This window comes from Bos taurus, chromosome 25 (assembly GCF_002263795.3).
Source record: "Bos taurus isolate L1 Dominette 01449 registration number 42190680 breed Hereford chromosome 25, ARS-UCD2.0, whole genome shotgun sequence".
NCBI lineage: Eukaryota > Metazoa > Chordata > Mammalia > Artiodactyla > Bovidae > Bos > Bos taurus.
The window spans coordinates 24055286-24199464 of record NC_037352.1 but is presented as its reverse complement, the minus strand read 5'-3'; the positions used below and the strand labels follow the sequence as shown (position 1 = coordinate 24199464).

The window sequence follows — 144179 nt, the reverse complement described above, 5'->3', positions numbered from 1 at the left end:
AGGCAACAAATCTGGAGTCTGCAACACATGGGATCTGATGAGCCCCATTTCTTCCTTTCTTCAGTGTTTCCCTTAAGGGGACACTGACACCTCTGACCTTCTTAAAACTACCTTGGTTTGGGCCAGATGGGCATCAGGCTACTAGTCAGTAACATCTGAAGCTGGTATTAATTCTCTCTAGATCCAAATTCTTCTTTCCTCACAGAGATTTTTGCTTATGACATAGTCTTCCTTTAAGGAGCTGGTTCCTGAGCCCTGAACTCTCATCACTGTCTGGAATCCTGCAGCAGCTGCAGTGACTAAGTAGGACAGCCTGGTGTCCTCTTGAGTGCTTACATCTGTGACTTGTCTGATTCCTGTTCCTAAACAGAGGAAAACTATGGCCAGAAAGCGCACTTGAGTTTGGACACTGCACATCTGCTTGGATATGGCCAGTCATAGGCACAGACGCATGTCTTCTTTTCTCTTTCCTCTTCAACATTATGTGAAAGTGAAAGTGTTAGTCACTTAGTCGTGTCCCACTCTTTGAGACCGCATGGACTGTAGCACACAAGTCTCCTCTGTCCATGGAATTCTCTGGGCAAGAATACTGGAGTGGGTAGCCATTCCCGTCTCCAGGGGATCTATCTGACCCAGGGATTGAAGCCAGGTCTCCAGCATTGCAGGCAGATTCTTTACCATCTGAGCCACCAGGGAAGCCCCTCATTACCATCATCACTATAAACCCAACCATCACCTTCACCAATATCATCACAACCATCACCGTCATCTTTGTTATCTGTACAGCACAGAGGTTAAGAACTTTTTCCTTCTTTACGTTCAAATCTTGCTCCAACACCAGCTCTATAAACTTGGGTTTATCACTCAGCCTGCTGGAGCCTTATTTCCTAATCTACAAAGTAATGAGGATAATAAGAAGCTATCACTTTGAGGATCCAGTAAGAAATGAATGCCGGGGATTTCTCTGGTAGTCCAGTGGTTAAGAATCTGTCTTCCAATGCAGGAGACACAAGTTTGATTTCTTGTTGGGGAACTAAGATGCCACATGCTGCAGAATGACTAAGTCACTGCAGCCACTGAACCCAGAAGCCCCTACATGGCAACGAAGAGCCAGCATGCTGCAACTAAGACCTGACACAGCCAAATATAAATAAATAATTTTTTTTTAAGTAATAATTTTTTTACCATCTTTCTAAAAAAAAAAAGTAATAATTTTTTAAAAATGCATGCTGGTGAGCATAGCATCTATAGCACTATAACACCTATGAAGTGTTATTATTAATATTACTACCACCAATATCACCTCACTACCATTTATTATACATGAGCTTTTACTAGAAATCAGGGGTTGAACTTTGCTGAGCTATTTCCATTCATTAATTCATCCATATAGAGAGAATGCCTGCTATGTGCTAGCTAGGTATTATTCTGGACTCCAAAAGTTCATTAGTGAACACAGTGGGCATAGCCTCTGCGCTCATGGGGGTCACATCCAGTGAGAGAAATAGACAATAAGCAACCTCACACCAACACTTTGATCTAGAAAAATCACTCCCATTTTACGTATTGGTACCTCGGAGTGGTTGGAAACATTGGAGTTCAGGTGCCCAGGCCCTCTCCTCACCACTTCTGGCATCTTTCCTCATTCTGCCAAATCATGAGGCCAGTGCCCCCAGCATCCTTCACATCACGGGTGCTCAGTCGCTATGTCATGTCTGACTGTTCGTGACCTCATGGACTGTAGCCCACCAGGCTCCTCTGTCCATGGGATTTCCCAGGCAAGAATACCGGAGTGGATTGCCATTTCCTCCTCTGCTGGATCTTCCCCATTCAGGGATCAAACCTGCGTCTCCTGCATTGGCAGGGGGATTCTTTACCACTGATTCACCAGGGAAGCCCCCGTCCTCACATCAGGCTTGGCCAAAAATACCTTCCTTGATGTGCCCCTAGAGATTCCCTTCTGTCCTGCTCCCTCTGTCCCTCAGGGCGACCTACTGGCCCTGAAAATCCCTCTGGGCTGCTTTGGAACAGAGGAATAGCTGCATCTCTAATGAGCATCTTGCTTTCCTCTGAGCATGAAAATATACAATGCTGGATTATCTGTCTCAGCGGGAACAGCGTGTCTCCTCGGTGAAGGACAATTTTCAGCTAAGTGCATCTTATTTAAGGCTCTAAGAATGGCAGTTAAGCAAATGCAGGAGGAGAAATGTATATGAAAACTCTCTATTGAGAGCCCCTCGGCTAAATGTATCAACTGCTGAGGGATGGTTTCCAGGTAATGGAGCACAATCGCCACTCTCTGGTCACGGCGGGATCCAGGGTGGGGGCAAAAGGCTTCAGGGTTTGATTTGCTCTCATTGATTTTCTTTATAGATCAGTTTGATACTAGACGTTATAAGGTTAATTTTGGATGATTAACTCCTCCATATTGGGATATTTGATTTAGTTCTCCTTTCAAACACTTTCTCCCCATTGATTTTCAATATTGTACCTTCTAGGAGGGAGGTAGGCAGGCTTCAGCAAAGACCTGGCAAGCAGAGGTTCCCCAAGGCTGCCCAGACTCCCATCTAAATATCCTTCCTGGGCAGGGGGAATAATGTGTAGGCAACTGGGGGAAACCCCTGCCTTGTGCCAGCCTGGGGAGGCTGGCAGTGGCCACTTACACCGGATATACCTGCACAGGTCCAGGCAGACGTGAACGAGAGCAAGGATTTCAGAGTGTGTTATACCTGGGCTTAAAGTCTCACCTTGGGCTTCTCTGGTGGCTCAGACGGATGGTTAAGACTCTGCCTGCAATGCAGGAGACCTGGGTTTGATCCCTGGGTCAGGAAGATCCCCTGGAGAAGGGAATGGCAGCCGGCTCCAGTATTCTTGCCTGGAGAATTCCATGGATAGAGGAGCCTGGTGGGCTACAGTCCGTGGGGTCACATAGAATTGGACATGATTGCGTGACTAACACTTTCACACTTTCAGAGTCCCACCTTGCCATTTATCTGATGGCTGACCATGACAGTCTTGACCACACTTCCAGAAGCTCACAGAGGTCCAGCCCATTGCCCCTGCCACGGGTTTGTTCCTTGGCATGGTCATTGGAAGCCAGTTAGTACCTGAGCCTTTATTTCAAGCTGGGGAAATCATCTCATTCCTCCCTCTTCTCCGTGTTTCCTGCCCTTAAGCAATGGAACATGTTACTTCTTTCTTAATCATTCAGCATTTTCAATCAGCAAAAAAAAAAAAAAAAAAGGTTGAGCTTTATGGAGTCCCTCATCTGTCACCCACCCTCCACCAGGCCAGTCCTGGCAGAGAAGGGGAGAACAGCAGGATAATGGACAACTGCAAATCAACATGGTAAGTGTCAGAGAGACCTGAGTTCAAATCTGAGCCTCCCTGTGCATGCGTGCTAAGCCACTTTAGTCGTGTCCAGCTCTTTGAGACCCTGTGAACCATCACCCACCAGGCTCCTCTGTCCATGGGAATTCTCCAGGCAAGAATACTGGCGTGGGTTGCCATGCCCTCCTCCAGAGAATCTTCCCAACCCCGGGATCCAAATCGCGCCTCTTATGTCTCCTGCATTGGCAGGCAGGTTCTTTACCATGAGTGCCACCTGGGAAGCCCCCGAACTTCCCTATCCACCCACAAATTAACCTACATATCTCTCAGTTTCCTCATGCAGGAGTGGAGTAGTACGGGAAAGCCTGGAGATAACATTTACTTTGCAGGCTAGTTAAGAGAATATGCATGCAAAACCATTCACCCTAGGAACAGGCACACAGAAGACCTCAATAATAATAATATTGCATAATGTTCATAACTGTAATAATTATATTATGTAATAACATTTTTGGGAAGCTCAAATGATGGCTCAGTGGGTAAAGAATTCACCTGCAATGAGAGAGCTTCAGGAGACATGGGTTTGATCCATGGGTTGGGAAGATCCCCTAGAGGAGGAAATGGCAACCCATTCCAGTATTCCTGCCTGGGAAATCCCAAGGACAGGGGAGCCTGGTGGGTTAGGGTCCAAAGGGTCATAAAGAATCAGACACAAATAAGCACACAAGCACGATGACATTAATATATGTAATAATTGCAATAACAATAGCAATAATAAACAATTGTTATGAAGATTATGGTGATGATAGTAGTGAAGATGGATGGAATCATATAGAGAACTTTGTAAATGGCACGTGCATGCGTGCACGCGTAGTTGCTCAGTGGTGTCCGACTCTTTTGGGAGTGGGTTTCCATTTCCACTTCCAGGGGACCTTCCCATCCCCAGGATTGACCATGCATCTCCTGTGTCTCCTGCACTGCAGGTGAATTTTTTACCCATGGAGCCACTGGAGAAGTCCCAAATAGCATGTAAAAAGTGTATACATCTGATTTGGGAGTAGGAGAAAGATGCTTGGTGCAGATGTCCCAGGAGAAATGATTCTTTAAATTAATTGAAAAATAACCTAAGAATAGCAAAGGGATTGAGGAAAAAAGCTGGGTCAGGAGTCAAAGGAATTTCCTAAGCAGGGAGAAGACCTGCAAAGGCTTATAGGCTAGAGAGAACACGTGTCAGGCAACCCACCAACCAGCAGGATCCTCTGGGTACCCTGCATAATTAAAACCTCCTTCCAACATTTGATTCAAAATCTGACTCTTGCTCCTCATGCTGCCAAGTTCCTATTTCCAGCCCCTTGTATCACTCAGAACATATCAGACCTCCTTTCTGGAATCATCTTTCTGCCATCTAAACTCAAAACTGGTTCCCTCTCAGTCCCTTCTCTCCAGGCCAAAGTGTCCAATTCCTCCAAGCATTCCTTTTAGCTCATTATAGCTCTTTTTTAAAGATCTATTTTATTTTTTGACTGTGCTGGGTGTTGGCTGATGCCCAGGCTTTTCTTTAGTTGCGGTGAGTGGGGGCTACTCTTTGTTGTGGTGTGTGGGCCTCTCATTGCGGTAGCTTCTCTTTTTGCCAAGGATAGGCTCTAGGCATGCAGACTCAGTGGTTGTGGCCCACACACTTAGTTGCTCCAGGGCATGTGGGATCTTCCTGGACCAGTAATTAAGCCCGTGTCCCTTGCATTGCAGTGTGGATTCCTAACCACGGAACCACCAGGGAATCCCTCCTTCTAGCTTTGAGTGATCTCACCCACCTGGTTGTCCCACTGAGTCTGGGCTTTTGATCTTAATTTCCTGCATATTTGTTGGGTAGGTAGGGGAGGGAACAATTAGTGAGTCTCCTTCTCCCCATCGTAACACCGGGGCAGACATGGAAGTCTTTGAAGGCAGTGCCTCCGAGGTGCACAACTCCAGGGTCGTATTCATCTCATACGATGAAGTAATGAGAGGCCGCCCTGCTTAAAGGCTTCAAAAAGACCAATTTTGACTTGTGAATCTGTTAAGACTGTGTTTCCAAGCCCATAAAAACTTGTCCCTCACTGCTTCCCCACTTCCAAACCATGTGGCCAGCGCCCATCTAGTCTCATATTAATAGCTATTGGTGCTGAACAAGGAGTGTTTGCTTGGTCCCATCCAATGCTTGTGAAATTGAGGTCTGCTGCTGCTGCTGCTGCTAAGTCGCTTCAGTCCTGTCCGACTCTGTGCGACCCGAGATGGCAGCCCACCAGGCTCCCCTGTCCCTGGGATTCTCCAGGCAAGAACACTGGAGTGGGTTGCCATTTCCTTCTCCAATGCATGAAAGTGAAAAGTGAAAGTCAAGTCACTCAGTCGTGTCTGACTCTTCTCGACCGCATGGACTGCAGCCTACCAGGCTCCTCCGTCCATGAGATTTTCCAGGCAAGAGTACTGGAGTGGGGTGCCATTGCCTTCTCTGGAAATTGAGGTCATTTGTCTCCTAATCAGAGCTCAAACACCAGCTGGGAACTGTGAAGGATTTCTTCCCAGAGCATCGTCTGGGAGGAGGTCCAGAGTGTAGGGAAGACAGCAGTAAATTGTGCACCCACGCAGGTGATGGCGGTAGAAAGGGCAGTGTGCTGGAGACAGAGAGGGGAGGAGAGGTCCAGGCTAGACAGACAGGAGGGGAGTTTATAGCCAGCAAATATCATACTGCCCAAGGTCATGGTCCTCATCACTGACCACCTCAGCCTCAGGCATTCCTTGGTGTAATACAACCCTTTGAATGTACACAGATTTTTATTTGTCTGTATGTTTAGAAAAGCAGGTAAGTGAAGCACAAAAATAATTCATAATTTCTAAAACTGTTCATGATGGTTTGTGAGTAATAATCACTTCTTACTGATGCCTCTTACAGAAGAGAACTGATGACAATAAGATCTTAAACTTGCTTTGTCTCTTCTAATGGCTCCCTCCTGGGAAACCAGCCTTTTCCCATCCTCTGTTCTTATGATTTCAGTGGTGCTAAACCTTTCCCCTGATTCAGGGAATGGGCACATGACTGAGCCTTGAGCCCATAAAGTCTATGATCTTGAACATGGCTGGAGCCATGAGCAAAGACGGTATCTCTTTGTCCTGCAATTCTGACTTCAGGGAGAATCCAGATCTAAAGTTACTGTGTATCTACTGGGAAGAAGCCACTCAGAGAATGAAACCAATAAAGAAGGAAGCAGATCCATGTATCAGAAAGAGACTTATTAACGCAGAATTTTTGGATCCAGTTGTGTCACCCTTGAATGTACCCAATTGCTGCATTCATGAGTGCTTAGTCGTTCAGTCACGTCCAATTCTGCGACAGACACCATAAGACACCATAAGCCAACCAGGTTTCTCCCTCCCTGAGATTCTCCAGGCAGAGATACTGGAGCGGGTAGCCATTCCCTTCTCCAAGAGATCTTCCCGACCCAGGGATCAAACCCAGGTCTCCTGCATCGTAGGTGGATTCTTTACCATCTGAGCCATCAGGGAAGCCCACCTAATTGCTGAGCCACTGACACACTTCTATTTCAATTGAAGTCTGATTAACTTGAGTTTCCATTGCTTATGTCCAAAGGTCCTTAAGACACCATTCCTAAAATGAGGGAATACAGAATATGGGAAAGCAGGGAATGAGCCAAAAATTTGGAGGTGGGTGGGAGCTAAGCAAACATGGCAGAATTCTGAAGTATGTTTTTCCAAATGGCAGTGATTCTGGTAATTTTGGAGTAAATGGAAAACACTTTAGACCCAAGTTTGACAATGCTAAGATTTCAGTTATTTGCGCTTCTGCAGTGTAACTTCTACTTTCTCCTCAAACCTTCATGAAAAATCTTCTGTACACATGCAATTAGGTTAATGATTTGGGGCAATTCAAAGGTGCATATAAAAGCTGCTTCAAAGCACCAGTGAACAAAACACCCAGGAGAAGCGAGATGAAATTTGTCTGAGTGTAAGTGTGTATCAAGCAGTAGTTCCCTGGGGATGTTAAAGCTGCAAGAGAATGTGACTCCCAGGCTAACAATGAGGGGAAAAAAAAAAAACCCAGATAATCTGCATCCTCATATTTCTGGGAGGCCAACAGAGAGCTAAGGTTATAAGGAAAACACAAAGTTACTGAATTCCAAAAGTCAACCAGCCCCATGGAGGAGAGGTGGAATCCACAAATGATTACATCTTTGGCAGAGCATGACCAAGAAGGAGCAGTCATCATTGAAGAAAGTAAGAATCAATCAAAATTTAAAGATTCATGATGACAGGATAGGGCTTCCCAGGTAGCTCAGTGGTAAAGAATCCTCCTGTAATGCAGGAGATCTGGGTTCAATCCCTGGGTCGGGAAGATCCCCTAGAGGAAGAAATGGCCACTCACTCCAGTATTCTTGCCTGGGAAATTCCACGGACAGAGGAGCCTGGTAGGCTACAGTCCATGGGTTGCAAAGAGCTGGACAAGACTGAGCGACTGAGTATAAGGACAGGGCAAGCATATCAGGTTAGAATCCCTGGATGTTTCCTAGACCTAAGGAGAGTCTGTAGCCACTGATGGGATTTGTTCCATGGACCTCTAGTACTTTATCACAGGACTCCTTCAGTGTCTCAAGTTTATAGGACCTGCCAAGATCCAGGGGTAGAGCCAGAACACTTGAAGAAGCCATCTGTGCCTTAAGCTCTCAGTGAGTTCAAGACCATGACCACCAGCCACTTGAGGCAGGCATGAAACCCATTTGTAACAGATGAGACATGTGACCTCCTAGCTGCAATAGGCAGCTTTTGCTGCTTACAGAACAAATTTGAAATCTTAAAGGCTTCTAGTCCTGCAAGCCAATTGCAGTACAGCTGAGCTAGACGGGTTCAGCTGTGTTGCTCTGCTTTGAGTTGCAAGTCAACTAGGTGAGGACTGAGTTCGGTTCAGTATCTTATCCTTTTGTACCAGCAGCTACCAGTGGTACGTGCTAAAGAAAAATATATTCACGACATTTGCTGAAGATGGTAAGGCGGCGTCCTTTCTCCAGGAGGGGCCACTGTGATAGGTGTAGGTGGTGGTGGTGGTTTAGTCGCTAAGCTGTGACTGACTCTTGTGACTCCATGGACTGTAGCTCCCCCTAGGCTCCTCTGTCCATGGGACTTCCCAGGCAAGAATACTGGAGTCGATAGCCATTCCCTTCTCCAGGGGATCTTCCTGATCTGGGGATCCAACCTGGGTCTCCTGTATCTCAAGAGGATTCTTTACCTCTGTGCCAGGTGTAGGAACAACTGCAGTGGGATCTTGCAGTGGGGGAGAGACATTGGACTCAACTCTGAATACAACAAGGAAAAGTGGGAACTTATAGCCGAGGAGCACAGTGTTGGTGGAAGTCAGTGGATAGAAAATTACTAAGAGGAAATATCAAGGCTAAGAAGTGTGGTAGGGAGGATTCTGGCTAAATCAAACTAATAGAATTCTTGCTAAAGGCAGGTCAGTATGATTAAATATCACTTGGCTGATGGTGGAGGATGAGGAATCCAAGCAAATATGGAAGGTGATCAGATAAAGAGAATGGGGGATTCTGGCTAAACTGAGAGCAGGGTTCCTGGTAAAGTTGGAGACAAACTCAGAAGTCCAAAAGCTGAGGACTAGTTGAAAAGTTCAGGGGATCCTGAATAAAGCTTGGTTAAGGTCACCAGAACACAGAGGCAGGCCAAAGCACATGTGCATACTTAAGAACTCTTTTTGTGTCATATCTGAATAACTATTTGGGCAAAGCAAGTCATATAGCTGAATCCTAAGTCGATGGTTTGGGGAACTATACAACTCCTGTAGTGCCTAAACAAATCCAAGCTCTTCTGCTACCTATGTGGACTTGGAGTATTTACTTAATATTTGAGCCTAGCTTCCTCCTCTAAAATGTGTTATCTCTGACCCAATATTATTTCTGTGAAATTTGAGTGAGCTAAAGATAACAAAGTTCTTAGCCCCCTGCCTGATGGTGGTGGTGGTTTAGTCGCCTAGTCGTATCCGACCCTTTGCCATCCCATGGACTGTAGCCCACCAGGCTCCTCTGTCCACGGAATTCTCCAGGCAAGAATACTGGCGTGGGTTGCCATTTCCTTCTCCAGCCTGATGGTAGATGTTTATTAATAGATTTTTGGCAACTTATATATTCATTCAACAAATATCTATACTGTGCTCCATTGACATGGAATCTTAAAAAAAAAAAAAAACCTATTGTTATGCAAAGCTTCAGAATGTTGGGGGGAAAGTGAGAAATTTAAAGAATAATCTGTCTTTTAGTGAAGAATGGTTTTGCAACACTCAGACACTCCTCCTGAAATTCAGATTTAATTAAACCTGTCAAGATGTGCCACGCCGAGGCAAGGTAGCAGGAAAAGGCAATGGTGCTCTTGAGATAAAATTACTTTGGAGATAAAAATTGCAAAACCTCTGTCCAGTGTGAAGGAGCATGGTGGTTTTGGGTCCCTGAGGTTCTAACTATAGCGGTTTATCTCCACTTATCCTTCTAGTGCAGACTTGATATCTGGGAAGTGTTTTCAAGGCAGTTTTGCTGTGGAGCGTATTTAGCCGAGATTAGCACTGAGGGAACGATTGTCTTGCTTAAACCTTGAACCAATACGGCCTCAGAAGTGCATTCTGGAAGTGCGAGTGGCTGGATCTTGGCAATAAGCAGCATCCTTATCTTCTAAATGGCAGAGATTTCGGTAGGTTGCAATACTGGACCTCTGGTTTTATGATCAACAAGGATGTAATGTTGCTTCCAAGAACCAGTTTTTGGTTGTGTTTAAGAACTTCAAGCTGAATTTCTAAGGCATGTGAGTTCCATCTCTGGGAATGCAAAAACCAGCTTCTTTGAAGATGAGCAAGAATTTCAGGTAAAGGTGCCAGATACAACACAGAATTTGCAGTTAAACTTGAATTTCGGGTAAATGAGGGAATTTTTTTAGTGATTAGTAAGTTTATACTAAAAAAATACTTGTTTACCTGAAATTCAAATTTCAATGGTTGTTTTGAAATTTTGTTTGGTAAATCTAGAAATCCTAATTCCAGGAGGAGAAGGACCCTAAGAAACGTAAGCCTGAAGATCTGGGGAACAGGCACCAAACTGATATGGGACTTCCCAGGTGGCTCAGTGGGTAAAGAATCCACTTGCAATGCGGGAGATGCAGGCAGACACGGTTCAGTCCCTGGGTCGGAAAGATCCCCTGGAGGAGGGCGTGGCAACCCACTCCAGTATTCTTGCCTGGAGAATCCCATGGACAGAGGAGCCTGCAGGGCTACAGTCCATGGGGTCGCAAGGAGTCAGAGACAACTGAAGTGACTGAGCACGCCTTAAGCTTGTATGGGTCTTGAAGGAATTGCAGCAAAGACATCTAAAATGGTCTGGGAGAGTCAGGGAAGACTCTGAAGGGAGAGCCATTAAAGGAGACTTGTCCAGGTGAAAGGTGATGGCAGGTGTGAAGTATAGAGCAGGAGTGGCTAGTGAACAAAGCAAGAAGAAAATCATGCACAATTTGGTGGAAATGAGAGCCTGCGAGGCATATTCAAGACATAGGAGTCATTTTGATATGAATGGACTGTAGGAGGTAGGAAGGACATTCTAGGAGGTGAAGAGGTAAAAAGGGGGCTAGATTCTGCCCAAGGCTGTTCTCAGCAAGATGAAGGCATTGCTTCTAAGTGAAATAAGTCAGACAGAGAAACATGGATAGTGTATGATACCCCTTACATGCGGAATCTAAAAGGTACAACAAACTAGTGAGTCAAACAAAAAAGAAGCAGACTCATAGATATAAAGAACAAGCTAGTGGCTGACAGTGGGAAGATGGGAGGTGGGGTGGCATGAGACGTGGGCCGAGGAGCAGGAGATACTGACTACTGTATATAAGGAGGCCTGGAGAAGGAAATGGCAGCCCACTCCAGTGTTCTTGCCCGGAGAATCCCAGGGACGGGGGAGACTGGTGGGCTGCCGTCTGTGGGGTTGCACAGAGTCAGACACGACTGAAGCGACTTAGCAGCTGCAGCAGCAGCAAGGATGTATTGTACAACACAGGGTTTATAGCCAATATTATGTCATAAATGTAAACGGAAAGTACCTTTAAAAATTGCATGAAAATAAAAAACAGAAATAGATCCAGAGACAAAAAAAAACATACAAATATATGGTTACCAAAGGGGATAGAGCAGGAGAGGGATAAATTAGGAGTTTAAGATGAACATGTACTCACTATTGGATATGGGCTTCCCTGATGGCTCAGTGGTAAAGAGTCTGCCTGCCAGTGTAGGAGATGTGGGTTCAGTCCTTAGGTCAGGAAGATCCCCTGGAGAAGGGAATGGCAACCCACTCCAGTATTCTTGCCTGGGAAATTCCACAGACAGAGGAGCCTGGTGGGCTACAGTCCTGGGGTCCCAAAAGAGTTGGACATGACTTAGTGACTAAACAACAAGTACTACTAGATATAAAACAGATAACCAACAAGGACCTACTGTATAGCACAGGAAACTATACTCAAAACATTGTAGTAACCTATAAAGGAAAATGATCTAAAAAATGATATGTGTACATATGTGATTGTGTATATGTGTGTGTGTGTGTGCGCGCTGCGTGCGTGCTAAGTCACTTCAGTTGTTTCCGACTCTGTGATCCCGTGGACTGGAACCCACTAGGCTTCTCTGTCCATGGGATTCTCCTGGCAAGAATACTGGTGTGTGTTGCCATTTCCTCCTCCAAGGGATCGTCCCAACCCAGGGATCAAACCTGAATCCCTTAAGTCTTCTGCGTTGGCAGGTAGGCTCTTTACCACTAGCGCCATCTGGGAATCCCATATGTGTATATGTATGTCTATACATGTCTGTATAGACATACATATGGGTTTCCCTGGTGGCTCAGACAATAAAAACTCTGCCTGCAGTGCAGGATTGTATACATCTGAATCACTTGACTGCACACCTGAAACTAACAACATTGTAAATCAACTATGCTTCAATAAAAAAAGAATTGTAAACAAAAATTTTAGAGATTAAAAAAAAATGTACCTCATTGTGTGGCATTAAAACATGTATAATATCATATAAGAAATGAATCGCCAGTCCAGGTTCGATGCAGGATACAGGAAGCTTGGGGCTGGTGCACTGGGATGACCCAGAAAGATAGTATGGGGAGGGAGGTGGGAGGGGGGTTCAGGATTGGGAACACGTGTACACCTGTGGTGGATGCATGTTGATGTATGGCAAAACCAATACAATATTGTAAAGTAAAAAAAATAATAATAATAATTAAAAAAAAAAGAAAAAAAAGGAAGGCCTGGCTTTTGTGAGCACAGTTAAGGACACTCACAGATGCTACCTCATTGATCCTCACGACCTTGGGAAGTACACAATGTCTCACCTAAGGTCATGCATCCGTGGCCGGAGCCCAGCAGCATCCAATGTACCAGTGCAGACTCAGCCCAGAGGAGACGTTCTGCACCAAATGACACCAGCTCAACCCAATCGCTCCTCCCTGGTAAGCTGTAAATGCAGGGAGCACAGGAAAGAGGTGGGGCTCCAAGATCACTCACTTACCTTCCTTAGCAGGGTTTGGCAATCTTCCCTGGCTTCTTAGGAAGCCTGCATCTGAGAACCCGGGAGCCTGGGAAGTTGTGTGAGTCCTTGGGTGATGGATGAATTTCTCTTGCACTTTATGATCCTGTATATTCTTAAAAGCCACTTACAACAAGCTAAGTGATCTTTGAATGTCTCTTCTTTAAATCTTAGGAGACAGACCTCCTGGATCATTATAATCACTGGGCTTTCTTGGCAGGCCACTCTCTGAAATAAGAGCAGACTTTCTCACAGAACAATATTGTAACTTGGAGTTAAACTCATGTGTGTTTCTTTTAACCTATGATGGAATTGATTAATTATGGTCCATCTTAGATCGTTGTTGTTTAGTCACTACGTCATGTCTGACTCTTTTGAGATCCCGTGGGCTGTAGCCTTCCAGGCTCCTCTGTCCATGGGATTTCTCAGGCAAGAACACTGGAGTGGGTTGCCATCTCATTCTCCAGGCGATCTCCCTGTCCCAAGGATCAAACCCATGTCTCCTGCATTGGCAGGTGGGTTCTTTATTACTGAGCCACCAAGGAAGCCCCCCATTTTAGATACTAGGCAGATACAGTTTATTATTCTCAGCTTCTGATTCCTAATAGTGGGGTGAATACCAGATCTCTTACACACCAAATTCCTCACCCAGTGCAGAGGGAAGAGATCAGCTGGAATTAATTGAGGTTAAGTTAACTCAATTTGATTTCCCCAATATTTTTGAAACCACTGATGCTCAGGGCCAGAGTGGGTGACAGAGACTCAATCACAGCGCCCATCCTTCCTAATGCAACTAAATCTTCCATGCTTGTCGACCACCAGAGAACTGGCTGTCCCTTTGCTTTCCCAGTAAGGAAGTCTGGTGCCATGGATATATCCAGAAAGGAGAGTATACCAGGCCAGTGCCTCATGCATCAGAGCTGCACATGACCATGAGTGAATTGGAGACGTGGTCGAGGAAGGAATGCGAAAACAGGGAAAGATAATTTTGGTCTGAGATAGCTGACCTCTAATAAACTACTGCCCAGGTCATAGTCCAATAGATTCTGGTGAATTTGACCTTGCTCCAAATTAGGGTTGATAATAGACTGGAGTGGGAACAAGTGCTTTGGCTGCATCATGGTCCAAGTTTCCACTGTTGAAGCAGATATGTGATAAATAGCACCCAACTCAGTACCACGTAACCTTGGGAATGGTCCTCAGTCTCCTTATCAGTACAATGGGCATTATAATATTGCTGACCCCAGAGACTTGTTCATCCCACAAATGGTTTTGAGCACTGACGCTGTTCATAGTGCTCTTCCTGGCAGTGAAGACTTGACAAAGAGCAAGGTAGAATAATTCCTTACTTCTCACCCCCAGTTGCTTACATCCTACTCTGGGAGACAGAAGTGAATGAATAAACTTGACTGTGTTATAGAGTGTTAAGTACTATTAAAGGCAATAGAAGAAGAGAATGTGATTGTGACCTGGCTGGATGATGTCCCAGTAAAATTGGGATCGTCAGGGAAGTCTTCTCTGAAGAGATGGTATTTAGCTTGAGGCTAGGATGATAAGAAGAAGGCAGCTCTTTGAAGAGGTGGGTAAAGAACATTCTAGGAAGCTGGTGCAAATGTTCTGACTGTGGAAGAATTAGTATGTTTTAGGATTAAATGAAATTATGCATAGAGAATATTTAGTACAGTGCCCAGGACATTAAATATGAGATGAATAGTAGCTGTGATAATGATGAGGGTGAAGATGAGAAGGAGGAGAGGGGGAAAGCGTTATGGATTATCACTAGAGTCTGGCCAGAGATTGGCCACAGGAGCCAATCTCTAGGAAGAGACCAGCAAGTAGCAGGCTGTATGTACTGTTGTCCGGAGCAGAGGCTATAGACAAACTTGGTGAGATAGATAGTCAAGCTTCAACTTGGTAGGAAAACTTTTCCTGAGCTCATCAGACAGTTATCTTTGAACTACAGGATTGGGGAACAAAGGGGATCCTCATAGCCCTTCTCCTTCTGGTAAGTTCTGGCTCTGAAACCAGGTGGAGTTGAAGCTGCAGGTTGGAGGTGATGCTGTCTGCAGTTGAGCAGAGCTGGGGCAGCAGGAGCCCATACTTCCTGCACTCGATTTACCGATCTAATCCACAGCCCAGGGAAGTTTCATGCTTTACCCTTCAGAAGCTCTGGCAGCTCAGCACCAGCTCAGAGGGAACCCAGAGCTGAGTTTATAAACATGCAGGTGCCCACAGAGAGGCTGGCAGAGAAGTGCTGTTGCCAAGCATGTCCTATTCTTGGTTCTTTGTTGCTGACACCCTGGTGCCAGATCTCATTATTGCTCTGAGAAGGTCCTTGCATGGGTTGCTCCTTCCCCGACCTCTCCTTCTACGTGGGCTCAGACTGTTGCCGGCTCCATTCCTCCTGATGCTGGGACATTTATATTTGATGGTGTCGGGATGAATTATGCACACACCCCACTGAACACAGTTTTAATGAGGGGATTTCGTTTCTGTTCCTTGCTTTGGCTTTTAATGGATTCTAGCCTTTGAATTAAGCATTGGCTCAGCAACTTGACGCTGCAGGAGAGAGAGATATGTCCCTCCAACTGGGGACTTAGAGGTGGCTGTTTTGGAAATTAGCTCCGTCTGTAGGTTTGCTCCATCTGAATTGTATGTCTAGGTCTCTCGGGTGAACCCAGGGATGAGGCCCTACGTTAGGGTCAGAGAACAAAGAACATGCTGAGCAGGTGAGGAATAAAACTAGAGCTCTAGGAAGATGGATAACCTAAAGATCAAGATCAATCCTAGCTGAAGAAGTACAGTTTGAAGGGAAAATATGGAGCTGCAAATAGAAAGGTTTTCAGGGACTCAGGAATTGGGGATGTCACTGCCCAGCCAGCATTTGTTATCTGTTTTAATCTGTTATCAATACCTTGATTTTTTTCTTATAGGAAAATCACTTCTCTATTTCAAAATGATATGATCCAAGGAGGGGTTGACTGCCCCCTCCCTCCACCTCAAAGAGTGGGCTATCCAATCAGCCTTGTTTCCCTTTGGGTAGATAATTGACTCAGGTGTGAGTGTATTAACCAAAGCTAGAATCAGTCACTGGATGTTTGCCAAAAATTATGGAAAGAAGATGCTTTTTTTTTTTTTTTCCCTCTCTCTCTCTCTGTGGTTGCTAAGTGGTAGAATATACATCTATGGTGCTCTTGCGGACCATCACATGGAGAGGACTCTGGTCATAAAATAGCTGATCAACAGCAAGTAAAGCATATCTCAGAGAAATAGAGGGGAATGCTGAACGTTTATGACATTATTTGAGTTCCTGGATCCAGCCATACCTGAAGCTAGTTATAAACTAATACACTGCAACTTTTATTAAACCATTTTGAGCTGGCTTTGTTTCCTTTAAAAAAAGAAAGATGACCTGGCAAAGTTTTTGTGGCAAGACTTGGCAAAGACTCCATGCTGCCAGTGCAGGAGGCCTGGGTTAGATCCCTGGTTGGGGGACTAGATCCCACATGCAGCAACTAAGACCCATCACAGCCAAATAAATTAATTAATTAAAATAAGATAAAGTAATAAGAGGAAAAAACCTTGACTTATATGAAATCTGAGAGGAAACCACAAATATTAGGAAAACAGCATAAATAAGCTCAAGGAGAAGTGGGTCAGGACATAGCAGGGAATGAAGAACTATTTGTACAGGGTGCTGGTTTGGGGCATGAATCTGTAATCTCTTGCTTGTAGATAAAGGGCTAGTCTGGCCATGTCTCATTTCCTGTGTCATTCTTGTCAGAATCTAGGTTTGGAACTTTAATAAGAGCAAAGTTTTTACTGTGAGATTGATGCATATGAAATAATCCAAATGAAAACTGAAAAAAAATTGGGAGCCATTTGTACTGTACAGAAAATTGATCCAAGAGTTAAATGGGTTTGAAGAGTTAGTCTCAGAAATAATTTCTCCTTGAAAATATAGGAACTATATTAGAATCTTGATTAGAATAGTTAAATCATCTCTCTGTCTTAATACTTACAATGGTTTCAATCACTCTTAGAATGAGTTCTGAGCTCTTATTTAAATAGTACATGGTCTGGTTCTTGCCAACCTATTTGATGATGTGGTTTATATCCGCTTTCTGCCTAAATAACCTCAAGTCACAACAGCCTCTTTTTGTTCCTTAAGAGTCAATCTTGTTCCTATTCCTTTGTACATGCTCTTCCCTCTGCCTGGAGTGCTGTTCCTCATCCTTATCGTGTTCCCGGTGCAAGCATCCCCTGCTCAGAGAAGCCTTCTCGGAAAAACCCACCTAAGATAACTCCTACATTCACTCCCTGTTCCCCTGGATAGTGTTTTTCATTATCTGAAATCCTCTTGTTGGTTTGTTTACTTGCTTATTTCTGTCTCTCTCAATTAACTATAAAATCCATAAGATCAGGGGGCACAGGGCTCTTGCTCACTGCTGAAACCAAGTATGTAACAAATGAATTCCTACCTCACATCCCAACCAGAGGTGGCTCACTGAACACCATTACCCATTCTTCCTGAATCTGCTTCAAGGCACGTACCACCTGGGTAGACACTGAAATGTGCTTGTGGCATCCCTTTTCAAGGAGGGGCTTTTTGTCCAGTTGTGGAGAGGGTGTTCTGCAGGCGGGTTTTATATCAGCTCCTTCAGTGTCTCCCTGTCATCATCTGAGTTGGTGCCCTTCCTGGGTAGCTTGCATCTAGCAACTGAGGGATGTAGAGGTAAAAAGATGCAGACATCTCAGCCCATCATGGGTCAGTTCTGATGGGTGCTTCTTACTCTAGAATTTCCTATCAGGTTTTCTGAGGCATCACAATTTAACTTCTCTCTGCCTAATCCTGCTTCATGCTTCCTTCTACAGGTTCTGATTCCCAATACCCATCTTCTACCCTACCCACAGGTCTAGCCCCTGCTATTGGAGGAAACAAAATGCACCAAAATAAACTGTAACTTTATTTTTGGGGGCTCCAAAATCACTGCAGATAGTGATTGCAGCCATGAAATTAAAAGACTCTTACTCCTCAGAAGAAAGTTATGACCAACCTCGACAGCATATTAAAAAGCAGAGACATTGCGTGGCCAACAAAGGTCCATCTAGTCAAAGCTATGGTTTTTCCAGTAGTCATGTATGGATGTGAGAGTTGGACTATAATGAAAGCTGAGCACCAAAGAATTGATGCTTTTGAACTGTGGTGTTGGAGAAGACTCTTGAGAATCCCTTGGACTGCAAGGAGATCCAACCAGTCCATCCTAAAGGAAATCAATCCTGAATATTCATTGGAAGGACTGATGCTGAAGCTGAAACTCCAATAATTTGGCCACCTGATACGAAGAGCTGACTCATTTGAAAAGACCCTGATGCTGGGAAAGATTGAGGGCAGGAGGAGAAGGGGATGACAGAGGATGAGATGGTTGGAGGGCATCACCGACTCAATGGACATGAGTTTAGGTAAACTCCAGGAGTTGGTGATGGACAGGGAGGCCTGGCGTACTGCAGTCCATAGGGTCGCAAAAAGTTGGACACAGCTGAGTGACTGAACTGAACTGAACTGAAACTGTAGCAACACTCAGATAACCTGACTTTACCCTTCATCCCTTGCAGCTGGATGTGACCAGATGAGTAAGTTCTTGTCCATGGAAATGATGTATAAAGCTTCTATCATTTCTTAAAAGCTAATTGCCTGCCCTCGGCTCTTTCTCTCTTCTAAGCTATGATGTAGACCTGATGGTGCTGGGCAACCTTTCACTTGCAGATCAGAGTAGAATGATGAAACAGAAGCACCATGGCCTTTGACAAACTCACGGGACAGAAGCCTCTGTCTGCACTGGACCAACTTACTTCCAGACTGCAGCAAAAAAACTAAAAAGACTTCTATTTTGTTTGATAAGCTGCACTTTGTCCCCACCCTCAAGTTATGGCCATTTAGCTTATATCATAATTAATATGACTTGGAAGAAATTCATCCCTACTGACACATCCATTTACTCCAAAGTCTCCTTTTGTATCCAAGCAGACCCAAGACTCAATAATCCAGGATTGAGTTCTGGATGCCTAGGTAAGTCTTTCATATTACGATGCTCCTAACCTTTTCCTGTATGGACCCATTTCTACCTCATTCCTCAATCTGTCAGCATGATGATGATCAGCCATCAGACCCCTGGGTCCCCACCACCTGGATTTTTTTTCTTTTATTGAAGTATAGTTGATTCACATTGATATGTTGTATTAGTTTCTGGTGAACAGCAAAATGATTCAGTTATACATATACATTCGGTTTTATATATATAGTTTCTGGTGGGCTTCCCTGATGGCTCGGCAGGTAAAGAATCCATCTTCAATGCAGGAAACGTGGGAGATGAAGGTTTGATTCCGGGTCAGGAAGATCCCCAGAGGAGGAAATGGTAATCCTCTCCAGTATCCTTGCCTGAGAAATCCCATGGACAGAGGAGACTAGCAGACTACAGTCCACGGGGTTTCAGCGAATCGGACGCCATTGAGAGCACACGCACGCACGTGCTAGACAGTGGTTCCTCACTGTTTAACTGTTTTATATATCATTATTTATAGTCTGCATATGCTCATCTCAAACTCCTAACTTAGATCTCTCCCATCCTTACCCCCTGGCAACCATTTGTCTTCTAAGGCTGTGAATCTGTTTTTGTTTTGTATAAATAATTTATATCATATTTTAGGTTCCACTTGTAAGGATATTATGGATATTTGTCTTTCTTTCTCTGACTCCCTTCGCTTAGTATGATAATCTCTAGATCCACCCATGTTGCTGCATATTGTATTATTTCATTCTTTTTGTGGCTGAGTAGTATTCCATTGTAATGGCAACCCACTCCAGTGTTCTTGCCTGGAGAATCCCAGGGATGGGGGAGCCTGGTGGGCTGCTGTCTCTGGGGTCGCACAGAGTCGGACACGACTGAAGCGACTTAGCAGCAGCAGCAGCAGCAGCAGCAGTATTTCATTGCATGTGTATGTATATATATATATCACATCTTCTTTATCCATTCATCTGCCAGTGGACACTTAGGTTGCTTCCATGTCTTGGCTGCTATAAATAGTGCTGCTATGAACATAGGGGTGCACGTATCTTTTTGAATTAAAGTTTTCTCTGGATATATGCCCAGAAGTGGGGTTGCTGGATGATATGGTTTCTTATCTCCATGCCCCACCCACACCACTGGATGCCCCGTGCCATCACTGCACTGTTAGGGCACATTTACTTACACAGACGGCACATGTGTCCTTAGTTCTCACACAGCTGGCCTCTTTAAGACCGCTCAGAGCACCGCTTCACTGAATTGAATTGTGCACTGAAATGCTCCTTCTGTCTTGATCTGGGTGACTCCAAACTCCCTAGTCCTAGCAGCAACAGGTCATCTCTCAGACCTATTGGCCTGAAATGAACACACAACACAAACATCCTCAAATGCAAATCTTAGATCACATTACTAGAATCATAATGTTTAGACTGAGGGAGGCAGTAATTCCCGCTCTTAAATAATCAGATTAAAGTTGAAATACTTTGTCCTCAGCCCAAAGTGTCCTATTTGAATAATGCAGTAGAGAAAATGGAGGATGCTTGCAAGAGGATATCAGTTTATTCATTAATTCATTCAAGAAACGTTTACAGAGCACTCACTATGCTAAACTTTGTGCTGGGTGATAAGGATGTACAGATAAGCATGACGTAACAAGAGGGTGGATTGAAATGAGAAATCTAAATGTTCTCCACAAAACATTTGCCACCCTCTCCATTATTCTTGCCTGGAGAATCCCACGGACAGAGGAACTTGGTGGGCTACAGTCCATAGGGTTGCAAAGAGTCTGACACAACTGAAGTGGCTTAGCATGCACACATAAAATAGATAATTAGCAAGAACATACTGTGTAGCACAGGGAAAGTGAAAAGTAAAAGTGCCAGCCACTCAGTCATATCCACCTGGCCCCGGCTCTTCTGTCCATGTAATTTTCCAGGCAAGAATATTCGAGTGGGTTGCCATCTCCTTCTCCAGGAGAGCTTCCCGAACCAGGGATCGAACCCCGGTCTCCCAGGTTGCAGGCAGATTCTTTACAGTCTGAGCCAACAGGGAAGCCTAGGGAACTCTACTTTACTCTGGTGACCTGTATGGGAAGGAAGTCCAAAAGGAAGGAGATACATGTTTATGTAAGACTGGTACATTTTGCTGTCATTTTACAACATTGTAAAGCAACTATACTCCAATAAAAAGGAATAAAAATTAATTTAAAACATTAGAAATGGAAGGTGTAACACAGCCACATGAATATATCATTTACACTCATGCATCCTCTCATGCATGAATTTATGCATCCTCCCCTTTCTTTGCGTCTTAGAGAGTGCAAAATGATCCTACTTTGGTGAGGTAGGAGTAAGCAGGGTTCTAAATGGGTCTATGTACTCTGTACAGTAAAAGAATCAAGACCACATTTGTATAGATTATTCTCACACAACCTCCATCTAGAGTCACTATGCATTCCAGAAGGTAATAGTTGCGGACAAGCCAGGTAGGATTTCCTACCTTGTAGATGCTCAGGAAGTGTTTACCAATCTGCATTTGAGTCAAGAGATTTGTTTTTATTAACTGAGCTTAACTGACCAGGGTAATTCCAGTCGATTGAGTTCCCTGGGGAGCTCCAAACATCATTAATAGAAGAAATTTGATAGTTGTATCAGAGGCTTGTATTGTGTAGATTCTGCAAGTGGGTCATTAATTCACAATTCTGAATTTTATTAAATTAATTTGAATTTTAATGAAAAAAACTAAGCCAGAGTGATTCCTGTGTCAAGGAAAAAATAGTGTTTCTAGGCAGGTTCAGGAAGTAGGAGGCCAGAAAGGAGACAGAGGCCTCCTTAATTTCCCCAGAGTTTAGAATTCACTGACTTACAGAGCAGGAAGTTTAAAAAGCATTATCTTCTATACAGAAATGGTGAGCTTGTCATAAATGGGAAAATGTCACTTAAAGACAGGACAGAACATGAGCAAAAATGGATTGGTAAGTAGGAGGAAGTCAGGGCTTGACAGGACAGGGATTGGGACATTTGTCCCAGCTACAAGTAGAGCCCCTTGGAAGGTCTATAGTAGTATATACAAGCCTGAGAATTTGGCTTGTTTCTGAAGGTGACCAGTACACGAGCAATGTGGTGGAAGGACAGTCCTCATTATCTAAAGGACAGGTGATGTTTCTTCTTCAGTGGGTGAATGATGCTTCGAACCCTTCAGTCTCCAAAGTTAACACCAGATAGTACTCAGAAAGGCTTTGGTTCCAAGCACTCAAGCACCAAATCAAACTTCCTTAGACAATAGTGTATTTGACTGAATTAATAGGGCTTCCCTGGTGGTTCAAATGGTGAAGAATCCGCCTATAATGCAGGAGTCCTGGGGTAGATCCCTGGGTTGGGAAGATCCCCTGGAGAAGGGAATGGCATCCCACTCCAGTATTCTTGCCTGGAGAATCCCATGGACAGAGGAGCCTGGTGGGGCTACAGTCCATGGGTTCGCAAAGAATCAGACATGAGTGAATGACTAACACATAACAGAAAAGGTCAAGGGTAAAGTTTTAGGAATAGCTGGATCCAGGTGTTCAGATGAGGCCCTCAAGAACTCTGCCCTTTATTCTCTTTCTTTGATTTTCCCAACACTGGCTTTAATCTCAGGCAGGTTCCTGCCATATGGTCATGAAGTTGGTCACAAGCAATTCCAGAGCTATAAGCTTATATTGTATCAGTCTAATAATCCCAGCATGAAGAGAGCATATCTTGGTCAATATTCTTGCGGTAGTCTGAGGTATCATTTTATTGGCCCAGCTTGGGTCACACGTCTTCGTTGTTGTTCAGTCACTAAGTCGTGTCTGACTCTTGGTGATCCCATGGACTGCAGCATGCCAGGCTTCCCTGTCCTTCACTATCTCCCGGAGTTTGCTCAAACTCACATCCATTGAGTCAGTGATGCCATCAAACCATCTTATTCTCTGTCACTTCCTTCTCCTCTTGCTCTCAATCTTTCCAGCATCAGGGTCTTTAACAACTATTCAGCTCTTCACATCAGGTGGCCAAAGTATTGCAGCTTTAGCATCAGTCCTTCCAATGAATATTCAGGGTTGATTTCCTTTGGGATAGACTGGTTTGATCTCCTTACCTTCCAAGGGACTCTCAAGAGTCTTCTCTAGCAACACAGTCCAAAAGCACCAATTCTTCATCACATGCTTATCCCCTAGTTATTGTTGTAAGGGATTGTGGTGGGATCTGACTGGCCAACTTGGGTCAAGTGCTTGCCCCAAGAGCTAGAATCTGTATGTTTGGGTTTTCTTTGTTCTTGTTTCAGTCACTAAGTTGTGTTTGACTCTTTTGTAACCCCATGAACTGTAGTTTGCCAGGCTCCTCTGTCCATGGGATTTCCCAGGGAAAAATACTGGAGTGGGTTGCCATTTCCTTCTCTGTGGGGTCTTCCCGACCCAGGGATAGAAATCAAGTCTTCTACATTAACAGGCAGATTCCTTACTGCTGAGCCACCAGGGAAGCCAATCCCACAAGAAAGATACAGTCATAAACTGAGGTTGGTTAGTTCCTTACAGGATAATTGGTGTTCTAGTATCTTCAGGGAAGAAAACTGTGGTCTGAAATTCTAATATCTGGGGCCAAGTGAAAATTAGGATCTGAGTCAGGAGATGGATTGTAAATCTTAGAACACCTTTGCAGGATACATGTGAGAACTCATCTTATTTAGCACCTATCCCTAGGACCTCTCTTTGTACATGGCATATGGTAGGTGTTCCATAAATATTTGTAAAATAATGACTAAAAGTATACCATAACAACAACTACTATTTCTACTAATATGATGATAAGAACAGTCATGTATAAACAATAAACTAAGCCAGATATTTAAAAGAAGAAACCAACTGCTATATAACAATTGGTGAATATGTATCAAGTGATTTCAATGTGCCAAGTACAGTATCTCATTTAATCCTTACTACAATCCTATAACAGCAAGGCTTTCATTATCTCAAGTTTACAAATGAAGCTCAAAGAGATTACGTGTTCAAGGTCGTTGGACTAGTTAATCTAGACTGTAACAAACAACCCCCAAACATCAGGGTGCAGACAGATGATTTTTTGCTCACGTCCGGTGTAGCTGGGTAGATCAGGTTCTCTTACATACAGTCCAGGCATCAAGGTTGCTCCCGTTGTGGAGCTACTTCTCTCTTCTAAGGCCAAGGCCTGCTTTACATCATCCAGTAGATGAGGAAAGAAAGAACATGGAGAAAGTTCACTGGCTGTTAACTGGCGTGATGTGTAGGGGGCACCTCACTGCTGCTCACACTCCACTGATAGAGTCAGTCAGGAAGCCCCACCTGGATCTAAGGACAGCTGGGAATACGGTCTCGCTGTGGGTCCAGGACACGGCACATTCGGTATTGTTGCTGCAACAGTCATGTGTTCACCGACACTTATGACACCCCTTCTTCTTAAACCATCCCTCTTTCCAACCTCTTTAATCCTTAGATTTGTTCTTAATCTCCCACACAGTCGTGCACAAGTCACAACCACACCACACTCATGCAAGCACACTCAAGCACTTACACTTGTCTTCTCACCTGGGCATTATTTAAGTCTCTTTGCCTTACCCCTACTTTTGTGCTGTATCTCTACTCTGACCTCTACCTGGACTTCCCCTGTGGGCAGAGGGAACTTTGTGGGAGACCTTTGGATCACAGTTACACAAGCTGAGCATTCCCGTGGGGACTGCAGGCAAAGTGTGATGACCTTGGCTCTTCATCTCAATCAAATTCCACCTGCAGAAGTTGCAGAACCCCAAAGCAGAAATAATCTGATGATCAGATTCTAAGGCGATTCAGGGTTATTAGTTGGCTGAATGAGAAATGTGCCTTCTAAAACCATCCCTCTTTCTGATCTCTTTGATCATTAGATTTGTTCTTAAGCTCACACACAGACATTCTGTGATTTCCTTTTCTTTTTGGCAGGTTAATTAAACCTGTCTTTAATTTTTTCTTTTTCTAATTCTGTCTGAGCACTGGGAAAAAGATCTGAGTCTCTCATCTCTGGTGGCATTTGCTGTGGAATATTTCAGACGTTTGGAATCATAAACCATCCCCTCACTGAACATGAGCTTCCTGGCACTGGTCCCTTCAGGTTGCCAGGACTCATACCTCATTGCTTTAGTAACTCTAACTTGGAGGGGAGGGTCACTTACCAAGAAAATTGGACAATAAAAATCTCAGGAAATTGGATACTTAAGCATTTGAAGTAATTGACGTTGAAGAAAAAGTATGATAGACTAGAATTATATCCACACTATCTACTGCCCAATAGTTGGGACGGCCACACGACCCTAATCTAAAGTGATGGGAGTTCATTACAGATACAGTCAGACACAATGGTCTTCATTCCATATATCAGATTCCACGTGCTCAGAAAAATCTCCCTTGTCTTTGTGTCCGTACATTCCTAAAGCAGAAGGGAGATCTGATTTTTTTTCATATTCGATGACAATTTCTAGGGCATTGTGTCCTAGAATTTCCACATTAAATATATGACTTAGAAAAATATTAAAAATAGATAGCTGGAAGTAAAAATGTAAGAAGTGATGCCCTTAGATGTTGAAAAGAAAAAAAGGTTAAGAAAAGGAAGAAAATTGCTCTATATTTACAGCTGTAATAGGCTGTTGGAAGAACTCTTTCCCAGCTCAAATACATACTGCAACTTTCCACAATTGCTTTCAAATGTGGTTGGTTAGCACACACCGTGATGCTTGCCTAATCTCAACATGAGCCTCAGATAATGGAGAGAAAACAAACAAAACAACCAAAGCACGAAATCTGAGCCCAAGCCAAAGAAGCTGTGATTCACTCGATGTTTCCAGCCTCAAATATCCCCTCTGCACCTTGACCTCATTCTGCTTTCTCCCATCCCTGCTTGCTCCAGTCTGAAGGGTTTCCAGCCTCAAGTGGTGAAGAAGCCCTCTTTGATTTCACATTCTTTCTCTGCTACCTCCTCAGTGTATTTTTCTCTCTCCCACCTTTCATTCTGGGAACGCCAGTGACTTTTTACATGTATGCCCATGGCACATGGCTCACCTCTGCGGAAGAGTTATCACTCTCCATTGTCCCTGCCTAGCAAGCTCTTCCTCTCCTTTGTTGAGAGGTGGTCTCAAAGCAAGGGACTGAGTTTTATCCATAACTGCAACCCCAGAACCTTGTATAATAATTATACATACTCATAGAATACATACACAATAATTCCAGACTGGACTGAATTGACTTCCTCATCTATTACTCAGTTGATATTTAAAAGAGGCTGTAAATAAGTTTATCTTCAATGTTTGGTTCAAAGGTTTTCAAATGTGGATTGCAACTCAATATAGGTGATGAGATCATTTTAATAAGTTGCAAGTTGTGCTAAGAGAAAGAAGTAAAATAGAGAAATATGAAATAGAATAGAATGGTATAGCTAGATTGAATAGAACAAAATGGCATAACTAGATTAGGCCAGATTAGGGCAGCATAGGATAGAAAATGTCAACGTGCACTTCATAGAGAAGGTTAAGTATTATTTTTTTAAATATATATTGTATTGATATATATATATATCAATTGATATATATATATGTGACAGATACATATTGTGTCACACTGTAAACATAAGTGACAATATAATATGCACAAATACACACTTGTGTGTGTGGGAAGGTGGTTATGTTCTGGGTCATAACCTAAAATGCTTGGAGGTCCCTGATTTAGATAATTTATGCTAAGCTCCTGGTAACAGAAAGAAGTGGATGATGACAGTATATTTGTCAAGCTGCTGTGACCATCAAGAAGTTCAGAGTCAAACTTTCAACACTAGCAAGGCAAGTTAATTAGCCCCCATGGGCTGCTTATTTGTGTTCTATTTTTAACGTTGATCTTGACTTTCTATCCCTATTTATATTTTCCTTGGGTCAGAAACATACTTCTGTATAAGATTTGTTCAAAGCCACTCTAATAGAATCTGTTTTCCACTGCAAGCTTGTTAGTTTAATATAGGGGAGACGTCGGTCCCTTATTCTCAGTCCATATTGGTCAGATCTGGAGGACCTTGCCTCTCCCAGGACCTGGAAGTCCACAGTCCTTCAGTGGCCAGTCCTCACCCTCTATTCCCTATCCACAGTGACTCCATAGTTCAGATCAAGTCAAGTCCCTCTGGGTGATCCAGTGAGAGCCAATTCTGGAATCTGGGCTGAAATCTGGGAGACTTTCTTCATAAGACAGTAAGACCGGAGTCCCAGCAGGCCAGACCATGGAGAGAGCCCACCTGAAGACAGCATTACACAAGAAACACAGACCCAAGAAACAGAGTGCTGCTGCTGCTGCTAAGTCACCTCAGTCGTGTCTGACTGTGTGACCCCATAGATGGCAGCCCACCAGGCTCCCCTGTCCCTGGGATTCTCCAGGCAAGAACACTGGAGTGGGTTGCCATTTCCTTCACCAATGCATGAAAGTGAAAAATGAAAGTGAAGTCGCTCAGTCGTGTCTGACTCTTAGCGACCCCATGGACTGCAGCCCACCAGGCTCCTCCTTCCTTGGGATTTTCCAGGCAAGAGTACTGGAGTGGGTTGCCACTGCCTTCTCCGAAACAGAGTGAATTCATACAATTCATGCAACCCCACGACCAGCATGGCCAGAGCCAGGCATAGTTTCTTTTTCAAAATCCAGCCCGTTTGAGTGGCTTTTGTTTGTTACAACTGAAACAAGAGAGTAGCCTGGCAAACACAGCTGTGTTAAAATCTCTGTGAGATGGGTCTTGTGGCACATGTGTATGGTTATTCTCAACTATCACGTTTCCTCCCTTTGAGAGAGTGGTACCTCTCCACCCCTTGACACTCGACGTGCCTGTTTGGGTTCTACTTCACCATGCCTTGGACTTCAGGGTTGGTCATAATGATAGGGACAGAGTAAAGGGAAAAGTAGGTGATAAAGTAGTGAATCCCACCAGGGGACTGTAAGCAGAAAATATATGGGAGACCCCTGTAAGTTCATGATTCCTCAAGAAAGCAGGTTTGCTTAGCAACAAAACCACACAACAGAGCATGAGACACGCCTCCAAATAGTAATATAACGGTGGCATGAGCCTCACATTATGCCTAGTGAACTTAGTAATTCAATGCTCCCTAGGACATGCTCTCTGCATACAAGTGTAGAAAACAATAATTTGTGATGCTAACTTGACCATTTTGTTGTTATTTTAGTCACTAAATTGTCTCTGACTCTTGCAACCCCATGGACTGTAGCCCACAAGGCTCCTCTGTCCATGGGATTTCTGGAGTGGTTTGCCAAATTTCCTACTCCAGGGGATCTTCACAACCCAGGAATCCAACACATGTCTCCTACATTGATAGGCAGATTCTTTACCACTGAGCCACCTGGGAAGCCCAGCTTGCCCATATAGGGGCAAGAAAACTCCCCTGCCCAACCTGGGTCTGTGTTTTCTTTCCTGGAGGAGGAACTGATGATGGAAGCATGACATCTACTCCAGAAAGAAAAGAAGGTCTTCTTCCCTCCCCGCTTTTCCTTTGATTATAAAACTGTAGCCGTAAATTCTCAAGACACAACACTCTTTTGCCTACCTGCTTGTAAGCCTTGCAAGCATCCTATTCTAACACATCCCTTTTTATCTATCAACTTTGCTTCTCACTGAATTCTTTCTGAGCTGAGACATAAAGGATTATGGTACTGGAGCTCTTCATAGCCCTCAGAACACCACACAAGGGTTTTGGTATGCCTTGCTTTGGCCAATGGAAGGTGAGAAGTGGCCAGACGTCAGCACCAAGCCAGAGTTTTACAAGTTCTTGTAGGAACTTTCCATCTGCCACAAGAAAGGCAGGTCTCAGATGCTCCCTCAGCCTGGGTGGTCCTGAGATGGGAAGACACATGGAACGGAGCCACAGCCCATCCATGGCCAACCACCTACAGCCTAAGCAAGAAATAAAAGTGACTTGTTGTGGAATCAGGGCTTCTTTGTTTCAGAGCCACAAATAATTGATTTATTTTGCCTTCATCACTGCATTCACCCCTATAAGTCATTTTCCAATATAACATTGTGAGTGGACACACACATGCATGCACACACACGCACACACATCCAACTCCTTTAGAGTTCTTCTCCACTGACATTTTCCCTGATCCTTAACAAGTAGACCTAAAATAGAAAAAAAAAATTTCAAAACCCTCTGTGCAGATTCCAGAATGACAGAACGGATAGAAGAAAGCACTGTGCTGTAAACCAGATGAATTATGCAGCCTGGAAGACTGGCTTCAGGAAACAGGAGAGCAGACACCACTGGCTGCCATGGTCAGCTTGCAGCACGCAGATCTAAGCTATAAAAGGGCACTGGGCAATAGAGAGACGGGGTCTAAGAGGTCTGCTCAATCTTTTCTTCTAAATTGGCATATACTTGCTTTACAAAGTTGTGGTCATTTCTGTTGTACAGCATTGTGAATCAGCCATATGTATACGTATATCCCCTCCCTCTTTTACCTCCCTCCCACTTCCACCCCCTCATCCCATCCCTCTAGGTTGTCACAGAGCCTTGGGTTGAGCTCTCTGTGTTATACAGTAACTTCCCACTAGCTCTCTATTTTAGATAGGTTAAAACTTTATTTTGGGGGTCTCCAAAATCACTGTAGATGGTGACTGCAGCCATGAAATTAAAAGATGCTTGCTCCTTGGAAGCAAAGTTATGACCAACCTAGACAGCATATTAAAAAGCAGAGACATTGCTTTGCCAACAAATGTCCATCTAGTCACGGCTACGGTTTTTCTAGTAGTCATTTGGATGTGAGATTTGGACTATAAAGAAAGTTGATTGCCAAAGAATTGATGCTTTTGAACTGTGGTGTTGGAGAAGATTCTTGAGAGTCCCTTGGACTTCAAGGAGATCCAACTAGTCCATCCTAAAGGAGATCAGTCCTGGGTGTTCATTGGAAGGACTGATGCTGAAGGTGAAACTCCAATACTTTGGCCACCTGATGAGAAGAGCTGACTTATTTGAAAAGACCCTGATGTTGGGAAAGATTGAAGGCAGGAGGAGAAGGGGACGACAGATAATGAGATGGTTGGATGGCATCACCGACTCAATGAATATGAGTTTGGGTAAACTCCGGGAGTTGGTGATGGACAGGGAGGCCTGGTGTGTTGCAGTCCATGGGGTTGAGAAGAGTCGGACATGACTGAGTGACTGAAGTGAACTGAACAGAATATATATGTTTCAATGCTACTTTCTCACTTCGTCCCACCCTCTCCTTCCTATGCTGTGTCCACAAGTCCATTGTCTAGTCCGTTCTTTACATTTGCATCTCCATTCCTGCCCTGCAACTCTTTGATCACTGCAGAAACAGAGGGGCTCTGGCTGTCTTTGATTGGAATAAACTCTGAATGCATGAACTCAGCTGCACTTTTGTAGATGCTGCAAATATGTCGGCAAACAAGACACCAGGTTCCTGCTCCCATGATTGAAAGGAGGTAGAGCCCTAGGACAGACAATAAACAAATACATTAGATGATTTCAGAATGTGCTTTGAGCTACGAAGACAGAAGCTGAAGTGGTAGAGAATGTGGTGGTGAGCTGTGCAATGTACGTGCTCAGTCATGTCTGATTCTTTGTGGCCCCATGGACTATAGTCCTTCAGCCTCCTCTGTCCATGGGATTTCCCAGGTAAGAATACTGGAGCAGGTTACCATTTCCTTTTCCAGGGGATCTTTCAGACCCAGAGATCAAACCCATGTCTCCTGTATTGGTAGGTGGGTTCTTTACCAGCTGAGCTACCAGGGATGCCTGGCAGTGATCAGTGGGGAGGACCTATTTACAGGAGTTCTGTTTAAGGAAGTTTAGAGCTGAATGATGAGGAGGCAGGATATGATGGAGCAGGGGGGAGTGTGCAAAGACTCTGTGGCAGAGAACACTAGTTATTACCAATATCTGAGTTTTGTCTCTCTTTCCTGGGCACATCATTGGACTGTGTCTCCCATCCCCTAAGGTGGGTCAGGGCCACATAACTGAGTCCTAGCCAATGGCATATAGGTGGAAGTGATTCACCATTTCCAGGCCTGGCCTTAGAACCCTCCCAGTGTTCCTCCCTGTTCCCCTTGGGTCACCAGCTTATGTATCCCTCCGGAGTCATGAGCTGAAGATGGCAGAGCCTCTGTCAGCAGTTTGGTATCCAAAGGAGTGACACCCCCTCCTCCACTGACTTCAACTGGACCAAGATGAGAGTGAATAAGAAACAAACATTGTGTTGAGTCATTCAGCTCTTGAGAGATGCTTTTTAGAGTGTAAGTTATATCCAATTCTTTGCGACCCCATGGACTGTAGCCTGCCACACTGGAGAACACCTGTCCACGGTATTCTCCAGGCAAGAATACTGGAGTAGGTTGTCATTCCCTTCTCCAGGGGACCTTCCCAACCCAGGGATCAAACCCAGGTCTCCTGTATTACAGGCAGGTTCTTTACCATCTGAACCATCAGGTTAGAGTGGCTATTGATAATTATTCTGGCTCACAATTCTCTGAGGCAGGAAAGAACTTTCCATGATATTTGAACAGAAAGTCCATGAGGTGTCTAAAAAAATCTAGCCTACTCTTATGAGAAGGGCAAGAGACGTGTCCTGGGGGTCCTGCTTCTTGACTCATTTCACTGCAAACCTGCCATAAACTTCATTCTAGGCTGAGATACAACAGTCAACAAACCCGTTTGTTGGATAAAGAAACTAAGTCCCAGAAAAAATATCTGGGTTTCCACTTTATTTTAAAACCTTGAGAAATTTAGCATTATTGAGTGGTTGTTTGTCTCACTTCACCAAAGATTCATTGCAGGTTCCCTGTATTATATTCTTCTGACTCTCTTCATCCTTTATCTTTTGCACTTACTTAAAAAACACGTATGCAGCACTTACTATGTGCTAAGCACTATTCTATGAGTTCTGCAAATATTAACTCATATAATTACCTTAACAACCCCATGAAAGGGTTGCTGTTATTACACTCACTTGCCAGAGGAGGAAATTGAGGTGGTTTAGAGATTTGCCACGGAGAAGGCAATGGCAACCCACTCCAGTACTCTTGCCTGGAAAATCCCATGGACGGAGGAGCCTGGTAGGCTGCAGTCCATGGGGTCGAGAAGAGTCAAAGAGTCGGACACGACTGAGCAACTTCACTTTCACTTTTCACTTTCATGCATTGGAGAAGGAAATGGCAACCCGCTCCAGTGTTCTTGACTGGAGAATCCCAGGGGCGGTGGAGCCTGGTAGGCTGCAGTCTATGGGGTTGCACAGAGTCGGACATGACTGAAGCAACTTAGCAGCAGCAGCAGCAGCAGAGATTTGCCAAAGGTCACACAGTTAGCAGGGATTGGAACCCAGATGTTTTGATCTCCTCACTTCTGCTTTTCATCACTATACTATGAGGCTTTTTGTTGCTTCGTTGGTCTCTTTATTTGTGTTTGCAGCCCTTTAATAAATGTTAGATTATTTTACATGAATGGAACTGAGCTGCCATCCAGCCTTTGTTATTTCCCCTCCAAATTTCTGCCTATTAGCTGGGTGATTATCATAAATTCCTTCCCACCCCTGTCTAGGCTGCTTCCTGGGTGAGAAGGTGGCTTACACGATGTCCACTGAGCCCCTTTCCTAAGTAATGTTAAGAAAAGCTTGCAAATTATTCCAAACATAAGTCAGAAAGCCTCGCAAGAGGTTGTCCGTGGGAGGGAACCTCACCAACACACACGGGTGAGAAAGTGCTCCATGTGTCAAATCCAATGAGTCTCTCTCCACCCCTTCACTTTCAGAGCTCTCAGAGTCCCAGTGTCTTGAAGAGCTGTCATTGTCTTTTCTCCCAGTTCCTCAGCCTCTGCCTACAGTGTCACTCACAGTGACTGCTGCTTCTTTGAAGCCCTCCAGGGAAATGCCCTGTGAGAAGCAAGTTTTTACTATTTTTCCCCCTAGAACCAAAATATTTAGGCTCTTCAGAGAATGGCCTTCCCTGGAAGACATAACATCCTATGGAAAGGTTTTGTCTCAATCTGGTGCTCCAAGCTTCATGGGAAAAATGTCAGGAGAACTGAACTGAGAACTTACCTTAATTCGTTTCCCATTCAGTACAGAAAGTGCCACCATCACACCTGTAACAAAGAAGCTCTCTGCTACCACTGAAATGAGCGTCAGTGACAAGGAGCTCATTACTTTCCCATTTCTAGACAGCTGGTAGGAACTGGCAGCCAACTCCTTACGTTAAACCAAATCTTGTCATTTTGTAACTTGAATCCACTGGTCTTGCCTCGATCCCTTGGTCCACATGTAATTAAGCAGCCTGATTCTCTCGCTCTCTCTTTTATTCCTACTCCTATTTCTCCTCCTCCTCTTCCACCTCATCCCACTGTTTACCAAGCACCAACTGTATCAGGCACTGTCCTAAGATATTGCCCGCATTACCTCATTTGGATTCTCATGGCAGCAATATGAGGTTGGCGCAATGAAGACTGCCACTCTGTAAATGAGGAAAGTAAGGCTCAAAGAGGTTAAGTAAGTTATTGAGAGGTTGACTTCTCCAGGATCACCCACTGGTAAGTGGAAAACCCACTCTCTTACCAAAGAGCTAGCAGGCTGGCTAACCACTATGTTGACATTGAACTGGCAACACACTCCAGTATTCTTTCTGAGAAATCCCATGGACAGAGGAGCCTGGTGGGCTACAGGCCATAGGGTCTCAATGAATCAGACATGGCTGAAGCAACTAACACACACACAACTAGGTTTAATGATGGCTTATGATCAGGGACTCAGGGTGCTCAAACATAAACATGTTATTCCCTCTAGTTTCTCCATTAAATCACTAAGGAAGTGATGCATAAATGTGATCAAAACAGCATTTTTTAATATCTGCACAAGGGCCTGCCCCCCTAATTCAGAGCTCTATTGAAAGAGGTCTTAGTTGGACCTCTCAGCTGATACTTAAAGCCTAATAAAGACCTTGATTCTCCAAACCCAACACCATGTCCTTTTGTATTAGTCAAGGTTCTCCAGAGGAACAGAATCAATATTGTTGTTGTTGAGTCACTCAGTCACGTCCGTCTCTTTGCGACCCTATGGACTGCAGCATGCCAAGCTTCCCTGTCCTTCACCATTTCCCAGAGCTTGCTCAAACTCATGTCCATTGACTCAGTGATGCCATCCAACCATCTCATCCTCTGTCATCCCCTTCTCCTCTTGCCTTCAATCTTTCACAATATCAAGGTCTTTTCTAATGAGTCAGCTCTTCGCATCAGGTGGTCAAAGTACTGGAGTTTCAGCTTCAGCATCAGTCCTTTCAGTGAATATTCAGGGTTGATTTCCTCTAGGATTGACTGGTTTGATCTTTTTTCAGTCCAAAGGACTCTCAACAGAACTAATAGGAGATTAATTATTTTAGGAATTGGCTCATATGGTTATGAAGGCTAAGTCCCACAGTCTGCAAACTGGAGAACCAAGAAAGCCAGTGGTGTAATTGAGTCTGAGTCCCAGAATTAGGGCATTGATGGTGTAAGCCTCAGTCTGAGTCAGAAATCTTAAGAACTAGGAGCTCTAATGTCCAAAGTCAGGAGAAGATGGATGTTCCAGCTCAAACAAAGAGCAAATTCACCCTTCCTCTGCCTTTTTGTTCCGTAGGGTTTTAACGGATTGAATGTTGCCCATCTATACTGAGAATGCTGACCTTTTCTCATCTACTGATTCAAATGCTGATCTTTTCTGGAAACACCCTCACAGACACTCCAGAAATAATGTTGCCAGCTATGTGTGTATCCCTTAGTCAAGTTGACACACCAAATTAACCATCATACCCTTCTTTCCCTAAATCTAAATAATAAGACAATGGTCTCTAGTAAGACTCTCTGCTGTTTGTTCTGTAACTGTCCTTCCCAACCATTCTTCAGCTCTCCAAGCTACATCTGATAATCTCAAGAGGCTGAACCTACACACTGCATCACCCAGACTCTCTTCCAGTTGAGTTCGGCTAGTGAAAGGCTTGGAGAAGGAAATGGTAACCCATTCCAGTATTCTTGCCCAGAGAATCCTGTGGACAGCAGAGCCTGGTGGGCTGCTGTCTATGGGATCACAGAGTCAGACACGACTGAAGTGACTTAACATGCATGCATGCCTTGGAAAAGAAAATGGGAACCCAGTATTCTTGCCTGGAGAATCCCAGGGACAGAGGAGCCTGGTGGGCTGCCATCTATGGGGTCGCACAGAGTCGGACACGACTGAAGTGACTCAGCAGCAGCAGCAGCAGTGAAAGGCACTTGCAGGGACTCAAGTATGTTCCTTGAGAACATACACAAGTATGTTTCATACACAGCTTCTGTATGAAAGACATGGCCAGGTCACTGAAGCAGCCCTAATTCTACTTGCCCATTCATTGATATTGAGTCAGAAAGAGAGAATTACAGGGTGTCAACGGGACCCTTGATCTTAATTTATGTAATACCTAAGGAATGGGAATGGAGAAGGCAATGGAACCCCACTCCAGCACTCTTGCCTGGAAAATCCTATGGATGGAGGAGCCTGGTAGGCTGCAGTCCATGGGGTCGCTGTGTCCATGGGACACGACTGAGCGACTTCCCTTTCACTTTTCACTTTCATGCATTGGAGAAGGAAATGGCAACCCACTCCAGTGTTCTTGCCTGAGGAATCCCAAAGATGGGGGAGCCTGGTGGGCTTCCGTCTCTGGGGTCGCACAGAGTCGGACACGACTGGAGCGACTTAGCAGCAGCAGCAGCAGAAAGGAATGGGAAAAAGAAGAGTATTATGTACAGGCAGTACCTATTATGACTCAATGAGTCTGCTTACAAGCAACCACAGATAGATCAGAATACCAACTTCTACTGATTTGAGCAGGGGTATGGACTTAACTGAACTGAACTGATAGAGCAAGAAGAAGGTGTGTAGAGGCAAGCAAGTAAAGGCGGGGGGGATTCTAAAGTCCCCCTCCCCTTATGTGTTACAGTTTCTCCATGACAATTCTTTGAGCCATAATAAATATGCCAAGTCAAACTCATTGGTTGATTGTTGATTGAATGACTGCTTGATTGATAGATATAATTCAGGACCTTCTATTGCTCTTCATATTGATTCTAGTTGCCTCACCACTTTTTGTTCACATGCTCCAAATCTTTATGGAGGACTAGTCACAGAATGAGAATAAGATGCCAGCTCAGATGGGGCAAGGGACAAGGGCAGGGGAAGACCCCCTTTCTCATTCTGAGCTCAGTCTGTCTGTGTCTGTAGCAGTTTGCCTTGTCAAAGCATCACTCTAATGATTCAGAGTGTGTTCGAGGGTGCAAAGACTCTTCAGGTTCTTTTTTTTAATTGGAGAATAATTGCTTTACAATGTTGTGCTGGTTTCCACTGTACAACAATGTTCATAGCAGCATTATTTACAATAGCCAGGACATTGAATCAACCTAGATGTGTATCCGTAGAAGAATGGATAAAGAAGTTGTGGTATATATATGCAATGGAATATTACTCAGCCATAAAAAAGAATTAATTCAAGCCCACTGTAGTGAGGTGGCTGAACATAGAGTCTATTATAAAGAGTGAAGTAAGTCAGAAAGAGAAAAACAAATAATGTATATTAATGCATAAATATGGAATCCAGGCTTCTGAGGTGTGAATAACACCTAAACCATGTCTCCTAATAGTACTACAATTCTTTTGTTGTTTAGTTGCTCATTAATGTCCGACTCTTTTGCAACCCCACAAACTGTAGCCCACTGGCTCCTCTGGCCATTGGATTTTCCAGGCAAGAATACTGGAGTAGGTTGCCATTTCCTTCTCCAGAGGATCTTCCCAACTCAGGGGTCCAACCTGCATCTCCTGCAAGTCTCCTGCATTGCAAGTGGATTCATTACCACTGAGCCACTAGGGAAGTCCATAAGTAAATTATACATGGAGTAGAAGGTATGAGCTGTACTTGCATTGGCCAGCTGTTTCTTCTCAATCATACTTCTTGTTTGGATCCAGAGTGGGAGAAATCCCTTTAGTTTACACTCCTGTTTGAAGGAGAAAAACTGCTTACCATGTGTCTGACACCATGCTAAGTGTTTTGCATTTATTATTTAATAGAATATGCACAACAACCTTATCAGCTGAACACATATTACCCTACTTTACACAGATAACACACACATACACCCCAATTTTACAGGTGATTAGAACAAGCATCAGAGACACAAATTATCCAAGGTTACAAGTGGTGGAGCTACTATCTGGACCCAGACTGGCTAACTCTTGAGGAGAAGCTTTCAATCACTCAGCCATACTGCCTTTCATGAAAATAGAATTTGGGATCCAAAGAAACCCTCTCCTGTGCCAACTCAGTCCAGGCCAGAAAGGGGATCAGTGTCCCTTGGTCTTCTCATATCAGCCAGCCAGGAGCCCTCAACCTTGAAATCCCTCTACACAAGTTCTGAGCCTGTGTTTCTCCAATTTGCAAAGAGTTGCATTTGGCATCCAGGAAATGATCTGAAGCTGTGCCATTGCTGGTTTCATTTCCATAGCCTTCTCGTGAATTTTGAGAAATAGCTGGTATTTTCTCCAAGCCTTACCCTCTAATCCCCTGGAGATGAGGACGTAAGCCAGATGAAGCTGTGTTTCCAAGCGAGACTTTCAACTTCTATCTCTGTGGCTCTTGGATATGACCGCCCCACCCACACTCATTAGTTATGAAACCCTGGGGGATTCAGGCACCCATGCAAATGCCGTCAGGGCAGAGAGGAGAGAGGCCTTGCATAAACAGCCAAACATAGGAAAATGTTTCATTCATTGTGTACTTGTATTGCTCCATTGATGTGCGTTGCCATGGTGACCTCTGATTATTTTTGAACCAGGAGAATTAATCCTATTGAATTTCCCTCTCCTAATAACTTAAGAAATTAATTCACCATATTATAAAATTCAAATGCACAATCTCATGAACCAAGGTTTAGCAAGTTAAACTAATCCATCCAAATGCATTCTGGGCTCAGAAACACTGTTTTCCAGATGGGAAAGGGCAGGTCCTGGCCACAGATGGGCATGTCTGACTGCACTTTTGCTCTGATAGTTGGTGCTTTAATTACAAAAAGCTGAAGCTCTTATAGAATTGTTAGAATCTTCCAGAAAGGGCAAGGCTTGCTGAGACACATAGAGCTGTCTTTCTCCTGCTTATATTAATAGCTTTTCAAAACCTTCTTGGTCAGCCAGAGTATGTCTCAACTCCCCTTTTCTTCACTCTAAGCTCATTTTTGTCCTAGTCTTTGAAACAAGAGCCAGAGACCTCTGAATGGATGAGTCTCAACATTAAGTTTACCCAACTGGACTCTAGAATTGGGTGACTCAGGGAACCTTTTGCGCTGCTTCCATAATATCCTTTATGAACAACTTTGGCCCCAGGCAACCCAGCTGCCTGCTAATAACAGACCAGTCATGTTAGTCCTACACTGTCCCCTAATTTCATCCATTTTAGCTCAGATTATAGGATTCATTTTTTCTGCCTTGGTCTCTGCCTCACTGTCCAGTTCTCCCTTCAACAGTGAATTTCACCATCAAGATAATTAAATATCTCTTGCCTTAAACTATCTCCTACTCACTATCCCCACTTCAGGATTAGAAAAATGCCATGAGAAGATTTTAATAGGCTTTTAACTAGCTACTTGGGGCTTCCCATGTGCTGTAGTGGTAAACAATCCACCTGCTGATGCAAGAGATGCAGGAGACGTGAGTTTGATCCATTGTTTGGGAAGATCCCCTGGAGAAGGAAATGGCAACCCATTCCAGTATCCTTGGCTGGAGAGTCCCATGGGCAAAGGAGCCTGGTGGGCTGCAGCCTGTGGGGTCGCAGAGTGTCAGCCAGGACCAAGCGCCTGAGCACACCCAGCACACTCAGCTGTTTCTTGGCTGTCTGCCTCCTCTCTGCTCTGTCACTACTGGGTCTTGTCACTATTTCAGGGGATGATGGAGACTCTTGGACCCTTGGGACACAACGCATCACAAATCTGGAAGAAAATCCAGAGTTGGCCTTTGCAAATGAACTGTCTCCTCCAGATCTTATTCTGCAAAATTATGTAAGTCCTTACTGGGCTCTGGGTTTAGCCTCTTCCCACCTGTCCCATTGCCGTAACTACCATTATCTTCCCAACAGAAGAGTAATATCTAAACAAAGCTCTCCTTGTTGGCAGTTTCAGTCCTGTTCTCTTGGTTTAAAAGAGCAGAGCCACTTCAATACTGCTAATAAAAGTGTTGCGTTTAATGGCAAGATTGCTCAGGGGAGGGTGGGGCTTATGGAATCATGATAGAAACCAAAACAGATCAAGATTTGCAGAAAAAGGAGCTGCTGAGATTGAAGCATCTCAGCCTCCCATGCTGACAATTTCTCTACAATTATTGGTTTTCTCTTTAATCACTCATGTAGTGAGTCTCCCTTTCAACTTCGACTCATATGTGGTCCTTAAGTGGCCACCAAGGCAGATGGGCACTTTTCCTTATGTTGACTCTGTAACAACTTTAAAACATTTTTGATTATAGTAAAGTTGATTTACAATATTGTGTTAGCTTCTTCTGTACAGCAAAGTGAATCAGTTATACACACACTCTCTCTTTCTTAAGCTTCTCTCCCTGTACAGGTCATTACAGAGTATTGAGTAGAATTCCCTGTGTTATACAGTAGGTCCTTATTAGCTATCTATTTTATATATAGTAGTGTATATATTCGGAGAAGGCAATGGCAACCCACTCCAGTACTCTTGCCTGGAAAACCCCATGGATGGAGGAGCCTGGTAGGCTGCACCCCATGGGGTCTCTAAGAGTCGGACACCACTGAGCGACTTCACCTTCACTTTTCACTTTCATGCATTGGAGAAGGAAATGGCAACCCACTCCAGTGTTCTTGCCTGGAGAATCCCAGGGACGGGGGAGCCTGGTGGGCTGCCGTCTCTGGGGTCGAACAGAGTTGGACACGACTGAAGTGACTTAGAAGCAGCAGCAGCAGTGTGTATATTTCAGGGTTTTTCTCTGATGGCTCAGACAGTAAAGAATCTGCCTGCAATGTAGGAGACCCAGGTTTGATCCCTAGGTCAGGAAGATTCCCTGAAGAAGGTAATGGCAACCCATTCCAGTATTCTTGCCTGGAGAATTCCATGGACAGAGGAGCCTGGTGGATGTATATATTTCAATTCCAGTCTCACAATCTATCCTTCCTTCACCTAACCCTTTGATACCGATAAGGTTGTTTTCTACATATAGAAATGTTTCAGTTTTATAGATAAGTTCATTTGTACCTCTTTTTTTGTAGATTCCACCTATAAGAGATATCATATGATATTTGTCTTTCTCTGTCCTACTTACTTCACTTAGTGTAACATCTTTAGGTCCTACACTATTGGTGGAAATGAAATGGTGCAGTCACTATGGAGAACAGTATGGAGGTTCCTTAAAAAACTAAAAATACAGCACTATTTGCAATAGCTAGGACATGAAGGCAACCTAGATGTCCATCAACTGATAACTGGATAAAGAAGATGTGGTACAGATATACAATGGAATATTACTCAGCCAAGAAAAAGAATGAATTTGAGTCAGTTGTAATGAGGTGGTTGAATATTGAGTTTGTTATATAGAATGAAGTAAGTCAGTAAGAGCAAAACAAATATCATATATTAACACATATATATGGCATCTAGAAAAATGATATTGATGAACCTATTCAAGGGGAAGGAATGGAGACACAGATGTAGAGAATGAACTTGTGGACACAGTAAGGGAAAGAAAGAGTGGGACAGATGGAGAGAGTAGCATCAAATATACACATTACCATGTGTAAAACAGATAGTTGGTGAGAAGGTGCTATATAACACAGGGAGCTCAATGTCATGCTCTGCGATGACCTAGAGGGATGGGGTGTGGGGAGGGGAGGGAGGGATGCGACATATATGTATAATTATGGCTGAACATTGTATGGCAGAAACCAACACAACATCGTAAAGTTATTTTCTTCCAATTAAAAAATAAATTGCAAAAAAAAAAAAAAAAAACCTAAAAAGAGAGCTACCATATGATCCCAAAATTCCACTCCTGGGCATATACCTAGAGAAAACAAGATCTGAACAATTACATGCCCTCAGTGTTCACTGCAGCACTAGGGCTTCCCTTGTGGCTCAGATGGTAAAGAATCTGCCTGCAGTGTGTCAGACCTGGGTTCGATCCCTGGGTTGGGAAGATTCCCTGGAGAAGGGAACGGCTACCCACTCTAGTAATTCTGGCCTGGAGATACCATGGACAGAGGAGCCTGGCAGGCTACAGTCCATGGGGTTGCAGAGTCGGGCACGACTGAGAGACTTTCACATGCAAAGATGGAAGCAACGATGTCCATTAACAGAGGAATCCATAAACACTTTTTAACTCATTTCTGAAATCTACCCTAGAAGGTATGGACAAAGTAGACAATGGCTATTGAGAACAGTAACTTTCTTGTTTTACTTCCCATTCTAAGCCTGCAGGGATGTAGGTCAAGTTGGACACAGACCAAGAAAAGAGGAGGAAAGATCAAGTCCAAGATCTTGATGGATTACACATCCTAAAAACCACAGGGGCTGAAGGACAAAATCTGAATCCAAAATCAAGTAATAGGAACTATTATTAGAGCAAGAAGTTCTGGGAGAATGACCCTGATAGGGTCTGTCTGATTACTGCTGTCCTAGAAAATGACACAGGAACTGGAGGACTCAGCTTTGAAGGCTCAGCTCCTCACGAGACCAGCATTGGGATTAAAGTGTGCTGATTGGGCTTCAGAAAATTTTAAGTTACAATTTCCTGTAGACTCTCTTTGTTTCTCATAAGTTCTCAGAAACCCTGATTTCTGAGTCATATAGCTTCTAATTGATCCTAACTGAGGTTCTTGGCCTTCCTCAATCAATAGAAATTAACAAGAGGCCAGGCAAGAAATTCAGGCAAGGCTTTACTGGGGCTCCTGCCCTTGCAGGAGGGGGCAAAAGCAAATAACAGTCTCCCTAGCTCACTCCCCAAGGTGGGGAGAGCTGGTTCCTTATATGGGATGAGGGTAAGGGTGTGCCCAGGGGTCAGGCTCGTTTAGGCAGAGGTGGCTTTGTGGTGTTGACTGCAGAGGGCATGCAGAGTACCCTGCTTTTGCTCCCAATACCCAGTTTTTTTCTCCTGTCTTTTCAGATGTGGCAGTTGGGTTTTTCTTAGCCTTTTTGTATCTTTTTGCCCATAATTTACCCCAACTGCTCATGCATGCAGTTATCTTTAGTCCCTTACAGTTTCTTCATATTGTGTTACCAAAGGAGACGTTTGTCCAGTTGCAACCATTGCAGCACTTTCAGCAAGGGGTCCCAGGCCCAGCCTGTCTCATAATTAGTGTGTTTACTTAGGTGAACCAGGCTCCCCATCAGCCTGCTAGGCTATCCTCTGTGATGGCCAGATGTTGTGAATATGTTCTTAAGCTACATCTTTTTCCAGTAACTCTTAGCTAGACACTGTGCTTCAGGCAAAAATCATTGAGAAGAAGAAGGAGGAGGAGGAAGGAGAGGAGCAGGAAGAAGAGTAGGAAGTGGAGAAGAAAGCATTTGGATTCATGATGCCGCAAACATTGCACTAGTTTCATGGAGTGAGAGAAGCAAACGAGAATAACTCTGGCCTCAATCCAGCGTGGGAGATTTAGTACCAGTTGGGATCAGTGGTTTGCTGAAGAGGCTGGTGGACAGGGAGGAGGAAGTAACTTTCTGGGAGATTCTAAGAAAGGTTGACTGAAGAGGTGACATTTGAACTGTCACGTAAAAGATGAAAAAACAATGCATCCATTAGAGAAGGCAGGAAAGACATTCTAGGTTAAAAACAACAATGACAACTTATGCAGAAGCGTGGCTCTGTAATAGAACATGGCATATGTTAAGCAGGACCATTTTATATGGAAGTGATAGAAAAGCCAGTTCAAACTAGCTTCAACAACAACAGGACCCAACCCAAGTAAAAAGGGATTCAACTGATTCATATAATTGACATATTCAAGAATATATTAGATTCAGGAAAGACTGAATACAAGTGCTCAAACAATATCATTGAAAACCTCTGCCTCTCTCCCTCTGTCTCATGTTCATGGACACATTCATACCAACACACAGAATTTCTAGTCTTCGCTCTTCACTTGTACATGCTCTTTTTTGCATTTTTCCCTGCCCTTCTTTCCCTACTCTCTCTTATAGTCTAAGGCTGACTTGCCTGTGCAAGGGCACATGTGCCTATAAACACACACACACACACACACACACACACACACACAAACATTCCCCCCAACACACACACCCAACTCCATCTCCACTCTGTCTCATATTGTGATCTTTTTCACAAACATCTTATGTTTGTCTCATAAGCAATTCTCATACACAGAGACTTTTCTCTCACTTTGTCTGTCCCTCTGACTCTTTTCCATCTCTCATATTGTCTCTTCCCCACTCTCTTTTCCTCTGTTTTTTTTTTTTTTTTTTCCCTTACAAAGCTCTGTCTCTTCCCTAGTTCTCAACTCCCTATGGGGCATTTGGAAAGGGGAAGGGATGATAATTTTGTGTTTCTCTCTCCTCTTCTCTGTCTCTCTACCAAGATATATCTCTCTCCTCTCTCCTGCATTTACCCAGTTCAGTCCTGCCAGACCTTTCTCTGATAAATAACCAACCAAGAGAAAGTATAATGAAGTCAGCGCTGACCACAACCCCTCAGCTTTCAGCAGGAAAAAATGACTCTGATAGGCTTTTCCAGCAAGAGCCAGGCACTTACTGCCACGGCCAAGTATCTCTTTGCTCTCATTGTATCCACAAATTAATATCAGCAATTGCTAAGACAAAGACTGTGGAAGAAAAAAACATGCCCCCTCAGTCAGATAGGCTCACAAACAATTGTTTAAAGGGTAGAGGGAAAAAAAAAAGTTTTAAAACCTACTCTCTTTGTTGCAACCCCCTCTTCTGATAGGTTCTACTTCTTTGCCACTGGGACTCAAGTTTGACTTTCTTAAACACCCAAATTACCTGTCACCGTGGAGATGATGCTCGTCCACTCTCACCGGTGGACTGGCCATTCTGTAGGTTTTCTATGACCTCCCATTCTTCAAGTGAAAGCCTCAGTGGCCCAGGAAATGGACGTGTCCACAGCGGATGTGTGCCTGGGTCTGATGATGTATGTTTCTATACGCCATTGTTACAATGTATTAATACAAGCCTCTGAGCCCTACCTGTGTATATACACTGGGGTCTATGGTTGTACCCCATGTTGGAGGGACTGAGAGGCAGTGTTTCTGAGAGTGTCTATGTGTGCTTCTTTGTCTGGGTTTTTGAATGAATCTGAATATTTGTGTGTGAACAACATCTATTTAACTTTCAATCCAGCTGGGGACATGCTATTTTGAAACTCAATATAAAAAATAGGGAGATTGTTTCTTGTTTTGGAACATCTGTTCTTCCAGTGGTGGATAGTCAATGTAATGATAATTGGGTATTTTAACCTCTTGTGAAAGAAAAATCAAGAAATGCACTCATAGCATTCTCATCTTCAGAGAACAGAGCTGTTAGTGCAGGAGAGAGCCATAAGGAACGGGCAAGATTCATCTGGGCTTCCCGAGATACACTTTTAGACATGAGAAGTGACACAAAATAAGACTGAATTAATTGGAGTGTGTCAAGGGAGCAGGCTGGGCACAGGGAGAGAAAGGAAGGTAGGTTTCATGTCTGGATCCAGGGGTTCCCTCTCTCGGGTAGACACTCACCAGTCTCTGCTACTTGACACCTCCCTTTGTCCTATCCTTCAGCGAAAGCCCTTTCTGTTTTCCAAACAGAGGATTAGAAGCAATGTTTTCAAGGTCACTCACAGCACAACAAGACCCACGCTTCCCTTTGAGGCTTGTTATGTAGAATCTGCTTGAAGTTCATGTTCCTCTGGGGGTCTCTTCCAAAACGCTCCCCTGGCTGGGTCTGTGAGTATCCAGGTGTGAATGCACGCAGCGCTCTGTGTGCTGGTACCTGGCTGTGTCTGATATGATGCGCATGGAAAAGGACGGGGAGGATACCTGTGGTGTGTGTATTTGTATGACTTTGTGTGAGGTTTGTCAGATGTGTGACTGGTCCTGTGAGGTTGGCTTCATGTGGCCACTGGTCTCTAGGGTGAGAGCACTTGTGTGAGCCCAAATGACCCCACGGTGTGTCTGTTATCCATAATCCGGGCCAAGCTCAGGACTACAAAGGAACAGGCACATGTAATGATGGATGTGTGCATGCATGCACACACACACAGGCACAAAGAGCTCTTTCCATAGACACAGGTCATTGCTATCTCCCACCAACACACGCTCCACACAAAGATTTACTCTGCTACAGAGTCACTTAGAGAGAATTTGCGTACAAATATCCAGTCTACTCTATCATATGCAGTGATCCTCAACCCTCCAGGAAGCATCTGGAAATGGGTGTAGAGGGGCAGTTTTGATTATCCCATGACCTGTGGGTGCTACAATACTCTGTGTGCCTGTTCAACTTATTTTACAGCCCCATCCAGAATCAGCACATCCACAATGCCTATCGCTGGAGTCCCCAGTCTTCGGGATCTAATGCCTGATTCTCTGAGGTGGAACTGATGGAATAACAATAGGAACAAAGTGCACAATAAACATAATGCACTTGAATCATCCTGAAATCATCCCCCCCACCATGTCTATGGAAAATTTGTCTTCCACAAAACTGGGCCTTGGTGCCAAAAAGATTGGGGATTGCTGGCCTATATAGTGGTGCCACCTAGAGAAACTCTGAAGGCAAACATGAACACACACACCCCCACCCCGCGCCACCCCCTCCACACACACACAGAGTTAGAATCCCTTGAACACATACACACACAGAACAGCCTACCTCATATATGCTCCTACACATAGACAGGCATGACCTACACAGCATCAGACAAACACAGACAATACAAAATATATATATAACCAGTCATATACAGCATTCCACAGTGATTCATATGCACATTACAAGTCAAGACATGCAGGTAAACAACCAAGCAACACAGACTGCAAGTGACCAATTTCAACATACAGTTGCAGATTAAAGAGAATTTAACATACTATTCTATACCTAAAATACAGAATCATTTGTGAGTGCTCAGTCGTGTCTGACTCTTTGCAACCCCATGGACTGTATCCCTCCAGGCTTCTCTGTCCATGGGATTCTCCAGGAAAGAATACTGGAGTGAGTTGCCATTTCCTCCTCTGCAGGATACTCCCTACCCAGGTATCGAATCTGAGTCTCCTGCATTTCCTATATTGGCAGGCAGATTCTTTACTACTGAGCCACCTGAGAAGCCACACAATCATTTTGTGAAGCTTAGCTACCTAATCTTGTTAATATTTTAAAATATCTCTAGAATAGCATGTCTTGACTTGTAATGTGCATACGAGTCACTGTGGAATCTTGTCACAGTACAGATTCTGATTCAGTAGCTCTGGGTGGGGCCTGAGACTCAGCATTTCCAACAAGCACTCAGGCTGTACTGATGCTGCTGGTCTACAAGTTTCTAAAGCACTGGTTCTCAAACTTGCCTACACAGTCAGCTCACCCAGAGTGGGGGATGTCTGGGTTCCATTAGAGAATTTGATTTAATTGCCTGGGGGTGATACCCAGTCATAGGCATTCCCAAGGCTCCCTGATTATTCTAACATACAGCAAAGTTTGGAGACCACAGTTCCAGGCAACCTCCCCCTATGATATAGCAACCAGCACAAATTCATCTCCTCTGATCCTCTGACTCGTGGTTATATGCCTTCCCCACAATACACTTTCACATAGCCCCAAGAGGGATCGTATCACTGATCCCATGCTGAAGCTCCCCTTCTGCTTCTTATAAAGGGTGTGAATTTTATTCTACATTTGACAGTATGTTAATTTCTCCTATAATAGTAGTTTTCAAACTTGGCAGCACCTTAGAATTACCCGAGCCCCACCTGCAGAGATTCTAATCCAATTGAATTGTGGTTCATATTTAACAAGACAAACCATACAACATAAAACTAAAGCCCAGGCAGTCCTGATGTGCAGCCAGGATTGAGGTCGACTGACTTATAATACCGAGCCCAGACCACTCTTGATGGTGAAGGTCTGTTTTGTTTGTTTGTCTCCTGCGCCCCAGCCTAATCCCCTGCCTCTTGTGTGCCCTCCTCAGCACATTTCTGGGCATTTCTGTGTATGTTCTATTGTTCCTTACTTCTGGGATTTTGCACATTATATTCTGTTTTTCTGAAATGCCCTTTCATACTTTCTGTATTTGGAAAATTCCTCTTTCCAGGGTTAACTCTTTAGTGAAACTCTTTCTGATCAACAATGATAGATTTAATTATTCTTTCTTGGAGGCTACCTCTGGTTCATTAGCATATATCTATGATAACCCATTGTAAATACATTATACTTATATACATCACATCTTATATACATCTCATCTTATACTTATATACATTATACTTATATACATCTATATATATACTTATATACATCTCATCCCACATTAAATCAGGAGCTCAGTGAGGAACCTGAGCTGCCAGGTGGTGTGGGAGAAAGAGTCTGGCAGAAGTGGGCAAGGATCTCTCTTCTTCTCCTACTTAACTGAAACTGTGGACAAATTATTGACCTCTGTGTAGCTTATTAAAAAGCAGAGATGTTACTTTGCCAACAAAGGTCCATCTAATCAAGGCTATGGTTTTTCTAGTAGTCATGTATGGATGTGAGAGTTGGACTATAAAGAAAGCTGAGTGCCCAAGAATTGATGTTTTTAACTGTGGTTTTGGAGAAGACTCTTGAGAGTCCCTTGGACTGCAAGGAGATCCAACCAGTTCATCCTAAAGGAAATCAGTCATGAATATTCATTGGAAGGACTGATGCTGAAGCTGAAACCCCAATCCTTTGGCCACCTGATGCAAAAAGCTGACTCACTGGAAAAGACCCTCATGCTGGGAAAGATTGAAGGCGGGAGGAGAAGGGGACAACAGAGGATGAGATGGTTGGATGGTATCACCGACTCAATGGACATGGGTTTGGGTGGACTCTGGGAGTTGGTGATGGACAAGGAGGCCTGGCGTGCTGCAGTCCATGGGGTCGCAGAGTCAGACATGACCAAGCGATCGAACAACAGCAGCAACCAAAGATCTATAGAAATGCAGGGAAAATGCTATGTTCCAATATTAAATTCTTAAAGACAAATATAAAATGATTATGCTGGGATTATTATTTATCTAAATTTCATCTGCAGGTGAATACTCAAAGGAAATGTGTTGAAAGGAAATGTCATGCTTCTGCTTTATGGTTGTATATGTCTTGTTTTTTCTTCCTTGGTATAGAAAAGAATTTATCTTAATGTCTCTTTTTGATAAAGCTAGTCCTTCTCTTTTCTCAGGTACAGAAATTGGTCTATTTTATAAGTCTTTGTGGAGTGCTTATATCAGATGAGAACTAGGAAATATACTCAGAAGATCAAGTTTCAGCCTTCTTCTTTGAGGAGCTATGGTCTCATGGATCAGACAGGAAGAGAAATAGAAAATGATACTGAAATGTGAGAAGGAGGAAGCAGTATCAGAATAAGGAAAACAGCAAAGGGTTTAGAATGGAAAGACCTGTGTCCTGGTTGCAATCTATATGAGTCAGCTCTTACCACTCCTATTAAAATCCCCTGATGCCTCCTTGACTCTCCCAGCAAAAAAAGCCAAACTACTTATAATGGTCCCCCAAATCCCTCATGACCTGGGTCAGCTCCCTGACCTCATCACCTAGGTCCTTCCGCCGTGCTCAGCTGTCTGGAGCCACTCTGGTCTCTTTGCTGAAATTCCACACACCAAGCCAAATATGCTGGTCCCGGGACCTTTGCGATGATTGCTTCCTCTGCTAAAATCTCTTCCCCTCCACCCAGATATCACCAGCTCGCTCACTTTCCAGCAAGTCTTTACTCAAGTGCTGTCATTTTGCTGCAAGTGGAATTATTTTGTACCTTTTTTATGGCTGAGTAATATCCCATTTGGATGGAATTGTTATACTGAGTGAAGTTATACTGAAGGAAGTCAGAGAAATGTTATACTGAGTGAAGTCAGACAGAGAAGGACAAGTATCGTATGATATCACTTATATGCGGAATCTGAAAAAATGGTGCAAATGAGCCTGTTTACAAAACAGAAATAGAGTCATGGATGGTGACTTATGATTACCAAGGAGGAAAGGCAGGGGGGGATAAACTGGGAGCTTGAGACTGGCACATTACACTACTACTACTGCTTCTACTGCTAAGTCGCTTCAGTCGTGTCCAACTCTGTGCGACCCCATAGACGGCAGCCCACCAGGCTCTGCCGTCCCTGGGACTCTCCAGGCAAGAACACTGGAGTGGGTTGCCATTTCCTTCTCCAATGCATGAAAGTGAAAAGGGAAAGTGAAGTCTCTCAGTCGTGTCCAACTCTTAGCGACCCCATGGACTGCAGCCCACCAGGCTCCTCCATCCATGGGATTTTCCAGGCAAGAGTACTGGAGTGGGGTGCCATTGCCTTCTCCCACATACACACTACTATATAGAAAATAGATAACTGATAAGGACATACTGTACAGCGTAGGGAACTTTAGTCCATACTCTGTAATGACCTATATGAGAATAGAATCTAAAAAAGAGTGAATATATGTTTATGTGTAATGAATTCACTTTGCTGTACAGCAGAAACTAACCCTATATTGTCAATCAACTATACTCTAATAAAAATTAATTTTTAAAATGTAACAAAAAAACTGTCATTTTAATGAGGCTTTCCTTGACCATTCTCCAACCCCTAAGTCTTCCTATGCAATGTTCTGATTTATTTTTTATAGCACTTGTCGCTATCAGATGTGCTACATAGCACATATTTATCATTTAGTTTCTGCCTCACTCCGTGAAAACTTAAACTCCTCATGGGCAGGGATTTCTGTCTGTTTTCTTCACTTGCTATTTTGCCAGAGCCTAGAATGATGCCCAGCACATCATTGGTCTTCAATAAATATTTGTTGAATAAATAAAGAATGAGCAAGCCTCAGTGTTCATCTATAAAAAGGGGCATGTTGATGCTCTCCTTCCACTGAGTCACGGTGTCAGAGCAGCTGACCCTCTACAGGCAACATGGGTAGAGGGTAACCACTGAGTTTATCTCCATAAAGATCAGAGGGCTGGACAAGCAGAGCTCCACCAACCAGAATCCGCTATAAATGAGACAAGGCACCACCAACAAAGCTTCAGTGCCTACTTGGAGACTGAATTTTAATGAAAAAAAAAACAGGCTTCTTTGCTGCACTCAGCGGCACAGGCTGTCAACAGCCCAGGGAAGAAAAAAAGGAAAGAAAATGAAATGCACCTCAGCTATTTTTGCATCCAGGAAAGTGTACAGCCTTTTCTTTGAATAATAAAACCAGAAAAACAAAAAGTAATCAGTTTAACAAGTTAGATCTAGTTCTTGTCAAAGGAAATATTTTTTTAAGCCAACACTAAGCAACTCTCCCAACGCTGTAAAGTCTTCAAATGCGAAACTCTTGGAGCTTGAAAAGGTCTGTCTCACCCAGTGAAAATGCTTCCAATAATACCCAGAAACAAGATTCATTAAAAGCTATCTTTAGCAATATCAGCGATTTTGTTATTATCCTGTGTCCTTCATAAAGTGCACCACAGATCTCCACTGTGAATAACAAAAGGGGGAGTGAGGGAAGGATGGGAAGAAAAGCTGCCCTGGCTCCAGGGAATTGCCTTCCTGTGATGGGAGAGTGAATGAAAAACAAGAAGAGAAGGATCTAGAAATTTAAAGATAAATTCAAACTAGGAGCAGCAGGATCTTAAAAAAAAAATAGTATCATGCCATTGGGATACATTTCATGAGTAAAAAGAGTTTTATATGTCTTCCATATGTCAGAGTAGTGACACCAAGTTTTAATAACATTTGAGATGGGAACAAAAGACAGAGTTCAAGGGGACTGTTGGGGGTTACCAGAGGGACAGAGGGACAAAGGGAAAGTCCTAGCTAGAGTGGAGTTAGCAGTCGATCAATCTCTGTTGAATGAATATGTAAATGAATAGATGGATACAAAAATGAAGCAATGAACTGCCAAAATACTCTCACATACTCATATCCCATTAGTTATCCTTAAGTAACCTGAGATTTAATTGATGGAGTCTCCCTAAACTCAGGGAGTGGGGAAGAAAGAGACCAGGACAGCTGAATCCATATGGGACAGTTAATTACCCCCCAAAAGAGAGGGCTTGATCATCATAAGAACCAGTAAACAGGTGCAGGAATCAAATTTCTGAGGTTAGTCTGAGATGTGTGGGATTAATCAGCCATGGGTTCTGCAGGAATAAAATCAATAAGCAAAGCTACTTTGTTCTCTGAAATTCTTATGGAACTGTACTGCCCAAACCCTCTGTTCCTTGTGAGACTGTAAATCTATTTTTCAGTGTTTGTTAATTAGCTATCAGACACTTACTGTGTACCCAGCATTGTGCTAAGCACTTTATACGCATGAACTTAATCCTCCAAACAGCCTCTGAGGAAAATGTGGTTAAGTCAAGGACTCTGGGGCATCAGGGCTAGAATCTAGCTCTGTTGCTTACAAGCTGAATGGACTTGGACAGTTATGCAACCTCAGTTTACACATCTGTAAAACGGGGATAATAATACTACCTATCTCAGACACTTGTTAGGGCTAAAGAGTTAATCCATACCTAGCACTTACAACATACCTGGCACCAATAAGTGCTATAGAGGCATTAAGTAATATTATTGCTATTGTGTGGATGAGGAAGCTTGAGACCCAAAGAGGCAAACATCACACAATCAAGATGCTGAAGAGCTAGAATTACAAGAGCGATTTTTTTCTCCTACATTCATCTTCATTCTCTCCATTCCTCAGATTTTTATGTCAAGGAACCCAAAATCCTGACTCTTATAAAAATAGCTCTTACATCAGCTCTTAAGCTGCTATATCACAATTTTGGGAAACTAGGAATGGAAACATATGGATACCAGAGATTTTTAGAAGGCAAAAATTTATAGAACTTGGAGCTTTGATAGGTTGCACAGGAAGAATGAAAGAAGTCAGTGTAGTTCCTAATTTTCCAGCCTGGGAACCTGGGGATGAAGTAGGAAGACTTCATTTGAGGTGATGGGCTGGGGAAAGGATGCCAAGTGCTGGGTTAAACTTCTGGGTTTAAACTTTGTTTGGTACATCTTACTTAGGAGGCAGCAAGGTATCCGGGTTCTCGCCTAAGCTTAGAATCCAGGGATAAAGTTCAGATCAGAGAGTCATCAGAATATAAGAGGGTGAGATTGGAAATATGACGGAGGTCCCCTCAGGTAGAGTTCTGAGCATGGAAGAAGTGGAGGATCCAGCAGGAAGCACTCAGAAATACATCGAGGAATAAGTGGAAGAAAAGAAGCCCCAAAGCTGATTGAGATAGTCAAATTTCGAAATCAAGGGTATATTGTCATGTATCTGCTCTCCTCAAAATAAAATGCATATAATGCATAGCAAGCAATTCAACTATGCAGTTTGGAGAGAGAGAGATTGTTGTTCAGTTGCTAAGTTATGTCCGACACGTTGCAGCCCCATGGATTTCTCCGTCTAGACTTCCTGTCCTTCATTATCTACTGGAGCTTGCTGAGACTCATGTCAATTGAGTCAGTGCTGCCGTCTAACCATCTCATCCTCTGTCACCCCTTCTCCTCCTGTCCTCAATCTTTCCCAGCATCGGGTCTTTTCCAGTGAGTCGGTTCTTCACATCAAGTGGCCAAAGGATTGGAGCTTCAGCTTCAGCATCAGTCCTTCCATTGAATATTCAGGGTTGATTTCCTTTAGGATTGAGTGACTTGATCTCCTTGCTGTCCAAGGGACTCTCAAGAGTCTTCTGCAGCACCACAGTCTGAAAGCATCATTTCTTTGGTGCTCAACCTTCTTTATGGTCCAGGTCTCACATCCCTACATGACTACTGGAAAAACCATAGCTTTGACCACACAGATCTTTGTCGGCATAGTGATGTCTCTGCTTTTTAATATGTTGTCTAGGTTTGTCATAGCTTTTCTTCCAAGGAGCAAGTGTCTTTTAACCTCATGGCTGCAGCCATTGTCTGCAGTGATTTTTGAACCCAAGAAAATAAAATCTGTCACTGTTTCCACTTTTTCCCCATCTATTTGCCATGAAGTGATGGGATCAGATGCCATGATCTTAGTTTTTTGAATGTTGAGTTTTAAGCCAGCTTTTTCATCCTCCTCTTTCACTGTCATCAAGAGACTCTTTAGACAGAGAGGTAAAAAAAAAAAAAAAAAAAAACCTACAAAGACAGGAAAACACACAGAGAAAAAGTAAAGAGTAGCTATGAATTCACCTGTGATTTTTCTCAGTGAAAGTAGGTGTTTAGAATGACTATGAAATAGGACTTACAAGTCAGTAGCTCTCAACTGATCTTAGAAGCTACTCAGAGTATAGACATCTTGCTACTGATTGACAGCTATTAATAAACAGAACTACTAGATTTATTCTGCATTATAGTTGAGCTAAGAGATGGAGAAATGTGGGGTGGCTTATGATATAGTTCCTTGAGGCTTTATCTCTCTGGGAAACCTGGACTCTATTATGAAATAAACATCAATGCTGCAGGAGCAGGCTCCCTGAGTGGTATAAAAGAGAAGAACCAGGGGAGAAGGACCACCTAGTGAGTATTTTACAGCTGTTGAAAAAGCTATAGATTTTCCCTGGACAAGTCTGGCGTCAGAAGTTAGGCTGTTTTATCTAACAAAACTAGCTACTGAGGACTCAGTCACTCCACAGGCTGGGCTCAACCCAGAGAATGCAAATTTAGCAAACACCACTGCAGACCTTATTTGCAGATAATTTGGCTAAGACAGACTTGCAAGGAGGAGACACAGAGGGGAAATAGAAGCATGAGATTTAGAATCAGCAAGTTAAATTCCCTCTCCTACCACATACCAGCTGCAGGATCCCAAGCAAGCCTTTTCTCCCAGTCTGAGTCTGGATTTTCTCTTTTTCCTGTGCAATAACTATAGTGTTTGTCTCTCAGTGCTGTTGGGAGGATGTATGGTGAAATGCCAAGTTCCTGGTCCACAGGAAGTGATCATTTACCACTAGTCCTTCCAAGAGGATACACCGAATGACATACAACGGCAGACTAATGGAGATCTATCAACCTCTTTAAAAGCAGGGACTTTGTCAAGAAACCTACGCATAGTACCTATAGATGTTTTATTATGCTTTAACATAGTACAAAAAAAAGTTTTAAATAGAAGGAAAATCAGATAAAGAAAATTTACAGCTACTGAATGTCTATTTGGTCCATTACATTAACTCCTTTAATTCTCTGAGGCATGAGGTAAGTAGAAGCATTCCCAGTTTAAAGATAAGGAGGCTAAGAGACATGGAGTCATTTACATAAGGATGAGTTGGAGAACTTGGAACTAAATCAAGTTTGTCAGATACTTAAAGTGAAAGTGAAAGTTGCTCAGTCATGTCCGACTCTTTACAATCCCATGGACTACACAGTCCATAGAATTCTCCAGGCCAGAATACTGGAGTGCACAGCCTTTCCCTTCTCCAGGGGATCTTCCCATCCCAGGGATCAAACCCAGGTCTCCCACATTGCAAGCGGATTCTTTACCAGCTGAGCCACAAGGGAAGCCCAAGAATACTAGAGTGGGTAGCCTATTCCTTCTCCAGCAGATCTTCCCTACCCAGGAATTGAACCAGGATCTCCCACACTGCAGGTGAATTCTTTACCAACTGAGCTACTAGGGAAGCCCCGTAAGATACTTAAGTTGACATTATCTCCCTACTGCTTCCTTTGAACAATGCTTGCTATCACTAAGGTGCTAGTCCAGGAGAATAGACAAATGACTGGCATAGATTTTTCTGATGCTCAGAACTAATTTCCTCATTTTATTCCCATTTTAGTAATCATGTGTATTTTTTTGCATAAGACACTTCAAATCCTTCTTGGAATACTCTCAGTTTTAAAAAAGATAGGGATTTCCCTGGTGGTCCAGTGGTTAAGAATCAGCCTTCCAATATATTCCCACATGTCCCAGGGTAACTAAGCCTGTCCACCACAACTACAGAGCTTACGCACTGTGGAACACACGCACCACAGCTAGAGAGAAGCCTGCATCATGCAATAAAGGTCCCACGTGCCGCAGCTAAGACTGGACACATCCAAAAATAAATAAAATATATGTTTAAAAGTTGAAAAAAGATACATTTTACACATGTGTTGATATGTACATATTAGCATGCATGTGGCTACATGTACATGTGAATAAGTGGCAACATGGCAGCCAGTAGGTCTCCATGATGATGACTATACTTCACTCCTTACTTCACTGCACGAGGGCACTTGCTAGTTTCCACTGCAACTGATAGGAATCAGTGTAGCAGGCTCCAGGCTACTTGTGCCAGCAGTCCTGTCTTCTGAATTAATGAATAGCCCTGAATACTGGTAAAAGCCATTTTGCAAAGGGAAAGGATTTTATTTTTTCATCTGCCTGCCATTGCTGTTGGAAAATTCCCTCTCTACTCTGGAAGCCTTCCTCACAGTCGGTGGAAATTGCAGGTCTCTGGATCCAGACGGGAGGCAATTAGACACTGAGAATCAGTTAGCAAACATTCCGCCCACCCATGCCCTCAAGATCAGGGAGATTTGCAAGACAGCAGGCAAGCCTGGACTTGCCAGGGCCCTCACTGACTCAAGGTCTTTCGCTGCAGCTGGAAACCTCTCTCACCTGGGGCAGCCTGCGGGTGGTTCCTCAATATTGGCAGAGCCCCACTGCCCTGACTTCTGCTCTGCCTCCTTGACTCCTACATTCCCCTTTCCTGATTCTTCCCTTTCACTCTCTCTGCCAAATCGCCCCCGCCTTGTGAATGTGGAAACTGAATGTGGTGGCCTTGGAAGTGTAAGCTCCATAACGCTTTGAGAAAGAACTTGTTATTTATCTGCAAGGAGTGCACCAAACTGAGATGCCCTCTGACTTAAGTGGAAGATTGAAGGGTGATTAATTTCAACAGGTTTATAAATGCGTTCCTACTATGTTCCAGGCAGGATTATCGGTCCAGGAGACCCACGCTATGAAAAACAAAGATGGTACCTACCTCCATGGTGCTTGGTTCTCACCAAGCCGGGGAAGAGATGACGACAATAAAATAACTAATTAAGTCCTAAGATTTCAGGTGGTGAGAAGGGTTACAAAGAAAACGAACCAGGGCAATGAACTCCAGTAGGATGTGTACAGGTATGTGCCTGATATACCATTTTAGCATGGATGGTCAGGGAAGGTTTTTGAGCTAAAATCTGAAAGATGAGAGAAGGCAGAACTTATAAAGGTCCCAGGTGGTGCGAGTGTCCCCAAAGGGGACAAAGGTCCCACTTGTCCCAGGTGGCAGGCTTCTGCCTGCCAACACAGGAGACAGAAGAGAAGTGGGTCCAATCCCTGGGTCGAGAAGATCCCCTGGAGGAGGGCATGCCAACCCACTCCAGTATTTTTGCCTGGAGAATCCCATGGACAGAGAAGCCTGGTGAACTGTAGTCCATAGGATCGCAGAGTTGGACATGACTGAAGCGACTTAGCACTCATGAACACATAAAGATCTGGGGAAGAGCATTCAAGGCAGAAGGGAAAAGAAGGTCAAAATTCTTGACTACTGTCATCAAACAGCTTTCTCAAAATTTCATTTTGTGCCATATCAGGAAATCATCTAAGGGCCATCAGTAGTTTGTCTTTTATTTTGGGAAGCAGAAGGTGAAATGATCTCTAAATTCCTTCTTCTTTAATATTCTTTTTTGGTGTGAAACTCCCCAGGCAAATCCAGTGTCCACATGCAGAGGAAGGTTTGGAGGAAGAGAAAGTGCTATAGGCCATGATACTTCCCACAACTGTGCAGCCCCCAACTTTCCTTATCCTTACCCTTCTTCCCAATCAGGATCAGATAGTAAACATCAAAACACGAAATAATTTTGTTCCTTCTCGTCCATCACCTCCTACCATTCACCTCAATCATCTCCCAACCTTCTAAGCTTTCTGAATCTAGAAAATAAAAAAGACCAAATAATATTGGTTGAATGCACTGTTAAGATTCTGAAGACTCAGGCCCATATCTTATTCTGGACTTTGTAATGCCTCATCCTCAAAAAGCAACAACGGCTTCTCAACAAGTTATAGCAACTCCCTCTCTGTGCAGTTCACTCAGCTTCTGAGGCCTGATCGCGATTCTTAGGTAAATTCTTAGGACTCAATCTGTGGAAGAATAAGTCAATGCCTTCTATGGATTCATAGTTTCATGATGTAGTGACAGCCTGCATATGAACCTTCTCAGTTTTATGTAGAACTTTGGGTATTCACATACATGGTAGTCTCCTAGAGTGCACTGGGACGACCCAGAGGGATGGTATGGGGAGGGAGGAGGGAGGAGGGTTCAGGATGGGGAACACATGTATACCTGTGGTGGATTCATTTTGATATTTGGCAAAACTAATACAATTATGTAAAGTTTAAAAATAAAAAAAAAAAGAAATCACACAAATATTCTCTAGCCTAGGGTTTCTCAACTTTAGCATTACTGTAGCAGAAGGTATTTGATTGAAGATAAGAACACATTTCTGATTCATTCCCATAAACTGAATATGCACTGATTCCACAATATCCTTGTAAGAATAATTTCAGTCATTTTTAGTAAAAAAGGTTCTTTAGGGCTCTTCAAACTGCACAGTCTATTCAACTGGATGTTCATACACTGGGGGAATCAAAAAATGAAATTAAGAGCTCATATAAACTGAAAAATATTAAACATGCTCAATGTCACACATGATAAGAAGTACTCCAATAGCCCATGTACTTGATGATGCTCCCCCTTGAGCAATACTAGGATGATCAGCCACACTGACAAGGAGGTAGGGGGTTTGTATGGTCTTGAATGTGTCAACTTGGCTAGAGTGAAATTCACAGCCCTGAATTTGCCTTCTTACGTATTTCGGATTAGAATGGCTGTAATGAAGATTCTCGGGAGATTTGAATGGTGAAGGGAACAGTAGCCATTTTGCAGCTGATGTTGCTGATCTACTGACTCACCTCCTTGGCTGAATGAAGCCTGGCCCTCCATTGTTTTACCTTCCCCTAGATTCTCCTTCACCTCTAACCCAAGGCTAGACGTGTGTGTCTAGCCTCATGAGGAAGGGCCTTAGCTTTGCAGGACACCCTCAGGACCAAGGACAGAGGCAACAAGAATGGGCATGGGTTTCAATCCATCATCAGCTGGAGGTCCAGCTCATGCTTATGGGTTCTAGCCCACTCCCAACCACCGTTCCCAGCCACCTGCTTAGTAGACGACGGACCACAGCGTTATACACAGACCAGCAGGCTACAGACTGTTTACCTTCTACAGTCGCATTAGCCAGTTTTTTAACAAATTCCTTACATATATATCAGATACAAGTCTTTCCTTTAGAGATATACTGTTCCATTGTAGTATGGCAAATAGATAAATACACTGTTAATTATTTTATAGCCACACATTAGAATGCTGTATATGTAGATACCCACTGGTGGTTCAGGCAGTAAAGAATCTGCCTAAAATGCAGGAGACACAGGTTCAATCCCTGGGTCAAGAAAAATCCCCTGGAAAAGGGAATGGCTACCCACTTTAGTATTCTTCCCTGGAGAATTTCATGGACACAGGAGCCTGGTTGGCTACAGAGTCTGGTTGGCTACAGCAAAGAGTTGGACATGACTGAGTGACTAACACAGTTACATACAAATACCCACACGGGCACATATGTGTACATGCACACACACGTGCACACATATGCACGCACACACACACACTCTCCTTCTACTTGTCTAGCTTAACATTGACTGCTACACAACCATCCCCATACTGATCAATACCTGAATAGCACCCAAAGATCTGTCCTTAGAAATATCAGGATTCTCAATATGGCACTCCAAGGAAGCTTTGTAAGGAAGTTGTATGATTACTGATTGGTGCTCAAAAGACATATTTTTGACACCTCGTTTTGCTGTTGAAGAACTGTGGGATGTTGAATAAGTCAAATCATTTCTTTGACTCATAGTTTGCTGCTGCTGCTGCTGCTAAGTCACTTCAGTCGTGTCCGACTCTGTGCAACCCCACAGACGGCAGCCCACCAGGCTCCCCCGTTCCTGGGATTCTCCAGGCAAGAACAGTGGAGTGGGTTGCCATTTCCTTCTCCAATGCATGAAAGTGAAAAGTGAAAGTGAAGTCGCTCAGTCGTGTTCGACTCTTAGCGACCCCATGGACTGCAGCCTACCAGGCTCCTCCATCCATGGGATTTTCCAGGCAAGAGTACTAGACTGGGTTGCCATTGCCTTCTCCGACTCATAGTTTATTCCCCTGTAAATTGTGGGAAGGGACAGGCGTCGCAAACATATACTGCCAAGTATCAATGTTGTCACACCCACCACCCATTTCCCAGGCTTCTTGTGGTCAGGCAGGACAATTAACTAATTCTGGCCAATAAACTGCACGTGGATATGAGGTATCGCTTGCTGCTGAGACATTTAAGAGGCAATGTGCATCTCTTCAGTTCTTGCTTCCCCTGACACAACAATTGTAGTGACTACATGATGAGTTTCCATCAACCTGGGTCCCTGAGTGACTACATGAAGCAGGGCTCCCTGCTGGTGTCAGCTGGACTCTTAGCCTCAGTGATACATAAGCTGTTGTTGAGGGAAGCCACTGAAATTTCAGGGTTAATTGGTAAATTATACCATAACTGAAAATCATGACCAATACACCCTACACTGTGGTTGATTTGAGGACCATCTGAAAGTCCTTGAGTGAAAACATCTAACAGAATGCTAGACATGGAATAAGTGTTCAATAATCACTTACCCTCATTTCTTGATATCCAGTTTTCTATTGGGTGGGTCTGCCAATGTCAAGCTCTCCTTTCTCCCCTGCATGTGAAAGCCCACTTAGGAAAATGTGAATCTGTAACACCTCTAAATGAGGGCAGAAGAATTTTCTGCTTGGCAAAATGTTCTTTCATTTTTTAAAAGGATTCCGCGTAGGAGTCCTGAGAAACAGCAGGTGCATCTGTACAATGGATATGTTTGCTGATAAATGGTGGTTGAAAACCACCTGCTCTGGAACCTACAAACTGTTTCACCAAATGAGCAGCTGGCTGCAGGTGCTGTTGGAGATGCACAAGCATTTTGTTGTAACAAAAGCCCCAAGACCTGAAGATCAACCGCTCCCTGGGAGAGAGAGAGCAAGGCCTCGCATTCTGGGATCTCTTAACAGCATGATTTTATTGCCGCTGAGCTGCATATAGTGAAAATTGGAGCTATGGAGGAATCTTTTCAATGGCGCAGTTGAACAGTACATTTAGACTGGTGACTAGCACAAAATAAACCCTCAAGCCCAGCTCAGCACTACCTGTGTGAATCTGGGCCTGGCTTTCATTTGTAAGATAAGGATAAATTATCATGTATCGTGTCTACCTCATGGGTTACTGAGAATACTGAGATACACAGATAAAGCAATAATACTTTCTCAATAAATGTTTATACTAATACTTTCTCATAATACTTTCTCAATAAATAATACTTTCTCAATAAATAATACTTTCTCAATAAATGTTTATAGTAATAATTGTGATTACTGTCTTCATCACCCTTATTATTTTCAGAACCTCATCTGTTGCTTTGCTCTGTCTTCCAGGATTGTATAGACGAATATGGAAGTGCTAATAATTACACTTAAGAGGAAAAATTTCAAGTTCTATCTAACCTAAATTAAATTTAACAAATTAAACATTTCTCAGTCACTATATTATGTTTCCACAGAAGTTTTTTTCAATTTATTTTTATAAAACTTCTATATAATCATTAAAACTCTATAGATGGAGATTTATGGGCTAAAAAGGATTAAGTTATTTGGCCCAAATCGCACAGTTCATGTTTTTTGGAACTTTGAATTTTGGAAAGTACAAATTAAGATCTTCTGTTTCTACAGACCTGCATTGCCCATCCTTCACTACAATTTCTAGGGACTTAAGACAGCCAGCCACCTCAAGGTATGGGTGCTCTTCTTCCCCTGGACTGTGTAAGTTTGGCCAAAGTACATCCCTTGCTTCTCTAAAATTAAACATTTAGTAGAATTCCTACTAAAGAATCCACCTGCAAGGTGGGAGACCTGGGTTTGATCCCTGGGTTGGAAAGATTCCCTGGAGAAGGGCATGGCAACCCACTCCAGTATTCTTGCCTGGACAATCCCCATGGACAGAGGAGGCTGGTGAGCTACAGTTCATGGAGTCGCAAAGAGTTGGACACAGCTGAGTGACTAAGCACAACTCTGTGCTTTAATTCAAAACTGTATTTACAGGAACTTCCCTGGTGGTCCGGTGGTTGAGAATCCACCTTGCAATGCAGGCGATGCAGGTTCAATCCTTGATCAGGGAACTAAGATCCCACATACCATGGAACAACTAAACCCACCAGCTACAGCTACGAAGCCAGCACCTTCTGGAGGCCCTGTGCCACAACTAAAGAATCTGTGAGCAGCAACAGAAGATCCTCCATGATGCAATGAACATCTCACTTGTGGCAACTGAAACCCTATGTAGCCAAATAAATAGTTTGTTTTTTTTTTTAAGTGTATTTAGAGACATGTTCTCATTTGAGTCTGGCAATAACTTTCTAGTCCAGTAGAGGTTCAGTGACCCTCTTTTTCCCAACTGAGTGGGGGGATTAAGGCCCAAAGCAAGCAGGTGGTCTGCTTGGGGTCCCAAAGGTACTCAAAGAGGCAGTGCAGAGAACGCAACTCAAGTCCTCAGATTCCCAGCATATGACTCCTCCACTTCTATCCATCATCACAGAGGCCACCTGTGATTGTGTGCTAATCATCATAATAAGAGAAAATAATATTAAAATTTGGTTCTGAATGCATCCCAGGAAAAACAAAGCACTTTACAGTTTTATGCAGCCAAACTCTTTCCCAAGGCCTTTGTTTTCTGTGCTATAAAGAAAATGCAAAAGGAAATCCTTACTGCCAGAAAATAACCCCCAAGGGTACACCAATGAACTCTTTGCCTAAAAATAAACTCAATTTGGCAAGAGCCACCTGCTGTTTCTTGTAAAGTAGCAGGGGAAGCAAATTTGAAAGCCTCAGGGATTCGTCCTCTTTCACGTTTCTTTCCAATCTCCCTATATTCTCTTCATTTTAAAATCAGCATCACTGAGATACAATTAACATACAACAAAATGCATGTATTTTAAGTAGTTCTATGAATTTGGCAAATATGTAGACCTATGTCACCAACATCCCAATAAAGATACAGAGTTCTTCTTTCCCTTCTGATTGCTTGCTTATGAGCCTTTGCAGGAAATCTCCTCTAACTTCACATTCCAGGCAGTCACTGGTTTGACTTTTTTCACTATAGTTTTGCCAAGACTTTGAATTAATGGAACCATGTTTTTTTTTTTTTTTAAATCTGACATCATGTACTGAGCATAATATTTTGGAGTTTCATTCATGTTAGTCTGTGTATCAGTAATTTGTTCTTTTACATTGGTTAAAAATACGTCATGTACAAACACATCACGTATTTTAATGCATTCACCTAGACATTTAGTTGTTTCTAGTTCTTGGTTATTATGAGAAATGTTTCCATAAAATATTGATGTGGAAGGTTTTTAGGAAACATAGAATTTGATTTCTCTTGTGAATTGCTAGGTCAGATGAGAAATACATGTTTAACTTTATAAGAAACCTCCAAATCTTTTTCCAAAGTGGTTGCAAAGGATGAGGGTTGTAATTTCACCACATCTTTTTGTCACTGTCTTCTCCCAATATGTCCTCAGGCAACCACTGGTCTGCTTTCTGTCCCTAGAGCTTAGCTGGCCATAGCATTCTGTAGCTATAAATAAAGGCAAAAGGAGAAGAGGGTGGCAGAGAATGAGACGGTTAGATAGCATCACCCACTCAATGGACATGAATCTGAGCAAACTCCGGGAGATGGTGAAGGATAGGTGTGCTGCAACCCACGGACTCCCAAAAAGTCAGACACAACTTAGCGACTAAACACACACATATGCAGCTATAAATAAGTGGAATCATACAGCATGTATTTTTTTGCCTGGCTTTTTCGGTAGCATCTAAATAAGTCAGACAGAGAGAGATAAATACTGCATGATATTGCTTGTATGGGGAAACTTTAAAAAATGATACAACTGAACTTATTTACAAAATAGGCTCACAGACTTAAAGAATGAACTTATGCTTACTCCAAGGGGAAAAGGACAAGGAAGGATAGTTAGGGAGTTTGGGATTGATGTGTACACGCTGCTGTGTTTAAAATGTAATCAACAAGGGCCTACCTTATAGCACAGGGAACTCTACTCAGCATTCTCCAACAACAATTCTCTAAATGGGAAAAGAATTTGAAAAAGAATAGACACAATTTTTAGGTATAACTGAATCACTTTTCTATACACCTGAAATGCAACACTGTTAACTATACTTTAATATAAAATACAGCATTTAATAAATAAATAATACATGCAGTCATATAATATGTACCTGGTTTTGTTCACTCAGCATAATGATTTGAGATTCATCTATTTTCATGTGTTACTTGTTAGTACTGAATAGTATACCATTGTGTTGATATACCACAATTTGGTTTTTCATTAACCTGTTGAGAGACACTTGAGTTATTTCCAGTCCTTGACTATTATAATGATGTTCCTGTAAACTTTCATTTACAAAGTTGTGTGGACATTTGCTTTTGTTTTTCTTGAATAAATACACAAGAGTGAAATAGCTGGGCTGTATATTGCATGTAAATGTAGCTTTTAAAGAAGCTACCATATTGTTTTCCAAAGGGGTTATATAATTTTACTAGTTGCTTCCTATCTTTACTAGTATTGGGCCTGATTACTCTTTTTAATTTTAAGTATTCTAGTAGGGACATAATATTGTCTTATTATGGCTTTAATTTGAACTTCCTTAATGGCAAATGATCTTTTCTTGTGCTTATTTTTCCATCTGTTTATGCTTTTTGTTTAGGTAAAATGTCTGCTCAAATCTGTTGCCCCCATCTTTTTTGAAATCTAGCTCTTCTTATTATTGAGTTGTAAGAATTCTTCATATTTTTTAGATACAAATAATTTTATTCTTAGTTTTATTATCAAGTTGTAATAGACCGAGGCTTCCCAGGTGGTGTGGTGGTAAAGAATACTCCTGACAATGCAGGAGACTTGGGTTCGATCGCTGGGTTGGGAAGATCCTATAGAGAAGGAGATGGCAAGCCACTCCTGTATTCTTGTCTGGAAAATCCCATGGGCAAAGGAGCCTGGTGGGCTACAGCCCATGTGGTTACAAAGAGTCAGACACAACTGAGTGCACACAGATACACACATATAAATGACCTACAATTATAGTTAGCTCCAGGTGCATAGCAGAGTACTTTAATACTCTATACATAATAATCACTGAAATAAATCTAGTTACTCTCTATCACCATACAAAGCTCAGTCTGGGTAATTTTCACTACTCTGTTTTGCAGTGTGCTGATCTGTTCTTCCGTATCATCTAATTTTCTGTTAATTCTAATATATTTTTTATTTCTGTTATTGTAGTCTTTATCTCTGGGTCTTCTCTTTATTGTCGAAATATTTGTTACATTTCTCACTATGCTCATCTATCCTTCTCCTGAGTGATCATTACCTTGAACTCTTTGTCAGATTGCTTATCTTCACTTCACTTAGTTCTTCATCTGGGGGTTTATCTCATTCTTTCATTTTGAATATATCCATCTGTTGGTTCATTTTACCTAATTCTCTCCTTTTATTTCCATGTACTAAGTAGGCCAGTTTCATTTCTTAATCTTGGAGAAACGGCCTTATACAGGAGATACCCTACGGAACCTGGGACTTCCTAGGTGGTGCTAGTGGTAAAGAATCCACCTGCCAATGAAGGAGATGGAGAAGACATGGGTTCAATCCCTGGGTTGGGAAGATCTTTTGGAGAAGGAAATGGCAACCCACTCCAGTATTCTTTCCTGGGAAATCCCATGGACAGAGGAGCCTGGTGGGCTACAGTCCATGGGGTTACAGAGTCGGACACATGCAAGCTTAGGCTTAAGGGGACCAGCAGGACGTTCCCTTCTGGTCACCAGAACCATATGCTCTAATGATGCCCCCTACGTGGGTTGTATAGACCCTTCTTTTTCAGTGGGCCCAGTTACTGTCAGTATGCTGGTAGGCTGACCTACCCCCTGTACCAGTTGACTCCCAGGCTCTTCCTCATTTAAGGAATATTGTCTGCTAGTGGACAAGGCTGTGTCCTGACATGAATGGAAGCAAGGCCCGCTGGGCCCCAGAGTTGATGCTAGCTTGCTGTTGAGTAAGGACCATGCCTCTGAACCCATTGGTGGGTGGAGTCAGGTCCTAGGGCAGCTGATTGTGGGGCCCTCAGAGTCCCAGTGCAGGGGCCAGGTCACTGCTGAGCAAACTCTCTCCCCTGCAGTTTTGTTAGTGTATCAGTATAGGGATGTTAGGGCTGATTTAGAAAGGTCTTCTTTTCTAGGTATAACTCTTAAGCTGTGAACTTTCTGGTGTTTCTTACTAAAAGGCTGGAGCAGAGTAAGTAACACGTTGTTAGGGAATTAAACCTCTCGTCTCACCAAACTGGAATTTTAACATCCTGTCACATTTTGACCTCCAGTTTCTCTGTTTCTTTCATCCCAGTAGTAGCCACTACTTTGTAAGCCCCACATTGTCTCGCCCTGCATATGTACAGTCTAGTCTTTAGCTAAGAACTCATGAGGACCCCTCATGCAGACTTCTGGGATGCTGTCTTGTTCATATCTCCCTTTTGTTTATCTGTGTCACAGATTCCAGCTGCTTCAGCTACCCCAGAGGTTATCATCTGCTTCCTTGATGCAGTACAACTGATGTTCTCTGCTTGGACCACAGTTGCTTCTTCAGTTGGGAAATTATCCCCTGACGGAAAGCTAAGGCAATTGCAGGACTTGCCTGGTTAATTTTCCTCCTTTCAGATATTGTAGACTTGTGCATCTGCATCTGGATGTTCCAATCTCTGAAACCATTACCTCACTTATTTTGTTTAGTTTCACAGTTGGCTACTTTTGGAAGGTAAGTCCACTACTATCATAGCTGGAAGCAGAAACTCACTCCAACTTCTTTTGACGAAAAAGAATAGAGAAGGCCAATGGTCTAACCTCACCTGCATGTTCTAAATGACTGCTCATGTCCTAAGAAGGATTTGTGGTCTGGGTCCCAAGCCATGGAATTGACTAGTAGGTTCTTTCATGGTTAATAGTGGTTAAAGTGGAGACTCATATTACTTACCAGTGTATGGCCTTTTTCTTGAATCCTAGCTCTTTAAAGGAAGAAAGGTCATCTTGTTTTAATATACACAAGACAGTCAGTCTTTGATGGATAAGTAAGTTTGCCTTTTATTTTAGTTCAAGCACTCCCTTGGACCAAATGTCATATTGAGAATATAATTCTTGGTTTTCTTGGTTCCAGACTTCTTACAGACAATTCCCAATGGCGTAAACACTACTATACTCACCTATGTCTGGTCCTGTCATCCTTCTTGGAAACACAGAAAGGTTATGATTCCTCGCTCATGCCAGTCAGGCAGGACCACATGACTAGATCAAGGTAAGAAAATGTGTGTGGAAGAGATAGGTTTCACTTAAGAGTTGAAGCATTGAAGGACCAATGTGCCACCTACACACATTTTTCTCATGCCATGATGATCTTGGAAGCCATGCAATAGCCAGAAACAAAGGAAGAAGACTGGGTCCCTGAGTCACTGGATAGAGTACAGCTCCCACCATTGCAAACTGATCTTTTTAAAAGTGCTAAGTAAACATGTATTGTGCTGAACTACTAAGGGATTATCTGTCATTGTAGCTAGTTAGTAGTTATTTAGCTTAATACACCCTATTTCTTCACAAACTGTCTTCTGTTCCACTAAAATATCAGCATCTATCCTTTCTTTCTCATCATCCCTAGATTAAAATTTTAAAGCCTTAATGTGGCTTTTACAAATGACTCAACATCTGACATTATCAGTGAACTTTGCCAATTTTAACCCAAGACACTCCAAGGTCTGCATTCCTATGCAATAGCATGTATCTACCACTTCTGGTCTTGCCTTCAATGGTCATGTAGTAGGTTCTGTTCTTCAAGGATCTTGTTCCTAAGCTGAAGTCTTACCCAGGACTTTTATCCAAATGGAGAAACAAGGGGTTTGGTGGTGGTGAGGGAAATGAATTATTGCCTTGCATGGCAGAGGCAAATCTCCTGAGGCAAGTCCCCTGAGTGTTTTGATGTAACTTTATTAAGTTTGGATCTTATAAAACCTCTCTATGTGAATAAAGTCCAGGCTGAGACATGGTCATGTTCCCATGGCCAGGGATATGGCATGTTTGCCAAAAATCTTTGTAAGGCCAATTGTCTCTTTTTAATTTGGATTATCCCAAGAAAATGAACCAACAAGCTTTGGCAGCCCAATGTTCATGGAAGCATTCTTTATAATAGCCAAGACAGGGAAGCAAACTAAAGTCCATTGACAGAGGATAAAGACATTGTACATAAATACAATGGAGTATTACTCAGCCATTAAAAAGAATGAAATAATGCCATTTTCAGCAATATGGATGGAGCTAGAAATTGTCATCGGAGAAGGCAACGGCACCCCACTCCAGTACTCTTGCCTGGAAAATCTCATGGACGAAGGAGCCTGGTGGGCTGCAGTCCACGGGGTCACAAAGAGTTGGACACAACTGAGCAACTTCACTTTTACTTTTCACTTTCATGCATTGGAGAAGGAAATGGCAACCCACTCCAGTGTTCTTGCCTGGAGAATCCCAGGGACGGCAGAACCTGGTGGGCTGCCGTCTATGGGGTCGCACAGAGTCGGACCTGACTGCAGTGACTTAGCAGCAGCAGCAGCAGCAGCAGAGATTGTCATACTGAGAGAAGTAAGTCATTCAGAGAAGGAGAAATATCACGAGATTCCTTATATGTGGAATCTAAAAAGAAATGATACAAATGAACTTATAAAACAGAAAGACTCACAGACTTAGAGAATGATCTTATCGTTGCCAGGAGGAAGGCTGGGGGAAGGGATATTTAGGGAGTTTGGGATCAACAAGTACATACTGCTGTATTTAAAGTGAATGAACCATGACTTAACTGTACAGCACATGGAGCTCTGCTCAGTGTTATGTGACAATCTGGATGGGAGGGGAGTTTGCGGGAGAATGGATACATGTATATATACGGCTGTTCATCTGAAACTATCACAGCATTGTCAATGGGCTATACCCCAATACAAAATAAAAAGTAAATAAATAAATAAATAAAGGATATTACCACCTGTTAGGGAAATTAAATAAATAGTCTTGTGTACGCTTCAGAGACAAAGCAGAACGGGCCTCTGACCTTGCTTCTAACACGCCTGGACATTGCCCTGACTGGGAGCGACTACCTGCTGTGAGTGGAAGACTTGCAGCATCTTAGATGAGATGGGGGAGGAATCTTGAGACTTTTGAGCCCCTGGAGGAGGGGCACCTAGCAAACAAAGCCCCAGGTTTAGCAACATTCCAAGTTTTAAGGCAATGCCAAAGAATGCTCAAACTACCACACAATTGCACTCATCTCACACGCTGGTAAAGTAATGCTCAAAATTCTCCAAGCCAGGCTTCAGCAATACGTGAACCGTGAACTTGCAGATGTTCAAGCTCGTTTTAGAAAAGGCAGAGGAACCAGAGATCAAATTGCCAACATCTGCTGGATCATCAAAAAAAGCAAGAGAGTTCCAGAAAAACATCTGTTTCTTTTTTATTGACTATGCCAAAGCCTTTGAGTGTGTGGATCACAATAAACTGTGGAAAATTCTGAAAGAGATGGAAATATCAGACCATATGACATGCCTCTTGAGAAATCTGTATGCAGGTCAGGAAGCAACAGTTAGAACTGGACACGGAACAACAGACTGGTCCAAACAGGAAAAGGAGTACATCAAGGCTATATATTGTCACTCTGCTTACTTAACTTATGTGCAGAGTACATCATGAGAAACGCTGGGGTGGAGGAAGCACAAGCTGGGAAAAATATCAATAACCTCATATATGCAGATCATGGCAGAAAGTGAAGAAGCACTAAAGAGCCTCTTGATGAAAGTGAAAGAAGAAAGTGAAAAGTTGGTTTAAAGCTCAACATTCAGAAAACTCAGATCATGGCATCTGGTCCCATCACTTCATGGCAAATAGATGGGGAAACAGTGGAAACAGTGTCAGACTTTATTTTCTTGGGCTCCAAAATCACTGCAAATGGTGACTGCAGCCATGAAATTAAAAGACACTCAGCTCCTTGGAAGAAAAGCTATGACCAATGTAGACAGCACATTAAAAATCAGAGACATTACTTTGCCAACAAACGTCCATCTTGTCAAAGCTATGGTTTTTCCAGTAGCCATCTATGGATGTGAGAGTTGGACTATAAAGAAAGCTGAGCACTGAAGAATTGATGTTTTTGAACTGTGGTGTTGCAGAAGGCTCTTGAGAGTCCCTTGGACCACAAGGAGATCCAACCAGTCCACCCTAAAGGAAATCAGCCCTGAATATTCATTGGAAGGCCTGATGCTGAAGCTGAAACTCCAATACTTTGGCCACCTGATGCGAAGAAATGACTCATTTGAAAAGACCCTGATGCTGGGAAAGATTGAAGGCAGGAGGACAAGGGGATGACAGAGGATGAGATGGTTTGATGGCATCATTGACTCAATGGACATGAGTTTGAGTAAGCTCCAAGAATTGGTAATGGACAGGGAGGCCTGGCGTGCTGCAGTCCATGAGGTCTGCAAAGAGTTGGACCGACTGAGTGACTGAACTGAACTGAAGTTTTACAAGACAAAATAAACAGCATTAACATAAAACCAGGCTTGCAATTTGGTCACAGATTCATGGTGATATCAATTTGTGTCCATCATTGACTCAATGGACATCGCCAACTCCCAGAGTTTGAGTAAACTCTGGGAGTTGGCGATAGTCAGGGAGGACTGGTATGCTGCAGTCCATGGGGTCACAAAAAGTCGGACACTACTGAGTGACTGAACTGAACTGAACAGCAATCTTTGAAGTCTCACCCACGGAGCCCAGACACTGCCTGGAGTTCCCAGATGGAACTCCAGGGACTTCCCAGCACTGTTTGAGTCTGGATGTTGGTCAAAACCCAATTTGGTAATGTAGTCTCTGCTCTTTCTTTTTCTGTTTTCTTTTAATGTTAGTATGTTGAAAGTAAGCTAGATAATTCTCTGATAAATATTTGTATTATTTATTTATATAAAACCAGTGGCTTATTTGATTAACAAATCCTTTGAACCTGAGACGAAAGTGAAAACTTTCTGCAAAACACCATCGTTTAACAGATTAGGAACGTGAGGTATATATAAGGTGGTACTTTCCCAAGGCCATTCAGCTAGTAAATAATAGCAGCAGTGCCATGCCTGCTGCTCTGTCATGTCTGACTCTGTGATCCCATGGACTGTAGCCTACCGGGCTTCTCTGTTCATGGAGTTTTCCAGGCAAGAATATTGAATTGGGTTGCCATTTCCTACTCCAGGGGATCTTCCTGACCCAGTGATTGAACCGATGTCTCTTGTGATTCCTGCATTGACAGGTGAATTCTTTACCACTGTGCCACCTGGAAACCCCCAAATAATAGCAGACCAAAGGGATCTTTAGATTGGTTTTAAAAAAACAAAACACCCAATAAGCTTTGGCAAATATTGATTTAATCACCATCAACACATCCATCATTCTTATCAGCTTCAACACTATCATTATCATCAGGGGAGCATCGTTATCATCACCATGACAGTGGCCACTATTAAGATGAAAATCAGTATCACATCCTTCCCTGATGGCTCAGATCGTAAAAAATCTATGTGCAATGCAGGAGACCTGGATTTGATCCTTGGGTTGGCAAGATCCCCCGGAGAAGGGAATGGCAACTCACTCCAGTATCTTGCCTGGAGAATTCCATGGACTGAGGAGCCTGGCGGACTACAGTCCATACGGTTACAAAAGAGTGGCACACAACTGAGCCACTAACACTTTCTTTCACCAGATCCTTACCACTAATGTAAACACCTTCATCCATATAAAGATCACTGCTGTAGCAATTTCCACCATTGTGCCATCCTCTTTGCAATTTTCACCTTCATAATCACTTATCAGTTTTGCATCCTTTTTCCATAAGGAATTGTTATTAATATCATAAGTATAGCTATTATCTTTATCAGTCAATCTATTTATTAAGCAAACGTGTATCACTCATCTCATATGGCCAAGCACCATGACAGTAGTGAACAAGTAAGTCAGAAATGACCCCTGTCTGCCAATGAAGTCAGATGTTGAAACAAATATTTACAGAAAGTGTTATTAATATTGATATTCATGAGGTATGGCACAGGGAACAACTTTATTTGGATGAGTCTGTGATGGTCTCTGGGAAGAAATGATTTTAAGCTGAGCCTTAAAAAAGATATGTGGGAGTTATCTAGATAAAGATGGTATGGAGATAGGAAATCTCAGGCTGAAGAAATAGTAATTCACAAAGGAAACCAGAAGCCTATGGCAGATATATGATGTTCTAGCCTCATTAGTAATAAATATTTAATTAAAAAGAAGTGTCATGGTCACCTATCAAGTTGGCAAAGATTATTTAAATATTAATGCTCTGTTTTGTTAAGAATACCATCAGAGTAGCATTCCCTTAGACTACGTGAGAAACTTGCACAGATTTCTGGAAGGCACTGTCGAACAGATCAAAAACTTTAAAAAAAAGTTACAATTTTAGAAATTATTTTCTAGGAATGTATCCTCATGTAAAAATAAAAACCACAGAAACTAAAACTGTAAAAAAAAAAAAATTCTGGTACAACCACATGATGAATGAATAAATGAATATTGCAAGGCCGTTAAAATTACATTTTAGGAAATATGTATTGACATAGGAGATTGCTTATGATATAATGTAAAATGACTAATAATAGAATATGCATCAGTGTATGCAGAGTCTGTAGTCAGGATAGGCTGGGGCATGCTGTACTGATAAACAACTCTTGCATCTCAATGGCCTAATTCTGCAAACGTTTGCTTCTTACTCTTGTCCCAGTCAGGTCCAGATGACATAGCTCTCCTTTGATGAGAAAACCAGGGACTCAGGGATACTTCTAGCATAAGACAAATGAGGCAGAGATAGTATGGAGCTGATAGCAAAGGGAGTTTTGATGTCAGACTGGGAAAGGTGTGCATCAGTACCCTCCCATTCTTTCTATCAGGTGTCTCCTGTCCCAACTAACTTTAAACAAAGTAGAGAGGGACTTCCTTGGTGGTTCAGTGATTAAGACTCCACACTTCCAATGCAAAGGTCAGTCCCTAGGCAGGGAACTAGATCTCCCATGCCTTGTGGCACAGCCAAAATAAATAAAGTGGAGAGATGTACATATGGAAGAATACATGGATAATTGGTGAGAATGAATAATCTCTAATACATTATGACTGCTATTTTTAGAAAATCAATCTGCATATCTGTTCATGTGTCTATTGATCATCAGTTTGACTATCCACCTATTCACCTATCCATGCCTCTATTCACCCATTGATTTGTCGAATTATATTTAGGAAGAGATTGGAAGGAATACATGGATGTGCTTAGAATGATTATATATAGACAAGCTGGGTGAATTTTTTCCCCTTACCTTCTTCTAAATTTTCTAAGTTTATTACATTGTAGGTGCACTTATATAATCAGAAGAAAAGATGTTCCATTTAATTTTAAAAAGAGCAAGCCAACACACTTCAGTAATTTTCTTGATTGAGGGGGAGGCTAATTTGAATTAGCAACATCCTGAGTTATAGACTGTTTGCAAAGAGATACAGCTTTATTACTTTTAACTAGCATCTTGGACCTGCTTTAATGAATAGGTAGGAATGATTTATAATTAGCCTAGTAATTGTTTGCATCTAATTGAATGCTTCTAAAGTGGCTTGAGAACTTTCTTACGTGCTTCCAAATGTCAACTAAATTTCTCTTTTTAGTATCACAAATTCTTGAATGGATAGAATACAAATTCATGAGCTTTTATTGTGAACAAATCAAAATAAATGCTCACACTAATAGGAAAATGAAACTCTACATGATAGGGGAGAAGCATTGCCCAACAGAGATATTTACTAGTGTCTCCTGTGAGAGGCTCAGGAGTAACATGATTTCCATCATATAGGAATGCACAGGGACTTCCCTGGTGCTCCAGTGGCTAAGACTCTGCATTCTCAATGAAGAGGGCCCAGGTTTGATCCCTGGTCAGGGAACTAGAACTCACGTGCTGCATCTAAGAGTTTGTGTGCAGAAATTAAAGATTCTGCATGCCGAAACTAAAAAGGGTCCTGAAGATCCTGCATACCACAGCTAAGACCCTGCACAGCCAAATAAATAAATAATATTAAAAAAAAAAAAAACAGGAATGTACAGAATTATTTTTCTCCAACCCACAGATGTAAAGGGGCTAGATCCTATCCTCTACCCTAAGAGAGACTCAAAGACCCCTCTTATTTTCATTTTACCTATCCAGGAACACTTCCTGAAGGAAAGTCTGAGTGCGTTTGACCACCTGTTCTGTTTCGTCTTGGAGGACACACTCTCTCAATTTTGCCAGAGAGGCCTTCCCAAGCAACATGCTTCCACAACCCCAGGGCCTTTGTATATGCTCTCACCAAAGTCTCCCTGAGCTTCATTCCTCTTATTTCTCTACTTACCTCTCACCAATACTTCAGAACTCAGTTCAGTTTTCCCAGCAGAACTCCCTATTTAAGCCAAATTCCCCCATCACATACCATGTATCTTTCTTTCAAGTGTTCATCTTAGGCATAGCTTTACAATTTATGTGGAATTTTGATTTCTTCCCATTTTCCCAATTAAAATGCAAGTTCCATGATGACATGGTAGCCTGTCATTTTGTCCTTCTTTATTTCCCCCAGGTTTAAACACTGGGCCTTGGCACAGAACAAGCACTCAATCAATATGTGGTGAACTCAGGGATAAATGAAGGTTTTGGTGAGAAAACCATGGCACAGAGAGTTTAAGTAACTAGCTTTGTAACCAGAAGAGGCATTCTGCCTCTTTACACAGTTGTATTATGAAACTAGAAAAGAACATAATAAATGGTAATTCACTTGAATAAATAATGCTAGAGATGTCTAATGGAGATAGCCCCCATTGATTGTCACAAACTTGATGCCAAGTGCTTTAGTTTAATAGCCAATCCTTACACAACCTCTGTGGTTGGTCTGTTATTCAAATTTTGTGAATCAAAGGTTCAGGAAGTTAAATAACTTTGGGGGAGGCCTATAAAAATTCTTTTAAAATATAAAATATTTTAGACTTGTTGAGAAACAATGTGACAAAAAGCCATAAGATCAGACAGAATTAACTGGCAGAATGAAGACTCAAATTCAGAACTGCTTGACTCCAAACACCTTAAGTATAACTCTTATGCTCACTTGGTCCCTAAAATTCAAACAATGAGAACTGAGATACATTATAGAGAGTGATTAGGGAAGGATGGTGAGACTGTGAGAGTTCAGAGGGTGAAGAGATGAGTCTTGGCTGGAGAAAACAGGGAAAGCTTGGTAGGAAATTTGATATTTGAGTTGGTCCACCTGTGAAGATGTGGAGTTGGGCAGTGACATAAGAAATAGCAACTAGACTCCAATACTGCCAGTGGTAAAGAACCCGCCTGCCAATGTAGGAGACATTAGAGACACAGGTTCGATCCCTGGGTCGGGAAGATCCTCTGGAGAAGGGCATGGCAGTCCACTCCAATATTCTCGCCTGGAGAATCCCATGGACACAGGAGCCTGGTGGGCTGTAGTCCATAGGGCTGCAAAGAGTCAGACATGACACACACACACACACACATATATATATAAGAGAGAAAGGGAGAGAGCGTTTACAAAACTGGCAACCTGTTTATCACCAGGAATGAGACAGGCTGAGATTCAGCTTTAGATTCTTGGTCAAAAGGAACTTTAGAATTATCTCTATTTTGGTAATCTGTTGCATGGAGAAGATATTCATGTAGAATCTGTGTAATTAAATTTTAATTTTAGAAGCATAGAGATCAGGTTCATTTCAAGAACAAATTTGGAAGCCAGACTTTCTCCTCTGTAGACTGAAACTTATTTTCAGAAGAGTCAGGTCCCTGGATGGAGTCCAGCCTGCCAGGTAACAGTCTACTGACTATGCACAGAGGTGGGCAAGGGGCGTAAGAGCAGGTAAAGGCCGGCTAAAGAAGAAAAAGAGGGCCATTGGCTGCTGCAGGGTCAACGTTCTGGACAAGCCTAACAAAATGCCTGCTGGTGATGCTGCCCCATTGTGGAAAGTCTCATTAATTCTAACACCGCCCACAAACTTCCTTTTGAAAGACTTTTTCTCATTATTATTTTTTTCCAGTTTTATTTAGATATAACTGGCTTGTAGCTCTGTGTAAGTTGTGTAGCATAGACTTGACTTACATATATTTTGTTGAAGAATTTTTTATATGGACCTCTTCCCTAGTATCTCAGACAGTAAAGAATGTGCCTGCAAGGCAGATCCCTAGGTTGGGAAGATCTCCTGGAGAAGGGAATGGCAACCCACTCCAGTATTCTTATCTGGAGAATTCCATGAACAGAGGAGCCTGGTGGGCTACAGTCTATGGGGTTGCAAAGAATCAGGCACTAATGAGTGGCTAACACACACACAGGTTTGGTTTACAGGTTACCCAGGCTTCTTGGTAGATGATTGGAACAGGATTAACACTAGACTTCCTCATCTATAAATCTATGGTAAATGGCCTGCAACATGGCTCATAATTTCCTGAACCAAGCAGACATTAATTTTAGGAGCTTAAAATGCAAGATAGAGAGAGAGTGCAGTTTATAGAAGTCACCCTCTGAAGCAACAGCACAAGCAAAGAGGATAGAAAGGAAAAGTCATGACCCTGGTTCGATTCCTGGGCTGGAAAGATTTCTTGGAGAAAGGACAGACTACCCACTCCAGTATTCTAGGGCTTCCCTGGTGGCTCAGATGATAAAGAATCTGCCTGCAGTACGGGAGACCTGGGTTCGATCCCTGGGCCATGGCAACCCACTCCAGTATTCTTGCTTGGAGAATCCCCATGGACCGAGGAGCTACCATCTACGGGGTCACAAAGACTTGGACATGACTGACTGACTAAGCACAGCACACACATGAATAAGGAGACATCCCAGGTCACCAGACACTATGGGAAAATAGATGGGGCAAAAATAGAAACAGTGACAGACTTTATTTTCTTGGGCTCCAAAATCACTGTGGACAGTGACAGCAGCCATGAAATTAAAAGACACTTGCTCCTTGGAAGAAAAGCTATGACAAACCTAGACAGTGTATTAAGAAGCAGAGACATCACTTTGCTGACAAAGGTTTGCATAGTCAAACCATAGTCTATGGTTTTTCCAGTAGTCATGTACAGATTTTGGACCATGAAGAAGACCGAGCACCAAAGAACTGGTGCTTTCAAAATGTGGTGCTGGAGAAGACTCTTGAGATTCCCTTGGACAGGAAGGAGATCAAACCAGTAAATCCTAAAGGAAATCAGACCTAAATATTCATTGGAAGGACTGATGCTGAAGCTGAAGCTCCTGTATTTTGGCCACCTGATGCGAAGAGCCAACTCATTAGAAAATACCCTAATGCTGGGAGAGATTGAGGACAGGAGGAGAAGGGGGCAACAAAGGATGAAATGGTTGGATGGCACCATTGACTCAATGGACACGAGTTTGAGCAAACTATGGGAGATACTGAAAGACAGGGAAGCCTGGAGTGCTGCAGTCCACGGGGTCCCAAAGAGCTGGACAGGACTGAGCCACTGAACAACAATATAGAAATGGAAGAAGAAAGTCAGGAAAGCTGGAGACACAATGCTCTGTTACCAAAATGGTGGAACTGTGAGTAGAGAGCAGTGGAGGATGGTGTTCAGATCTGTGCTCACAAGGACAAAGCTTCTGTTGCTGAGAGACTAGACAGTCTGGATGTTACAGAGATGCTGTATCCTGAAAACTTCCAGGGGGTGCTCAGTCATTCTGGGGTTCCCAGTTTCTCCTACATTTTACAGAGAAGAGAGAATTGCTAAATGTGTGGCTTTGAAACCAAATTATCAGAGCTTCCAATTGTGACTCTACTAATATATCAGTTAAATTGTGTAGGTCATGGATCAGAAATTTTTAAATGCCACACGTTTTTGAGGCTCAAAGCAATACAGTTTTATTTCTTGCTTCTTTTATATATTCATTAAGCATCATTGGGAGCCTCCATGCCTGGTGGCACAGTGGTAAAGAATTCACCTGCAATGCAGGAGATGCAGTTTCAATCCCTGCATCAGGAAGATTCCCTAGAGAAGGGAATGACTACCCACTCCATTATTCTTGCCTGGGAAATCCCATGGACAGTGGAATCTGGGATTGCAAAGGGTTGTACATGACTTGGCGACTAACAACAACATGCTGTGTCATATATGTCGTGTTCACCGGGCTGATGAAACTGCCACCATCTGAAGTCTTTGCTGATGGGAAAGGTGAAGACCGATTTCCACAGGGCAGGGAAGTCCCATGATTCCTTGTATCTACAAAAGCAGAAATCCAAGCATATTTGGATGAACCCCACAGATGAATACCATAACTGCCATTAGCAGTGTGACCTTGAGCAAATTTCTTAACTTTTCTCTACCTCACTTTTCTCATCCTCAAAATGGAGGTAATTATAATACCTAGCAAACCTTTCTGAAAAAGAAATGGAAGCCTGTAGAAGTGCTTAGCCCCCCAAAATAACTCACAATACATTTTCAGTAAGTATTGTCTTTATTGTAGTTTGAAAAAACTGAAAGTGTTAGTCACTCAGTCATGCCCAACTCTTATCGATCCCATGAACTGTAGTCTGCCAGGCTCCTCTGTTCATGAGATTTTCTGGGCAAGAATACTGGAGTAGGTTGCCATTCTCTTCTCTAGGGGATCTTCCCAATTCAGGTACTGAACTGAGGTATCCTGCAATGCAGGCAAATTCTTTACCATCTGAGCTATTATCCAGAATTATCATAGTTTGGATTTAACCAATTCCTATCAGTTAAGAGCCTTGGAGTTCAGCTTTTCTCCAAGCTTAAACCAATACAAAGATACATCTCTCCTTATGATTTGTGTAGGCTAAGTTCTCTGATTAGCCATTCATTGTCAGGATGTCGAAAAGTTATGTCTAGAAATCTATGGCTTTATAAAGAGTTTGAGTGAATTCAGAAATGCAGCCAAATTTTTTTGATGGGTCATTCTTTGAGCCAAGGAAAGAGAAGCCTGTGATTTGGAGAGTTAAAAATTGGACAGAAGGAAAGCCCAGCTGGGAGGAATGGGTCTAAGAGGTAATCTCCAAAGCTTTCTCAGGGCCAGGGACAGCGACCGGGAAGCTCAAAAATGTGGAAACAGAAGGAAGAGCAGGAGGCAGACGAGCAGATGGGAGTTATTTTTAAAAAGAAGCAGCAAAAAAGTCGTGGGAGGAGAATTCTATAGACAAGGGAGCCCTGGAACCACAGGTTGGAAAATGGTTCGGAAGTCCTATGGAGAAAAATGTTTGTCTGGATTGTGAAGCTGGACCAGTATCCTGGGAAGAGAGAAATTCTTTGAGATAATAGGGAAATGCATATCAGAAGTATCTCCCACTTATCTCCCACTTTCTATGCCCCAGTGATCTTCGCCTGGTGGCTCAGATGGTAAAGAATCCACCTGCAGTGCAGGAGACTTGGGTTCAGTCCCTGGGTTGGGAAGATCTCCTGGAGAAGAGAATGGCTGCAGACTCCAATATTCTTGCCTGGAGAATTCCACAGACAGAGGAGCTTGGTGAGCTACATAGTCCAGGAGGTCACAAACAGTCGGACACGACTAAGCAACTAACACTTTCACTTTGACTTTCCATGCCCTGAGCTTCAAAAATAAGAACATCATTGTTTAAATCAGGAACAACATTCAAGGGACAGAAAACTAACCTCAAGCAACTTTATTGGTTCACACAGTTGCAAAGTCCAAGGTGGGCAAGAACTTCGGGCAGAAGTGCATATGAATGCTAAAACAGCATCAGCAGTGGTAGTGATTGCTCTCGGTTTTGTTTTCTCAGTGTTGTTTGCATTCTCAGGCAAGTTCTTCCTTCGCAGTGCCTGAGAGCAGGCTAAACCCCTGGCTTGCTTCTTTTCTTCCCATCATTCTTATTATAAGAGCATACCTCTCTCCCAGCCACTTTAGCGAGCATTCTGGGATATTCTGTGATCACTGTTGTCAAGAGGGATGCAGTTTTCTGATTGACCAGGCTTGGGTCACATAACCACAGATGGAGTTCCCGGGCCACAGATAGAATCAGCTCTACTGAATTACATGCACTGAATGGAAAAATAAAAAAGAGTAACTCTGTAAGGAAAAATTATAGTGTTAAAAATGCAGGCAAAACTGGGGGGACAGCCAAACAAGATAAATGAACAATTTTTGTACATCTTAGGGACAACTGCAGTTTCAGCAGCAGCAGCACCACCACCACCCCACCGCTTAGGAGAACACCACTCTCAGCAGTATGGAGGACATCTGTCAGGTAAGCACATCTCCAACCTGGCAGGAATTTCAAGACCCATGATGCCTTAGAGCCATAATCTCCCTCAGGCCTACCAATGGGCAATGGACATTGGTTTCCCTGCCTCAGAGAAGCTCAAATCTTTCTTTGAATCCCAGAAAATTAGCTGAAAGCATAAGAGCATGTTTATTGGTTGCTTATTCCGTATCCCCAGACCTATGCGTCTTTCCTTAAGACATTGGCTTATGGTTCGCTATATGTTAGACACATAAGCTAGAATCAATACACCAAATCCACCTGATACTTGGAGTGAAACTGAGAGGCAAACCCTGATCTTATTTGGGGATGTACTTGGACCCACGGACTTCCCTGTTAGCCCAGTGGTTAAGAATCAACCATCCAATGCAGGGAACACGGGTTTGATCCCTGGTCTGGGAAGATTCCACCTGCCGCAGGGCAATAACGCCCGCACACCACAACTACTGAAGCCTCTGTACCCCAGAGCTAGTGCTCTGCAACAAGAGAAGCCACCACAGTGAGAGCCCGTGTCCTGCAACTAGAGAAAGCCTGTGCACAGCAACAAAGACACAGCATGGCCACAAATAAGTAAAATTTTAAAAGAATATTTTCCAAAAGTCCCTCAGATAATGGCAATTTTCCATTTCTGGTTGGATCCATCACAGCACAATTTGAGTTATGCAGAATCTGGAGTAAAATCATAAGCATCTTCTTTGGGAACTTCCTTCTCAACTGGACACCCTATACTAGATCAAGGCTCATTTTAGATATCACCTGCTTTCTGACTGAACTGAACTGCTTTCTGAGCCATGGCCAGCTCCTCTCAAAACAGTTAGTTATTTCCTTTTTCCCTTGCTCCCATAATGCATATAGGTCATATCCAAAGAGCATAGAGTTCCTTTAGGTCAATCTTACTCATTCTGGTATCATCAGTTCTTGGGTGGTGTTAGTAGCTCAGTTATGTCCAACTCTTTGTAACCCTATGAACTGCAGCCTATCAGGCTCCATGGGATTTCCCAGGCAAGAGTACTGGAGTGGGTTTCCATTTCCTCCTCCAGGCGATCTTCCCAATCCAGGGATCGAAACTGGGTCTCCTGTATTGCAAGCAGATTCTTTACCACTGAGCCACCAAGGATCTTGGTGGTAGATAGGTACTTAAATAAAAATGTGTGATGGATGAATGGAGGATTTGCTTATGCAGATTGAGGGGGAAGAAACATTAAGCATGTATAAAATCCCAATCATTAATTATATATATAAAAAAAAAGTCAGCCAGCAAGGGCAAGCAGCTCACATAAAAACACACAGAAAATTCATAGCTATGTGAGAACTATGTGAGGTGTCCTAATTCTCAAGTCAGAGCTGTCACAGAATATTACAGCTCTCTCCCACAGGGAGCACTCAGTCTTAGCATATAATATACATTATTTCATTCATGCTTCCTGGTAAGCCTGGCTATTCCTTATTTTAATGATAAGGAAGCAGAGGGTCAGAAAAATGATTGCTAATGTGTTTTCTAACTTGGTGAAAGCTTTAGGAACTGACTATCCAACTCTGTCTCTGAGATTTTTCCTGATTGGTAGAGAAACTGAAAAGTATCTGGAACCCAGCCTACCTAGCAGAACATGCATTGAAAGGAAACCTATGTCAAGATCCTAACCTGGAGTAGAAATGCTTTAAGTATTAATACAAACCTGTGTCACGATGCCCATAGCATGGAAGCCTACTTCTGGATGCCAAAGAGAGAAAGAAGACTTTGGAGGTTCCCACAACTGATTCTGCTCTGGTGGCAGAACAAGACCTTGACACAGGGCTTCCTACAACTCCCAACCTAGTCCTATTTGTGAGAGGAAAGAGATAAGGGAACATACACCAAAAAAAAAAAAAAAAAGGTTTATGTTGAAATTTTTCATGAAAAGTCTTTATTTTCTTCCCTAGAAATCCAGTAACTAAGGAAGGATATATTTATTCTTAATCATAATAATAACATCTTATATGTTACCTGCCATATGTACATTATATATAGTCTCAACTGATCCTCGGGACAACTTCACAAGGAAGTATTATAATTATCCCCACTGAGGAAAAATATAATCATACCATGTTAAGCAACTTGTTTAAGGTCACCCACTTAGAAACTGGTGGAGCACAGAATAGAACTCAGAAAGTCTGACTGCAGATTCCACATACTTAGTCATTGAACAAAAATGTATCATGAAAAGATCAGAAATATTTGAGCTCACATCCTGTTCTGAGTTCTCTGTAACTGTATAACTCTGCGCAAGCCTTGGTTTCCTCATCTGTAAAATGGATCTAAAAATGCCCCACTAATGAAGTTTTATGATAATCAACATTGTGTCCATAGATATGGAAAAGGTAATTTTTCAGAGGTAGTATAGAAAGCTTTTGAGTGAAGACATGGTTTGATATCTAGTCTCCTTCATACACTAACTCTCTGTTAATAGACAAATTAAGTTCTGTGAAACTCAGACTTGAAATCAGATGTGAAAAATTTTTGTCTGTTAAGCAGGAATAATAATTGCTATTCATTAAGTGTGGTTATGATCAGTGAATCAAAAACCACGTGAAAACGTCCAGCATAGTGACTTGTATACAGTCAGCTCTCGGGGATGTTAATTTTCATTCTTCCCATCTTGCCAATTGGCTGCCTGTCACGTCTTTAATCATTCAGCCTCAGTCTATGGGGAGGGCCAGATCCAAGATCCAAGCTGCCAGATGCAGACTGGAAGCACCAAACCCAAATGAGAGAAAGTCTTTGGGGAATAAGAACATTCTGGGAGTGGGAATGAACTCTGAGAGTTAATGAAGGATTTCAGATTCTGAAGGGCACAAAATGATACTTCATTCAGTTCAGTTCAGTTCAGTTCAGTCACTCAGTCGTGTCCAACTCTTTGCAACCCCATGAATCGCAGCACGTCAGGCCTCCCTGTCCATCACCATCTCCTGGAGTTCACTCAAACTCATGTCCATCGAGTCAGTGATGCCATCCAGCCATCTCATCCTCTGTCATCCCCTTCTCCTCCTGCCCCCAATCCCTCTCAACATCATAGTCTTTTCCAATGAGTCAACTCTTCGCATGAGGTGGCCAAAGTACTGGAGTTTCAGCTTTAGCATCATTCCTTCCAAAGAACACCCAGGGCTGATCTCCTTTAGATACTATGTAAGTCAGGAGCTGCTTAAGGCAAGGTAAATTTGAGTTATAGATATCTAAAGACAATTTATATACCTTTTGTTGTTCATGTTGTTGTTCAATGTGTAGGGAATTTCAGGGAATACCCACAACACACAAAACTTCTAGAACTAATGAGCAAGTTTGGCAAGGTCACAGAATGCAAAACTAATATACAAAAATCTACTGCAATTCCTTTATATCAACAAAAGACAATCTCAATGAAATTAAGAAAGCAATTCCATTCAAAATAGTATAAAAAAATAAAGTATTTGTGAGTAAATTTAACAAAATAAATGCAAGTCTTACACACTGAAAACCACAAAACATCATTGAAAGAAATTAAAGATGATTTAAATAGTGAAGTATACCATGTTCATGGATCAAAAGACTCAATAATTGTTAAGATCTCAATTCTCCCCAGATTTACCTATAGACTTTGTTCCAGTTATTTAAACTCACCAGGACTCAGTTTTTCTTTGGCAAAATATAAATTAAGATTGTACTTTATATGGTGATAGTACTTTATATTAAGAGTTAACCACAGAATATATCCATCAAAAGCACTGCTCAGTTAAACCATAAAGCCTGCTATACAACGTTGTTGTTCAGCCTTTAAGTCATGTCTGACTCTTTGTGATCCATGGATGGTAGCCTGCCAGGCTCCTCTGTCTGGATAGGGAGCCATTTCCTCCTCTAGGGGATCTTCCTGGACCAGGGATCAAACCTGTGTCTTAGGCACTGGCAGGTGGATTCTTTACCACTGAGCCACCTGGGAAGCTGTGATGTACAACAAGTATTTAATAAACTTCTGTTGGAAGAAAAAATACAGGAGTTGTCCAATGTGGCATATTTTTCTCAAATTTAATTAATTTAGTAGTGATTCCTACCAGTTTCCAATCCAGCCAGCATGACCCAAGTAAGAAATGCAAGCCATGATTGAAGAGGATGAATTGTTATCTAAGACAGAGCAATTGCATATGCATATATAATAATATTCACATATGTATGTATACATAGCATGCATTAATATAAGAATATGTAAATATTGTATATATATGAATATATATGAACTATGTCAATATAAATATAACATACATACTGATTGGTTGGGGAAGTAGTACAGACACCCATATTAGGAATTAGTCCAGTTTTTTTGTATGAACACTGAGTAAATGTTAGGACTTTTCACTAAGAATATGGAGCCCCAGAGAGAACGAGTTTGGATGGTTATCAGCAAATTCACCTGTCAAGACCTGGAGATGAAGGAACATGTGAAGGTATCAAGGAGCTACATGATCCAGATCTGTCTTCACACTTCCTAATATCTCATTTGGCACTGGGCTGTTTTAGTTTCCCAGAGCCAGAGTCCTTTCCTGCTCCATTTCTACCAGCTACTGTGCTTTCTCATGCTCATACAAACCACCATCTCTAAACTTTACCCATCGCTTCTGTCAGCCCATCCCTCAAACGTTTTGGAGAATTCAGCTTTGACTCCAGACCCCTGGCATGGAGCTCTGTGTTCTTGGCCCCATGCACATTCTTCTCAAATACTATTTATCTGTTTAGGAGCTTCTGTTTACAAAGAGGTTAATGATGGTAGATGGGAGGCTGTATAAAATATGGGCCGATTTTCAAACACGAAGGTGATAAATGAACAGATTTCCCCTCAGATTGCTGAGCAAACATCAGCAGAGTAAACTAATGTAAAGATATAATCGTGATTAATCTCTTGATTAAAATAATTAATCTTGGTTAATTCTGCATTTAATCATCTCTTTTTATCAATGTCTAACATGCAGCTTTATAGAAATATTCATTTAGACTAATGGATATTTCATTCCTCCAATTAGTCTGTTTATTCTGAGCTTCTAAATGCCTTGAATTCTAGCTCTTTCATTTGCAGCAAACTTTGGTTATATTATCATAGCTCTAGGCTCATAGTTCTTTTTATACCCAAGAAGTCCCTACAATGTTTAGTTAAGGACAAAAAGAGGAGTACCTGGGTGGATATTAAGGAGATCTAAGGGCTTTAGGGCCTGAAGGAGGCTGGAGATGATCCTTATCAAACATTTGCTTTAGGATCTGGAGTTTTACTTTGTGGCCACTAATTGCTTGTATTGTAATGATAATATCATGCACTTGGTAGGAATTTACAATTCATTCTTTCACATCTAATATCTGACTTAATTTCTGCTAATAGGAGAACTTGCTGGGAAAGTTCTCATTTTAGTAATGAGAAAACAGAAGTCTAGAGTGATGTGGCTTCCTCAAGTTCATCAGTTCAGTTCAGTTCATTCGCTCAGTTGTGTCCAACTCTTTGCGACCCCATGAACCACAGCACGCCAGGCCTCCCTGTCCATCACCAACTCCCGGAGTTCACTCAAACTCATGTCCATAGTGTCGGTGATACCATCCAACCATCTCATCCTCTGTCGTCCCCTTCTCCTCTTGACCTCAATCTTTCCCAGCATCAGGGTCTTTTCAAATGAGTCAGCTCTTCACATCAGGTGGCCAAAGTTCTGGAGTTTCAGCTTCAACATCAGTCCTTCCAATGAACACCCAGGATTGATCTCCTTTAGGATGGACTGGTTGGATCTCCTTGCAGTCCAAGGGACTCTCAAGAGTCTTCTCCAACACCACAGTTCAAAAGCATCAACTCTTGGGTGCTCAGCTTTCTTTATAGTCCAACTCTCACATCCATACATGACCACTGGAAAAACCATAGCCTTGACTAGACAGACTTTTGTTGGCAAAGTAATGTCTCTGCTCTTTAACAGAAGTCACAAAAAAAGGTAACATTGGATTCTGGCTTCTCAGACTATCAGCACTCTTTCTTAGTCTTTGTACAGTTGTGCAAAAACCAGAAGTGGCTGAGACTGTCAAAGGCTGTAAATCCTTATATGAACTCTAAAGGGAGCAGACTGCATGAGGCTGAATCAGTATTTCTCCCAGCTGTGTGAAGCAGCAAGTCATTCATGGCTCTGACTTTTCACACATGCATTCAGTGAATATTTATTGAATATGTATCTACTTTACAACAAGCATTGACCTAAGGATAAGGGATATATTGTGGTTGTTGTTTAGTCACTAAGTTGTGTCCATCTCTTTGTGACCCCATGGAGTGTATCCCGCCAGGCTCTTCTGTCCATGGAATTTACTAGTGAAGAATAATGGAGTGGGTAGCCATTTCCTTCTTCAGGGGATCTTTCTGACCCAGGGATCAAACCCAAGTCTCCTGCATTGCAGGCAGATTGCTTACCATCGAGTCAGCAGGGAAGCCCCAAGGGGTATACTTTTGTTCAGTCACCAAGTTGTGTCCAAACTCTTTGTGATCCCATGGACTGCAGCACGCCAGGCTTCCCTGTCCTTCTCTTTTCTGGAGTTTGCCCAAGTTCATGTCCACTAAATCAGTGATGCCATCCAACCATCTCATCCTCTGTCACCCTCTTCTCCTTCTACCTTCAATCTTTCCCAGCATTCAGGGTCTTTTCCAATGAGTCAGCTCTTTGCATCAGGGGGCCAAAGGATTGGAGCTTCAGCTTCAGGATCAGTCCTTCCAATGAATATTTAGAGTTGATTTCCTTTAGGATTGACTGATTTGATCTTCTTGCTGTCCAGGACAGTCTCAAGAGTTTTCTCCAGTACCACAGTTCAAAAGCATCAATTCTTTGGCATTCAGGCTTCTTTATGGTCCAGGGATACAGTAAGGAACAATGAAAAAGCTTAAAACTGTAATTTCCAATCCTAGTGAAGCCACATAGTTCAAGTTTCACACCTGAATCACTAAATCACAGCTTGTTCAACACAGCACTACAGAAATATATGACAAGACAGGGGTTCAAGGAAAAGAAGTGAAGAGGGGAGGGAACTGTTGGCTTGGGGACAGAAATGAGGGAGATGAAGTTTCCACATCTTAGTCATTCACTGTAACATTTCCCATCCACCCTATTTAATTTCATCATATCTCTTTTATTTTCATTAGATTCAGTTCAGTTCAGTTCACTCAGTCGTGTCCGACTTTTTGTGACCCCATGAATCACAGCATCCCAGGCCTCCCTGTCCAACACCAACTCCTGGAGTTCACTCAGACTCACGTCCATCAAGTCAGTGATGCCATCCAGCCATCTCATCCTCTGTCGTCCCCTTCTCCTCCTGCCACCAATCCCTCCCAGCATCAGAGTCTTTTCCAATGAGTCAAGTCTTTGCATGAGGTGGCCAAAGTACTGGAGTTTCAGCTTTAGCATCATTCCTTCCAAAAAAATTCCAGGGCTGATCTCCTTGAGAATGGACTGGTTGAATCTCCTTGCAGTCCAAGGTACTCTCAAGAGTCTTCTCCAACACCACACTTCAAAAGCATCAATTCTTTGGCACTCAGCTTTCTTCACAGGCCAACTCTCACATTCATACATGACCACTGGAAAAACCGTAGCCTTGACTAGATGGACCTTTGTTGGCAAAGTAATGTTTCTGCTTTTGAACATGCTATCTAGGTTGGTCATAACTTTTCTTCCAAGGAGTAAGTGTCTTTTAACTTCATGGCAGCAATCACCATCTGCAGTGATTTTGGAGCCCCAAGAAATAAAGTCTGACACTGTTTCCACTGTTTCCCCATCTATTTCCCATGAAGTGATGGGACCGGATGCCCTGATCTTCGTTTTCTGAATGTTGAGCTTTAAGCCAACTTTTTCACTCTCCACTTTCACTTTCATCAAGAGGCTTTTGAGTTCCTCTTCACTTTCTGCCGTAAGGGTGGTGTCATCTGCATATCTGAGGTTATTGAGATTTCTCCCAGCAATCTTGATTCCAGCTTGTTTCTTCCAGTCCAGCATTTCTCATGATGTACTCTGCATATAAGTTAAATACACAGGGTGACAATATACAGCCTTGATGAACTCCTTTTCCTATTTGGAACCAGTTTGTTGTTCCATGTCCAGTTCTAACTGTTGCTTCCTGACCTGCATACAAATTTCTCAAGAGGCAGATCAGGTGGTCTGGTATTCCCATCTCTTTCAGAATTTTCCACAGTTTATTGTGATCCACACAGTCAAAGGCTTTGGCATAGTCAACAAAGCAGAAATAGATGTTTTTTCTGGAACTCTCTTGCTTTTTCGATGATCCAGCAGATGTTGGCAATTTGATCTCTGGTTTCTCTGCCTTTTCTAAAACTGGCTTGAACATCTGGAAGTTCGTGGTTCATGTATTGCTGAAGCCTGGTAGATTACCTGTGCCATATGAATTTCTGTGATTTATTCTTTGATCTCCTTCCTCTTCTTCTCCTTCTTCTCTTTCTCCTCCCCCCTCCTCCTCCACCTCTTCTTCCTCTCCCTCCTCTTTCTTCTCTTCTCCTTCTCCCTTTTTTTTGGTCTCTCTACTAGAAGATAAGCCTCAGGAGACATCAACCAAGCACCTTGTTTCTTGCTTTGTGTTCAATACATGAAACCGACTGACTCACAGAGAACTCTGGTAAATCCTTGCTGAATGAAGAAAGGGGAGAATATAGTGCCTGTGTGACCTTAGATAACACTGAGCACTGATCATATACCATGCTCTAGACATTTATTATTACATTACATACTCATCATATCCTTAGTTATTATTGTACTTACTTTACAGATGAGAAAACTGAGGCATAGCAAAGTAATTACCTAGCTTTTGAACTGTGGTGTTGGAAAAGACTCTGGAGAGTCCCTTGGACTGCAAGGAGATCAAATCAGTCAATCCTAAAGGAAATCAATCCTGAATATTCATTGGAAGGACTGCTGCTGAAGCTGAAGCTCCAACATTTTGGCCACCTGATGCAAATAGCTGACTCATTAGAAAGGATCCTGATGCTGGGAAAGATTGAAGGCAGGAGGAAAAGGGGATGACAGAGGATGAGATGGTTGGATGGTATTGCTGACTCAATGGACATGAGTTTGAGCAACCTCTGCGAGATGGTGAAGGACAGGGAAGCCTGGCATGCTGCAGTCCATGGGGCTGCAAAGAGTTGGACATGACTAAGTGGTTAAACAACAAAAGCTTGCTCATAGTCATAGAACTGTCAGGTAGTCTGACCCCAGGGCCTGCCTTCTTGAGTACTGTGCCCTAAAGCCACTGTGTAGTAGCTATGAGACACCCTGGAGGGAATTACTGACCCAATAGGACATCTCACAGTGTCCCTAGGAGCTAGACCTTAGGAGATCCTCTTGCCGAGAGCTTCTCCATCCTGGTGTGTAACTGTCATTTGGGGAAAGATGTTGCAAGCACCATGGATTCCAATGTAATTACTCTTTCTATAAATTATAACAGATTCAAATCTATAACTATATGGTAAGTACCTTTCTCCTTATTTTTATTTTGATTTTTTTAGTGAGAACTGAAAGCCATTGTGCAGCTAAAAAGTCAAGTCTCCACTCTCATTCTGTGGTGGCTCATACTCAGCAGATAGGGCTGTCCTAAAAATAACCCTATTTCCTTGAAAAAACCTTCAGTGGGGGAGAGATGTCACCAAAGTATAGGTCCACCCTTTGGGCTGGGTCATTGGGCATATATCTTTTATTATGAAGAAGAAGAAGAAAAAAAATGGCTCTGATTTAGTCTGCACACCACTCTCATTTTGCTTATAAGGCATCTGAGACTCTGAGAGGGAATGTGGCTTATTCCAGGTCACACAGTTTTACTGTGACTGTAAGGCTTGCCATCAACATTGCCATTCATCCAGTTCCGAACTGTACATGCATGCTAAGTCACTTCAGTCATGTCTGACTCTTTGTGACCCTATGGACTGTAGCCTGCCAGGCTCCTCTGTCCATGGGATTCTCCCAGGAAAGAATACTGAAGTGGATGTCCATGCCCTCCTCCAGGGGATCTTCCCTACTCAGGAATTGAACCTGGGTCTCTTATGTCTCCTGCATTGGCACTTGGGTTCTCTACCACTAGCGCCACCTGAGAAGCTCTTAGAACTGTACTTGACACCTATTTTCAGGCCAAATCAGTGATGCTCTTTCCATCATCCCACTTGAACTCCACTTTGGATCAAAACCGTTCTAAATTCTCCTCCACCTTCCCACAAATTTTCCTTGCTCCGATCCCTTCTTGGGCTCTAGATATTGTGGGTCTTGATCTTTACCTCTACTGTTACACAAGATATAAAATTTATAATGCAATTATAAAACAGATTTCAAAAAAACTTCAGAAACACCCACCAACCTATCACCTTAACCCATCTTATTTCCACACTGTAACTTCTAGTGCAGTTTCCCTTAAAAAATACCCAGATGTGGTCTTCTAGCCCCAAATAACTGTCATTTGTTGCTCTTACCACCTGAGGTAGTACTGCCAGGTAAGGCATTCATGAATGCAGAGATAAAATTATAAATTCTGGGATGGGCTGTGAGAAATCACTTAATTTGACCCCTGCCTTCTGCAGATAAGGAAAGAGAGGCCAAGAGAGACAGTGGCCCAAGTCACACTGCTGGCTAGTAGCATAATAGGGATTTAGACCCACTCTGCTTTTCCAGCTCTCATTTTCTTTCCACTGTGTACATCCACTCTCAAGAAGATACCTGTTCTGAACACCAAAACCATCCCAAGTCCTTGGGGCAATCAAGCTTCAAAAAGCCCAACCCTACTGGTTAGCCCAAACCAGTCAATCTTAAAGGAAGTCAACCCTGAATACTCACTGGAAGGACTTATGCTGATGCTGAATCTCCAACACTTTGGCCATCTGATGCGAAGAGTTGACTCATTGGAAAAGACCCTGATGCTGGGAAAGACTGAAGGCAAAAGAAAGGGGTGGCAGAGGATGTGATGGTTAGATAGTAACACTGGCTCAGTGGACATGAATCTGAGAAAACTCAGAGAGAGAGTGAAGGATGGGGGAGCCTGGTGTGCTGCAGTCCATGGGGTCACAAAGAGTCAGAAAGAGAGACAGTCACACTATGACTTCACAACTGAACAGCGACGATTGGCTAGGACCCTCTTCTATACTCAAAGGCTTAAAAGTCAGCCAGAGTCACACTCTCTGAACAGCTGCCTTTTATAGGGTGTCTACCACGTGTCAATCATAGCAGAGAACACAGCAGAAACCCCTGCAGTAGCCCTGTGGGCTACATGCTATTATCCGTGATCTGCAGGTGGTGAAACTGAGACATAGCAAGGTAAGGTGACTCATCAGTCACATGGCTGGTAGGTGGTGGGGCACTTGTGAAGTGGTCTAGTCCACCACCCAGGTATACTCTTTCCATGGTGTTAGTTTCTCTATCTTAGAAAACAAAAATTTCATCAGCCAGAAAGTAGGATGCTTTCTGCTTCGTGGTATCTGAGAGTAAACTTGACTTTCCTCATGAACTCTAAACTAGAACAGAGATTTGATAAAAATGAGACAGGGCAGAGATAAAGTTACTTGCAGAACTTTCATTTGTCTTTCCATTCAACAAATATTTGAAGGATGCTTACTAAGAGCTAGTCCTGTGCTGAGACATAATACTGGACAAGGAATGTGACCCAGGGACAGAGCTCTAGCTCTACATTCATCAGCTGAGGTTTCCTTAGGATGTCTTCTCTTCTCTCTTTCAACTCTGTAATTTCCCTCTCTTGAGTGGTCAGGACAAATATGATGGACCTAGAACTTCCTTCTGATTGATGGGAGCTATCCTCTCTCTCTGAAAGGCAACTCAAACAGTTCAAATCAAGTCTTCACGGAGAGAGATTCTTTCTCTATCTTCACACTACCTGTGGTTACTATTGTGGGCTGAGATAAACTGTGGGCCTCCCTCAAGAAATGGGCCTGTGTAGCTGCCTAAGCATATTTAATGCTTGTAGGTTTAGGCTTTTTCTAAGCCAGTTTGCAGGCTTCCCTGGTGGCTCAGTGGTAAATAATCCACCTTCCAGTGCAGGAGACGCAGGTTTGATCCTTGGATCAGGAAGATCCCCTGGAGAAGGAAATCCCATGGACAGTGGAGCCTGGTGGGTTACAGTCCATGGGGTCGCAAAAGAGTTGGACACAACTGAGCGACTGAACAACAACAAGCTGGGCTGCTGGACTCTTAGAGCTACTTGTAATATCCAGTTCACTGGAAGTCTGTAGTGTCCTTTGGAGCAAAATCCTGATAAAAATGATTCTCAGCTTCAGCCGACCTTCTGAATCAACTGGAGTGAAAACAATAGGTATATCTGTCCTATCCCTAGAAATGCTATTTTGAAGCATCTGGGGTGATAAGCTGTACACCTTCCCTCTGTCCATGGGATTCTCCAGGCAAGAATACTGGAGAGGATTACCATGCCCTCCTCCAGGGGACCTTCCCGACCCAGGGATAGAGCCTGTTTCTCATGTCTCCTGCATTGGCAAGAGGGTTCTTCACCACCAGCACCACCTGGAAAGCCTTCCAGTACACATCCAGGGATGGTTTAAAATGACAATATCAATGCTTTTGTGTTGGGTATACCTTCCCCACGTCCGTCTTTTCATCTTATTACAAGAGAGGCAATTGGCTGGGGATTTGAACATTAGGACATCTAAGTCCCAAGCCATATGCCACCTCCTCATTACTACAGGGTTTGTTTGAGGTCCAGAGCTGTCCTTCTTCCCTTAAGGACTTTGCTTTTATAAGCAGTCTAAAGACTTTGAAAATGAAGGAATGGGTTGGAAAATGATGATGGAATAGAATCACCATCCCTCTCCTTTCCTGTCCCCGAAGAATTCAGATCTAAAAGAGAATTTCATCTCCTTCTGCTTTGGAGCCATTTCACAGCAAAGAAAATGCTCCAGGTTCTCTTTCAGTGAAACTTGGAACAAAGCATACCTGCCTCAGTTTCTCCAAGATCAGAAGAAGAGCTGAGACGCTCTTCTGTCTGGGGAAGGAGAGGGGCAAGACATGCTTGGAGGCAGAGGGATAGCCTGGATGACCTGTCAGCTTACTGGGTGCAGATTCAGACAGAAATACTGCATGTCATTCTGAAACTGACATCCTTTAAAAATTTTTTAAATTTAATTTAATTTTTTAATTTATTTATTTTAATTGGAGGCTAATTACAATATTGTAGTGGTTTTGCCATACATTGACATGAATCAGCCATGGGTGTACATGTATTCCCCATCCTGAACCCCCTGCCCCCTGCCGCCCACCTCCCTCCCCATCCCATCCCTCTAGGTCATCCCAGTGCACCAGCCCTGAGTACCTTGTCTCATGAATCGAATCCGGACTGGCGATCTGTTTCACATATGATAATATACATGTGAAACTGACATCCTTTTATTAATCTCATAAACTTCTTCATTCAGGAGGTGCAATTGCAGCTTTCAGAACTGGATATAGTAGATCGGGGGGAGGGATGGTGTCACCAGTGTCTAGACACAGAAGTAGCTGTGTTGCAAGGACAACTGTACTCCAGGGTCTAGAGCTACAGGGCTCAGGATATGGACTGGAGGATGTGTGTACCATTTGAGATATTGAAATTGGATTCTTCCTGGCTGGGGACCCATCACCCTTTGGAGTCAGATCAAATGTTTAGAGCATGATGCAAACTCATCCTGGGTTTCCACACAGGCGTCACCCCCACCGCCCCTTCCCACCTTTTGACAGACAGCTGTTCAATCAATAAACAATTACTGTGCACCTTGTTGTATTCTAGGCCCTGGGCTGGAGATTTATTTATTGCTGCTAAGTTTAAACTGTACATGGGACCCTGGGCTAGGTCTTCATTCATTCTCTGTTGCTTCCTGAACTTCTACTTAACCATTATTACTGCCTAAAGTAACGCTAAATTTTTACCAGGTGCTATTCTACATGCTTGATGTATATTTAGGTATTTGATCCTCCCCCAAACCCTATAAGATAGACATTAGCTTTATTCCAATTTTACACATAAGGAAACTGACTCCTAATGGGGTCACAGAGATAATAAGGAGAAACTCAGTGATTTAACTCAGGCTGGGTAATGCAAAAGTTGATACTCATTTTTTTAAATAAGATTTTGATGTGGACCATTTTCAAAGTCTGTATCGAATTTGTTAAAACATTGCTTTTTTTATTTTTAAAATATTTAAATTAATTTATTTATTTTAATTGGAGGATAATTTCTTTACAATATTGTGGTGGTTTTTTGCCATACATCAACATGAACCACCCATGAGTGCGCATTGTTTTATGTTTTGATTTTTTGGCCTCGAGGTATGTGGGATCTTGGCTCCCTGACCAGGGATCGAACTTACATCCCCTGCATTGGAAGGTGAAGTCTCAATCACCAGACCACCAGGGAAGTCCCAGAGTTGATACTCTCAACTATTCAATACGTGCTAGGCCCGTATCCTGATACAGGAGTAAGGACATTGAACTTGGTCAGGGTCTGGTTCACACTGCCCAGTTCAAAGCTTGCGTCCACTACTTACTCCTTATAATTCATTTAAATACTCTGTGCTCATTTCCTTCATCTGTAAAATGAGGCAAGTAATAGCTCTCATATTCAGAGTTATTAGGATTGCATGGCAGTGTGTAGCACTTTGTCACATATAAGGCCCATAGTTATAAATCAGAAAATATTAGCAATGACAATAACTACTAATAATTATAACATATAATACAGTAATACTATAATCAAGTAATATAACCACACAGAGTAATGCATATCTGTCTTTGAAATTCATCATCTAGTCAAAAGAAAAAGTTTCCACTCCGAAATCTTTTGCATTCTAGCTAATTTATGTGTAAGAGTTGGGGGACAGACAAAGACGCACAGAGAAATGGTTCTCAATAAGTTCGTTGAGGGCAATGAACTTGTTGTTGTCCAGGCACTAAGTTGTGTCTTTATGACCATATGGACTGCAGCACCCCACGCTTCCCTGTCCTTCCCTATCTCCCGGATTTTGCTCAAACTCATGCCCATTGAGTCGATGATGCCATCCAACCATCTCATCCTCTGTCATCCCCTTCTCCTCCTGCCCTCAATCTTCCCCAGCATCAGGGTCTTTTCTAAGGAGTCAGTTCTTCACATCAGGTGGTCAAAGTATTGGAGCTTCAGCTTCAGCATCAGTCCTTCCAATGAATATTCAGGGTTTATTTCCTTTAGGATTGACTAGTTTGACCTCCTTGCTGTCCAAGGGATTCTCAAGATCTTCTCCAGCACCACGGTTCGAAAGCATCAATTCTTCAGTGCTCAGCCTTCTTTGTGTTTACTGTATGTGCATCCTCAGTACCTAAGCGTATCTTTCACAAAGTAGGTGGAACCTAAACATAACACATTTAATCAATCACCTCACCAAAAATCAATGTATGAAAATACCAACCTGAATCTGATCTATGTCTAAGTATCATGAATCCATTATATTCTTACTGGATTTCCAAAAAAAGAGAGAAACTTGATAAGGCATCTTGAGGGCCAGACCTTAAAAGGGCTCTAAGACTGCACAGGTGGGAAGTACGGTGTTGAGAGTTTTTAGCAAAAGTGAATGACAAGATAATAAAAAGTTCAGGATGCACCTGGCAGAACAGGACTGGTTTAGTCTGGCTGAGACAGAGTATGTTATTATTTATATTAATATGAGTGATAGAATGAGCCTACAAAAGAGGCTTTGAGTTTGATTGTGAAAGAGTTTGGACTTTATCAAGTCATCATTAAAACTTTTCCACTAGTTGTGACATACGTGAATAAACCTGGGAACTGGCTGGATCAGAAAGGGTGTGACTAGAGTCTGGGGTATTCCATAGAGATACTTACAATAATCCAAGTGAGAAGCAAAGAATCCAGGAAAGGGACAGGGTCAATAGGAAGGAAATTAGCTAGTCTGTTGCTGGGGTTCTGCTAATAAGAAAGAATGGAAGATGAGACATTGAATCAGCAATAAGCAGAGTTGACCTCTACTCCACCATCTCTGGGAGCTATACTATGGAAAAAACCATGGTATCAGATAATTCTGGAATTGAACCCAGATCATTTCTTACTGAGTATATGAGCGTGGGTGGGCCCACTGTTCTCTGTGAGGCTCTGTGTTCTCGTCTTTAAGAAACGAATAGCGATGAGTATATATGCATTGTATTTGTAGATGTGTGTATGCAGGAGTATATGTGCGTGTATAGAGGTAGCGTGCATGTGTGTATATCACCATGCCTAGCCTGAGTGAAGATCCTATTATGTACAGCAGCTTTTAGTCTTCTTTGTCACTTAATACCATACAATTGAAGAACAAAGACTGTGGCATGTCTTACCTTTGGAGACCAGGTGCTGATTCTGAAGATAACAATGAACTTAGGAGGAGGTAACTTGAAACAAATCTTCTTAATGTCCCTGAGCCTTAGTTTATTTATTTGTAATGCATGACAATGATATGTGCCTCATAGTATGGCTGAAAATGTGAAACGAGATTCCAGCACATATAACACCAAGTGTCTGGCACATCATAGGTACACACGGTAAACAAAAGATTAAATGCTTTCTCATCTTTTGACCCTTTGAACACAAAAGCACTGGCAAATGGTTGAGGGAACATGTCCCAACTTTTTGAGAAACATCTAGGGGGGTACTAAGTTTGGGGTACACATCGGTGCCCAAGCTGGGGCCTGTAGTCTACAAACCTACTAAAGTTATGATTTTCAGCCACAACATCTGATATATTTGACCAAAAAAAAAAAAAAAATGCTAAGTGAACATCACCTGATTTCCCTCTGGAATTTAGATTTTCTCTGAGTTTTTCACAAAGCTGGAGCATGACAGGTAGCAGCCTATTTTGGAAATAAAAGCCCCAATTGCATTTTTATTGCAGATATCTGCTTCAAAGGAGCATTCTCCCCACCCCCACCTGCTGCCTCTTTTCCACAGAATCAATCTCAGGTTATTTTGGTAACTCTATGTCTTTCTCTCAAAATCTTTCTGCCCCAAATATAGATGCAAATATTTTTTTTTTCTTTGTCAAAAACACCTCCTACGCCCAAATTGTGACTTAGCAGTTTCCTGCCTCTCCAGAGCTTTTGGCAAGCCTCTCCTTTTCTTTCAAAAGGGGTCTTCTCTTGACCTAGTTTACCACATAGGCTAGACTGGACAAAAGGGCCGCTGTCCCGGTGCTGCAAAAAGATCATTCTCACTCCTCCCATCCCCACTCCTAGGAGGATGTGTGCAGAAGGAGAATATGTGCAGTGCCTGTCAGGCCCTGATTTCCCCAGAACATTCAGCCTGATTTTCTGAGGGGCACTCATCTGCCCTGTAGGTTCAGGCCTGAGTTAGACCCGACCTTAAAAGCTTTAGCTTAAAGTTGGATTGAAATGGTACAGCCCATGGGAACCAGAAAGCCACAGACTTTGACACAAGGCTCTCTTCAACCCCCACCTGGGCACCAACTGACGAACGGGTAACTTTAACTGCATGTTCTCTATGCTTCTTTCCCTTGACTGTTGCTTTCCTTTCTCTCTTTACTCATGTATTCAACAACCACTTCTCTTTGCCAGGCCACTGTTAGTGTGAGGAAGGTAAATATAGCTGGCACAATTCTGTGGAGTCACCATGTAGCACTACAGTATGGGAGACAGCTGCATGCATCGATAATTATTTCATAACCACACAACGGGATCTCTGTGTGAAATTTTAAGTAGAATTATGCTCAAGAAAATGTTGAATATAGGCTGAGGCAGCTAGTAGCTTTGCTTAAGGTGGTGAGCAGGAAGATATACACAGAACCTAAACACTGGATTTTGGCTTTGAAGGATGACTAGGAGATCAACATCTAAGCCAGGCTGGCATAAAATCTTCTGGGGGAAAGCAACATGATATAAAAGAAATAGACATTATTTCATGATAGATTATCTGGGCAGTCTTGACTGCTCCTTGGTGGCTAGACTGAGCAAAAGAAACCGCCAATTGATGACGACAACAAGGAGGTTCTTATGTGAGAGTAAGCATTGGAAATGGTTTCACCTCCTTGATTACATTTATTTCTAGGTATTTTATTCTTGATACTATCATAACTGGGGTAGTTTTCTTAATTTCCTTTTTTGATTGTTGTTTATGGTTGATGTATTATTGTTGTTATTGTAGTTCAGTCATTCAGTCGTGTCTAACTCTTTGCCACCCCATGGACTACAGCACACCAGGCCTCCCTGTCCTTCACTATCTCCCTGAGTTTGCTCAAGCTCATGTCCATTGAGTCTCGTCTGCTACCCTCTTCTCGTCCTGCCTTCAATCTTTCCCAGCATCAGGGTCTTTTCCAATGAGTCAGCTCTTGGCATCAGGTGGCCAAAGTATTGGAGCTTCAGCTTCAGCATCAGTCCTTCCAATGAATATTTAGGGTTGATTTCCTTTAGGATGGGCTGGTCTGGTCTCCTTGCAGTCCAAGGGGCTCTCAAAAGTCTTATCCATCATCACAGTTTGAAAGCATAAATTCTTTGGTGCTCAGCCTTCTTTAGTAACTCTCACATTCACACATGACTACTGGAAAAACCATAGCTTTGACTATACAGACCTTTATAGGCAAGGTGGGACAATTAATTATATTTTTGTGTTAATATTATACCCTGCAACTTTGGTGAATCCATTTCCTAACTCTTGTGAGTTTTGTGTGTGTATGCATTCTTTTGATTTTTCTGCATATAGAATTGTGTCATCTGTGAATAGAATAGTTCTACTTCTTTCTTTCAAATCTATATGATTCTTATTTCTTTTTCTTGCCTGATTTCCAAAACTTCTAGAACAATTTGGAATAACAATGGTAAAAACAGGCATCACTGTCTTTTCCCTTATGTTAGATGAGTCAACCTTTCTTCATTCTGTATGGTTTAATTCATTTTCTAATACCATTGAATAATATTCCATTGTCTGATTTATTTTTAAGTTAAAATATTTGCTGTTTCTAGAATACATTCATTATAAGGAGTGAAGTAGGGCTCTAGGTGATATGGTTTCCAAATTTCTCAATAAAATTTATTAATTCACATTTTCCCCCACTAAAATGCATTCCTGTATCATCATCTCTGTAAATTCATCTTTATATTTGTTTCAGTTTTTACACTCTCTATTTCTCTCCATTTATCTGTGTGCTATAAACACACTATTTTAATTATGGTAGTTTTTTAATATTTTATTATATATGATAACATATATATGGTAACATTAATCCTCATCAAAGTTCTTACTGTTCTTGAGCATTTTTACTTTTATATAAACTTTAATATCAATTTCTTTGGCTTAAAAATGAGCTTGTTGGTCCATTTTAATGAAATTATATTGAATATATAGAGATAATTAATAGTTTATATTCATTTATAACCCAAGAAAATAATATTCCTTTCCATTTGTTTATGTAACACTTTATGTCCTCTAATATCTTTTAAAGATTTTTTCACGTGTGTCATAAGCATGATTTTTTTAAAATGTATTTGTAGGCAAATTGAATCATTTCTTAAGAAAACCTTTCATCGTTATTTGATTTTGAGGTTTAAAATATCCCCACAAGCACCAGTAAATCTGGTGTTATTATCTTTGTATTATGCACAGAGTATCAGAGCCAATATTCACACTGAAGTCTGTCTGACACCAACATCTGTGTTCTTAATCACAAAGCTACAACACGTGGTTGAGAGGGAAGGACTGAGTTGCACTCAGCAAGTAAGTCTTTCCCAAAGAAGGTTGGAACATACACCCACTGTCTATGCATAGAGCTGGACCTTTGAAGCTTAACTAATAACAATTAAAATACAGGCAGCCCTTCCCACTCCTTTTGTTTAAAAACTGTCTTCAAAACCAGTCAAGGCCCTTCCCTTTCCACCCCCACCCCCAACATGACTCATGTATCTATTTCAGCACTGAAGGTTTAGGAGAAGCAAACACATCCTACTTACCCTGATGAATGAAGTGTTGATGGAGGAGATGATCTTTGAGTGCAGGTTCCAAGATGCCAGAAGGTAGACAGCTATAGCCCGGGACATATTGCATTCCAAGCTTTTTAGGAAAAGTTAGATTTTGCTCCACAATGATCTATTTGTGATGATCAGAAGCATGAGTCAGTATGAAGGAGGTGGAAAGCTATGAAGTAAAAATGGTAAAATTTCTCAAATAGTTGATGTAACTGGAAATATGTGGGGGGAAAAAACACTTTAAAAAATTCATACCGATTTATTTATGGGGTCTGGGTTCTGAAATTTTTGCAACAGCCACACAGCAAAGAATTTTGCCTGTATATTGAATCTGATATGTAAAGATACTACTCTTTAATGCAGTGGTACTTTAAAGAACATAGGATTTAAAAAAAATTTAGAAGACATTTCTCCATGTGGTAGGACATTTCAGGCTATGGTTTGATACTGCCTGAGGATTTAGATTTAGTCTCTAGGCATTTGGGAGTCTTCCGTCTATGAAGCACCTACAGATAAGTAAATAATGTTAATATTTTGATACAGTTCCTCTTCTAACTATTATCATTGTGTTTGTGTGTTTGTATATTTCTGTACTGGGCTCATTCTGCATGCATGCATGCTCAGTCGTGTCCAACTCATTGTGACCCTATGAACTGTAGCTCTCTAGTCTCCTCTTTCCATGGGATTCCCCAGACAAGAATATTGGAGTGGGTTGCCATTTCCTTCTCCAGGGCATCTTCCCAACCCAGGAATCAAGCCCAGGTCTCCTTCACCTCCTGCACTGATAGACAGATTCTTTACCACTGAGCCAGCTTGGAAGCCTGGCTCATTTTTCAGCCCACTTTAATTTTTTATATCACAATATGCCTCATATAATCAAACATTTGTTTGAAATATTATAAGTATGTAGCATTTATATTATGAATATACATGATTACTTTTCTTATTTTTCTTATGTGGGGCAATGCCTTATTATTAAGCATGAGGCTGTGAAAATATCTATTTATGTTTTGTTCAACTCTATGAACAAAATCTAGCCAATATTATCTTATTACTTCTACCTTGAAATATAGGCTGGGGACAAATGCATGAATCAGGGATCCATGTGAGTTCACTAATGCCAGTGGCTTTCCTCTGTTACTCTGAGAGGGACCAATGGACAAATACTCCTGGACTGCCAGGAGTCCCTGTGAGATATTGTCATCACATAATGGGTAGCTAAATGAAAACACAAAGTTTAAATGACTTGCACAAAATTGAAGAGCAATTTAAAAGGCAGAACCATGGCTCAAGCCCAAGTGATGTGACTTCAGAGTTTACGTTCTAACAGCTACATCAAATTTCCCGATGAGACCATAGAATCATATATGAATGACTGATGAAGAAGCCAAAAAGAGGGGCAGAATGAAGGTGAATGACGGGAGGAATGGGAGAGGCTCCAAGAATGTACAGGTACTGTGCCGGTTACTTCCGTATATCTTCCTGAAGTCTCCAACTCAGCAGTGGCCACAGGACTGGAAGAGGTCAGTTTTCATTCCAATCCCAAAGAAAGGCAATGCCCAAAAATGCTCAAACTACCGCACAATTGCACTCATCTCACACACTAGTAAAGTCATGCTCAAAATTCTCCAAGCCAGGCTTCAGCAATACATGAACCATGAACTTGCAGATGTTCAAGCTGGTTTTAGAAAAGGCAGAGGAACCAGAGATCAAATTGCCAACATCCACTGGATCATGGAAAAAGCAAGAGAGTTCCAGAAAAACATCTATTTCTGCTTTATTGACTATGCAAAAGCCTTTGACTGTGTGGATCACAATAAACTGTGGAAAATTCTGAAAGAGATGGGAATATCAGACCACCTGACCTGCCTCTTGAGAAACCTATATGCAGGTCAGGAAGCAACAGTTAGAACTGGACATGGAACAACAGACTGGTTCCAAATAGGAAAAGGAGTTCGTCAAGGCTGTATATTGTCACCCTGTTTATTTAACTTCTATGCAGAGTACATCATGAGAAACACTGGACTGGAAGAAACACAAGCTGGAATCAAGATTGCCGGGAGAAATATCAATAACCTCAGATATGCAGATGACACTACCCTTATGGAAGAAAGTGAAGAGGAACTAAAGAGCCTCTTGATGAAAGTGAAAGAGGAGAGTGAAAAAGTTGACTTAAAGAAAGCTCAACATTCAGAAAACTAAGATCATGGCATCTGGTCCCATCACTTCATGGGAAACAGATGGGGAAACAGTGGAAACAGTGTCAGACTTTATTTTTTGGGGCTCCAAAATCACTGCAGATGGTGATTGCAGCCATGAAATTAAAAGACGCTTACTCCTTGGAAGGAAAGTTATGACCAACCTAGACAGCATATTCAAAAGCAGAGACATTAATTTGCCAACAAAGATCTGTCTACTCAAGGCTATGGTTTTTCCAGTGGTCAGGTATAGATGCAAGAGTTGGACTGTGAAGAAAGCTGAACACCGGAGAATTGAAGCTTTTGAAGTGTGGTGTTGGAGAAGACTCTTGAGAGTCCCTTGGACTGCAAGGAGATCCAACCAGTCCATCCTAAAGGAGATCAGTCCTGGGTGTTCATTGGAGGGACTGATGCTGAAGCTGAAACTCCAATATTTTGGCCACTTCATGCGAAGAGTTGACTCATTGGAAAAGACCCTGATGCTGGGAGGGACTAGGGGCAGGAGGAGAAGGGGACGACAGAAGATGAGATGGCTGGATGGCATCACCGACTCGATGGACATGAGTTTGAGTGAACTCCGGGAGTTGGTGATGGACAGGGAGGCCTGGCGTGGTGCGATTCATGGTGTTGCAAAGAGTTGGACACGACTGAAAGACTGAACTGAACTGAAGTGAACTGATAGATGGGTAAACAAAGGCTCAAAATGATATTTTATTTGCCTAAAGAGACAGAGTTTTGGATGAAACCCATATTCTCCCAGGAGAGCCCCACAGAAGAGTCCCCTGAAGACCTTTTTAAAAAAGGCTTTATGGTCCAGGTTTGGTTCTTGTCTGGGTGCATCTTTGAGTTACCCAAGGCTTTTGCATGCTCATCCACAGAGCATCTCCCAGGCTTCCACTGCAAAGGAGACATTTGTCATCAAAAAAATGGCTCTCCAGCCACCCAGCCAATCTGCTGAGGACCGAACATGCTGAAGAATTGCTTACCACCTGATTTTATTGACTCTAACCCCAAATCATCCTTCTTTAAATGGGCTGTTTTCAAAGGGTGAGTGGAGAGAAGTGACATGCTATCACACCACAGCCAAGACAAATCATCAAAGAGGTTGGCAGCCTGGAAGAAAGCCCTTCCTGAAGTTACAGATGTGGAATTAACCTTTACATCCATCCTACCAAGTGGGAAGACACGGGCAAGTGAGATGTAACTGGGGAAATAAAAAAATGATTCTTACCCAAGGTTCAGACAGAAAGCAGAAAATGCCAGAGGAATCTATTACAGTCTAGGGCGGGCATCTCGAAATGTTAGAATAGCCACGGGCTTGGCTTCCTCTAGTGCCTTTCATCTCTGAGCTCTTTACAACATATAAATACACTGAGCTCTCTTCACTCAGTGCTGTGAAGTTGTCACCTCTGAGAGAGAAGGTAACGGTCATTTAGCCCCAGAGCCATTACCTCCAGCACCTAAACTTCCCTCTTTTAAAATTCTCTCAGACAGGAGGGCTTCCTCAGGAAGCCACTTGATGACTTGATGATTGATCATACCCTTTGGTGTATTCAGTGTGCTCAATCTGAATTCCACCCACTGTTTTGATATCACCTTTCTCTGTCTGCCCCTCTAACCACCTCTGGCTCCATTCCAATCCTCCCCAGCTCCGAAAGTTTTTCTGCCTCAACATTTTGAATCATTTTTTTTTCTTTTCCACTTTTTATTATATTGTCCTTCTCTCATCCTTCAGATCTTAGAATATATCCAATCCCCATAAAAATATATCCAATCCCCTTCTCTGTCTCCATCATGTAAAGTAGCATTCTTGTCCTCTCACACCCAGTTATTCTCTGTCACCTCACTTGCTTGGTGTCTTATTGAGCTTGTCACAATGTATACTTTATGTGTTTTCTTGTTTATTTTCTGTCTCCCCTGTTAGCCTGGAGTTCCATAGGAACAAGGGTCTTGTCTATCTTGCCCTTTTCACTCCCCTCATCTCCTTGTATCAACACCCAGCAGAGATTTTGGTTTGTGGGAGAAACTCAGTAACATGTATCTGAATGAATGAATCTATGAATTCATGAAATATGTGAAACAGCCTTGTCATTTTAATGAGCTTTTCTTTCCTTCCTCATGCTGTGGCTTAAGCTATTTTCTCTGTTTCCATTCCCAGTAGAATTAGAAAATATCCATTGAGAGAATGTAGGCAAGAGGAAAAGCTCACTAGAACTAGAAATAAAAGAGCAGGCTGTAAGTCTTATTTCTGTTACTTAATTACTGAGTATTTTACAGAACTACAAACTCTTAGAACATCAGTTTCCTCAGGGAGTTAATGGGGCTTCTGGGCAAATGTAGCAAGCTCAAGTTGAATCACACATTTACATTCTCCCCAATACTCATGAAATTTATAAAAACGGTAAAAGCCAGGAAAAAAAAAAATGCTAGCAGCAACTTTATAATGAAAGGGATCCAACTTAAAACCTTAAAAAATGAGAATGAGGAAAAGAAACAGAATATTCTGTCAAAGAGCAGCGGACTAACCCAGCTTGAATTCACTAAACAAGTACTGGGTATTGGGAAGGAGGAGAGAAGTCAATAAAGTGCTTATTGATACTTCCTAGTTTAAGGAGATATGGCCTGAGGAGCTGCCCATTAAAAGTTATAGAACAGCTTTCAATTTTGGCTACTTACCAGACAACTGTTTTTGCTGAAACCAGTGGAACCATTAAGTTCTGCCTTTTTTTCAGCTCCCTTAGACCTAATTAGGCATAATATCCAAAGTGTAAATTAATATTCTCAAGGCATTGACATATAACTTCAACTAAGGGGAGAAAACCTAGATCTTGGGCATTTAATGAGTGATACACAGAGATAGAAATATAAGGATGAGAGAGAGAGAAAAAAAAAGAGGGGGAGAGAGAAAGAGAGTGAGAAAGAGAGAGGGGAACCTTGGAGATATAACAATTTCTATAGCGAAACCTTCTCTCTGCCTTATCTCATATTCTTCTAAGGTTTGTTTATGGAAAAGGGTATACAACCAATGCCCAGACTCAGAGCTTGCTCATCAGAAAGATATGCAGTTTTCAGATAAAGAACAAAAATGACAAAGCCAATTCACTTATATATTAATATATACTTCATAGAAGAGCATTGAAACAGCACTCAGGGTTAGTATGAACAAGAGGCTTATAAAGCATTGCAACACTGAAAGTCTGCTAATGCAATTAAAAGAGAAATAGAGATGCATACAATATGACTCACAAAAGATAGGTGAAGAAACCTGTTGGAAAGAAAACATAGCTCATAGAATTGCATGAAGAGTACTTCAGGCTATAGAAAAAACTAATTAAAATAAGATTTCAATAATATGAAAGCTCAAGGTTGAGATAATAGAACAACAGAATGAGATGAAAGGGCTATTGCAGACTTCAGGAAACAAATTGAAAGCCAAAACAACATTATTATAAAATTAATGAATTAAATAGAAATCACAAGAATAAAATAGGCTCAGCTACAAGTAAAGTAACTGTACAGAAAATCAGCTTTAGATAACCATACGAATAAAAAGGAACTACACAAGAGATTAAAATGTTAAAAAGATAATAAGTGAGGGTTTTTTTCATTTTTTGCCACCATGTGGGGAGAGCCGACTTCAGCATAAGACTAACAGAGAATAAATAGGGGCCAAGAAATAATAAAGACAAATTCCAGACTGTATCACTTAATCACCTGGTTCGACTGTGCCTGAAACTAGAAATTCTCTATATGGAGTTTCCAGTTACCAAAGCAATAAATCCTCCACTTCTTTGCAAACAGTTTTAGTTTTATTTTTTCACTTGCACCTAAAAGCAAACCTATTAATAGACTGCTTAGGCTGAATGATTTGAAGTAACATTGTAAGCTTTCAGTGTCTTATTTCTTCACCTGCAACATGCAGATAATAATTACATCTATCCCGTTAAGTTGTTGGAGGTACACAGGCGTGGTACCTAGCACATTTGCCACATAATAGATGGTATTGAGTTCAGGGTGAATTCCACTACCCCATTACACCTAGAGAGATAACTTGTGTCCATATTATTTGATTTTGAAAGATTTTATTGGCTAACTGTTTTATGGCACTTAATATCTAACAAGGATTTTGTTAAGCATTTTTATGTACATTGATTTGTTTAACCCTTACAAAACGTATGGAGTAGATATTCATTATTCCCACTCACTCTCATTTTTCAGAGATGCAAGGAGGTTAAGTAATCTTCCCAAGATCACATAGCTAGTTAGTGATGGAGGAGGCATGACTTCAAAAGCCATGCTCTTTGCCAGAACTTCATGCTGTCACAAAGGTAACACTGTAGGAGCTTGTTGCAGTAGGAAAGAATCATTAAGAATTCTTGAACCAAGAAATGACATGATAGGAGTAAGGTATGAGTTCCAGGCAACATAATTCAAAAATTTCAAAGTGCGATGCTATTGCAGCTGTGTCTGTCAAGCTTGTCTGTGAATAAGTATCTTCTGTCCACCCTCTCAAAGAGAACTAAGTGAAGACAACCAGTGAGTTCAAGTTTCAGCACCTTGGAGAGAACTTTAAGAGCCAGCCGAACTTTACTTGATGACTTCCACGCAATCCTACTTCTGGCATCTAAAACAGTCCTTTGACAAAGGTAATTAAAGTGTGCATAGAGCAAATATGCTTTATTAAGATAATTTCTGGAGTTCATGAAATGTGACTTTTTTCGCTTGTGGTGTGTAGTCAATCATCTTAACAATATAACAAGTTACCATTGTGCATCTCAAATGGAGGAAGGGCACATAAAAACCGAGGAAGGGCTGTTAGTGGCTGGAATGAAGGGAGCTGCCTTACTGAGCTGCAGGAGCAAAGAAGGTGCTGATACAAACCTGACAGTAAAAAGGTGGGGCTGGAAGGCAGAGGGCGGATGCCAAGGAGCTAAGTGAGGAAAGAAGAGCAAGAAAAGAAGAGGACACGCTCAAAGGAACAGGAGAAGGAAGAAGAGCCTGCTATATCCTGGCAATGTTAGAAATCTTAAATGTATTCTTCTACACCTTAAAACAGCCATAAAGATTCAGTTACTTTTTTCTTACTATACAGATGTAAAAATAGGAAGAAAGGGTGAAATGTGGGGGGAAAGAATGTGTAAAGCAAGGATGTGGAGATGAGAAAAAGGAAAGAGAAAAGAGAAGCAAAAGGCCCACATATAAATGGAGAGGTTAAAAAAAAGAGAGGGGCTAAAAGGAGATACTGTTCTTAAAGAGAAAGAAAAATAAGAAAACCAAGATAAGTCTAAACCCAAGTAACCCTAAAGATAGGACATCTCTTATTTTCCAAGAGATGTTCCATGGAAAAGAGATTGTTTTGATTCTTGTCTGTGCAAAAGATGCACAAAGGAGACTTCCCTGATGGTTGAGTAATTAAAAGTCTTCACTGTCACTGCCGGGAACTCAGGTTCCATCTCTGGTTGGGGAACTAAGATCCTACATGCTGTGTGGTGTGGCCAAAAACTAAAAAAAAAAAAAAAAAAAAAAGACACATAAGGAAGAAGAGATACCTACCATATTAGTTGAGAAGGAGGCAGAGATTTGGAAACTGCTTCCAGAGGTGGGGGGAAATATCAAAGGATCTGCTACGATGGCTTAGATGATGAGTGACGGAGGAGCCTGTCTTCTTTCCACAGTGATTCTCTTTCTGGAAAGAGATCATAAAGCAGTCCTGAGGACCAATTACCCTACCCAACTCTTCCCACAACCTTAGGAGGTAGATACTATTATTAACACTATCACAAAGCTGATAACCAATTGAGATGGGATACAGATCTGTATGTTTAACCATAGACCTGATGTTGTAAACACTGCTGCTTTTATTGCTGAATGAATAGAAAGAAAATTATTATGATCCACTCCTCTTATGAGGACAGCAGGATAAAATGCTCAGTCATCCTCTTTATTTGCCCTTCTTAGACCACTCTGGATGAACAGTTCAGAGGGCTGATCTGCAGGCATGCCTTATTGAAATGTCTATGCCAACGTTTACAAAAGGTTGCAATCATCCCTGTAAATATGTTCTGTTTGGAATATATATGGCTTCTTTTAAAAATGGAATTAGTTGCAAATATTAAAACACTGGGAGATTTCACATAAAATCCTAGGTATGCTTTTCTTTACATGATGGGTTCTGGAAGCTACAGAAGACCCTAGTAAACAGAATCCTTCTCTTTTACAATACAACTAGCAGAAGCCCAGAAGCTGATGTCTATTGGCTCTCAACCCATCAGAGTTTCCTTGTGAATTAAATGCCCTGACTTGCCAGATTTTGGTCGTATGTCCACCATCCTTATATCTGGGGTTATAGTCATTTCCATTAAAACAACAGGACAGGTGCATTGGGGAGAGTGGCTTCTCAAAATAGAACCAGGATACGGTCACAGAAAGATATATCCACATTATATGGATACTATGAAAACAAATTTCTACTACCATTCTTAATAAATAATGTCTGCCATTAAAAATGTTTAATATACAAATAAAAGTAGAACAATTAACAAAAGCCATTACAGGTATGATCTTGGAGATCTTTAGATGCGGCTGTGAGTTGTTGGGGCCTCACTCATGACAAACACGATCCCGGTACCTGAGAACTACTTTGGGCATTTTCAAGGAGCCAGGCATGAAGGTATTCTACATCATAAAGACACACTGGGTCTATTTAGACATATCTCTTGGCTAATACTGTTCAAATATAATAAATTAGGAGTTTGAGATTAACAAACACACATTATTACATACAAAATAGCACAGAAAACTATATTCTATATCTTATAATAACCTATAATGGAAAAGAATCAGAAACAGAACACACACACACACACACACTATATGTACATAACTGAATCACGTTGCTGTACACCTGAAAATAACTCAATGTAGCATAAACATTGGAGAAGGCAGTGGCACCCCACTCCAGTACTCTTGCCTGGAAAATCCCATGGACATAGGGGCCTGGTGGGCTGCAGTCCATGGGGTCGCTAGGAGTCGGACACGATTGAGCAACTTCACTTTCACTTTTCACTTTCATGCATTGGAGAAGGAAATGGCAAACCACTCTAGTGTTCTTGCCTGGAGAATCCCAGGGACGGGGGAGCTTGGTGGGCTGCAGTCCATGGGGTCGCTAGGAGTCAGACACGACTGAAGCGACTTAGCAGCAGCAGCATAAACATTAAAAAAAAGGTTAATAAAATAAATGGCTTCCCTGGTGGCTCAGTGACAAAGAATTTCCCTGTGAATGCAGGAGACATGGGTCCGATCGCTGGGTCGGGAAGATCCCCTGGAGAAGGAAATGGCAACCCACTCCAGTATTCTTGCCTAGAGAATCCCATGGATAGAGGAACCTGACGGGCCACAGTCTATGGGGTCACAAAAGAGTCAGCCTGGAGGACTGTATAGTCCATGGGGTTGCAGAGTCGGACATGACTGAGTGACCTTCACTTCACTTCACCACTATAATATCCAGCAAGGTGTTTGGCTCAATAACTTGAATGCATATATGACGTGACAACAACAGCTAATGAAATAAATACTGTTCAGTAACAGAAGCTATCTCATTTACTCTCAGAGAGTGAAACCTGAGAGGTGAAGTGCATGTAGGTTTGGGGAAAATGCTTCCTTTCCAACACCTGAAACCTGTCTAATATCTGAAGCAAAGGCACAGGGGAGTGATTCAAGGAGAGAACGTCAAAGGCACCTTATTTCACCAAGAACCTACCATTTTCCAGGAACAATTTATATTACTATTTCAATCAGTCTTTACATCAACTCTGTACGTTAGAGGGGGTTTAGCACAATTAAAGGAGAAGGCAACAGCACCCCACTCCAGTACTCTTGCCTGGAAAATCCCATGGACAGAGGAGCCTGGTAGGCTGCAGTCCATGAGGTTGCGAAGAGTCGGACACGACTGAGCGACTTCACTTTCACTTTCATGCATTGGAGAAGGAAATGGCAACCCACTCCAGTGTTCTTGCCTGGAGAATCCCAGGGATGGGGGAGCCCGGTGGGCTGCCATCTGTGGGGTCGCACAGTGTCGGACACGACTGAAGTGACTTGGCAGCAGCAGCACAATTAAAAATGGGGAAATGGAGTCCAGAAATTTTCTACTCCCTATGATCAAGGTCACATATCTCTGTGCTTGTTGTTTTCAAACGAGCATAAATAGTGACCCCCTACTGCCCTTCTGAAAATTTCCCATTAAAGCATTTCTCACACTATTGCATTTGCTCATTTACTCACACCTAACTTGGTAGGCTGCAGTCCGTGGGGTCGCTAAGAGTCGGACATGACTGAGCGACTTTACTTTCATGCATTGGAGAAGGAAATGGCAACCCACTCTAGTATTCTTGCCTGGAGAATCCCAGGGACAGAGGAGCCTGTTGAGTACCATCTATGGGGTCACACAGAGTCGGACACAACTGACGTGACTTAGCAGCAGCAGCAACATAACAGCAGACTGCAAGCTGCTGGTAAGTATATATCATGTCCATTGTATTTGCCTGGTATGCAGGAGACCTGGGTTCGATCCCTGGGTTGGGAAGATCCCCTGGAGAAAGGAAAGTCTACCCACTCCAGTGTTCTAGCCTGGAGGACTGTATAGTCCATGGGGTTGCAGAGTCGGACATGACTGAGTGACCTTCACTTCACTTCACTTCACCACTATAATATCCAGCAAGGTGTTTGGCTCAATAATTTGAATGCATATATGGATGCATGATTTAACTCGTAAAATTCAGGACATTTATCTTATTTGTTAATCATTTTGTGTGTTTCTGTGAAGTATCTCTTGGCTACCTCAGCCATTACTCACACAATCACATGCAAACCTGTACACAGAACAATATTTTGTAAAAGTTGTTTATTTTACAAAATTAGGCAATACTCAAATAAGTTCTTGCTCTTTGTTTTTCTTGCTTAACAATACATTGTATACATACTTCTAGAATGATGTGTAAGTCTAATTCAGTCTTTTTTTAAAAAATAACTTCATATTACTTCATGGAATAAATATACTGAACTTTGTTCAACTCTTCCTTTATTCTTCAACATTCAGGATGTTTCTGACTTCTGCACTTGTCATCTTAAACATGCATTGATAACATCTCTGCATCCATATTTTTATTCATGTATACAGTTGTATTTACAGAATAGATTTCCTGAAGTAGGCTTTCTGGTTGGGAGGCTACATGTGATTTTTTTTAAGTGTAATAGACATTGCCAGACAGCCTCCCAAATAGACTGTAGCATTTCTTATTTATAGCAGAAACACATGAAAGAATCTCTTCTCCTCGTATCTTTGCCATACTTTCGTGTTAACACTTGTATTTTTTTCAGTCTATTGAATGAGAGGTGGTATGTTAATTTACTTTTCTCAAATACCTATATATGCAAGGATATTATCCTATGTCTATTGGCCACTAATACCTGTTCTTGTGAATCGCCGAATTATGGCAGTCTTCTGGCTGATCATCAGATTCGATTTTCTCTTTTTCTGGAGCACAAAAAGTGTCCACACTTTCCAGACTTTCTTGCAATTCATTAGGGTCATGTGACTGAGTCCTGGCCAATGAATTGTGAGAGGAAGTAATGTCCTTCTTCACTTCCAGGTCTGTTCCTCGAAATACTCCCATGTATGATCCTTCATCCTTTTTCTTCCAACTGTCACCCTAAGGCAGAGACCTGAGCCCTAGCAATAGGCACAGTTGCAGATGGAAGGAGCCTGGTCCTGTAACAATTGCATGAATGGCCACTTAACGCACAGAAAGACTTGTTCTAGCCTTCATGTTACTGATACAGAGGCTTGTATAAAGTTCAACTGTGGAGACTTGGATGTCATCGAGCATCTGTGGTTACCTTCAGTAATACTCTATTGGTATCACTTGGCCTTGCTTTTTGTATTTTTTAGATGCTTGGTTTGTTTCTAAACATTTCTGAATCACCTGTGTATGAATGTGCATGCGTGCTGAGTCGCTTCAGCCAGTTTCTGACTCTTTGCGACCCTGTAGACCATAGCCTGCCAGATTCCTCTGTCCGTTGCATTTTCCAGGGCCGAATACTGGAGTGGGCTGCCATGCCCTCCTCCAGGGGATCTTCCTGACTCAGGGATCGACCCCATGTCTCTTACATCTCTTACACTGGTGGGTGGATTCTTCTTTGGGTACTTGCACCATCTGGGAAGCCCTGTATATAAACACTAATCTTTATTTGCCATGTTTCAAATTTATACATTTTCCCAATTTATTATTAGTCTTTGATTTTTATAATATCTTTTTCCTTCATTTATTTTTTCAATAGTGGTTTTGGAATATTTTCTGTTATTTAAGAAGCTTCCTTTCAACCTGAGATCTTACAAATATTTTCCTTGAATTTGTATTCATATTTTAGTATGAATTATTTTCATTACATCTTTTGTCCACTGGGAGTTCATTTCCATATGTTGTGGTCGTGTGTAGTAGGGATTAAGCTCTGTATCTTCCTAGATACAGATAGAGGGAGGATCTGTTATGCCAAAACCTTTAATTAAATGGATCTTTATTTTCTCATTTAATTAAAATATCATCTATGTCATATATTAAGTTTATTTGCATACCAGGATCTATTCTATATTCTTGATTACTTTCTACTACAGTATCTATTATTACACCAATACTGTTTTGATTAGAGAATTTTTAGAGTATGTTTTTATATAGGTAATAGCATAATTTCGTCTTCTCTGTTCTTCTCTTTTAAAAAATCCAAAATTTTTTGTGAACTTATTTTGCTCTATTCCTCTAAGACATAGTAAAAAAACAAAAAACAAAAAACAAAAAACCAAAAAAAACAGAAAACATGAGAAATTCTGGAAATTTTAGTAAATAGTTTTATTAATTTGGAAAGGGTGGATATTTTATGATACAAAGTCATCCCAAACAGGAGCATGCTATGTCTCTCTATTAATTCAGATCATGGTTTATGCTCTTCAATAAAATTTTATAGTTTTATTCAGATAAGTGTCGTGCTTGCTAAATTTATTCATGGATATTTTATAGTTTTTATGACTATTGTGAATGGGCCTCCCCTCCTCCCACTTTCATTTCTAACTGTATATTTTTAGTATTGAATGATCTTTGATTTGTTGCTTCTATAATTCACACTACACTAGGAAGCCCTCCCCCTAATCATTGCCATAGAGAATGTGGAGGAATGCTTGCTTCTTTATTCTGACAAAATCCAGAGCTTCACAAACTATGCATTCTAGATGGAATATTCTGGGAAGCAGATATACAAATTGCTGGGTCACATGTGTCTAAAGAATGGATGAATGACTGGAGTGTGGACAAAGATTGTGCTAAACCTACTTATCTGCTGCAGCTGAGCTGGTCCTCTTGAAAGTACATGGCAAAATATCTTGGGAAGGATGTCTCTTGGGGGATAAATTGGGTGTTATAGCACATTCCCAATGATGCACTTAGGATGAACTTGACTGTCATGATGAGGACATGAGAAATAGGACCAAGAACGCATGCAAGGGCACTGAGACTGAGGCAAATAATAAGAAATATTCAAATGCTTAGCAGATCAATTGAGCATAACACGAACTGGAGACCAATGGAAAACACAGACAAAAAGGCTTAAAGTAATATACAAGGTGCAAGATATAAGCTCAGTTATCTCTGTATATTAGTAGTGAACAATCAGAACAAGTTTTTAATGAAATACATAGGAATAATTTTGCTACAAGACGTTCAATACCTGTACACTAAAATTTAAACTGACAAAATAAAGAAGACCTAAAAACGGGAAGATATACAGAGTTTGTAGTTCAGAAAACACAGCGTTTTTTATTTTCCTCAAACTCCAATCAAAATCCCAGCAAGCTCTTTGCTTTTAGTAATTGATAAGCTAATTCTAAGCTTTATATGGAAGCTCAAAGAATTTAAAATAACCAAAGCAAACTTGAGAAACAGAGTTGGAGAGCTTTCACTATCTGATTTCAACACTGATTACACAGAGGAATCAAGGCAGTATCAGTTCAGTTCAGTTCAGTCACTCAGTCGTGTCCGACTCTTTGTGACCCCATGAATCGCAGCACGCCAGGCCTCCCTGTCCATCACCAACTCCCGGAGTTCACTCAGACTCACGTCCATCGAGTCAGTGATGCCATCCAGCCATCTCATCCTCTGTTGTCCCCTTCTCCTCCTGCCCCCAATCCCTCCCAGCATCAGAGTCTTTTCCAATGAGTCAACTCTTCCCATGAGGTGGCCAAAGGACTGGAGTTTCAGCTTTAGCATCATTCCTTCCAAAGAAATCCCAGGGCTGATCTCCTTCAGAATGGACTGGTTGGATCTCCTTGCAGTCCAAGGGACTCTCAAGAGTCTTCTCCAACACCACACTTCAAAAGCATCAATTCTTCTATGCTCAGCCTTCTTCACAGTCCAACTCTCACATCCATACATGACCACAGGAAAAACCATAGCCTTGACTAGACGGACCTTTGTTGGCAAAGTAATGTCTCTGCTTTTGAATATGCTGTCTAGGTTGGTCATAACTTTCCTTCCAAGGAGTAAGCATCTTTTAATTTCATGGCTGCAGTCACCATCTGCAGTATACAGTTTTGTAAATATATACTTGTATCAGTGGAACAGAATAGGGGGTCATAGGCCCACACACACATACATATATTGTCAACTGACTTTTCACAAAGATTCTAAGACAATTCCCTGGAAGAAAGAATAATCTTTTCAATAATAATTGATTAGCTATAGAAATACATAATAAATAAGAACCTCAATACTTCATGACATACAAAAGTTAACTCATGAGTTACGGATCTAAATATAAGAGCCAAAATATAAAACTTCTAAAGGAAAACACAGGAGAAAATCTCAGTGACCTTAAGTCTGGCAAATATTTCTTTAATAAAACATACACACACACACACACACACATACAACCCAGAAATGATAAAAGAAACAATATCAATAAAATAGAACTTATTAAAATTTTAAAATGCTATTCTTTAAAAGACAGAAATCAAAAGCAAGCCAGAAGCTAAAAGGGAATATTTTCAAAACACATATTTGACAAAAACTTGCATCCAGAATATATAAAGAACTTTTATAATTCCATACTAAGAAAATGAACAACCTAGCAAAGTAATGGGCAAAGTATTTGACATACACTTCACCAGAGAAGATATATAAATAGCAAATAGGCCTATAAGAATGTGTTCCTCATTAATCATTATAGAAACTAAAATCAAAACTCTAATGATATGCAATCATTGGAATGGCTAAAAATTAAAAGACTGTCCACACCAAGTGTCAGCAAGGAGGTGAAGCAAGAAGGACTTTCACATTCTGGTGGCAGGAATGTAAATGATAAGAAGAACAACCACTTGCCAAATAGTTTGTTAGTTTCTTTGAAAGTTAAGTGTTCAGTTATTTTACAACCAGTCATTCCACCCCTAGGAATTTTCCCAAATAAATGAAGGCAAATTCTACAAAAAGACATTTGCATGAGTATTCATGGCAGCTTTATTCATAATAGATCTCAATGGGAAACTATCCAAATGCCCATCAGGAAGTGAATGGTTAAAAAACAAGGTGGTATAGTCATACAGTGGAATACTATGCTATGCTATGCTAAGTCACTTTAGTCATGTCCGACTCTGTATGACTGCATAGACGGCAGCCCACCAGGCTCCCCCGTCCCTGGGATTCTCCAGGCAAGAACACTGGAGTGGGTTGCCATTTCCTTCTCCAATGCATGAAAGTGAAAAGTGAAAGTGAAGTCATTCAGTTGTGTCCTACTCTTAGTGACCCCATGGACTGCAGCCTACCAGGCTCCTCCATCCATGGAATTTTCCAGGCAAGAGTACTAGAGTGGGGTGCCATTGCCTTCTCCAGTGGAATACTACTCAGGACTAAAATGTCATGAAATGTATTACATGGATGAATATTAATTATTCAGAGTTAAAGAAGCCAGACTGAAACATAAAGTCTATTCTGTACGATTATCTTTACATTAAATTATAGAAAGTACTTACTAATCTTTGGTGACAAAGCAGGTTGCTTGGGGATGGGAGTTATGTGATGGGAGGGATTACAAAATAGCTCAAAGAAACTTCGGGGCATGAGGGTTGTGTTCATTAACTTGATTTTGATAATGGTTTTGACAGTATATACACCCATTAAAACTCATTAGAGTTTACATTTAAACAGTACAACTCTGTTATGTCAGTTATACCTTAATTAGGCTGCGTGTTGTGTGTGTGCATGTGCTCAGTTGTGTCTGACTCTTTGCAACCCCGTGGACTATAGCCCGTCAGGCTCCTCCATTGGGCTCCTCCATCCATGGGATTTTTCAGGCAAGAATCCTGGGGTGCATTGCCATTTTCTACTCCAGGGAATTTTCCCAGCCCAGGGATTGAACACATGTCTCCTGCATCTCCTGCATTGGCAGGTGGATTCTTTACCACTGAGCCCTACAAAGATTCACACACTGCCACTCTCCTCATCTCTTGGCTGTGCTTTTTCTCTCGGGTAGGCTCTCCTGTGAGCTGGAAGGTTTGGTCCAGCAGTTGCAAGTTTCCATGCTACCTATTTAACAATCCCAGGGAAGAATGTCTCTTTCTCAATAACCCCGACAAAAAGAGTGCATGGCATTGGACTTCATCACACATCCATCTATGAGACATGTTGTGTGACACAGATAGACCAAGATTGCATTATGGGTGCAAATCTGGAACCAGAGAGTAGGGACAACTTGAATCTAACTATAAGGACTAAAGGCTGAGGGTAGGGGGTCACAAAGGAAAATCGGGACACTGTTATGAGATAGATGGAGGGATGGATTCAAGGCACATTCAGTTAAGAGATCTTCACCACCATTGCTCATTACAGGATTTTAGGTGGGTTTGATGATATAGCAGTCCCAAACCAGACTGGAATAGATTCTTGTAGAAGATCTGGCCTAGAAGCTAGTGATGCCTTCATCCTGCAGATATGGCTTTTGAGAGGAACCACTCAGAGATGAAAGTAAGCGGGTACCTTGTGTTGAAACCATCAACTTCAGAATGATTTTCTTTCCTCCAATTTTGAAGGTCCTGAAAGAACTGAAGATGATGGAAGAAGTAAAAATACTTGGGCCCAACAATAAATATTTGGCAAAGGTGGCATCTGCCTAGGACCATAACAGTGCCGAGATGAGCAATTTCAAGCACCAAATACTAATAAAACGGGGAGCTAAACTCAAAAAGAGTGACGGCAGCACATGTCAGGGGCATGAGCAACTGGAACACCATCTTGCTGCTGGGGATAGAAAATGAAACAGTGCACCCACATTGGGCAGACCGGATGGGGACGTGGATTGTGATAAAGTCATTCTTGAACACTCCTCAGCAGTAAAAAGGAACCAATTTCAGATCCACAGAGCATGTCCATAGCCCAACATTCACAAATCTTAAAAAAATGTTGAGAAAAAGAAGAAAAATCTGCACTCAGAAATATACTGTGATTCCATTTCTATGACTTACAAAGACAGATAAAACTAATGCATGATGACAAATGTCGAAAAGCGGTTGCCTCTTGGGGAGGGATGAGAGAACTTTCTAGGATGTGATAAGGTATTCTTCGGGTGGTGGTAACATGGTTGATGTCACACTAAACACTTAAAAATCTGTGCATGTATTGCATATTAGTCATGCCTGAACGAAAATATTTAAAATGTGTGAATAGTCATAATAAAGTAATTTTTATTACTATAGTAACTAACATTTATTTACTTCTTACCTGAGTTATCTCACTGAATCCTTACCTCAACTCTGAAGGATTACTATTCCTATTATCCTTATTTAAAAAAAAATTGGAAGCTAGTTGATTTACAATGTTATGTTAGTTTCAGGCATACAGCAAAGTGAATCAGTTATACATATACCCACTCTTTTTTAGATTCTTTTCTCATATGGGCCATTACAGAGCATTGAGTAGAGTTCCCTGTGCTATAGAGTAAGTTTTTTTTATTAGTTATCTGCTTTATACATAGTAATGTGATAAATTAGAAGTTTGAGATGAATATATATCCTCATTTTTAGTTGAAGAATTTGAAACTCAGAGAGTATAGAACATGACCAAGGCCATGCATGAGTCGGTGACAGGTCTGGAATCCAAAATCTGACTTTAGAGTCTGAGATCTTAGCCACCTCTTCAGAGCACCTAGCGTATTGGATTTGAGTCCGAGGTGTGCTGTCTGAGCTTCCCTGGAGGCCCAGACAGTAAAGAATCCGCCTGCAATGCAGGAGACCCATGCTTGATTGCTGAGTTGGGAAGATCCCCTTGAGAAGGGAAAGGCTACCCACTCCAGTGTTCTTGCCTGGAGAATCCCATGGACAGAGGAGCCTGGTGGGCTACAGTCCATGGGGTTGCAAAGAGTCGGACACGACTGAGCAACTAGCAATCTTCATCAGCCATCTGTGCTACCTCTGGGACATCTCCCAGGTGAAAGAGGTCATCATGAGTGCATGTGAGACCCCAGGCTCCACAGCCTGGTGTGAACAGATGGAGACAGAAGACAAGAGGAAGCTTCACGGCCCTGACGTGGTGACCTCCTATCCACAGAGCTGGTCTGCACCCGGGTGATTCTGTTGGACCAGAGCATGTAGTGTGAAAGGGAAGCATGGCGTCTTCAGGGCCTCGGAGAGACTGGGATTTTTTTTTTGTCCTATGGCATCTCTTTAAAGCTCTTCTTGATCTTTCAAGATGTGTGCATTTCCAGGGACTTCACTGGTAGTCCAGTGGCTTAGATTCCGCACTCCCAGTGCAGGGAGCCTGGGTTTGATCCCTGCTCAGGGAGCTAGATTTTACATGCTGCAACTAAGAGTGTGCATGCCACAACTAAAGATCCTGCACGCCACAAGGAAGATCCTGCACGCGGCAACAAAGATCCCACGTGCTGCAGCTAAGATCCAGAACAGCCAAACAAATAAAGTCATTTTGTTGTTGTTCAGTCACCAAGTCACATCCGACTCTCTGCGATCCCATTGACGGCAGCACACCAGGCTCTCCTATCCTTTACTATCTATTGGAGTTTACTCAAATTCATGTCCATTGAGTCAATTAATATTAAAAAAATAAATGTGTGCTTTCATGGAGTAAGTCTAAGGGAGACCCTGTCTAGGATATCAGCCCCTTAAGTGTGGGGATCTTCTCTGTCTTACTCACTGGTATCTCTCCAGGGTAGAATAACCCTCACTAACGATTTAGTATTAAATAAATCCACCCACCCCCTCTTCCATTATTTCATCAGCCTCATGCCTTCTGACAACTGTCTGCCTTGTTGAACCTTATCATAAATTTAGACCTGGCATTTATTATTGCTCGTGGCCTTTCAAACCCTCTAGAAGGCATTGCTAAGACTCAGATATTGGCTAATACTGATGGCCTTTCTCCCAGAGAATGAGAAGAGTGGATCGCCAAGTCCCCCTGCACAGGCCAAATGGAAGAGGACCCCCAGCCTCTCCTCACTTGGCCTCCTGCCTCTTCCTGGAAGCTCACAGGGCCAGCGCTGGACAGGACTAAGATTTGATTTGACACCCCACTGGGGCACCATTCAGGAGGTCAATTGTGCTGAGCAATGGAGTAGCACTTATTGGTTTCAGAGGGGATGGAAAACAATTTAAGCAACCTCTGTTCTCTTCAGCACAGACACACACCATTGCTCTGTTGACTTAGGAACAGCTGCTGATACTGAGCAGAGACGGGAGCTCTTTATGAAACCCATCCCTCATCTGTCTTCAGCACATCAAGGGAAAAGCTGCCTGCCCGGATAAGTCAAAATCCTTTCTTCGGACTATCCTGCTAATTCAAGTCCTGGCTGCTTTTCTCCAGGAAGGCAGGGTGAGGCTGGGTGAGAGCAGAAGTCCTTGAGCCTTGAGGGGATGAAAGGCAGAGAGAATGTCAGAGTTTTTTTTTTTTTTTTTTCTTCTTCTTCTTCTTTAAGGGTATGAGTTAGGCTACAGGGGAAGCTGAAAAAAAATCTAGAGAAGTAGAGGGAATGAAGAGATGACAGAGGGATTTTAACTTAGACTCAGTGGGTGATGTCTTTATTGCAAGCAGGAAGACACTCTGGCTCTCATTTATTTTCCAAAGTCCAAACAGCAAAAGAAAAACAAAGAAAGCAAACAACAACAACATCAAAAACCAGTTCAATGCAGGCCAGAATAATACCCAGGTTGTGATAGTTTTTTGTATCAACTTGACTGAATGAAGCGATGATCAGACAAATAGTAAAACATTATTTCTGGGTGTGTGTAGGGGGGTGTTTCCAGAAGTGATTAGCACTGGAATGAGTTGATGAGGAAAGCTCACCCTCCCCCATGCAGGCGGGCATCGTCCAATCCATTGAGAGGAGGATAGAACATAAATGTGGAGGATGGGCAGATTTGCTCCTTTTTGTCTTGAGCTGGGACATCTACCTTCTCCTACCCTTAGACATCAATGCTGCAGGTCTATAATGAATCTGGCCCTGTCCATGTTGTCAGGAGTTCACGGTCCAGTGGAAAGAACATAAGCTCTGATGACAGAGTGAGCTATGGAATGTATAGTGATGAAGAGGCATGGGGTGCGGTGAGTGGAGATCAGGTATGTTTTCTTGAGGCTTTGAGCAGGACTTATCACAGCAAAGGCAAGCATGTGTGTGTTGTTTATAACATCCTAAGAAAAAATGACAATTTGAATGAGGGCATAGAAATAATATATCTTAAGGTCCAGGTGAGAAACTACAGCTTTCAGGGGAGGCAGAGGTTAGAGCAGTGGTTTTCAAACCTGGCAGCAATTTGGAATCACTGAGGATGGTTTAAAATACTGATGCTCAGTTGCCACCCCCAGAGATACTGATTTCATTGGTTTTGGAACGTATTTTAGAATTTGAATATTGGTAAATTTCCCTGGTAGTTCAGTCAGTAAAGAGACCACCTAAAATACAGGAGACCCAGGTTTGATTGCTGAGTTGGAAAGATCCCCTGGAGAACGAAATGGGAACCCACTCCAGTATTCTTGCCTGGAGAATTCCATGGACAGAGGAGCCCAGCAGGCTACAGCCCATGGAATCACAGAATCGGACTTGACTGAGCCACTAACAACAAAGCTCATCAGATGACTCTATGTACAATCTGAGCTGAGAGACACTGGTTGTAAAGAGCTGGCAGACATTAATGGATTTATTTATTTATCTATTTGGCCAGTTAGCACAGACCCTCAATTCTTTAGTGACAGTCCTTAATTCTATTTTAAGGAATTACCGCTCCCCAGAGTTCCAAAGAATAGCAAGGAGAGATAAGAAAGCCTTCCTCAGCGATCAAAGCAAAGAAATAGAGGAAAACAACAGAATGGGAAAGACTAGAGATCTCTTCAAGAAAATTAGAAATACCAAGGGAACATTTCATGCAAAGATGGGCTGAATAAAGGACAGAAATGGTATGGACCTAACAGAAGCAGAAGATATTAAGAAGAGGTGGCAAGAATACACAGAAGAACTGTACAAAAAAGATCTTCACGACCCAGATAATCACGATGGTGTGATCACTCACCTAGAGCCAGACATCCTGGAATGTGAAGTCAAGTGGGCCTTACGAACACCTCCACTACGAACAAAGCTAGTGGAGGTGATGGAATTCCAGTTGAGCTATTTCAAATTCTGAAAGATGATGCTGTGAAAGTGCTGCACTCAATATGCCAGCACATTTGGAAAACTCAGCAGTGGCCACAGGGCTGGAAAAGGTCAGTTTTCATTCCAATCCCAAAGAAAGGCAATGCCAAAGAATGCTCAAACTACTGCACAATTGCACTCATCTCAAACACTAGTAAAGTAATGCTCAAAATTCTGAAGCCAGGCTTCAGCAATACGTGAACCGTGAACTTCCAGATGTTCAAGCTGGTTTTAGAACAGGCAGAGGAACCAGAGATCAAATTGCCAACATCTGCTGGATCATCAAAAAAGCAAGAGAGTTCCAGAATAACATGCCAAAGCCTTTGACTGTGTGGATCACAATAAACTGTGGAAAATTCTGAAAGACATGGGAATACCAGACCACCTGACCTGCCTCTTGAGAAAGCTATATGCAGGTCAGGAAGCAACAGTTAGAACTGGACATGGAACAACAGACTGGTTCCAAATAGGAAAAGGAGTATGTCAAGGCTGTATATTGTCACCCTGTTTATTTAACTTCTATGCAGAGTACATCATGAGAAATGCTGGGCTGGAAGAAACACAAGCTGGAATCAAGATTGCTGGGAGAAATATCAATAACCTCAGATATGCAGATGATACCATCCTTATGGCAGAAAGTGGAGGAACTAAAAAGCCTCTTGATGAAAGTGAGAGAGGAGAGTGAAAAAGTTGGCTTAAAGTTCAACATTCAGAAAACGAAGATCATGGCATCTGGTCCCATCACTTCATGGGAAAAGATGGGGAAACAGTGGAAACAGTGTCAGACTTTGTTTTTTTGGGCTCCAAAATCACTGCAGACGGCGATTGCAGCCATGAAATTAAAAGACGCTTACTCCTTGGAAGGAAAGTTATGACCAACCTAGATAGCATATTCAAAAGCAGAGACATCACTTTGTCAACAAAGGTCTGTCTAGTCAAGGCTATGGTTTTTCCCGTAGTCACGTATGGATGTGAGAGTTGGACTGTGAAGAAAGCTGAGCAACAAAGAATTGATGCTTTTGAACTGTGGTGTTGGAGAAGACTCTTGAGAGTCCCTTGGACCGTGAGGAGATCCAACCGGTCCATTCTGAAGGAGATCAGCCCTGGGATTTCTTTGGAAGGAATGATGCTAAAGCTGAAACTCCAGTCCTTTGGCCACCTCATGGGAAGAGTTGACTCATTGGAAAAGACTCTGATGCTGGGAGGGATTGGGGGCAGGAGGAGAAGGGGACAACAGAGGATGAGATGGCTGGATGGCATCACTGACTCGATGGACGTGAGTCTGAGTGAACTCCGGGAGTTGGTGATGGACAGGGAGGCCTGGCGTGCTGCAATTCATGGGGTCGCAAGGAGTCGGATATGACTGAGCAACTGAACTGAACTGAACTGAACTTCTGGGCAATCCTGACTAGGCAGCCACATGTGGTTGAACAGGTTGTGTACTGCACACAGGTACAGGCCAAGGCTGAACTGGAGGCTGAAATCGACCCCTGGTTCTGTTCACCAACCATGCCTAAGGGAACAGAGCTGTGCCTATCTCAAACAAGGGCATTTCCCCAAACTGACACCAGGGTACCATCCAGGCTGACAACCACTCTGATTACCAATCAACATAGGCTGCTCTCCCTTAGCCAAGTACGAGGTAAATGGTCAGGTATGGCACAAGGAATCTAACTCTTTGGAATTTGCTTCAAGGATGGAAAGATTGTGAGTTGATTTGCCCTGGTGACCTGACACAGTCCTATGAGCTCCTGTTATAAGAACCTCCCAAACTCTGTCATCCCTGCTCTTTTCAAGCATTTCCCTCCTGCCTTCCTGTTGATTTAGTACTTTGAGAAAACAGATGCAGTTTAGGGGAGTAATATGGAAAAGGAGAAAAGTACTAGATTAGGTAGATGGCAAACTTATTGGTAGAGGTGATACAGGAAACTACACAATTCATTTTGTATTTTTTTTTTTTAAACCTAAGAAAATATGTCACTGATTCCACTTTTCTCTCTTCTACTTGCCATGAAGTGATGGGACTGGATGCCATGATCTCATTTATTTATTTACTTAATTTTAATTGGAGGCTAATTACTTTACAATATTGTGGTGATTTTTGCCATACATTCACATGAATCAGCCATGGGTGTACATGTGTTCCCCATCCAGAACTCCCCTCCCACCTCCCTCCCCATCCCATCTCTCAGGGTCATCCCAGTGCACCGGCCCTGAGCACCCTGCCTCATGCATCGAAGCTGGACTGGTGATCTATTTTACGTATGATAATATACATGTTTCAATGCTATTCTCTCAAATCATCTCACCCTCGCCTTCTCCCACAGAGTCCAACAGTCTGTTCTTTACATCTGTGTCTCTTTTGCTGTCTCGCATATAGGGTCATTGTTACCATCTTTCTAAATTCCATATATATGTATTAATATATTGTATTGGTATTTTTCTTCCTGACTTACTTCGCTCTGTATTAAAAAAACCTTTTTATTTTGTGTTGGGGTGTAGCCGATTAACAATGTTGTGATAGGTTCAGGTGAACAGCAAAGGAACTCAGTCATATATATACATGTATCCATTCTCCCCCAAACTCCCCTCATCTCTAGGCTGCTATGTGACATTGAGCAGAGTTCCCTGTGCTCTACAGAAGGTCTTTATTGGTTATCCATCTTAAGTATAGCAGTGCATACAGGCAACTGTAAGTTCATTCTCTAAGTCTGCGGGTCTCTTTCTATTTTGTAAGTAAATCCATTTGGATCATTTCTTTTTAGATTCCACCTATAAAGGATATAATGCGGGAGACCCAGGTTCGATCCCTGGGTTGGGAAGATCCCCTGGAGAAGGAAATGGCAACCCACTCCAGTATTCTTGCCTGGAAAATCCCATGGACAGAGAAGCGTGGTAGGCTACAGTCCATGGGGTTGCAAAGAGTCAGACATGACTGAGCCACTTTGCTTTCCTTTCCTTTCACATCATCCAGTATAATCATCCAGTATAAAGGCTATCATGCGATGTTTCTCCTTCTCAAAGCCACACAGAGTTCTGATGGAGGAAAGTTGCAGGCAGGTGGGGCAGCAGGAGAAAAGGCCCTGAGGTTGAATGCAACACATTTGAAAAACAGTCTCAGTGCACCAGCCCCAAATGGGGAGGGAGGAGGGAGGAGGGTTCAGGATGGGGAACACGTGTATACCTGTGGCAGATTCATGTTGATATATGGCAAAACCAATACAATATTGTAAAGTTAAAACAAACAAACAAACAAACAGTCTTAATGACAGTAGCGAGACTCGAGCAGGGTGAATGAGAAGGACAGGGTTAGGCGACCCCAGACAGCATTATGGTGTGGGAAGAGGATGAGACTGTGGGCCCAACCATGCTGAAGTCACCACCTTCCAGCTGTGTGTCGTCGTTCACATTATTCAACCTCTCTATTTGGCAGTGGGCTTCGCTTGTGTCTCAGTTGGTAAAGAATCCACCTGCAATTCAGGAGACCTGGGTTTGATCCCTGGGTTGGGAAGGTTCCCTGGAGAAGGGAAAGGCTACCCAGTCCAGTATTCTAGTATTCTGGCCTGGAGATTTCCATGGACTGTATAGTCCATTGTGTGGCAAAGAGTCGGACATGACTGAGTGACTTTCACTTCACTTCATCTGCTAAACGGGGTTAATAATAGAACTTACCCCCCCGAGGTTGTTGTGGCATGTTAATACATGTCAATTGCTTAGAAAAAGGTCTGGTACATAAGCACTCCATAAATGTCAGCTACTGTTGCAAATCATGATGGAGGTTTCATTTTTATTCTCAATGAAATGAAAGAGTCCTTGGAGGATTTTAAACAAGGGTGAGGCACTGACTGATTCAAGCTTAAAAAGATCACTTTGGCTATTATATTAAGAACAACCTTGCGACTTCCCTGGTGGTCCCGTGGTCAGGACTCGATGCGTTCACAGCTGTGGCCCCGGATTTCAGTCCCTGGTCGAGGAACTAAAATCCCACAAGCTGAGCAATGCAGCCAGAAAAAGAAAAGAAGAACAAGAAGAGAACAGCCTGAATCGGGCATGTGGAGAAACAGAGATGCAGGCATGTGACAGTGGCAGCTTACAGTCAGGTGACAGCAGTCGTTATTGTTCCTTCTCTGCCATGGTTAGTGGGACCCGCTTCCTGCCGCTTCCAAAGATCCCTAGCTATGAAGGTATGCGAGGCTAAAGGTCAGGGGAGATGAGGCAGGAGAGCTAAGCACTGGTCAGATTACATAAGATCTTAACTGTGATTCTAAGGAGGCTGATCTTTTTAGGAAGGCAATGGATACTCTTCAGAGGGCAGACGAATGATATGATCAGATCTGCATTTCCTGAAGATCCCACTGATGCTATGTGGAAGATGAATAGGAGAGGTGAGATTTAGAGATCAGAGATCCAGAAATGAGCATCATTAGCCAGGAGACTAGAGAGAGAATGTTCTGATCGTGACATGAAGGCGTTGGAAATAATAGCTATTTCTTGCTCCTCCCAGTGCTGGGTTAGGACTTTTAACAGGAACTTTTAGGTTCCAGGTTTGCAATGGGCTGGATCCACTAGAATCTGGAGAAATATCATCACCCATTGATTGGTTTTAAGGCAGTGCTGGAAGAATTCTATAAGGCAAAAACAGCAGGACTTAATCAAAGCTAGTGGAACTAATCTCGGATTCCAGCCTCCTGGCCAGAGGTTATGACAAGGCAGCAGGTGGGCCCAAAATGACACAGACTTGTTTTCTTAGCCCTCTCGTGATTTACAAATGTTGTTATGGGAATTTCATATTTATATTTGAATTTGCTATACCCCCAAATCTGGCAGGGGTCCCCATTCCCACTGGTGGGATGGATTGAAGGCAGGGTATGGTGGTACCTGGTCTCCAGTCTGCCCCAGCCCCCATCTGGCCCATCAGTGAATTTACCCTTCTGCCCAGCCCCTGTAAGCCTTTGGGTTTGTGACCCCTGCAAAGACCTGCTTTGCCTACATTCTGTGCTGAAGAGTACAGCGGAAGCTGTGGTGAAGCTCGGAGCCTACCTGTAAATAGAAGTGCCTGCGGTGAGTCACCTGTTCACTCTATCAGATACGCCCAGCCCCCATCGCCACCCCATGCTTTGCCCCCAACTATATTTTGGCAATTGTCCCCAGAGCCCGCTTCCCCTGGCAGCCTCATTCCCTTTCTTCACTCTACGCACCACTTGTGCCTGGCTTCTAGGCCCTCAAAATAATTGGGTCTGAGCAAGCAGTCCCTCTATAAATATTAATCTGGATATGCTTGGAATACTCTGCCTCTTTTAGATGAATTGTTAACTAGATTTCTAATCGGGAGCTTCTTGACGAGCAAAGCAAGATCTCTCTGCTGGTTTGTTCCTTTATTGGGAGTGGGGGAAGGTAGGATTCACTAGAAATGGCAACGATTTATTTAGGAGAGACGGAGAAGGCAATGGCACCCCACTCCAGTACTCTTGCCTGGAAAACCTCATGGACAGAGGAACCTGGTAGGCTGCAGTCCATGGAGTCACAAAGAGTCGGACGCGGCTGAGCAACTTCACTTTCACTTTTCACTTTCATGCACTGGAGAAGGAAATGGCAACCCACTCCAGTGTTCTTGCCTGGAGAATCCCAGGGACGGTGAAGCCTGGTGGGCTGCCGTCTATGGGGTCGCACGGAGTCGGACACGACTGAAGCAACTTAGCAGCAGCAGCATTTAGGAGAGAGGAGTTATGCATGGTCCAGTTCCCTGACAGCATAAGCACCCTGAGATTATTCTGAACAATCTCAAGAAGACCACCCTGAAAATCAGTGCTGGTTAGAAGGTGAAAGTGAAGTGAAAGTGTTAGTCGCTCAGTTGTGTACGACTCTTTGTGACCCCACGGACTGTAACCCACCAGGCTCCTCTGTCCATGGGATTCTCCAGGCAAGAATCCTGGGGTGGGTTGCCATCTCCTTCTCCAGGGAATCTTCCTGACCCAGGGATCGAACCCTGGTCTCCTGCATTGCAGGCAGCTGGGTTTTAGCAACTGTCAGATCATGATGAGAATTTCAGCTCTGCCACTGGATGAATTTGAGCAAGCTACTTACCTCTCCGGCCCTTGGTTTGCTCATGTGTAAAATGGGGATGATACGATGGGTGTACCGTGGCTGTAGTGGGGATTTAATTAGGCAGTGTGTAGGTTAGATAATGGATAGATAAGATAAGATAAATGGATAGATAAGATAAAACTTAGATCTAAGTTTCTCAGAAGAAAAAGAAATATTAATGAAGGAAGAGAGGATTTTAGAGCGACTTCAGGGAGGTCACTTCTGGCCACTTGTACAAGCTTCAGAGCTGCACAGTTTTCCGTTTTCCTGGATCCTAATTAGAGTGTGGAGGTGGTCCTGCCACACAATTGTCACAAGTGTGTCTCACGGCAGCAAATGCACCCAGCCGTTCATTCTGTGAACAGTAGCTGAGTCCCCACTATGCGCCTTGCTTGGTGACAGTCCCGAGGACACTGTGGGAAAGGGATGCAGAGAATGGGGTCTGACAGCAAGAGGGTGTTTGGGGCCGGGAGACAGGGGCTTCTGGTGGTTCGCAGCACAGATCTTGGACTAGAGAGATTACTGGGTCCACTCTGTGTGGCTGTGTGATCGTGAGCTCACAGAGGACCCCAGCTCACCAAAGCTTGCCTTCTTCAGCTGTCGTGCGGAAACTGTATCTCCCACCAGTTAGGGATTACAGTTTCTGCTTCTCTTGCTTGTCAGAGCTTATTTTTTTAAGGTTCAAATTCAATGAGCCAATGAGCATGAACCCAGTCTGCATGTTGCAAAATGCAAATGAATGTATAGTGTTCCTCTTCAGAAAGGAAATTCACCACATACCAGCTTTCTCAGGATTTGGACCAGGCTCACATCACTGTCATGGGCAGCCTGCCTTGGACTAACCAGCTAGCCAGTGACCCATCCACTCTGTCCCAGCTGCTGATCAGTTTCATTTCCTAACAGGATGGGGAGGCAAGGGAGGTGATTTGGACCAATAGGTTCCCTTTATAAGTGATCATGTCTGAGTGCTTTCCCAAAAGGCAGAGGACTAGAGTTCAGGCATCTTCCAGGAACCTGTCCCATCTACACAGGGTGGAATTACACTCCTTAGTGAAATTCCAGGCCTTGCTATAGCAATGCCTTCCTGCACAAAATGGCATTGGCTTGTTAACCCTTCAGGAGAAAATTCTAGACTAGCACCCCCTGGCAGTACAGCATAGTGTTTAGCTGCATAGGCTCTGATACCAGGTTGCTGTGCTCAACACCTGCTCTGCCATATCTTTGGCCGTGTGGCCTTTGGCATGTTACTTACCCTTTCTGGACTTCAGTTTCTTTGCATCATGGAGATACTAATGAAACCTAACAGTTGTCCTGCAAAGTCAGGAGAGGTAACACAGTTATCATGGCATCCGACACATAGCAATTACTCAATTAATCCTATTATTACTTAAAAGTCTACATTCCTGTTGTTTCATAGTGCCAACAACTCAGACTGGGCCTTCAATAAGTGTAATATTAAAGTATAAAGAACTAATATAAAGTGACTAATGGTAGAAAGGCCTCAATAACTTGTTTTTGTTATTATCATTACTATCATTTGTCATTACTCTTAGTAGGAATGAAAACGAAGCTGGTGCCAAATTTGGGTGGAAAGCCTCTGGTTTTCATCCATAGGGTGGTGAGTACTGGTTAGACTGCACCAGACAGCTCAGGGAAGGAAGGCTTCAGAGAAAACTGGCCTGGCCCAGGGGGCTGTCATCATTTCCATTTGTTTATCATCCTAGGAGCAGTTTTCATCTGAGTTTATAATAGCTTCCATTGAGGATTGCTATCCCTTCTTTGGCCGGGTCTCAGATGGACAATGCAAAGGCATCTCTCATAAGCAGACAGAGATCACACTCACAGTGTTATCTGCCTCCAGGGGTGTGATTAGGGACCATCCTTAAGGTAATTGGTGACAACCCAAGCAGGAACAGCCCCTGAGGCTAAGAGCTGCTCCTCCTGCCTGCTGAGGTTAAACTTGCTTCTTCCTCTAATTGCTAAGAGCAACCTGGGCCAGCTGTGTCCAAAGAGCCTCCAAGGTGAGTTTTCAAGGTAAATGAAGCCACAAGGTTCTCTCTATATGAAGAGTTGACCTGAGAATAAGATACTAGTCACTCCCTCTCATCTCACTAGTCTTTGCGCTCCAAGAAGGCAGGGCCCATGTCTGCCTATTTGTCCTCTGCATCCACGATGCTCAGCACATAGCAGAGTAGGTGTTGAGAAGTCCTGGATGGATGGGTGGATGCATAGGTGGAAGGGATGAGGGGGTAGATAGGTGGATGAGTGAATGCATGAATGAGTGGAGGAACAGATGGGGGTACATGGATGGATGGGTGGAGGAATGAATAAATAGGTGGAATAGGTGGATGGGTAGATGGATGGGTGGGTGGATAGATGGGTGAGTGGGTAGATGGATGGATGGATATATGTAGGGTAGATGGGTGATGGGTGAGTGGATGAATGAGTGGAAGGATATATGGGTGGGTAGATGGAAGAATGGGTGGAAGAATGAATGAATGGGTAGCTGGGTAGATGGATGGGTGGATGGGTACATGGGTGGGTGGGTGGGTGGATGGGTGGATGAATGGATATATGGGGGTAGATGGGTGGATGGATGAGTGGAAGCATAGACTGGTGGATAAACAGACAGGTGAATGGCCCAATGTGTTTCTATACATCTCTTAGTTGCAGCACACCCAGAGCTGTGCTCCCCAATGTCCACAGCCTAGCTCCCAACTCTTTTCCCCAAAGCAGAGGCTTCATAGTCCAGTCATTGCTTGGTATTTCCATAAAATGAGTTCAGCCCTACCTGTCTTCACTGCATTGGCTGACTCCACTCCAGGCTCCCCAGGGATAATCAAATCTTAGAGATCCAGTATATACTCTTTGGCAGCCCTCACCCTTATATTCCAAACACAAGTGTGTTAATCAGGGTAATTTCAGTCTTAAGTTGGGTCTTCATGCTCTGAATAAAGAGGGTGAACCAAGAATCTAGACCTTGGTATCCATTTGCTTGCTTGCTTTGTTGCTCAGTCATGTCCAAGTCTTACAGGAGCCTGCCAGACCCCTTTGTTCATGGGATTCTCCAGGCAGAATTTCTGGAGTGGGTAGCCATTCCCTTCACTAGGGGGTCTTCCCAACCCAGGGGTGTAACACAGGTCTCCTGCATTGCAGACAGATTCATGACCTTCTGAGCCACCAGGGAAGCCCTCAGTATCCACTGTAAATGGCAAATGATGGCCAAGATCCTTAGTTAACATTCCTTGCCCACCTGAATATCTACCCAACTGATGAAGCCAGAAACCCAAGAGAAATACTTGACTCATCTCTTTCTTTCTCAGCATATGTCAAATCTATCAGCAGGTTCTATTGGATGTTTGGATCTACCTCCAAAACAAGTCTTCATTTCTGTTAACTTTATCATTTATATGGATATAACTTATACTCACAATATAAGTATGAAACTCCATTTCATTTTTACATATGGATGAAAAATAGTGTATACAATTTACACACAAAATTGTATATAAGTATTACACTCCTCTCATTCTTACATATGAATGCACCTGTGCTACCATTTGCAAAATACACATTTCCTGCATCTGAGATGTTTCCCCCATGTCCCTTTCCAATGAATATTCTTCTAAGGTGACCACTGTGCTGACCTATATCCCCTCTTCTTGACTCACATGTTAACAAATGCATACAGCGTGCACTCTTTTGCAACCGACATTCTTTTGCTCATGATGATCTGTGTGAGTTGCATGCACGTTGTTGGGTGATTCAGTAGATTTTTACTTCTTTTCCTGCTGATGGACATTTGGTTCTCCAGTTTGGGGTTTCCATGAATAAAGCTGTTATATGTTGTTGTTGTTGTTTGCATTTTTCTGTGAATGTGAACATGAGCACTCTTTCTTGTTGCACATATTCCCAGGAGTCAATTTCTGGGTCCGAAGATAGATGTATCTTGAGCTCTAGAAGATACCTTCAAGTAATATTTTAAATATTTACATCAGTTCGTACTCCTACCAGCAGTATGTGAGGGTCCCAGTTGTTCTGCTTTTTTTTGCCATCACTTGTTATGTTACTCTTTAATTTTAGCCACTCTGGTGCATATGGAGACAACCACCTTTCATCATCTCCATTACTATCACCCTAATCCAAGGCACCATGCTTTGACAGCCGCAGTAGGCTCCTAACTGGTCCCTTTGTCTTCTGCTCTTGTCAAGCCTCCTTCAATCCATTTCTACTTAGCACCCAGAGTCCTTCACTTCCCTACTCAAACCTTTCAATGGTTCCTGATTGCCCTTAGAAAAAATCTATGCTCTCATGGTAACTTTCAAGCTTCCACATCTCCTCTCTCATCATTGAGATTTTATCCCAAATGTTTCCTCAGAGACCTTTCTTGATGAATGTACACAATGTCCCCAGGGAATTACCACCTATCAAATCCATTGCTGTTTCTTCTACACATCTCTTATCACTGCCTCCATCATTGAAGTATTGGACCAATTCTGAACTATTTCTTCCCACTCACCTTTAATTCCTATGAGAGCAGGACCTGGTGTTCCCTGCTGTATCCCAGCACCCAGCCCAGTGCTGGGCACACTGGAAGCCCACCAGAAATGTTTTCTGGGTGCATTTGCCTCTATCTGGGGGTGAGTTGTTAGGATGCCCTCAGTGCATGCTCTTGTAGCTGTTTCTGTTGTCATCAAGCCACTATATTTCTCAAGTCAATCTCATATAGTGGTAAATGATATAAAAGATCAGGACCAGATGTTCAATTCCAGACAGGTGGCTCTGATTGGAATTCAGCTCAGCAAGAAGTTTCTGACTCAGATGGACCAGACCCACAGCTCGGCAGCCCAACCACCCTCACTCAAAGCTTTTGACTTGTGCCTCCTTGAAACATTCACTGACTCCCCAGTCTAAATATCTCCCCATCTCTGAACATACCAGCCCTCTCCTTCCCCGGCACCCTCCCCCAAAGCTTCTGTAAAATCTGCCTTCCAGGGGAACTCTTGGAGATTTACTCTCCCCTTCCAGAGTCACCTGTGAGGGCAAGAAAGGTATTGTTATTATTTGCTCCATTTTTCACTTGAACAACCTGAGGCATGATCTAATGGAATCTCTCTCTCCTCCCTGCTCCCTCCTTCCCAGGATAACCCGGAGGCCTGGCCACCTCACTGCAGAATTGAGATGGGCTGTGGAGTATCCATCTACCTCTCCGACACTGCGTTTAAGAGAAAGCAGAAACAGAGAAGAGCTGCTTTTAGCAGTTTGGGGAAAAAATGAGGTGTTTTCCTAAGCAATTTCTAGTTGTGTGGAGGACTGACAACCATAAAACAGGTAAGGTAATCACAGCTTTCAGGATTAAAACCCTTGCCAGGAGAGCACAGATCCCCTGGGGTGATGGGGGCACTAAAAGCTGCAGGCAGCCTCTGTGCTGGGCGGTACTCCCCCGCCGCCTCTCTCTACCTCTCTGACTCTCTGTCTCTCTTGGACTCACTTTCTTTTTCTGACTCTTCTTCCATCCTGATTCCTCCCTCCTCACTAGCCCCAGCAACCACCGCATGCCCACGTGGACCTAAAGTCCAAAAACCAGAAATCGTGTCTCCATCCCTCTTTGCTTTAAGTGCATAGGTACCTCTGAAAGGAGAATTTTCAGAGAGAGCTCTCAAATGTTTCTCTCCTACACAGATACACAAATAAACATACATGCACACAACAGCTGGTGCACACCCACCTGCATGCACACAAACATATCCACACATGTACCACACCCGCTCATAGGCCCCCTCTGCCCATAGGGAGCACCTCAGTCTCTTTCACTTATTCATTTGCTTTCTAACCTCCAGTCTCCTGTCTCCTTCCAGTACCTTAGATATACACAGACCCCTGAAACAGCCTCCCTTGGAATTCTCATTCTGGATGCCTTGGTTTCACTCTGTCTCTAGATGTAGACGTTCATGTATTTAGACACGCCCCTCTCTTATCTTCCTCCTGCTCGTGGGTACTTACTCAAGCATCTGTGCAACAGCAGCCTTCACATCCCTGCCCCACTTTGCTCCTGAGTGGTGCATCAGTGAATTCTTTCCTCAGTATAGCTCTTCCCTTGATGCACCATGCACGGTGGTGGCTTTCATCAGCTTCTTTGAATGGTGTCACCATGATTAATGGCAGTAACAGATGGTCCTGGTGTCTCTCCTTAGCGAGAAAGGATGCACAGCAGCATGGCAACAGCCACCTGCAGTGATGCAAGGACCTCTGCAACTGAGATCAGCAGAGTGGGACCCTAGTTTAGCTCCCAGTCTCCTCTGGCTGTGTGTCCATAGGCCAGCTGTTCTCCTTTAAGGACTCCAGTCTCTTCTACAACTTGAGGGTAGCACAGAAATTATTTTTTATATTCACCAATGGCCTATTTTTTATCTTTTTTTTTAAACTTGTTTGGTATTGACTAAGAAAAGCTTAAATAGTCAATGATCTTCTTACAGAAAACCAATTAATCCTCTCTGAGTTCAAACAGCAAGAAATCAAGGACAAAGGGCCTAAACTGTGCATGCTTTGTCATTGAATTATCCATCTATCTATACATCCATCCAACCATCTATTCATCTACCCATCCACCCATCTATCCAACCATCCAGTCAACCGTCCACCCATCTATCCATCTACCCATCCATCCATCCATCCATCCACCTCTTTCCATCTCCACATCCATCATCCTGGTAAAAGTGTTGGGGGCCAGAGTGAGGCACTCCGCCCGTGGCAAAGGTCATGAGGAAAGAGGCTCGACATACGCAAAGGCGGGATCGAGCCTCAGGAGTCCCCCTGGAAATCCTCGAGCATCTACCCCCATAACCAGAGCCTGCCTACTTTACTACTTTGTGCTCCCACCTACACCTCTGACTTTAGGGGGGCTGTCCCCCACCACCTCTTTTGGAGAAGGAGTTAACTTAGAGCTCCAGTTAATAAAAACTCCTGGGCGCGACAAGAGTGTTTTAACCTACAAACTCCTCTGAAGGTTCTCTAGCCTGCCTGACAGGCTTGTCCGGCCACATGTGATTGCTCACAGCCTCCCACCCGTGAGAGGCACGAGATGCTTTAAACCCTCTAAAAACAGGTTTTTTAGAGAAGTTAGAAAACTATTAGCATAAGTATAATGGGCTGATTAGAAATTGTATTGGTGAAGGGTTTTTCATTTGTTGAGCCAATGTTTGTTGCTAAGTCTCCATATCCACTGCCCTTACACACATTAATGAATATATAGAAGAAATAAGTATTAACCTTTGATATTAATCACGTTAGACCTCAGGCTAAGTAAATTCTTTCCTTAACTAAAACCCACTACACCCTCACCCTATAGGAATGTAACTTTATTTGGGTGGCATCTGTTTTAAGAATAATCACTCCTGGAGAAATAAGAGTCCTGGTTGACTGACCGCTGTCACAAGGAGAGGGTCATAAATTGTCAGCAGGCCCCCTGGCCAGAAGATGATGTAACACCCCTAAGACCTCTGTATACATTTGTATGAAGCACCTGACTTTGACAAAAGTCAGGACTGCTGACCCCGCGTGACTTTTGCATAACATCTCAGTGTATAAAAGTAGACCATGGAAAATAAAGAATTGGGATCAGTTTCTCAAAATACTGGTCTCCCCATGTTGCTCTCTCTCTTACTCTGGCTGAGTCTCCATCTGGAGCGCGGAATCCGCCATGCTTACTAATTATGCCTGGGCTTCTAAGATCCGACCGGGAAGGCCTCAGTGTCTCCTCTCCTTCGGGAGAACGGAAGGACGCCTGCGGCCTATGTAAGTGGTGCAAGCTTCTTGTCTTGAAGTTTTATTGGTCTCCCGCGTAAACCAAGCTACTCAGCCTCTTTTCTCCACTGGATTTTCCTACTGAGCTATCCTCATTCTATTACTCTTTACATCTTTAATTAATATCTAATTGAAGCTACTGTATCCTGATCCTCGCCAACGCCATCCCTGCTTCGAATACCCTGGATCAGCTGGGGCTGGACCCCAGCATAAAAGCTAATATCATCTCCATCTTGCACTATTACAATGTCCTTCCACATGGTCACCTGCTTCCATTATTTGTCACCCTTCTTGCAATCTAGTTTCCAATTATAGCCAGAATAATCTTTAAAAGATATATAAACTGATTCAACTCACTTGCTGTCTAAAACTCTCTAACGACTACCCCTTGTCCTTAGCATATAATTCAAACTCTTTATTTAATTCAAGGTTCGGAAAGATCTATCTTCTGCCCACTTATTTGATGTCCTTTAGACCCCTATCCCTCAGTCTCACTATGCTTTAGCTACTTGAGAATTCTTTCAGTTCCTTTCTCACCAAGATCCCACTCACATAAGGTGTTTCTATTGCCACTTAGATTTCTGTCTCCCGGGAGCTGTCCCATAGTCTTTCTGCACATCCATAAATGCCAATACCTGATGAAGTCAGAGTTAACCTTAGTCCTGGGATGCCCTACTGGGCCATGTCATAGCTGGGTGCTGTTCTCAGCTGTGATCATACACAAATCCTCACCGTTTTCTCCTTTCATTAGCCCAGGTTAATGAACTTCCATCTGACATAATATATTCATATTATGACACTCTTTGATTCAAATTCAAGTCACACTAAACACTTTTGGACTCAGAGCTTAACAGACAAGATATGACACCCAGTACCACTTCCTAATATAAATAATGGTGTGATTCTATAACTAGTCTCCAAGGATGACAAGGTCTTCTATATGAAGGGCAACTGGCTTTTCTTCTAAGTGAAGTACATTTGGCCTTGACCTGGCCAAAGCCAGGGGCTTGGACTCTGGGTCCTTGCTGATTTCAGAATTCCATCACTAATTCTCAGCTGCATGTTCAGCTTTTCGTATCAATACCTCAGATGTAACTTCTCAACTCCACCTAATCTTATTAAACCGCTGTTCCTGAAAAGTAACTGGGTGATTTTCAGTCCATTCACGTGGAGATTTAGTGCAGCATGCAAGCGGCTGAGCGGATGTCAACTTCTGAATCGTGAGCAGCCATCTGGCCCCAGCCTCCCCTGCCCCTGCCTCAGCCAAGGGCTTCCCCTGTCCTGATTTGATGGCTGAGATGTCTCTGAGGGCTGCTGGACACTGTGCCTTTCTGACTCCTGGGAGTAAGGTACACAGGAAGATCAGAGGTGGCTGAGGAGGGGCAAAGGGGAAAGATTTTTCTCCTGATCCTCTCCATTATGTGAAAAAAAAAAAAAAAAAAAGCCTGGGAGTTAGGAAACCTGGGTCCTACCTGCAGCTCTGCCCCTCCCTTCCTGGATGATGGCTCAAACTGTAAAGAATCTGCCTGCAATGCGGGAGATCTAGTTTCTATCCCTGGGTCGGGAAGATCCCCCGGAGAAGGGAATGGCTACCCACTCCAAAATTCTTGCCTAGAGAATCCCATGGGCAGAAGAGCCTGGCGGGCTATAGTCCACGGGGTCTCAAAGACTTGGACATGACTGAGAGATTAACACCTCACTTGCTGGGTAAAAGCCAGGTCACCTTCTGTCTCTGGGCCTCAGCTGGGCCCCAGTCTCCTCATTTGTGAGAAGATGATTTGAACGAGTAGTTCTGAGTCTATTGTACTCAAACGTGGATCAAGTTCTTGAGCCTATGACCTGCCAGCTGCCCAATCCAAGGCTATGGCAAGTCTGACAGGCTAACCAAATAGTGTATGTGTGTGTGTGTGTGTGTGTGTGTGTACGTGCGTGATTTTTTTTGCTAACTCAAAGAGGGACAGAATAGGCTTCTAAAAAATTGTCTTCAGGATGTTGGGTTATTAAAAATACACATAAAGGGACTTCGCTGGGGCTCCAGTGGTTCAGACTTCACCTTCACCTTACACCTTTCCAGTGTAAGGGGTGCAGGAACGATCCTTGGTCAAGAAACTAAAATCCCACATGCCTCAGGGCCAAAATAATCTAACAACATAAAAAAGAAGGGACATTGTAGCAAATTTGATAAAGCCTTTAAAAATGGTCCACATTAAAAAAATATATATTATTCCTCCTCAACACACAGAACTAGTGTATTCTCTCTCTATCTGGTCCTTTCTGTCCTTCTTCCTTCTTTCGTTTCCTCTCAACAGATATTTATTGAGCAGTAATTACATTCCAGGATGTTTTTTATAGGCACTAGTAATGGGATGGTGAGCCAGATGCAATGATGGGTGCTCATGATAATGGTGGAACATGGCAGGTGGGGGGGGCTAGGAGGTGCCCCAGGTTTACTGGTTATTAGCCGTACATCAGATCAGTTCAGTTCAGTTCAGTCGCTCAGTCTTGTCCAACTCTTTGCGACCCCATGAACCGCAGCATGCCAGGCTTCTCTGTCCACCACCAACTCCCAGAGTTCACTCAGACTCATGTCCATTGAGTTGGTGATGTCATCCAGCCATCTCATCCTCTGTCATCCCCTTCTTCTTCTGCCCCCAATCCCTCCCTGCATCAGAGTCTTTCCCAATGAGTCAACTCTTCGCATGAGGTGGCCAAAGTACTGGAGTTTCAGCTTTAGCATCATTCCTTCCAAAGAACACCCAGGGCTGATCTCCTTTAGAATGGACTGGCTGGATCTCCTCGGAGGCCAAGGGACTCTAAAGAGTCTTCTCCAACACCATAGTTCAAAAGTATCAATTCTTTGGTGCTCAGCTTTCTTCACAGTCCAACTCTCACATCCATACATGACCACTGGAAAAACCATAGCCTTGACTAGATCTAGGTAAATTCAGATGCCTCAGCATGCCCCTATGATTGGAAGTCTGGGGGACAATGAGAGTCATTTTCTTTTGTCAAGCTCAAGCAATATGGGAGGCTCAGTCATTTGTAGATCTTTGGTTTGGTCATTGACATTCACCAGGATGATGTTATAACCTGGTTGTCTGAAGAATGGGCTCTGGAGCCAAACTGCCCAGGTTCAAATCCAGGCTCTGATGTTCACTAGCTGTGTGACATCAGGGAGGTTGTTTAACCTTTGCACGTCTGTAAAACAATAATAATAATAGAAAACCTCCCTCCTGTGATTACGAGTATTTAATGTGTCAATCATTAAAAGTGCCAAGAACTGGACCTACTCAACTGCATATGTTGTCAGTGCTGGTAAACTGAATTCCTCTAACTTTTATGTCTAAAACCAAGCACCTTATCCTTTTATATATAACAATCTCTTTCATCTATCTTCCCTGTTTCCACTAATGATACCACCTTGGTCCCAAACTCCCAAGTTCATTTGGAATCCACACTGGGTATGTTCTAGCCCTGTCCTGGTGGGTCTTTGATGAGACAGAGTGATGGAAACGCAACTCTCTGGTGAGACTCTCAAGATCCCCAAGGCTCACTTCTGTAATGAATCAACTTCTTTCCACCACTTGGAGGCTGAAGATATTCAATGACTCCTAATCAACAATTCTCCAGCTTAGCATTTTACATCTGTTTGGTTCTAGCTACCTGTTAAGCCTCCTGGAACACCTCTTAGAGAGATTCCCGATAGTTTTACCTCCTGGACCATGTCATTCCTTCCTTTATCATTCCCAGGCCTTTGGTTGCATTATCTTTCTTATCAAGCCGGTGTCCTCTTCTCTCTCTATCCAACTAAGTGCATCCTTTCCTTCAGGAGCCAACACACTGTCTCTTCCGCTTTGAAAACTGTCCTGTGTGTGAAGTCACCCACCAGCAGTGGTTTGCTCCCTCTCTGAACCTCCAGGTGGAAATATTTGAGCCATGTTCAATAAAGATCACATTCTGGTTTTGACTCTGGTTATCAAGGAGATAATAGATCACAGGCGTTAGTGGAAGAGATTCTGGGGATCAGAACATCCTGGCTTTGTCCTCTCATTTTCCCACTTACTAGGGTTGAAACTGGGCTTCCTTGGTGGCTCAGCAGTAAAGAATTGAACCTCAGGAGACACAGGTTCGATCCCTGGGTCAGGAAGATCCCCTGGAGTAGGGCATGGCAACCTGCTGCAGTAGTCTTGCCTGGAGAATTCCATGGACAGAAGAGCCTGGAGGGCTACAGTCCATAGGGTCATGTCACACAAGTCAGACATTACTGAAACGATGTAGCATGCATACAGGCACAGAGTTGAAACCATAGATGAATTTTAGCTTCAAGCCTCAGTTTTTCTGCCTTTGGAATAGTAAGACTAGTGCCTGACCCTCCAGACCTCCTATCTAGTTCTCTGTACTTCCCGATCCTTGCAGTTCATTCCCCTCTCTGCAGCTACCGTAATTCTTTGAAAACTTAATGTGACCCCTCTGATTTGAAATCTTCCAACATTTTTTTTTTTTTTGTCATAGGAATTAAATCCCAAGCCCTTCCCTGGGTTCATAAGACTTCTCAGGTCTCATTTCCCACCCCCTTCCTCTCTCTGCTTCAGCCTCCTGACTGTGTTCCTTGGACCATGCAAACGTGCCCCAGGGCCTTTACACTTGCTGTATCCCCAGTTTGGAAGCTTCTTCCCCCAGCTAACCTCATCACTCAGTTCTCTTTCATTCATTATTTGGGGAGACTTTCTCCGAGCTACTCACTATAAAATGTCACTTTCCCCTTACTCTGCATTTTATCAAGTTATTACCTTCAGAACTTATTACATGCTTTGTTGTCTATTTCTTATTTGTCTGTCCTAAACATCACCACGGAGTACCTAAACCCCATGAAGGTAGGGGACCATGGTTCACTAATTTATTCCAGGCCCTGGAAACAAACAAACAAAAAAAGGTCTTGGCCTACACTTGGCATTCAAGTAACAATTAGTCAATAAATGAGTGAGGCTCAGCCCCGTGCCAGGATCCAGGTGGGCTCTCAGCCTGCACCCACCATTATTGCTGATCTCTGTCTTCCTGCTGGTTTGCAAGATCTTCAAGGGCAGTGACTGTGTCTCATTCATCTCTCTATTCCCCCAGAACCTAGCACAGAGCAGGAGCCAACTCACGCATGTTAATGTCAAAGACCTCTGCAGACATCAGAAGGCAAAACTCACAAAAAAAGAGTGAAAGTCAGGGTGAACAGGACCGAGGAACATTGCATCACTCTTATCTCTGGCAGCAAAGACAGATGGACGGAATGAAGCAGGAAGAGCTTCAAGGACGACGCTGGGTCCGGGCTGTCTCCTGTGGGGTCGCACACCTTCCAGGAGGAGCCCACATAGGAGTAGCCTCGGTCCTTACCCTGCCTACCTCCTTGCTTTCCGTTCCTTCCTTCCTCCAGGAGTTCTGTTTCCTGACACTCAGCACCCGGTTCTGCTATCCCAGACGCTGCTGGAACAGAAACACAGACTTCTTCCTACATACACCTGAGTCACTCTCCAGGAAAGAACTGTGACAACATCCCATCTCAGAGTGTCAGGAACCCGACACCTGGAGAGCCCGGTGTATTTTCCCCTAATTCTGTGTCGAGCTGTGAATGTTATTAAAGTGCCCTATTTATCAGAGTGGAAAAAAAAATTCCCAGCTTAAACCACACAGATACAGGATTTCAAATACAGGCCGTGAAAGTAATTTCCACGGGAGCCTGATGAACCAGTAAAGGGAGGTGATTTATGATTCTCCCGGGGGAAAAACAGAAGGAAGGCAGACACTCAGTGGTGATTCTTTGCTCTCCTCCAGTCCAGCTCAGACCACCCCCCTTCCCCATTCCCTGTGGTCTGTGGAGCAATGCAGTCCCCAGCAGAGAGCTCAGCTGGTGATGCTGCCGATTGAGGGGGGGGGTGATGATCCTGCCAGCTTCAAACATCTGGAGCATCCCCAGGTGTGTTTACTAAAGAGAGAAGGAGCACCAGGTAATAAGTAAGTAAGTATAAGGCTGCTGATTAAAAAAGAAAAAAAGATAGGTAATGTGCATCCCTCCCCCAAACTGTCATCCATGCAATGGAAGTAATTAAGCGGAACTCAGCGTAATTAAAATAGTCCACCTTTACGACTATTTTCTATGTACCATGTGTCAGACTCTGCCCTACGTGCTTCTCTTGTGTTACTTTATTTAATCCTCACAACCAGCCTGAGGCAGATACTATTAGTCTCCTTTTCTAGATAAGAAAACTGAGGCTCAGAGAGGTTAAGAACCTACTCAAGGCCACACAGCCCACAGGTGGCAGGTGGATTTGAAGGCAGACAGATTTCTTTGATGGAGGGGAATGCCTGGATCCCACTACTGCTCTAAACATCACCCTGCCTTTGAACAGCTGCTTTGCACTTTCTTATAATACTCAGAATAATGACATGCCACATGTTCAGTCGTGTCCGACTCTGCGTCCTCACGGACTGCAGCCCACCAGTCTTCTCTGTCCATAGAATTTTCCAGGCAAGAATACTGGAATGGGTTGCCATTTCCTCCTCCAGGGGATCTTTCTGACCCAGGTATCTTCCTAAATCTGTGTCTCCTGTGTCTCCTGCATTGCAGGAGGATTCTTTACCCGCTGAGCCATCGGGGAAGCCCCAGTGATAATAATTAATATTTATTGGTGTTAAGCAGGTCTGGCCCTAGCACTTCTCCTGTGCCGCCTCATTTATTCCTCACAACCCCATCTTCCAGATACAAAGACTGAGCATCAGGAATGTGGAAGGATGAGCCTAGCATCTCATGGCTGAAAAGAGGAAGAGCCAGAGGTAAACCCAGGCAGTCTGGCCCCAGAAGACACGCTCCTGTTACAGTCTGTGCTCTCACAGGCAGTTCAGATACAAGAAGAGATTCTAATTCAAAAGGCAAAGCTTGTCCCTTAATGGACACAGTTTCAGAATATCTCCAAGAGTGATGTATGTGTTGGAGGTACATGCAATGCATTAGGTGGCACACAGAGGAACCATCTTAATTTCCCCACGATTGTATTATTTTTACTGTGCAATTCAGGGAAAAGATGCAGGCTCAGGCATACACTGGTCATGTGAACCTGTGCAAGTCATTTATTTTCTCCAAGCTGCAGCCTCTTCAGTTTCATATATGAAATGGGAATATTAAGATGTATCATGTATAGAAGAGTTTGAACGAGTGTCTGAGGGATAGGAGGACTGCTGTGTGAGGGGGAAGAAGGCAGGATCCAGGGAAGGAGGAGGAAATAAGGGAGACAGAGGGAAGGAAAGCACAGAGAGGAGAAGAGAGGGGGTTAGGGAGAGGAAGAGGGGAGGAGAGAGGAAAGGATGGAAGAAAAGAAAGAAACGAAAGCAGAGAAGGAAGAAAGGAAAGAAGAAAGGGAAGGAAGGAAGGAAAGAAAACAGGGAGAGAGGGAACAAGGAAGGAAGCAAGGGAGAGGGAAGGCAAGATGGACTACAAACTGAAGTGCACTCTTGTGCATTTAAAAAATATCTTTAAGTCCTAATAACCCTTTTAATGTGTACTTGCTCTGTACCAGGCACCGTTTGAAGGTGTACACATGTTCTCATCCTTACCCTATGATGTAACTAACTTTCTCTCCATCTTGCAGATGGAGACACTGAGGCCCAGAGCATTAGATATCTGCTGACGGTGGCTTTGCTAATACCTGGCACAGCTGAGACTTGAGCTCAAGCAGCCTGGCTGGAGTCCATGCTGTTGACATATGGCTGTTCCATCCAGGGGCGAGAGGCACAGTTGTGGTCAGCCTTTGCCAACAGAAAAGCTGACTCTGTTCCCTTCTGGTGGCTGAGTTGGCCCTTGGCCCCCACACTGGGCACTTGGCAGGGACCTTCAATTAATTCTTCCATGTTAAGATCTTCATCATCTGTGAGCCTCACATTGAGGAAAGAAGAGGATGAGACAAGTAAGTCTCAACTATCTCCTGTGTGCTGTGCTCAGCTATGGCCATATCCTCTTCCATGCAGATTTCCCTCAAGTGCAGTACGAGTACCACTGAAGTAGTGTATGGAGGGATCAATCAGTCTCTAAAGTTATCTACTATTTTAATGTGTGTTAGGAAAGACAATGTTGGTGAGATTTTCAGGAGGTGCTTCATAAGGTCATGGATGAGTGATATTCAAGTTAAGAATAGAATAAGGTCAATATAAAGTGAGAAAATTAGGGAACCCTTCACCCTAGAGGTGCAAGTACATGAAGGCAAAATAAGAATGATGGACATTGCTTTGTTTCATCAACTTCTTTCTATAACACTGCTTTGTTGTTTTGGAGTTTGGTCACTAAGTCATGTTCAACTCTATTGCGATCTCATAGACTGTGGCCCGCCAGGCTCCTCTGTCCATGGAATTTCCAGACAAGGATACTGGAGTGGGTTGCCATTTCCTTCTCCAAGGGATCTTTCCACCCAGGGATCGAACCTGTATTGCCTGCATTGGCAGATAGAT

At 42.7% G+C, this 144179-nt stretch overlaps 2 long non-coding RNA genes across 3 annotated transcripts; one reads left to right on the top strand and one right to left on the bottom strand.

Moving 5' to 3' along the window:
- Nucleotides 1–79284: 79284 nt before the first annotated feature.
- LOC132343855 (uncharacterized) lies at nt 79285–90951 on the bottom strand. The gene is made up of 3 exons (XR_009492856.1): nt 90733–90951; nt 81573–81715; nt 79285–79675 (listed from the first exon to the last, which is right to left on the bottom strand). It is a non-coding gene; the product is annotated as an uncharacterized lncRNA (long non-coding RNA).
- On the top strand, nt 90929–141399 carry LOC132343856 (uncharacterized). 2 transcript variants are annotated; one of them, XR_009492857.1, is made up of 3 exons: nt 90929–91209; nt 133035–133223; nt 141118–141399. It is a non-coding gene; the product is annotated as an uncharacterized lncRNA (long non-coding RNA). The 2 variants fall into 2 exon arrangements; XR_009492858.1 differs by lacking the exon at nt 141118–141399 and adding an exon at nt 135241–135487.
- Nucleotides 141400–144179: the final 2780 nt, after the last annotated feature.